The following is a 144,179-nucleotide window of genomic DNA, read 5'->3' as shown; positions in this document are numbered from 1 at the left end:
CTTGCTGTAGTCTTACAATAGAATTGGAAGGGACCACCAGGGTAATCTAGTCCAACCCCCTGCACAATGCAGGGAATTCACAACTACCTCCCCCGCACACACCCAGTGATCCCTACTCCATGCCCAGATGGCCAAGGTGCCTTCCCTCTCACCATCTGCCTAAGCTCATAGAATCAGCATTGCTGACAGATGGCCATCTGGCCTCTGCTTAAAAACCTCCAGGGAAGGAGAGCTTACCACCTCCCGAGGAAGCCTGTTCCACTGAGGAACCGCTGTGTTAGAAAATTCTTCCTAATGTCTAGATGGAAACTCTTCTGATTTTATTTTAATCTGTTGGTTCTGGTCCGACCTTCTGGGGTAACAGAAAACAACTCGGCACCCTCCTCTATGTGACAGCCCTTCAAGTACTTGAAGATGGTTACCGTATCACCTCAGTCTTCTCCTCTGCAGGCTAAATATACCCATGTCTTGTGCTGGGCTGGGCTCCCAGCCACGGACCCCCCCCCCCCAATGATGCATCATCCAGACTCTGGGACAGGTTGTGCCACTAAAAGCATCATCCCTGGAGATTAAGGCAACTGAAATGCACCCAGAACCTGCCATCCCTTCTTAGACTCGTTCTCTGCACCTGAAAGTTTCCCATATTGGCTCAAGGACAGATGAATCAATGGGTGGCTGAAACAATGACTGGGGCACATTCAAATCACTGATGTGTTGTCACTCCTCTGTAACCCAACATGCCTGCAGTAGAAGCAAACCATTTAGCTTGCTGTGGTTTCACTTGTTGCTGGATCACAGCCCCAGGCACCTTCCTCTTGGTGACACCCAAAGGTGGAGAGGATCGGAGTCAGAATAAGCTGCTGTGGAAACCAGAGTGTGTGTGTGTGTGGGGGGGGGAGAATGCAGCAACTCCTCTGCCAAGTCAGTTTCCTCACCCCTCCAAGGCAGAGCTTGAGCAAGAACAGGGCGCTCACAATCGAAGGCACTTCTCAACTTGCAGGCCTTGGGAAGCGCCAATGGCTCCTGACCAGCTCAAAGGGCTTTCCGTGAGCATGAGGCAGCTCAAGGGAAAGTCTCCACCCCTTCCTGGCATCTCCAGCTACACTTACCTGTTGCAGAGAAAGCTGCCAGCAAGATAAACCACATGAGGTGTTTGAAATTTAAAAGGGCTTGTTCACACACGTGTTCATAATCACTGGAGCATTTGACAGCACCTGTATGTATGAAAGGGTAAGATCAAAAAGGGCACTCATATATTACCGTACAACCAGTGATTCTTGTTTCATGCATCTGGCTGCCTGGCGGTCGTATTCAAGTAGCCACACATGCAAAACACCTTCAGCTTCTCCTGTGAAACAGGCCAACCACAATTCCTTCTTCTGCACAACTTGCTATTACCAGAGATCTTATTTTCCCAATTATACTGGGTGGCTATATTCTTTCATCCGCAAGGACTGCCTCTAAATGGGGAAGGCAGTAATTAGAATGTCTTAAGACAGACTCGAGCATGTAACCTTTAAACACTGAAATTTGAACTACAGGAGAGAAATACTGATGTCTATAGACGCACACACATCCCTTCTACATCTTGAATAGGAGCGGCAAGAGTAATAGCATCAACATATGCTAGTTCCAAGTTGTCATCATTCTTCAATCCAAATGAACTGGGGTGGGGGGAGCAAAACACGTGAATAGCTTTACAGTGTATTTTCCCCAGCTCTCACTACTAGGGTTACAATGTTTTGTACTGACTCGCAAAAGGTTTGCGCTTCCAAAGATGTCCTTGCAGTCTGGAAATCTGGGGAGTCAAATGGGTTGGCAGAACTCCACTGTAAGCCTATTCAGTTGCTTTTAACTGTAGTTAAGGTACAAGCCTTCCCACTTGGGGGAAAACCACCTTGGGTGGAAAAGGTATAACACTAAATAAATTACACTTTTGAAGATAGCAAGACAAAATGTATTTCAGCTCTTATGAGGCTTTTCAGAGCTAGTTATCAGAAAATGCCGGTTTATTTCTCATTTGGATGTATTGCGGGACATGCTAGCGTAACAGAAAATGGACATACTTCAAGTCCATCAGTCATAGAATTAAAAAGTTGGAAAGGGCCTAAAGACCACTCAGTCCAACCTTCTGCACCATGAACGATGATCTAAAAGATCCCTGACTTATAATTGTCCAATCTCTGCTTTGGAGTTTAACTTGGAGGAAGAAAAAATTTCTTCTATGGGAGGGGGATTCTTTCTGTCTTTTTCAAGTAGCCAGATTTTGTTCCGTGGCAATTAAGATCCGTTTAGAAAAAATTAATAATGTTAATAACAATATTGTCAAAGGCTTTCACAGTCAGAGTTCATTGGTTCTTGTAGGTTATCCGGGCTGTGTAACCACGGTTACACAGCCCGGATAACCTACAAGAACCAGTTAACAACAATATTGGTTAATTTTAACTGGTAAATATTGAATTTAATTTTTTTTCATCTTTTGATACTTCCTTTTACAAAGAGATTTTAATTACTTACATGTTTGTAACTTAGTTGATGTGTTCTGGCTAATGCCATAAAAATAAATTCGTTCATTCATTCTCTGCTTAAGCACCCCCAAAAAAAGAGAACCCACAACATCCCTGGGAGACCGATTCCACCACTGAACTGCCCTTATTGTCAAAGTTTTCCTAATATCCTGATATCTCCCCACCCATAATTTAAACCCATTATTACGAGTCCTGCCCTCCACTACCAACTGAAATAGTGCCCTACCCTCCTCTAACAGCACAATCCTATGTAGTTACTCCAGTCTAAACCCACTGAAATTAATCACTTAGATTGGAGTAACTCCCTTTAGGATTCCACTGTAAATGACAGCCCTTCAAATACTTAAGTAATCATATTCTCCTGCAACCAACTTCCTCTTCTCCAAGCAGAACATTTTCCACTTGCTGCAGCCCTTCTTCATAGGACTTAGTCTCCAAATCCCTAAAAATCCTCATTTGCAACATATATGTAACTCCACAGGCACAGAATCTCATGTGGAATGTAGGGTCTGGCACAAGGTTCAGCTTTCCATAGCTTTCATGTGGCTACAAAATTCAAATTTCTAGTCTTTATGGTTTCAAAAGTATGAAATTTTGGGAAATAACTACATGGCTGAATAAGGTTTCCAGGAGTATCCATACATTACAGAGATGTTTGCCATCCCTAAAACTAGCAGGTCAGAATTATGCAATTTGGCAAGTTCCCCTGGAGAATTAAGGATTTTTTTTGCCCCCACGTATGTCTATACATATGTGGAGGCAAAAAAATCCTTGATTCTCCAAGAGAGCTTGGGAAGGTGACATTGTATAGCCGTCTCATCAGATCTCAGAAGCGAAGCAGCAGTGGTACTTGGATGGGAGACATGGCACATTTTTACTTCAGTAATAATTGAACAATGTAGACTCTGCCTAACATAAGCAAACCAAATTTTCAATTTATTAAACCTTACACCACCAATCTTTTTTTGGCTAATATTTTATTTTCAAAGTTAAAGACTTCATCAATACAACATACACAGCTGTAAGAAACAGACAATAAAAACCAATAGGACACAATTTGGGGACATCACATCTTTAATGCCGTGTCCCTAGTAACGGAAGTGTTATGAACAGCACCTTTTGGTAGCTAATCACTTAATAACCCATCTATCACACTACAAGTTGTACTCTCAGTTAAAATTCGTTTCAGGGTGCCTAAATATCGGGAGATGCAAAGAAAATAGGAGGCACTTGTGGGATTTCTATCATTTTTTTAAAAAAAGAAACGCAGTATTTCAGTGCATTGACAAGCATCAGCTCAGCTAGACAAAGCACAAGATGTACTTTAAAAAGAAAAAAGGTAATAACAGACTACAGAATTAAAACGACTTAAGCGCAAAGAAAATGCACTTCTCAGGACTGGTGCACACAAAGAATCATAAGCTGCATGGAAACCTCTTTGCTCCCTACGGTATGATTTTGGTATCACAAGTCATGCAAGTTATTATTCTAAACACCAATTCAAAATTCTCAGAAGTGTCCAAAATGGCTGGTGACTGAAGCAGCTTTGGTTGTGTCCCAGCGCTCACGCGCCATTACTTAAAAACAGTCATTTGATGAATACAGTGCAAAATCCCTGAGGTTTATTAGGCTGGTGCTGATCTGCCGCCTAGGCTTTACATTGCACCTTGTTGGACGGCAGTAGTTTTCAGCCACATTTCCCCTTCTGGACAGCATGGAGACCATGTGGTTAAGCTTGGACCGGATGACGGAGTAGTGGAATTCCCTCTCCTTGTTTAGCTTGCGGAAATAATCTGCGCGTTGGCTGCAAGGGTAGTCCAAAGACCTGAGGGAGGTTAGCGAGCCGACAGAACTTGCTCGTGAACACTGGGAGGACAAGGAAGAAAGAGACCGTGCACTAGAAGAAGTGGAGGTGGACCTCCTATAAACAGGAGATGCTTCTTTAGAAGAAGTGGACTTCCTGTAAACAGGAGATACTTCTTTCAGTGGCATCCTCTGAACATGTACTTTCGGATCGGGTACCCCCTGAACGTGTACTTTCGGATCGGGTACCCTCTGAACGTGTACTTTCAGATCAGGTACCCTCTGAACGTGTACTTTCAGATCAGGTACCCTCTGATCCAGGGCCACTTCTGCGGCTTCACTGTTGCCAGTCTGTGTTGTGACTGACTTGAACATGACTACTGTTTGAGTACCCACCATTCTAGATCGAGAAGTGGTTTGGGTGCCTGCTGTTGCCACTGATACACTGGTTTGTGTGGCAGAGTTCAACAAAGTCACTGTGGACTTCTCAAAGGGTTCAGTCTGTGTCGATTGACTGTTTCTCTCTTTAGGCGTTTCTAGACTCTCGGCGCCATTCAGAAGGCACTCTTCTTCTCCAGCAGAAGACCCGCTAAGATGTGGCCGTTTCGCACTCACCCTACTTCCTTTAGCAACTTCTTTTTCAAGCCTTTTGGGAGAGCTTGAGAGCCGAGCAAACTCTGCTCTCAGAAGGTTGCCCACAGTGAAGTCTCTACACGGTGTGGTCCTGTTGGTCAAGTGATCGAGCGTGCCATTTTCCTTACAGCTCGATGACAGCTTTGGATTAATAGGTTTCGACTGTGCATAAAGGATTCGGAACTCCAGGTCAAAATGTTCGGCCACTTGGCCCGAGAGCACCAACAGGTTACTGCTGTTCAGCTTCCCGTCACTCCATGTGAAGCTACAAAAGGAAAGAAAATAAGAAGAATTAATATTATGCTATGATAAACCAGAGCATTAGTCACTACTATTAATTCTTCAAAGGTAACAGATGATCAAAGCCAACCTCCTCCGTGCTGACTTTTAGAAGAAGCTGCAAGACATCTTGTGGTTTTGAAACTTGTTTTGAATGTATTTGTGCATGTTTTGTAAACCCTGTTCTCAAGGAGGAAAAGGCACAGTATTTTAACCAATAACCAGAAATAAAATGGGGTTCTGTGATACCTTGGTAAGTTATCCTGCAAGGCAGAACAGCCACCATTCCCATTTCTCAGGCAATGAGGCTGAGAGACTATGACTCAACTGGGAACATTTAATAAGTCTGTGGTTTGAACTCCAAATCTACACCCACCCTATTTACCAGCATGTGTAGAACAACTGACTCCAGGGATGGAGAAACAGTTGCGACTGCTGCAAGGGTTTATCAAGTTTTCTTTTAATACACCCATCTTACAGAGCTTCCCAGATAATTCCTTGGCATCAGCCCATTTAAGGGCACAGCCACCCAATATATTTTTTTAATCCAATGATTAACGAACGTTAGCCTGCGTGGAAAACTCCAAAATTCAAAAGACTTTCCATATCACTAAACCCATGCAATATTTCAGTGCATCCCTGAGCTTTCGGTGTACGGGGACAGTGGGGAAGAGGTGCCGCTGCAGCACCTCCTAACCCATTTCCCCGGCCCCGAAAACTCAAAAAAGCCTTTTAAAGTCTTTTTTAAATGAGGCTTTTTGCCCCTAAAGAACAGCGAGATTGCGCCTGCTAGCACTGCTGTTCTTGCCACCAGCGTAATGGGGCGAAAGGGGACAGGAGGCTGCCTACTGGCAGCCCCACCCACCGGAACATCCCGAGAACGCCTCCTGGAATGCCTGCATGGGACTTTACGCCAGCGGACAGCCCCATAGGCGTCCCGAGATGGCGCTGCGGCATCCGGGCCTCCACACCGGTGCTGGGGCCACTAAAGCCGGGGTAAGTAGCCCAGATGCCGGCATGGAGGGCCCCAACACCGGCGCAGCACCTTCCTGGCCTCCTAAGGGCTTTCACCCTTAAAGGTCAGGAATGCTCTGTTTTAGGTATATGTTAGAACATGTATGTTCCTTAGTTCTGTCTCAAGTGAACCCGGGAATACTGCCTACTCAGACTAGCAGCAGCGTGTCAAAGGCAGAGGTCTTTTGCATCATCTAATACCTGATGCCAGGGACTGAACATGGGACCTTCTGCATGCTAGATGGCTCTACCACTGAGCTAGTTGAATTACCTAACCTTATAGTGCCACATATCATGGTCCAAGTAAAAAATGGCGGAGGGGGACAAACAGAGATGGCGTGACTAGGATAATACAGCTAGCGTGATGCAGTGATTACAGGGCCTCTCAGATCATAGTCAAATACTGACCTTAAGCCAGTCCCATATAGTCAGCCTAAACTACCTTACAGGGTTGTTGTGAGAAAAAAATGGTGAAGGGGAGAATGTTGTAAGCCATTTTGATCCCCATTGGGGAGAATGGTGGGTTATAAATGAAGTAAACAAACAAACGTCTGGAATGCAAATCACCTCCGGGCAATTCTCTATGGGTACAAAGAACATTGTTCTATACCAGCTTCTTTAAGGTGAAAGCCTTACAAGCCTTGCATTGGTGCCTAGATTGGCAATCAGTTCCATTTACTGTTGGAAGTGCAATCAGAGAATTTTAATGGGACTGAACCCCATTGTGGTAGAAGGCAGTTTTAAGAATCCGTTCCACCAAAATGCAAGATCGCTTCTACTTTTCCAACCATAATTTCTCCCTTGAGGGTCTATAGCATTTAACAGCTGGCTGAATTTCAGTATTGCACAACACACACAGCTTCCTTACTGCATTGCTATGCAGGGAAATGCATCTACTGCCTTTAGGCCATCAAGTACATCACCATTTTTGAACACATGAACACACATGAAGCTGCCTTAATCAGATCCTCGGTCCATCAAAGTCAGTATTGTCTACCCAGACCAGTAGCGGCTCTCCAGGGTCTCAGGCAGAGGTCTTTCACATCACCTACCTGCCTTACTGAAGATACCAGGGATTGAACCTGGGACCTTCTGCATGCCAAGCAGATGCTCTAACACTGAGCCACAGCCCTCCCTATCAGAGAAATGGGCGAAAAAGGGCCAAGCTATATGGTCAGTTTCCAGATTGAGCTGATGAGGCCACGGGTGACTTCAGGCATCCAGTAGTGCCATCCTAAACACTTATACCCTTCTAACCCTTTGAGGTCAGTGGCTTAGAATGGTGTAACTCTGTTAAGTATAGCGCTTACTAGACTAGCTCTTACGCATTTAACACAGAATTGTATGGCGGAAGTACATAAGGCATCATGTTACTTACCTGTAGGAGCCTGTAGTTACTTTGATGCCATCAATTAGCATGAACTTCTCATGAACACTCCCAATTATTTTGGCTCCTGATCTTGCATAATAAGTGTTCCCAGCAATAGTTCGGACTCTCATTAGCTGTTTGCAGAATGGGAGACATTTTAGACAAATTAACACAAATACTATGAACCAGATGGTTGGCCAGTACAAGCCTATTTTCATTTGGGACCTTCACAGTCCTTCCTTCTTTCAGTGTATTGGCTTCAGTGTCAGAATTCAGGTGTTGTTTCCCAATGGTTACAGGCCTAATATCGTCAGTAGTCAAACTGCATACTGCATGTTTGAACAGCAGTCTGTATAACCTATGCCATCATAGGATAAGCCCCTTGGTTTGGACTAAGAAAACCAATGTTGCTTCCACTCCTGCTGATATGGGGATATACACAGGGATATACTGGACACTAATGAATATTATGTAGGATGCAGATCTTTCAGTACAATTAAGTCTCTTCCTGGAACATATGAAGCAAAATGTCAGTCCCGGTATACACCACATTGGTCAGTCCGCACCTGGAGTACTGTGGGCAGCTCGGGGGGGGGGGGGGGCTCACTTAAAAAAGGATGCGGACAGAATGGAGGGGGCATAGAGGAGAGCGATGAGGATGATCAGGGGCCTGGAGACCAAGCCCTACAAGGAAAGGCTGAGGGACTTGGGAATGTTCAGTCTGGAAAAGAGGAGATTAAGGAGGGATATGATTGTTCTCTTTAAATATTTGAAAGGCTGTCCCTCAGAGGAGGGTAGGGACCTTTTCCTGTTGGCAGCAGAGGACAGGATTCACAATAATGGGTTTAAAGTACAGGTGGAAAGGTACCGGCTGGATATTATACTGTAAATTTTTTACAGTAAAAGTTGTTCAGCAGTGGAATTGACTGCATAGGGAGGTGATGAGCTTCCCCTCACTGGCAGTCTTCAAGCAGCAGTTGGGCAAACACTTGTCAGGGATGCTTTAGGCTGATCCTGCATTGAACAGGGAGTTGTATTAGATGCCCTGTATGGCCCTTTCCAACTCTATGATTCTAAACCACATTATTCAAAGTTAGACCATGGGTCAACCAAGATCAGCATAATCTGGTAGCAGGTCTCCAGGGTTTCAGGCGGAAGTCTTTCATATTGCCTACCTGGAGTCCAAGAAAAACAGATGAATGCTTCAGCTCGAAGATGACCTTCTCTACAATGTCAAAAACAAAACTGAGTGGGTGAGGGACTTGGAATCAAAAATGCTAGCCAAAGGTATGGCAAAGAGTACCTCACACTAAGCTCTAGAAGTTTTTATTAGGTGTGTGCAGATTACAAATGCATAGGCCACAAAGGAGAATGCTTGCAAGCCTTGTAACCTGTAATCAGGTAACCTATGGTAAACCCATTTTCCCTCTAATCAAACAGAGGCATTCTTCAACTTACATATTCCTGTTCAGGAGAGAATTCCAGATTTTTGCACATTTCCAAGAAGTGACAGAGAAAGGCCTGATCCAAAAGGATGTAAACAGGAACCAGCCTCTTTCTACAGGCATCATGGAGGTCGTGGAAGATGTCCATATCCGTGAAGGAATCCATAACGATAGCAATGACCTGGGAGATAAAATAGAATATATTGAAGTTTATTTTACAATAAGTTTTAGGTTTTTGTACCACCAAACCAAAACAATTTCCCCCGAGTTGTAACGGCAGGTAGTTACTTCCTAAGATCCATAAGACCTTATGCAACCCCCCTGGTCGTCCCATCATTTCAGCAATTGGGAGCCTTTTGGAGCCTATTTCTCGTTACATTGATTCTTTTTTACAACCGTTCAGTAAGTGCACTCCTTCTTATGTTAAAGACTCTTGTGAATTTATTAACAAGGTTGAAAATCTTCCTTTACCTAGACAGGCAGTATTTGCCACGTTTGACGTATCATCTTTATATACTAACATCCCACTTGATGAGACTAGAAACATTATTGAAAGGAATTTGGATACTAGGGAAGACTGTTCTGTTCCCACACATTTCTTATTAAGTTTGCTTGATATTCTTTTCGAAAATAATTTCTTCCATTACAAGGACCAATTTTATATACAGATTAAGGGAGTCGCCATGGGCGCTGCCTGCGCCCCTTCAGTGGCCAATACTTATATGATATGGTTTGAAAACGAATTGCTCTACAATAATTCTTTTTTTCAGGATCACGTTTTATTTTATGTTAGGTACATTGATGACCTTTTTTGCATTTTGGACTCTGAAAAGATTTATCAAGAATTCCTACAGTGGATTGATACTTTGAATACCCACCTACATTTCACAGGCTCTATGAATTCTTCAGCTATTTCCTTCCTAGATCTTATGGTCTTTAGGACCATAGAGGACAAGGTAGCCGTCAAACCTTACAGCAAACCCACGGACGTGGGGGCGGGGTTACACTTTGCCTCTCACCACCCCTTACACTTGCGGCGCAATTTACCGTTCAGTCAATTTTTGAGGTTGAGGCGTAACTCTACTTTTGAATCTGATTTTCTTACTGCAGCTTCAGCCCTAGAAGGTAGATTATTGCACAGAGGCTTTGAACCTGAAGTTTCACAATCTGCTTTAAACAGGGTTAGGAGCCGAGACAGGATGACTCTGTTGGGACCTTCCAATCAGAGCAAACCTGGTAAATCTAGAATCTTTGCATCTCTGGAATACAATCACTTAACGTATGAGATTCAAAAAATTGTACGAAGACACTGGCACGTCTTGTATAATGTTCCGGGTTGCCATGAATATCCCGTTTGGACTAAGAAAGACTAAATCTGTTCGCAATGTTCTAGTAAAAACTGACCTACAAGGCAGATCGGATACCAAGCCGCACGGCCACTTTAAATGTGGCGCATGCGCGATGTGCACATTCTCTCTTCCGATCAAGGAAGTTGGTTCCACAAACTCCAATTTTAAATTCAGATTGAAACAGTTTACCAATTGCTCCTCTTCAAACGTGGTGTACGCAATTTTATGTCCGTGTTTTTTAATGTACATCGGTTCAACATTGAGACCCCTTAAAGTCCGTATTGGGGAACACAGAACAAGGATCCTCACTAGGACCCTGGAGGCACCACTCACGGGACACTATCTTGAGAAGGCTCACTCTGACAGGGACCTTCTCTTCTTTGCGCTTTGGCAGTACAAACTGCGACCCCATGTCCTCGAGGACGTTGCAAAAATTATGCATAGGAATGAAATGAAGTTCATCCATCTCTTTAAAACTATGACCCCATTGGGTCTCAATAACGAATTTGACCTTTCCTGTTTTCTTTAAGAAAATTCTTGTTGGTCTTGACTTAATAAGGTAACGCAGCTGTTACCATTTTGTGGAATAAAATGTTGGTCAGGGTTAGCATTCCTTACCAGTTTTGGCAGAAGCCTCAGGAACCATGAGGGTCTACTGGTCACCATAGGTAACTTTTATTAATCTCTTGGCTATTTGATTGACATGTTAAAAAGGTTAAAACGGTATATAATTAAAAATTTAATAATGTTAAGAAATGTTAAAAAGTGTTTAAATACTTCTGCTTAACATGTTCAATGGTGTATATGTGATCTTGGTTTATTTATTACAGAGGTCGTTGTACCCGCTTACAAGTTTGATAACCCCACCGGGGTGAGGATATCTGGACATTTACAACTGATGAAGCAATCATAATTGCGAAACGCCTACTTATCTGGAAGTGACGTTTTGTATTTCTTAGTTGTGATTTTTTGGACTTTGCACCTGGAATCTGCACATCTGTTGACTTATTGGACGCTGTCGAATCACCGTTTTTCTTTTGTATTATATTCTGACCAAGAATTTGTCAGGGGTGAAGCAACCGTGCATTTTGTTATACTTTTGTGGTTTTGACATAATTTCAATAATATCATTTAATGATGTACAATTATTTATGGCATTTCATGGTTATTGTCAATTAATAGAGCTGGTGCTGTGGTTTCATTAACTGAGTTTCAGTCAGCATACGTATTTTTGGATTAACCTCCAGATTCTAGCTGAAGATCTCCTGCTATTACAACTGATCTCCAGCCGACAGAGATCAGTTCCCCTGGAGAAAATGGCCACTTTGGCAATTGGACTCTATGGTATTGAAGTCCCTCCCCTCCCCAAACCCCACCCTCCTCAGGCTCCCCCCCAAAAAAAACTCCCCACCGGTGGCAAGAGGGACCTGGCAACCCTATTCATGCAGCCTTCCCCTTGCCTCTGAACTCTTCCAATGAGCACTGCTTTACTGCGTGAGGGAGGAGTGGGCAGAATGCAAGACAATCACTGGCCATGTGCACGCACGCATACATGGCTCCTTCGACTGCGGACAGTCATTACTGAATCACGTCTGTGGAGTCCGCTTAGCAGCCACTGTGTTCAGGTCTGAAGCAGGACAAGAGTTGCTCAGATCAATTCTGGTTGTTGTTTTTTTTTGGGGGGGGGAACGAAGTAAAATTCTGATAGACATCTGTTCCCATAACCAAGAGGGTATGTTATGAACTTACGCAGACTCCTCATCCTATTACCGTAGAGGCCTTCATGCATTCCTGCAGTTTCCCTTGCTTCAAGGCCTTTCACAATTAATCTCGTTTCAGTTCCACAACAGGTCTGCAAGGCACAATCAATCAGCAGTCTTTCCAAGATCTCGCCACTCCCTTCCTCCCAAGGTAGAGTTTCTGGATGCGCACCTGTTTGCTACAGGCTTCACTTGGAAGGCCAATTCTGCCACAACAAGATTTAAAGTGCCAGTCCTATGCACTGTTGGTCTAGTCCAAGCCTACTGAAATCAATGGGAGTAACTGCACAGTTAGCCCAATTCTGATACAGACATAAAACTTAACGCTTCCACTGGTACCAGTGCTGATGGTGTAGTAACAAAATTTAACCAGCGCTTAGATATGGTGTCTCATCTAGAAACTGATACAATGCAAGGACGACATTTGGCTCAGGTATAGGCAGGTATGATACATATGAATCCTACGACTCAAGGTCTTCACTGAACGACTGTGATCTGTATAGATCTGGCTACAATTACAGTGAGGCTGAACATGAAACCAGCAATGCCTATGAAAGCCACTATGACAACTACAGTTATGCAAACAGACAACACAGTGACCAAGATTTTTCTACTCCTGCCCGGGGGGGGGGGGGGGGTTAAAAAAAGCTCGTCCTTGTGGTATCCCACCTATAAATCCAAGAACTCCCAGTAGCTGGCCCTGACCGGCAGTCTAGCTGCAGCACTCTGCACTAGCTGCAGCCTCCTACTCTTCAAGAGTCGAGCGCATTGCAATAGTCGTCTAGATGTTACTGAGACTGCATCTGACTGACCAAGGAATAGGTGCAGCTGGCCTATCAGAGGTCCAGCAAGGTTCTTTTAAGCCTCTCCTCCTCAGGATCTGCTAACAACTTAGAATGGTGCTAGATGTACTTAACGATTTCAGCGGGCACCTAATTTTTCCAGTGAGACAGCAGATGAAGTCATCTGCTACAGCACATAAGGCCTTAGTGTGTCAGTGTCACAGGCTTTGACATATCAGCACATGAACTATGATTGTGTTGTACATATGCAGCAATTATTCATTGTAAAACCTAAACTACACATACAAACTACACAAACTGAACTGCAAACAGAATACAGCAGAGGTTTCTAAGACAGAAAGGCCTGGATATTCATTGTTAGAGATTTGTGCTTTTACAATTGCAATGTCAGCACAGATGTAACTTTTTCCTTCTCACTCTATGACTCATTGCCAGCTGGGGAAAGGAAAATAATTCTCAAGGTAAGTTTAAATCTTATGACATTTTAATTCTCAAGGCTAGTTCTCATGGTTGAATATTTTCATACAACAACAAGCAGCTATCCAGATGGTATGATAGGCTGACTGAGATGTAATAATGCAATGAAAGCAATAATTGTATTTTATGACTTAAATATGTATACAAGATGCTATTGATTCATGAATGGGTTTAATCAAAGCGTATTTTGCTAGAGATGAGAATGATGTTAAAATTGAATATAAAGAGTGATCATAAAGCTCAAAACTGATTGTTTATAGTTAGGCAGAATAGCCTGATAGACAGGATGCCCATATTTGGTAATGGGAAGGAGGCATGGGCAGTAAGGAAGGAAATTTTTATCCTTTCAAGTTCAGCATCATTAAATGTGCCTGGAACGGTATAAATACAGGCACAGAAAGGCTAGATCTTCAGACCTCTCTCAGAGGGTCTTAAGAAGAAGGCTATTGGTATGTATGGTTTAAAAAATATATTATTCTAGATATTGTGAATTAGATACTTTGAACTAAAAACAGACTTATTTGATTTATAATTTGAAGTTGGATTTTAAAACTAAATAGCATGCAGAACTTACTTGCTTTACTGCATACATTGTAAAATACATTGTCACTGCATACATTGTCTATGAATGTGAAGACTTTGCAACTTGCATATACACACATATATATACATTTTAACTGTAAGTACATCAATAAAGACTTGCTTTTTAAAAGTAGGTAAAGTCGTTGAGTCCTGCTTAGTGGGTGACTGGCTGAATAAGATAACATATCACTTCTCAGGAAGTGGTCCTTTCTAACAGCCTGTCACTTCAACAGCATGACCCACTTCAGATGAAGTCATCTGCTACAGCACAGAAGGCCTTAGTGTGTCAGCTATAAGTCAAAATTCTTCTATAGGAATGGTTATACAGGTATTACAGGTACATTGGTGTGATATATTTCAGGCTTACGAACACACACACTCTATACCACACACCCCAAAGTGTGTGAGGCATCTATGCTAATGTTCAGCTTGACGCACTGCCAATTCTCATAAGAACTGGCTGATCTAGGTTCTCGCTGCTACACTCCTAACTTCAGGGTACAACTGTATACCCAAGATTTGCCTTGTAAAATAAAGGTATTGTAGTTGCTTACCCCACACCCCAATATAATGTATTATCAGAAAAAGTGTTTAAAGTGAATGAAGCTGGTGCCTACTTTGCAAGGTGGCAGATATCCCTTTCCTTCCAAAGCTGCCCTGCAGTAACCCAAAAAGGATTTATACTTGTAAGGGCAGGAACAGTTTTACTTTATTACACATGCACACACCTCTGTATGTTTAGGTAACACTTTAAGTGCAAGTCATCTTGTTTGGTAGAGGATTTTTCCCATGTACCAATCAAGAAGTGAAGTAGTCCAAGGCCACCCAATATGAAAGATTAGAAGCATGAATTTGGAATTCAAATTCCTTTAAAACAAAAAACAAAAACGATCTGCTTATCTATACCAGCTACCTTTGCCAAAACTCAGGTAAGGTGTTTCTGCATGTATTCACATATCAATAGGATTGCCAGAAAGAAATGAGCCTCTTTGCTACAGCAATAAGTAGCAGTTAGAAGTCACTGGAAGCCAACTGTAGGCATCAAATACTTATAGTCCAGGCTAGCCTGATCTCATCAGATATCAGAAGCAGGGTCGACCCTGGCAAGTATTTGGATGGGAGGCCTCCTAGAAAACAGGGTCGTGACATGGAAGCAGGCAATGGCAAACCACCTCTTAACCTCTCTTTGCCTTGAAAACCCCACCAGGGGTCACCATAAGTTAGATGTGACTTGACCACAAAAAAAGAAAAAAAAAATACCTCAGAGCCCTTAAATTCCATCCTCTTTCTTTACAGTCTCCAGAAGTAGGTTTTGTTTGGTTTTTTAAGTTGACAATTATTTCTTCCTACCTTACTGGCAGACACTGAAGAACTCTCTACCAAAAGCAGCAGAAAATATGAAGTTGCTACTGAATTGTAGAAGTTCTGCCATTTGTTAAGGGCAGCACCCTATGGCACTTCCCCCAGATAATCAGAGAGCGCATTTGTAATAATGTGGCAGGTGCTTAGTTCAGAGTTCAGTTTCCTCATTTAAATATACACACAGTGCGATCCTAAACATGTTTACTCAGAAGTAAGCTCGGTTTAAACTTACTGGACTTGCTGCCAAGTAAGCATGTTTAGAAGGGGAGCCTAAGAGATTTACCATGGCCACCAAACTTCTGTGTTAGAGTTTCCCTATTGTTGGGTCATTCGAAGTCAAAACAGCACCAAGACTGTGAGGTTCAGGGGATCAGAGATAAATCACGACCCTTACTGGCTGTCATGTTTGCCCTGAACCTCTTAAAAATGGTGTATAAGGATTTATTGAAAATACGTAACTATATTTGAAGCAGTTTATGATCAAACTAAACAAGTTTGACACCGGATTCACGGGACCATCCTAAGCAGTTACACCCTTCTAAGTCCATGAAGTCAATGGGCTTAGAGGAGTGTAACTGATAAAGACATGTCACTGTCAACCAGTTAAATAAGACTAGCAGTCATCATATTTTATTGCTTATCCTTAGGTCACATGGTCTCAGGTGTTCTGCAATGCAACAACTCCTCTCTACCCAAACGTCAACTCCCAAATGTTCCTTCCTCCTCCTATTCCAAGAGAATCCATACATTTTTTCTTTCACTGGTAGAGATACATAGCTTTTTCAAGAGTTTACAATGCAGTGTGAAGAGACTGTGTTCTAGCAGAGCATGAGTCTAGCTGCAAAGTACTTTGGATTAAGGTCTACAGATTCCCATTTTCCAAACAAAGGGTACAGGTTTAAGACTGACTTGTTCACCTACTGATTTCAACCAAGTTAGCAGAGAGCTTCAGGTAAAGTAATTCCTGAAGTATTTTCAGCATTATTACCTTTGAAATTGTACTTTGTAATTCTATGCTGCAGTGGTTAAGAGCGGTGGACTCCACTCTGGAGAATGGGGTTCAGTTCCCTATTCTTCCACATAAAGCCTGCTGGGTGACTTTGGCCCAGTCACAATTCTCTCAGAACTTTCTCAGCCCATGCAGAAGCAGGCAATAGCAAACCACCTCTGAATGTCTCTTGCCTTGAAAACCCTATGGCAGGGGTGTCAAACTCAATTGTTACAAGGGCCGGATATAACATAAATGTCACTTGGCCGGGCCATGCCTCCCGAGCCCAAATTGAGGGGGTGGGTGGCTGCTGTGTCCTCTCTTGCAATTGGTCATGTTAGTCAGAGACCTACATTTACCTTTGCCTCACGTGGCACAACACAAGAAGCAACAGGTTCTTCAAAGCTTCGTGGCAGGCAAGCCCATTGTCAAGCTCAAAAATTTGTGGCTTTGGGGTGTTTCTGCCAGCACAGTCACTGAACAGGAGTCCCAGGGCTAAATTAAAAGCTCAAATATTGACTCAGCTGTCACAGAACAGAAATAAGCCGTTACTATTTGATTAGTCTCATGTCACTCATTCTTTAATTATGCCTTGTTTGATAGCTTGCGCACCCTTCCCTCTGGTTGGACTGAGAATGACTTCTGGCTGAATGGCTATCAATGCACAGTGCCCTGGCCCATCATTCTACACCTCACACATCTCACTGAAGTTGTCGATCAGAGGCTTACGTGGTACAGCCCCATCAGGAGGATCTTGTGCACTGACCCATAAGCAGCTGTCTAAAAGTAGACCTTACACGAGTCATCGAAACCATGCAGTTTCATCCACCCCATCGAGGCTTCTTGGCTTTTCATTTCCCCAGAAAGCATATTTCAAGAGCTACGGAGGGAAAGCAGGAACAAAACAGTTTGAGGCGTGGAAATCTAGGGCTGGATTCAGTGCAAGGATCGTGCATCTTCTCTGCTTTCCCTTCCCCCACCCAGCAGCCATTTCTAACCCAGGGAAAGCTGATCCACAGGTTCCACATGGAATAATAGCACATGGGTCAGGAGAGGAAAGCGGGCAAGATTGTCTCCTTCCTCCATCAGCAGGAAAACTGATGCCTGCCAGTGCCTCTGCTGATTAATTGCAACCCACAGGATCTAACCCCACTACAATTGATGGGGGGAATCATTTTTATTAAAGATTTTGAAGGGAACAAAAATTGTATATCCACCCTTAAATATTAAAAAAAAAAAACTTTGGTAACAGGAATAAATTATCAACATTCACAGATGCTAACATGCCCAAAGCCTATCAATTTTATCTGACTCTCCACCCTAAAAGCTGAGGTTCAGAGTATAATGGTTTACCCTTCCCTTACTTTACTCACTGTAGTTTTACAGGATAAAGTAAGCTGAGAAAGCACCCAACTCAAGGTCACCCAGAACGTTTCAGTGAGGATCATAACTCAGGTCTCCTCAGCCCAGGCCTCAATCACCCCACCACTCTGGTGACAAAGTTAGACCAAGCCATATGTGTGTTAAGTGCTGTCACGTTGCTTCTGACTCATGGCGACCCTATGAATCAATGTCCTTCGAAATGTCCTATCTTTGACAGCCTTGCTCAGATCTTGCAAATGGCTTCCTTTATTGAGTCAATCCATCTCTTGTTGGGTCTTCCTCTTTTCCAGCTGCCCTCAACTTTTCCTAGCATAACTTTGGTTTCCAGTGTCTCTTGTCTTCTCATAATGTGACCCAAATATGATAGCCTCAGTTTAGTCATTTTAGCTTCTAGGGTCATTTCAGGCTTGATTTGATCTACCGGTATAACCCACTGATTTGTTTTTTTGGCAGTCCATGGTATCTGTAATACTCTCCTCCAACAAAGCCATATACCAGAGAGGAAAATTATGGCAGGGGTCCAGAACACATCTTTCCATTTATGCCCCCCATGAGATCATGAAAAGCCATGTTTTGTTGTAATCTCACTATGTAAGGTTAGAAATGTGGGGAAAGTGAGCAGAATTTCCTCAACTGTGGTACCTTATGGGAACCTGCCAGGTCAGCTTGCTTGTGACTTTTCCAAGGTGTGTGGAGTTAGACCTATGCAACGTAGGTGGGTTTTATCCTGTATTGACCTTAGAATCAGAGTTGGAAGAGACCACCAGGGTCATCTAGTCCAACCCCCTGTACAATGCAGGAAATTCACAACTACCTCCACCCCCAGTGACCCCCACTACATGCCCAGATGACGACCAAGATGTGTTCCCTCTCATCATCTGCTTAAGGTTATAGAATCAGCATTGCTGACAGATGGCCATCTAACCTCTTCTTAAAAACCTCCAGGGATGGAAAGCTTACCACCTCCCGAGGAAGCCTGTTCTACTGAGGAACCACTGTTAGAAAATTCTTCCTAATGTCTAGACAGAAACTCTTTTGATTTAATTTCAACCAGTTGGTTCTAGTCCGACCTTCTGGGGCAACAGAAAATAACTCGGCACCCGCCTCTATGTGACAGCCCTTGATGGTTATCATTTCCAGGTCACTTCTTTGAAAGCCCAATGTTATTGTAAGAAAAGACAAGCTATATAAACAGGGGTGAGGGGTCATGACCAACTGTAGTTATCTGATTGCATGCAGAAGGTCCATGGATTCAGTCCTCAGATCTCCTGTTAAAAGGACCAGGTATATGGTGCGAAAGATCTCTTCTTGACACCCTGCCAGACGAAGTACACAGTATTGACCTTGCTAGACCAAAGTCTTATTATGAGGGAATTTGTATTATTTTAAGTAAGCGATGGCACAGAATTTGTCTACAAGAGTCACAATCATAAGTATTTTAGGCCCCCCCCCCAAAAAAAGCGTTCGGTCAACTGTCCTCATTACACTGCATCCAGCCAAATTAAAAGGCTTCCTCACCACATGCAGAAGCAAATAAAGTACCAACAGTTTCTGCAGGCAAGAAAAATATTCTGCTTTTGAATCTTTACAGAAAATATATCCATATACCTAATTCTCAGTGTGGCCTAAGCTGTGGAGACTTAAATCTAAAGACTGGAGCCATCAATACAGATCTTTCTCCAAAGCTGAAAAAGCCCAGGTTTGCAGAAAAATCTGCAAAAAGTGCATTGTAAGGTTCAAACCCTTCCAAATAATAGAAGCAGCAGCTGTAGCTATGCAACCATAACAGTACCGCCAGCCTTCAAGCCTTGATTTCTGTCAGTAAAAGACAGGGGGAGGCATCAAGGCCCTTTCCAGGCCTGTTTTGGCCTTCAGGGAGGACTCGCTGGGGCCAGGTCTGGCAGCAACCACTGGGTGACCTTGGGCCAGTTACACATTCTCGGGCTAACTAACCTCACAGAATTGTTGTGAGGTTAAAATGCAGAAGCAGCGAATGATGTAAGCTGCTTTGGGTCCCCATCGTAGAGAAGGGTGAGGTATAAATTACATAAATAATATAGATGAAGTTAGGCGACAGATAAAAAGTGGGTTGGTAGATAGAAAGCAGAGAAGGAACCAGGGAAAAGTGAGGATATGGGTCTTGCGAGGAGGGTTAACAACAGGTATACAGGGGAAAGTGCCAAGTTGTGGGTCCCGCACTGTGCAACTGGGCCCAGACTGGCACCCAGCACCATATAACTCAGCCATAGATTTTCTAGTTAAAGGCTTCATGAGGAAGGAAAGCTGAAGATGAGGTGGGGGAGAGTAGATAAAGGTAGGTTGGGTGGTGGAGGGAGGAGAAAAAAGCAGGAAAAAGGGAAATGCTATGGGCTTGCTGGGAAGGGGAAAAGGAAACATTTGAGGGGGGAAATGAGATTCCCCCCACAAGTCCTTGTGGGTCATGCACTTGTTTTATTGCATGCTTGTGACCAAATTTTGTATATTCAAAATTGTTTTGTTTTATAACATTATTAATGAATGGCTATTCCACCAGCCAAACTGAGTTGTTTCAAAGTTGTAATCAACTTCTTCCTGGTCACTAAAAGCCACACATATGACAAATTATAGAGGCAGTGTTGTATAATGGTTGACTAAGATCTGTGGGAGACTTGGCTTCAAATTCCTTCTGTCAGGTAAAAATCAATGAATGGGGAAGAAAGAATCATTTATTACCTCCTGAACTCTTTGGAGGACAGGTGGAATAGAAATAGCTATTAAGTGCAATTCAATGATTTTTTTTCTTAATAAAAATTTATTTATACCCCACTTTTTCCTCCAATGGGGCCCAAAGTGGCCTATAGTGTTTTCTCCATTTTATCCTCACCACAACCCTGTGAAGTAGGTTAGGCTGAGTGTGTATGACTGATCCAAGGGTCATCCTGCAAGCTTCCCTGTGTGTGTGTGTGAAGTGCTGTCAAGTCGCAGCCGACTTATGGCGATCCCTTTTGGGGGTTTTCATGGCAAGAGACTAACAGAGGTGGTTTGCCAGTGCCTTCCTCTGCACAGCAACCCTAGTGTTCCTTGGTGGTCTCCCATCCAAATACTAATCAGGGCTGACCGCAAGCTTCCCTAGAAGGTTGGCAATTACAAATCTGGGTCTCCCAGTGCTTAATTTGACACTAACCACTGCACTATGTCCTTGAGATACATATGCTGCATGTAAAATTAGCATAGTAAAAACAGCTTAAAGACAATATATGAAGTAAAATTCAAACCCAATCTATTTATGACATCATAAAATTGTCTGGAGAATCCCTATCACAGTTTTGTTTTTGTTTTCCCCCTGGGTTGGGCCCCACTGGTTTGATGTTGTATCACAGAAAAGCAACCTACCGTAAAGATCATTTTAGTCTACCCCTTCCCCAACATTGAATTGTTTAAGCCCAGTCTTGAGTAGCTTAAACAATCAAGTATGTAGACACCATCTGTTTCAATCTCTAATAGAGACAGTGAAATCTCAGTTGAACTTCCTGGTTCGAAGCAATTTGCCAGTTTCTTCAAGATCTAGGGTACACATATGCTACACAACTCAAATGACTTTGCTGCCACAACTGCCCCCCCCAAATCCCCATAATCCTAGCAACTGTGGTTGTTTGCAGCTGTCACACACAGAAAGAACAGTGTACAAAGCAATATTCAACATACCTACATGTTCATTAGCATATAAGAAATTATTATCAAGTATTCCTAGCAAAGGTTGAGAGCAGCAGGAAAAGAGGGAGACCCAACAAGAGATGGATTGACTCAATAAAGGAAGCCACAACTCTCAATTTGCAAGATCTGAGCAAAGCTGTCAAAGATAGGACATTTTGGAGGACATTGATTCATAGGGTTGCCATGAGGCGGAAGCAACTTGATGGCACCTAACATACACACATTCCTAGCAAGCCTATAGAGAGCCATATTAGAGAATTCTCTGCCTGGCCTTTTGGGGGCGGGGGTGAGGGGAAGAAGTACAAACTGAGTACCAATAATAGTAAGGGGGAAAACCCCGTTCTCATACGAGTCAATGGACTGGTTGAATATTGTTAACTAAATGTCTGTTTAATGTGGTCAAATATTCCGTAAATTTCTGTTAAGTGACAGCCAAAGAACAGTTCCCTGAATGGTTCATGTTTATTACAACGTTGTCCAACACTGTTAGATACCATAACAATTCATTACAATATTTTTAAAGTAGATTTCATCGTTTCACACCATCAGTTAACCACTTTGGTTTTGAAATCAGCTTAACAATGCAACTGACTGATGATTAAAGGACCTTTGCAGATGTTCTAATAAAATGAGTCGTTTATAACCACTTGATCAATACCTGACCGAATTTGATAACATATGAAGTAATCATTGTGGATGCCAGGTCACCGGGTTTAAGGCTCTGCTGTCTTACAGAGTGCAACAGCTGGGAAACCAAGGGTACAAACGAATTGTCACTTTAGCCTCCTTTATTCCCTGTTTCAGCCAGGATTCAGCCAGGATCGAACGCATGCGTTTCGCCAAACGTGCATTCGATCCTGGCTGAAACAGGGAATAAAGGAGGCTAAAGTGACCATGTGTTTTCAAAAAGCAGAATCAAGGGCTTTAAACCAGTTTACCCATTTTCAAGTGTAGTACCTTAAGGACAAAGAGCACCAGAATCTCTAGATCAATATTTGCTGTTATTCTTGCTGCAAATACAAAGGTGGTCTCAACCAAAATAGCTTGCCTCATCTCACATGCTTGTCAAAGAGTTTCAGAGGATAGCTGTGTCAGTCTGCAGCAGAACAGTTAGATCTGAGTCCAGCAGCACCTTAAGAGTCCAATGAGATTTTCACAGTATAAACTATGGAGAGCCAAAGCTTTGACTCTCCAAAGCTTGCTCCCTGAAAATCTTGATGGTCTCTAAGGTTCCACTGGACTCAAATGTAACTTGCCAAGGAGTGTTTATAGCAAGCTGTGTGACTCAGTTGCAAACATGTTTACCTTGTTTTAACACTAGTTAATCCCGACGGAAGTTGGTTTCAGGTAGCTGGCTCAAAAATTGACTCAGCCTTCCATCCTTCTGAGGTCAGTAAAATGAGTACCCAGCTTGCTGGGGGTAAAGTGTAGACAATTGGGGAAGGCACTGGCAAACCACCCTGTAGACATAGTCTGCCTAGTAAACATTGTGACATGACATCACCCCATGGGTCAGTAGTGACCCAGTGCTTGCACAGAGGACTAACTTTACCTTTTAAACACCTTGTTTTTATACCAGTCTTTCCTTGCCACCACATATTACCATTTAATCCAACCCATATAGTTGTCAATAGTGTGCCAATTACATCAGGTTACAGGAACTAGCCAAGTGCTGGTACCTTAAGGGCCAAGAGCACCAGAAACGTAATTACTCAGCAAGTTACCTTTGCGTGTGGGGCAGGGGATGGGAAACAGTCTATGTGCTAAAGCAGAGGTCAGAGAATCCTGGGACTACTCCAGACCAGCCCTGACAGAACTGTGCTATACACAAGGCAACTTTCTTGCCTCTGTCTTCCCATTGCAATCCTGTGACCCCAATTGTGCCCAGTGGTTCAGTAGACCCTCCAGGAACATCATGGGGGGAGTTGGCCATACTTAACCTCTTTTACAATGAGTAGAAGGATAAGATCCAAACTTATATTTTTACACCCCCAGTATAAGGGGTGATCTAGGAGCCCTGTGGCGCAGTGTTAAGCTGCAGTACTGCAGTCCAAAGCTTTGCTCACGACCTGAGAGTTCGATCCTGACGAAAGTCGGGTTCAGGTATGGGGAAGGGTTAGTCATAAAACTTAGGGGGAGGGATTAGGCTACTATTAGGAGGGAAATAGATTGATTGTACAGGGAGATAAGGCCATTAGCCACCTTAAAAAGAAATAGACAGAGCTGAGACTCAAGGAGGAATGTGTGCTACAAAGTGGGCTGATGAGCCTGGAAGCTTAATAGTAACAGATTAGATATGAGCCATAAATGCTCAGGAACCAGATGGGGCCATGGCGCAAGAGTATCTAAGACCCAGATTACACAGGAGGGATGTGTCTACTGCAAGAGGCGGAGACATAAACGAAGTACCAGGAAAGCCTGCTTCAGATAGCAGGACAGCCTTAGGCAAGTCACTTTTACTCAGCCTGTACCCTATTATTCCATCTACAATATGGAATAATAGTCACATCCAGGAAGTCTGAACCACAGCCCAACTGGACCTTGAGGCCCTGCTTTGTCAGCGCTTGAGGTTGGTGGACAGCAACACAATGCCAGGTTTTCTTCGACGGTGGTACTCTTGAATCCATCCCCCCATGAGTCTTTGCTCCTTTTGACCTTCCGGAGGATGTTTCTTTTCCATCAAGCTCCTGGGATAGCAGACTGATGTTTGGTCGCTGGTTATTGTGAATTTTATTCCACAGATTCTCTAACAGATTTTTAATTATATGTTGTATATGAGTTTTTACAGCACTAGAAGGCATTTTGAGGGTACTCAAAAGGTAGATGCCCTAAAACAGAACATTAACTCCAAGACCACGGTTACACAGCCCGGATAACCTACAAGAACCAAAGAACACTAACTCTTTATTTAAAATATCTGTGCTTGAAATGTGCTTCCAATACAGGGTAAGAGTACTAAGCATTGTAACAAAGGGTGAATAATACATAACCAGCACCTAAGTGTCTGGCTTGAAAACGTATACATTTATAATCCAGGGTTCATGTTGGATGACCGCAGTTCATCCATTACCAAATGCCACCTTTAATCACATACCATAAGACTTCACAAACTGCAGGCTGTTTTGGGCAAAGCAGATGATGAGTTGTTGGAGATGAAGGAGTTGCAAAGGCCTCTTATGCTGAAGTACATAAATTCTGGTCATAGAACTTGAGATCAATGCCCACCAGACATAACCAGACCCCTAAATGAATCTCTTTTAGTGATCGCAACAAGGTGGAAGAAAATGATTGTGTGTTAAGTATTGTCCACATTTATTTATTTAACTAATTAATTAATTTGTACTTCGCCTTTTTCCCCAATGAAGACCCGAAGCAGCTTACGTTGTTCTTCACTCCTCCGTTTTCCCTTCACAATAACCCTGTGAGGTAGGTTACGCTGAGTGAGTGGGACTGGCCCAAAGTCACCCAGCAAACTTCCATGGCCCAAGTGAGGACTTGAGCCCAGGTCTGCCAGATACTTGTCCAGAACTCTTCACCACACTGGGTCTCAGATAGAGAATAAACGGGTTTTGGTTTGCATAGGTAGCTCATTAGAGCTTCAAGACTTCTCACAAAAACTTCTTTTACTAACCATGGTTGTAATACTGGATGCAAACCACAGCATTGGGGATTTGGGGTGAAAGTGTTCTGATCACCTGACCTTCCCATTTCATACCTGGCAACAGAGCAAGGGTAGTAGAAAGCAGCAGCCAAAGCAGTTCTATTTCCACCTAAGTGACTGTTTCGCACCTTTCTGCAGAGTAGGACATCCGCGGATACAGACTTTCCTGAACATTCTGTCCCACTCTGTACCCAGCGTGTAGTGGTTAAGAGCAGTGGTTCGGAGCGGTGGACTCTGATCTGGAGAACTGGGTTTGACTCCCCACTCCTCTACATGAGCGGCGGAGGCTAATCTGGTGAACCGTGTTGGTTTCCCCACTCCTACACATGAAGCCAGCTGGGTGACCTTGGCTTAGTCCCAGCTCTCTTAGAGCTCTCTCAGCCCCACCCATCTCAAAGGGTGTCTGTTGTGGGGAGGGGAAGGTGATTGTAAGCTGGTTTGAGTCTCCTTTAAGTAGTAGAGAAAGTCAGGATATAAAAACCAATTCTTCTTTGTCTCTTAAGGAAAGTTAGAGCTTTCAAGAACTCGGGCAGCGCACTAGTAGTATGCAGACTTATTGCAGCCTAAATAAATGGCTTTCAACGGGAGTAATTTTGCGTAGGATTGCTCTGAGACTCAACGTCACCAGATTCTTATCACGGAATACAAGGACGCAATCTTCTCTTTACAAGCAGAAATCACTCGTTTACAGCACAACAGGTTTACTCAGAAGAAAGTCACACAGAGTTAAGCGAGAAAGTGCGCACAAATTTGCAGTCTGACTCAGGCCATTTATGCACGGGAGGTTTTGCCACTCTCTAGATGCACATTTTCCCCATCCAAACTCTCAGAACTCAACAATAAGCCCCCATGCAGAGTTTTGAGAATTTGGATGGGGAAAATGTGCATCTAGAGCAGTGGTTCCCAAAGTGGGCAGTACCACCCCCCGGGGGGGGGAGGTGAGGGTGGCATTACCTAGGGGTGCACTAATCGGCAAGGGGGCAGCAGGGGGGCGCTAGAAGTGGACCCTTTCAACCGTGTTGTTCACTAATTTACAATAGTGATAATCTGAAGAAGTGAGCTGTGGCTCACGAAAGCTCATACCCTGTTAGAAAATATTTTTGTTAGTCTTTAAGGTGCTACTGGACTCTTGCTCTTTTCTACTATTGCAGACAGACTAACACGGCTACCCACTGTGAATTAATTTACAATAGATCAAGCTATGGCACCATGCTGGCAAATTTGGTGGAAACGATCAGAATTTTTTTCCAGACTTTGAAGAGCTGGTACCACTGGATCCAAGTTCATCAGTTTTGTTGAGTAAATTTCAACTAAAAAGTTTTAATTTGATTTCGAAGAGATGTGCAATTGATTGTTACTGTCTTGAAGTGTCACTGTTCTTATCTTCTTTAGTGCATCACGCAAACCCCGATTTTGAATGATGTTTTTTTTATGGGGGGGCGCGCTGGAGTTGAGTTTGTGGAACCAAGGGGGCAGCGGCCTGGAAAGCCTGGGAACCACGGATCTCCAGCAACTCGGAGGCAAAACCTCCCATGCACAAGTGGCCTGACTTCAATGCAAGCCACGAAACTGCCATTTATTCATGGAAGGTTTTGCATTGGATTTGTCACTCTCTAGATGCACATTTTACCCATATGAATTCTCAAAACTCTGCATGGCGGCTTATTGAGTTTTGAGAATATGGATGGGGAAAAAGTGCATCAAAAGAGTGGCAAATCCAATGCAAAACCTCCCATGAATAAAAGAGGCCGTTTTTGCATTGGATTTGCCACTCTTTCGATGCACTTTCCCCCCATCCATATTCTCAAAACTCGGAGGCCATTTATTCATGGAAGGTTTTGCATTGGATTTGCCACTTTTTGGATGCACTTTCCCCCCATCAATATTCTCAAAACTCGGAGGCCATTTATTCATGGAAGGTTTTGCATTGGATTTGCCACTTTTTGGATGCACTTTCCCCTCCATCCATATTCTCAAAACTCAGACTAGCAGCCCCGCGCTGACTTTCCGAGCCCGGGAGCGCCCACCACTCACCTCCCGGGCCGAGCGGATCAGCTGGCGCACGGCCTCCTTGCAGGGGTAGATGACCTCGCCGAAGCTGGGCTGGAAATGCGCCTCCGCCCGCGTGAGCCCCCGGTAGGAGCCGCCGACGAAGGCCGGCCAGCCCAGCTCCAGCACGGGCGGCTCCACGTCGGACTGCAGGGGGAAGTAAGTGAGCGAGGAGCAGTCCAAGGAGCCGTTCAGCGGCTGCTCGCCGGCGCCTTCCTCGGCCCCGGGCGGCGGCACGACGGCCTGCAGGATGGCCTGGATCTCCGGCTCGGAGAGGAAGGCGCGCATCTGCTCGCGGCGCAGGAAAGCGCGGAAGGCCGGCAGGCCCGAGGCGACGAGGACCTCCAGCGCCAGGCGCTGCGCCTCGCTGTAGGCTTGGGCCGGGCCGGGCTCCCAGCCGCGGAAGCCCCGCAGAGGCGCATCGTCCAGGCACTGCGACAGGTTCGCCATGGGCCGGCCGCGACCCTCCCGGCCGCGCGGTCCCCGGGGAATAACGGCAAACGGCCGGGGACGCGCGCCTTTTATAGGGCGTTTAAACCCCAACGGGCGTCCGCGCCTCTTGCGATAGGCGGTCGAGGTTCTCGCCCCGCCCCTCGGGCTCGGCGGTTGGCTGCGCTGGGAGTTGTTGTTTTTCCAATCGAGCGTGGCGGGAAGGTGGGCGGGGCGAAGGATCCACAGCTCAGCGTGCCTCTGTGCTGCTCGCCCGGAGCCTGGGCGCGGTGCGAACTCGGCTGCTGCTGCTGCTTCTTTGGACAACCGCTCTTGCGATCGGGTAGGTAAGGAGGGCAGCTGCAGCGTCAGCTGGATCCAGCCGAAGATCAAGGACGGCAAAGGCAAGCTTCACAGAAGCGCTACCGCCTCCATTCTGCAAAGTGCACCATGAATTGTTGTTATTATTGTTGTTGCTATTGCTGTTATTATTATTGTTGTTGTTATTGCTGTTATTATTATTGCTATTATTATTATAACTTTTTTATTGTTGTTGTTGTTATTATTATAACTTTTTATTGTTTTAATAGTACAGCAGTTCCCATCATTCATTCATTATATAATATGAACAATATTTCACTGTTCTATATAACTAATTGGTTCATATATTTACGTCGACTTCCCCTCTCTCCTCCTCTATCTTGTCGATAACTTCATCGTCACCTTTGCATTTAATTTCTGATTCGGTACAATGCTCCATATATTAATCAAATTACACTTCCTAAAATCGAAATCTTTAATCTTAATAATATTTCCACCTTACTCATTTGAATTAGAGCAAAACATAACCTTCGATGCGTCCCAATTTAAGTTCATTTGGACAATGTATTGTCCATGCCTCCCATTCTCCCACAAATTCTGTATTCTCCTTTTGATTTACTAATGCCGTAAGTTTAGCCATTTCTGCTAGTTCCAACATTTTATTTATCCAGTCCATCTTATCCGGTATCTCTGAAAGTTTCCATTTTGCTGCATAAACCAATCTTGCAGCTGTAGTGCCTTATATCCAAAAAGATCTCTGAGTTCCTATTGTTTCCATTTTATTTTATTTTTTTGGTGGGGCTGTTTTGTTTTGGGAAGTTATTTTCCCCAGCCTTGGATCTCCTTTTGCTCTTTTCACATGTAGGGTTGCCACACACTTCTACTGGATCACATCCTTGGTCCATCAAAGTCAGCATTGTCTACTCAGGGTCTCAGGCAGAGGTCTTTCACATCACCTATTTGGCTAGTCCCTTGAACCTGGGACCTTCTGCATGCCAAGCAGATGCTCTACTACAGAGCCACAGCCCCTCCCCTATAGTTCTGGCCCCATTCCTGTTTTTGCTTAGGCTTGCCAACTTCCCGGTGGTGGCTGGAGATCTCCTGCTATTGCAACTGATCTCCAGCTGAAAGAGATCAGTTCACCTGGAGAAAAAGGCTGCTTTGGCAATTGGACTCTATGGTATTGAAGTCCCTCCCCAAACCCTGCCCTCCTCAGACTCCACCCCAAAACTCTCCAGGTATTTCCCAACCGGGAGCTGGCAACCCTATTTTTGCTACACATTTTGTTTCCATCAGGAAGAAGGGAACATCCACTGTTTTACACAAATGGACTTTTCAACTGGGCATCAGCTTGGAATAGCTTGTATTCTCTCAGCTGGCATGTGATTTGGGATCGTCCAAATTTTATGTTAGTGCATTTGCATCCCACCTTCCTCCTGGGAGCTCAGGGCAGGGAACTTGGTTCTTCCTCTCCTCCAACAACCCTGTGAGGAAGGTTAGATTAAGAGAGTGTGACTGACCCAAGGTCGCCCAGTAGGTTTTATGGCAAGAGGGGATTCAAACCTGGGTCACCCTGGCCTCAGTCCTATGCTATAGCACAGGGGTCCCCAACATTTTTGAGGCTACAGGCACCTATGGAATTTTAAGAAAGGGTGGCAAGCACCATCCCAAAATGGCTGCTCCAGGAGGCAGAGCGAAACCCAAAATAGCCGGCTCTGCAGGCAGATGGAATACCTCCCTCCTCAACCCTCCTGGGAAGAAGGAAATCCTGAAGGCAAGGCAAAGCTCTTAATCCCCCTCTCCCTCTGCTCTTTCCCTGACCTAAATAGATGTATCAGGTCAGAAGAATGGCACTATGGAAGGGAGAGAGGTTTAATCCCACGTTCCCTGCATAGACTGGCCCCCACATACCTGGGAAATATGGAACTCCTAGAATACGTCCGGTTGGAAGTTCTCTTGGCAGCCATGAGAACTTTATAACATAGGAACTGGCCCTTAGGGCGAGTTCACATATGCAGAAGAATGAGGTGGCAAAGAACTGAAGTGTGTGGTGTATTTATCATCAATTAATTACTTAATTTATACCCCATACCTTCTACCCATGCCCTGACCTGGATGGCCCAGGCTAGCCTGATCTCCTCAGATCACAGAAGCTAAGCAGGGTCAGCCCTGGTTAGTATTTGGATGGGAGACCACCAAGGAAGACCAGGGTTGCTGTGCAGAGGAAGGCACTGGCAAACCACCTCTGTTAGTCTCTTGCCATGAAAACCCCAAAAAGGGGTCGCCATAAGTCGGCTGCGACTTGAGGGCACTTTACACACACACACACACACACCCTCTCCCCACAGTAGACTCGGGGTGCCTTACAACATTTAAAAATACAATAAATATGAATTAATGCAATAAATAGAAAAATGAAACCAATTAAAACATTGGCTTAGCAGCAAATTACTCAGAGAATTAAAACTTCCCAGTTTGTAATGCTAACCCAAGGCAGCCTTACATGCCCTACAGAATGCTGGAAGACCCTTTGGGGTACAAACTTCCCCGGGGAGCTAATTCCAGAGAGAAGGGGCAACCACTGAAAATGCCCTTGCCCTGGTGGTTGACAAGTGGGTAATTTGCAGGCCAAGCACCTGTAGAAGGCCCTATGATGATCTAAGGAGGTGAGGGGGGTCATACCGGGAGAGGCAGTCCTGCAGGTAGGATGGTCCCAGACCATTAAGGGCTTTATAGGTCAAGACCAGCCCTTTGAATTTGTACCAGAAGCTGACTGGAAGCCAATGTTGGTGCAGACCAGAGGGACATCTGGACTGAACCTCAGTGTGATCACCAGAAGCTCAGACCACCGAACTCAGATCAAGCCCTGCACAAAAGATCAAATTCAGCATGTAGTAATTAGAGAGTTGGGCTAGGGTGTGGGATGCCTGTGTTCAATTCCCCACTCATCTCCCTTAGGCCAGTGGCTGTTGCTCAGTTTAACCTACCTTGCAGGGCTGTGGTGAGGACAGAGTGGGGCAGGAGATCTATGCACACGACCCTGAGCTTGGAGGAAGAAGAGGATAAAAATGGATAGATTGAGGTGACAGAAGGGAAGAGTTGGTTTTTATATGCTGACTTTCTCTACCACTTAAGGAAGAATCAAACCTGCTTACAATCACCTTCCCTTCCCCTCCCCACAACAGACACCCTGTGAGGTGGGTGGGGCTGAGAGAGAGCTGTGACTAGCCCAAAGTCACTCAGCTGGCTTCATGTGGAGGAGTGGAGAAACAAATCCAGTTCACCAGATTAGCATCCGTTGCTCATGTGGAGGAGTGGGGTATCAAACTTGGTTCTCCATGTCAGAGTCCACTGCTCCAAACCACTGCTCTTAACCACTACACCACGCTGGTTCAGGCCGCAGGTGGTGGATTCCAGCCTTGAATGTTCTTTCCTGCAGAAGGAATTTTTGTGTAGATGGATGACTGGCGCAGCAGAGCTCGCTGTGCTGATTTTTGTACTTGTAGGGAGTTTTTGACATTGGGGGACATATCCCCACAACATGTGGCCCTCTCCCCCTGCAGTTTGAGGTGGTGCTGTCTATTCTGCCCCCTCAGATCTCTGCTACGTCAGTGCTGTCTCCTGCATGTGTGAACCAGGCCTTCATTCCAGGCCGCTTGGGTCCCCCACTTAATGGTGAAGGCTGGTGTGCGAGCATACATGGGGCTGGAGTGCAAACGCTAGCAAACCCACATGGTTTCTTGCCTCCCCCACGGCTGGCTCGCTGCTGTTCTCTGCACTCCCTGTTCTGTGGGCATCTCCGACATGGTGCAACTTGTTTGCTTCGGTTCCCGGCTTGTGGATTACCGATTAACATGCATAATGACTTCTTACCAAGGCTCGTGGGGGAAGGAGAGCGCACAATGGTGTATAACATCATTTCCTAGGTTAGCGGTGGTCTCAGCGCGTGGGTGGCCATTCCTCAAGTAGGTTGTGTAGTGGGAATTGGTGGTGTGCTCGGATAGGAATTGGTTTGGCCTGAACTTTCTCCTCTTCCCTCAGGCAGCAGGGTAAAGAGAAAACCAGATGAAGGCTTCACTGAAGGAGAGGCTGCTCATCCTCATGTTTTGAACTTTATTTGTGCAACACCATTTAAGGGGGGCGGGTTGCTGTCCTCAACACGTGTGTCAGGCACATCTGTCCCTGCTGTATCATACCGTGACAATCAGCAGCTTCTGTTTCTGCTACCTTTCAGTCAAGTGGGTTTGATAGCCTGCCTCATACAACTGTTATTTTTGTTTTTATTTCCTTCCCCGCTGCCTTGTTTCAAGCCTGATTTCCATAACCTGGTATTTTCTGTCCATTGTTTATTAAATGCTATCGTATCTTTAAACCAATAAGCTCAGGGCTGCACACAGGGTTCCTTCCTCTTCCATCTTATCCTCTTAACAACCCTAAGACTGCATTTTAGGTTGAGAGGCAGAGTACAGGTAAAGGTAGTTTCCCTGTGCAAGCACCAGATCATTACTGATCCATGGGGTGACGTCACATCACAGTGTTGACTGGGCAGAACTTGTTTACGGAGTGGTTTGCCATTGCCTTCCCCAGTCCTCTACACTTTACCCCCAGCAAGTCATTTTAACAACCTCGGAAGGATGGAAGAGTGAGTCAACCTTGAGCTGGCTATCTGAAACTGACTTCCGTCGGGATTGAACTCAGGTCGTGAGCAGAGCTTTGACTGCAGTAGAAGAAGAGTTGGTTTTTATAGGACGACTTTCTCTACCACTTAAGAAAGAATCAAACCGGTTTACAATCACCTTCTCTTCCCCTCTCCACAACAGACACCTTGTGAGGCAGGTGGGGCTGAGAGAGCTCTAAGAGAACTGTGAGTAGCCCAAGGTCACCCAGATGGCTTCAAGGGGAGGAGTGGGGAAACCAACCTGGTTCAACAGATCAGAATCCGTGGCTCATATGGAGGAGTGGATAATCAAACCCGGTTCTCCAGATTAGAGTCCACCGCTCTTAAAAAACATAAGAACATAAGAAAGGCCTTGCTGGATCAGACCAATGTCCATCAAGTCCAGCAGTCTGTTCCCACAGTGGCCAACCAGGTGCCTCTAGGAAGCCCCCAAACCAGACAACCGCAGCAGCAGCATCCAGCTCTTAACCATTACCGTATGCTGGATTTCAGTACTGCAGCTTACCTCTCTGTGCCACGGGGCTCTTCGAGAGACACAGTAACTGGCATGAAATTGTGGAATTCACTGTCAGTGGAAGTATTGATGGCCACAGGCATAGATGGCTTTAAAAGGCGACAAGACGCAGATTCAGGGACGAGAGGTAAACCTCTGAACTCCCGCTCCAGGAGGCTGCGTTGGGGGTAGACTTACAGGGCATTCCTAAGGAGAGTTACTCCAGTCTAAGCTCATTGAAATGAATGAGCCTAGTCTGGAGTAACTCTCTTTAGGAATGCACCGTTAATCTCTGTGCTCTCCAGGTTGGCTACTCTGTGCGACAGGATGTGCAACAAGATGAACCGGTGGTCTGATCAAGCGGGGTACCTCCTAGGGCCAAACTTGAAAATAGCGTGAGGGGAGGGAAACAGGAGCCCCTCATCCTCCTGCACACAGTCCCCAGCAGGTTGGGCCCACAGCGTTTTGAAAAGTTAAAAAACAAGCTCTACAATGGTGCTGCATCTCTGGGACACAATCCTGCCTAGTTTGGCCCTTAGGTTCTAACTGGCCCAAATCACCTAATGAACCTCAAGGCTAAATGTGGATTTGGACCCCAGTCTCCCCAATCCTGCTTTAATCATCACACCATACTGGATGTCAGAAATTAAATCATGCAGGGCAATACAGGAGCACTTCCCACCCCCCTCCTCAGGTCAGCAGTATTAATACACCGTTGGATAACCATTGGGGCATTCTAGATTTTATCAAATTTTCAGCTGTGGCTTAAGGTAGCCAACCCCCTATGCGCGCAGCTTTGTGGAAACTGTGAACCTTCTCCCCTTCTCAGAGTTGGGAACGTGATCTGGATAAGTAATGTAAATGCTTTGCCACCTAGTTGTGAAAGCGCGCTCGCTGAGTAATAAACACGTTACTTTGCAGCTTAAGTATTTCCACCCTTCTTTCACAGGGTGTGTCATGTGGGCCCCTGGAACTAACTCACGCCTTGGCTTTCTCACAGCTCTTAACAAGCAGCCTTGCGAATAATAATGCACAAGAAGTTATCCGGATTTCTTCCCATCCTCCCCTCCACCCCACCCCAGCCTCTGGTCCTCAACGTTACGGCAGTTGCCAATGACTCATTACTGCTCTGCTATCCCGGGAACTGGTCCTCTGTTCAGAGTCAGGATGGGTAACATGAATCGCATCCCTCCACCCCAAGGCACAGTTTTGAATAGTGTTTGTTAGCCACAGCTCTCCTGTCTTCCTTTTGCCTTAAAAGGCTAACAGTACTTCAGGGCAAAGAGAATGAGGCGTGCGCGCACCACATTCCTTGGCAATGCACAAAGATTTGAAACTGCACTCCCATGTTATATTGGCAGGTATAAACACAGTGCTGCGATTTGATTGCTTGGGCTACTTCCAATATTAGTCACGAGTTGCTAGCAACGATCGGAAGCGTCTTTTCTGGCTCCTCTGCAAATTGAAGTAGTTGTTCTTTCATCTGTGGCAAACTACAGAGTCCTTGGGGGTGGGGAGAGATTTTGCAAAGTGGAGGGAATGCGCACAAAAAGCAGTTGTGGTCGGCATATGTGGAACCCAGTGGAATTGAGGACTTTTCCATATTCCTCAAATTGGACAGAGGGCCTAAATTCTAGGGGGGGAAGCAGACCCCACTGAACATGAAGACTTGCTTCTAAATTAACGTAAGAGCAGCCCTGCTAGATCATAGCAGCAGTCCAGGTAGCGCAACATCCTGTTTCTCATAGGTGCTCTGACAGGGTTGCAAACCACAGAGCCCAAACCCTCCCTCTGCTGTTGCCTCTGAAGAACTGGTATTCAGAGGTATACCACCTCCAAACATGGAGGTACCTTAGCCATTTTGGGTAATAGTTGCTGATTTTGTCTAAACCCCTTTTCAAAACTCTCTAAGCTAGCAGTCATCGTCGTTTCATGTGTGAGTTTCCCAAGTTTCACTGTGTGAATAATCTACTTGCGTTTGCTGTCCTGATGAGCTGCATCAGGCACATTTGAGTTCTAGTATTTTGAGGGAGAAGAAAGTGGTATTCACTTTCCCTAGGCATAGTTTAATAAACCTGTATTGAGTCCCTTCTATAATTGTCTTTTTTTCAAAACTGGAAAGTTGCAAACTCATTAGCTTTTCTTCATAGGGAAGAAAGGCTATTTTGATTGGAAAAGACCTGTATTTATACACATGCAACAATTGGGCCAACAATTTTGTCTCTCTCTCTCCCCCTCCCCCTCCCCCAAACTACCGATCCCTGAGTTGGGTTAACAGGCTGCTGTTCAAGATTTTCAAAGCTTCTGGAACTGCTCGTGAGGCAGAATGCGTTCCAGTTCAAAGGGATCGTTTCTGACACATGCACCGCACACAGAATTCCCCATGTGGCTTGCTGAATCCATGAACACATGAAACTGCCTTATACCGAATCACGCCAATCAGTAGCAAAGACCATGTTGTCTACTCAGACAGGCAGCAGCTCTCCAGGACTTCAGGTCCTTCACATTACCTACCACTTGACCCTTTTGGTTGGAGATGCCAGGGATTGAACCTGGGACCTTCTGCATGCCAAGCAGATGCCCTACCGCTGAGCCACAGCCCCTCCACACCTTGATCTTTATATCAGAAGGCATTGGGTGCTAAAAGGAAGGTGACTGTACACAATGCAAGGAGTCTATCCTATCTGCAAATGTGCAGATCCTTACATTCTTTTTAACCATGAAGACTAAGCATCCAAGTACCACCTTGTTAATAAAAGAAATTTAATAGTTTAAATTAAAAATTGTTACACTGAAGCCAGAAACTAATACTGTCACACACATACTCTTTTGGCATCAGACCCTCAGACAGTTTAATATATTGTTTCTTTCTCATACATATATTATAGCAATATGAAGTCAATTCCATAAAATATCAAATAATCCTTCTTTCAAAAGTTTAATATATTAGATTCTGTGTGCCAAAAATGACATTTTTATACACAGCGCTGCTAATGTAATATACAGGTATGTAGTTGTTTTTTTGTAAAATACATAATTTTTAATATATATGTATCATCTCTAGAGATCCATGGAGTCAAGTTATTGCAAAGGGCTGACCAGATTATCTGCCTATGCAGTAGGTTAACTGTACATTTTATAGATCTTGTTGTGGTCAGTACATTTCCTCTTTTCAAGGCAAGGCAAAGGCGAGGGGGAGTAAAATGCTGTGATATTGCCTTCATTCAAAGGCCATATCTACATTACTGTCTTGAAGAGTTGCAATCATTCAATGGAGACATTTTGTGTATTGCCTTTGAGTACAAGTGAAGGCCTGTTACATCCCCAGTGCCAAAAAGAACGGGCAGAGTTGCAGTCCTATTTATACCAGAACAGTTGCATTCAAATTAATTGGATTGCTCTTGTGAAAAGAATGTCATGGTTGTGACTTACTATGGAAATAAAGCAGGGGGAATTAAAAGACATATTGTTGCTACAACGAGATCAATCTAAAGTTGTTTTTAGGCAAACCTTTTTCAGGAAAGCCATCCTGAAAAATCCAGGAGGCATCTATATAACATATTGGGCCACGCTGTGTGATCCTTCAGCCAAAACCAATTGTCCTTCATAGTAATTTTTGTGGGTTTTTCCCCCTCCTGCTCCAGATTTATGGAAGAGTTGATTTATGGAATTGTTGCATGCCAAGCTTAAAAGACCTTGAAGAAGACAATAGTATTGCTTGCAGCACTACAAGAATAACAAATTGGGATTTAATTTTTTGTCTTTTCAAGAGCTGAAAATAACAAAAATAATTGGGAGGTTTAGGACCCAGGTGGAATTTTTACAAACACTAAATACAAGCCTGAAGTTACCTGGGAGGACTGAAATGCTACCATCTACCAAAACCCTTTTTAAAAATATCAGACACACCACAATGGAACAAGAGATATCCTTGCGCAACCTGAGAGGGATGCATTATGGTGAGTCCAACTGAAATGACTGAATTATTCCTTTGATATGGATCCATATCTAAAGCTTTGTGAAACTAGAGCTGCACCACAATCATAAAATTCCCTTTGCCTTGAAGAATACTTTATACCATTTGCTGCTTCTCAAGTAATAGCTTACACATTATACTTTCTATGATGTGGGCCATGAACTCAGCAGTATAGATGAATTTAGGTTCTAGTATCCCAAGAAATTCATGTGCAAAATTAAAAGCTGGTGCCTGGAAATATAATCAGCTCTTAAGCCTTGTAGCCCAGGGTCTTGTGAGAAATGTTTGCAAGCAAGCCAGTGTAGCATAGTGGTTCAAGTGTTTGACCAGAACCTGGGAGACCCAGTTCAAATCCCCACTCACCATGAAATTCACTGGGTGGCTTTGGGTCAGTGACACTCTGCCAGCCTAGTATACCTCACAGGGTGGTCGTGAGGGTAAAACTGAGGGAGAACCATGTATACCCAGACCTTGGAGGAAAGACAGGGTAAAAGCATACTACTGGTTATAAATAAATAAAATAAATGTTGTGAAAATTGGCCTTCACAGCCACTTGCATACACCAGCAGATGAAGCATCCTCCAGGACTGTATCAATCACCCACTTCTCATGTGCGAGTGGGATGGCAAAGCTCACACCTGAGTTTCGGCCTGTGGCAAATGTCATGTGTCCTTTTATAGATTTATGCCAATGGGATGGTCACCAGATTACACTTTACATAAATGTAGGCAAAAGCAGGATGTGAAATTCTAATCTTTAAGGACTAGTTGAGGTTTGGATGTGTTCCTATGTTGTTCAAAGTGTGGTGTTGGAGGTTCTTTTGAGTGACAGCACTGGGTCATGTGACCAGAAGCTGTTCCATGTACCTGCAATGAAATGAACCGCCTGCGCTGACCTTCAGACCTCATTTTGCTACATGGAGGTTACCTCTGCGTAGGAATTTCTTGAAGTCAGTCTCTCCCCATAACATGCAAGGAAAAAAAGTATTATAGAAAATGCACAGAGAACAAGTAGGACATTAGCAGCCTCACTGAAAATGGGAGGTCCATGCAGACTCAAATACACAACACATATATATGAATATTGGTAAAAATGGGAAAGAGGGACCATGTAGCCTGAGCTCCTTAGCAAAAGGACAGAATAAACATTACAGGAACAGGTTTGTTTCTTTCTGCATCTTTCAGGGATGCCGAGGCATTCAGTTGACCTGTGCTTAGATGGCCAAGAGTCACACACAGGTTGCAAGGACTATTCCACACCTGAGCTAGTTCAGTCGCCAGGACCCAACCTGAAGCAAAACTCTGATCATTTTGGGAAACTGGGAAACTGCAGCAGAAGATGTGATACGTTCAGAATATACAGGGGAGAATATTCAAGCGCTGAGTCAAATTCCAAGAAGTTAGTAAAGCAACATCATATAACCCTTTACAAACTCCTTGGGTGCCCAAATGTTTATCCCCAATCTATTTTTTTCTTACCATCTGATGAACAAGACACAATACCTTATTTCACTGATACAAAAAATGTAGCAAACCTGGAGGGATTTAATCAGTACAGAAATGAACACATGAAGCTGATTTCTCAGTACTATCTACACTGACTAGCAGCAACTCTTCAGAGTCTCAGGTGGAGGGTTTTTACCTCGCCTATTACCTGATCATTTTTACTGGAAATGCCAGGTATTGAACCTGGAACCTTCTGCATGCAAAGCAGATGCTCCTCTGAGTTACAACCTCTCCCCAAACGGCAAGCAGCACACCCCGTTACTAAAACTCTTGGGAAAACTGCAATTTCCCAGCATTCTTTGCAAAAACAGATTGTTTGCAGAAACCAAATTTAAAAGTGACTTGGATACGTTATGTAGCTATGCGCTCCTCCTTTATCCCAGAATGCTCTGATAAAACCAAACTTAGCTTTTCAAGGAAAGGTAAATAGTTCTTGTAACTTGGAAGTAGAAAAAAACAACCCATTTGTGTGAAGACAATCCTACAGTAAAGCTGTAATCCACCTGTCCCCTGCAACAACTATTTCCTTTGAAAGCTTACCTTTCAGTTCAAGGGGAAGTGTGGATGCGTAAAGCTAACTAAAGCATTGGCAAGGGCTAGTAATTAAGGACCTTGCAGTTCAATCTCATGTGTATTTACTCTGGATTAAGTCCTGCTCAGTTCAGTAGGACTGACTCCCAAGTAACAGCGCCATCCTTAGCAGAATTATACCCTTCTAAGGCCATTGAAGTCGGTGGGCTTAGAACCGTGTAACTGCTTAGAATGGCAGCATAAGTGGGCATAGGACTGCAACTGTATCATGTACCACTAAGAGGCAATTCACACTGCATGCAGCAATAATTTTCAGCATATCCAATATGAAGTTTGCTATATGAAGTGTGGACAGCCACTAACTTTCTGTCATTTGATACTCATAATTGTGTGTGTGTGTGGGGGGGGGGGGAATAGTAGCAAGCATTCCTCATTTCAATAACTATTTTACATGAAACATGCTCAGAAATAAGTAACATCCAACGTGAGCTTCCCTTAGGGCTGTCTGCACATTCACTTGGATGCATGGAAAGAATCTGGCTCACATCTATTCTATGCACACAGGCCTCTCTTTAGATGAACACATGCAAGTTTGGGAGCAGTGCCAACAGACACGATTCCCATTTCCATGCTTCCACTGAACACACAAAAAGGGCTCTTAGCTGTCATGTGATTATGTGTCGTCTAGGTCATGGGAAGATAAGGATTGCACAGGAAACCAGAAAGAGTGGGGTGATACTTTATACGTTTTACATCTGTATGAAAATGGGAATTTAATCGAGCCATGTGTCTAAATAGTCAAATCTCTAGACCTGTCAGTCAAAGAAATCCCATGTCAGAGCAGTTCAGTCCAAAGAGAACAATTCTGTTGGAAGACAAGCCTGCCTTATCGTCTCTGCATTTTTTGTGCTATCTTAAAAAAAAACCAAAAAACAACAACTGGAGGCATTTCTTATATTGCTGGAATGAGTCAAGAATTGTGGGACCATTGTGCACACAGAAATGAATTTATCAGTGCAGAACAAACTGAATATTGCATTGTACCCTAGTCTCAGCTCCTAAATCCATGTCTCTGGAACAACGAGAGCTTATGCTCTGATTCAGAGGCACTTTCACCACATATCACCTAAATGAGAAAAGAGATGCTCACTGCCGAGGCAGCCATGCTAACCATACACCCCTTTGCTAAGTCATTCAGTTGCAACAGGTGCATAGACTTGTGGCATATACCTGATAATATTGTAATGCATGTGGCTACACATTTTGTTTCCTAGTGTGTCCAGTGCACATGTGTCTTTTAAGCCCTGCTTTGAATATTAGTGTTAGCAGACACATGCCAAGTGGTGGCGGTCAGTAGGATATATCTGCTAAAAAAGTAACATGGGAAAGGCTCCCTTGTACAGCTTCTCTGAGATGTCATGGTTTTCTTCCAGCCCTTGGAAATTGTGTAATTGGTGTATTCTAAAACTTACTTGCTGGGTGATGTTTTTTGCTCCATGTGAAGAGCTCTCTGCTTGTGCTGAGGTGGATACTACAGAAGACATGAGGCTGCTCTTTATCAGATTCTCCTCTGTAAAGCATAGCTGCACAATGTTGTGACATTGTGACTGGGTCCCTCCTCTTCCCCCCCCCCCCCGTCTGTGATAATTGCTGATTTCAGTGAGAGGCACAAGCCATGATATCACAACACAGGGACTTGACAGAGATGCTGTTTTGAGTGGCAGCCCTGCGTTGTTCATAACGCACCGTTCTGCCTTTTTGAGGTTAAAAATGTTTAGCCTTTCCCAACCTAACGATCAGGCCAACAGATTGCCATTAGTGGCTGACCAAAATAAAAATAAAAATGGCTAAGTAGAAATTGGAAAGCATCAGAAACTGATAACGAAGATCACAGCAGAATAAGGGGTTGTTTAGCCAACCAAGCTAGTCACTGACTTTAATGTTCAAGAGCCATCTCAAATAGACATAATATCATAGGCCAACCCAAATGTTGTTACAAGAGTCAATGTGGTAAGAAATACTGTATAGATGAATGGAAGTACATCTTCTCTTTCTCTCATAACCCTTCCCCTGTAGCAATTTGTCAAAATGTGACAAATTTAAACTGGAATTCACCAGCCCACCATATGCAATGGACATGAACCACGGCCTTTTTTATTTTCAGTTGTATTCTAAAGAGCTCACAATATCCCACCCACCTATGAAATTTGCAGATGACCCTAGCAGCTCTCTCTATTTTTCTATCAAGAGTGCATCAGGCAGTAATGGCTCATAAACTTGGCAGTGAGATGAATGATGTCCCAAATGTGTTCTCACCTAAAAAGTGAAATGTTCAGGCTGGTCATTATTAAAGTGCATATGTCTCGTGTGTGCAAAAGCTTCACCTCTGGGCAAACAAACTGGATCAACTAAGCAGTCAACTAAGTTTTCTTGTAAAAAAAAAAGTGCTGGGTTTGGATGATGCGCCCTGGATAATGGCACACTAAGGATGAGTTGACTCGGGAGGGTTTGTCCCCAAAGGGTTAGTTTTCGGGAGCACCATGGCCCTAGGAGGTTAGAAAGCAGGGACGGGCTTGAAATGAAATGTGCTTAGAGCGCTTTTACTCTGGTAGCCTCGCATGCGCAATAAGGACTTGTCTCCTCTCCTGGACTTCGCTTTGCTGCCTATAGCTGCTTGATTTTTTTTTTAATGGAACTGCAAAAGCAACGTAAGGTACTAAAGATGACTAAAACCTGGCTGAGCTTCAGATGACTCATCCAGATTCTCCCATTTAGCAGTGGTCAACAGCCCAGACTCAGTGATGGATAAAACATGCCCCGCCCAACCTGGTACGTCTCCTCTAGTTAGGAATGAACTTAGATCATGATATCCGGCAGCACCCATGCACCTTCTCCTCCATTTCTTCCATGGGAGCTTTAAATTTTAAGAGAGGCGGGTCGCCGCTCGACACTGTGTAATAAACTGAGGTCCCATTGGCTGTGTACGAAGGAGTCCTGGAATTGATCAAGTGCTCTTTAGCTTCTCCTCCGTTTTCCGTCGCGCCGCCCATGTTGCTGCCAAAGTGCGTACTGATGAAAGGGTGGTTGAGGAGCTTGGCTGCGGCCCTCTGCCGTTTCAGCTCAGAGAGGGTTTGGTGGCTCCTCTCTTTGTAGCCCCCCCAGATCTGATGAACATCTGGGACCCCCAGGGTATCATAGGGCAGTGCTTGGCTAGTATCGCTGTCTAGGGCAGAATGCATTTTCCAAACGTCTCCGTTGGGGATAGAATATTGGTAAGTAGCCGAGGATAAGCTCAGCCCGTTCTGGAGCAGAGTTTCTGAATCACATTGCGTGCTTTTGCTGGCCAACTCAGGAAGGAGGGTGGGTGAATCTAGAGAAGAGTTCTGAAATGGCAAAGGGATATAGGACGTTCAGCAATGGCTACCCATCTATTATCTGACTGACATTTTGTGTCCATGTTTACTGATTTTCATGCACCACAGTATCAGTTTCACATGCTGCTTTCCCCCCCACTATGATAACTTTACTGAGGCCTTTGTATTATTGTAAATAGCCAATGGCTTGCACAGAAGAGCCTTATCTACTGTATTTACCTGAAATGAAGAAAACCCTGAATAAAATATGACCCCCAAATGTTATACACAATTTAAAAAAATATTACTATACTTACTTGTAACTTGTATGCAAAAGTAAGACAATTCCCTCTTTTCTTGACAACATAGCTAGAAAAAAACGTGGTCTTCCTTTTGAGTAAATATGGTACTTTTTCATTTTAACAAAATGTATCCAAATTGCCTGGGAGGGGGACAGTTACATTATTAGACTGATCAAACAAAAGGCTGATGTTAGGCTACATCAGAAAGGGATATGCATTCAGATATTTCTTGTCCGAAAATATATCCAAAAAATACTTTATAGGTATTTTTTTAAAATTAATTTGGGTCTCCCAAATATATCTGGGATTTTTGGAATACCAAAAAATAGATCCCCCTAAAATTCAGAAATATTCAGGATTAACCAGGAATATTGGGAGCTGACATTTCCAGGCTCCCATGACTCTTTTTTTCCTCCCCCCCCTTCTCTTCCTCCCCCCGTCTGCCCATGATTCTCTGTCTCCCAGGGCTTGGTATCAGTTTGTCAGGCTGATTTAGGTAGGATTCTGTCAGTTTCAAGTGTTTTGTTGTCTTTAAGTTTGTTCTTTGCTCGAGCTGGCTTGTGTTGAGTTCATGGGGCTTCTTTTGGGTGGATTCTCATGTTTTACATTGAGATTCTTGTGTTTCACATAGGTTGAGATTCTTGTGTTTTCAATAGGTGCAGATTCTCAGATTTTACATTGGTTGGGCTTGGCAATACCTTGCACCATTCCTATGGGGGAACATTATCAGGTTTTACCTTTTCCACTCCCCCCCCCTCCATATGAAATAATGGAGATGGCTGGGGGCACCTTGTTCAGGGACCCATAGAGTCGGACCCCTTGGTCCAACTGACTTGAAATTGGGGGGTTATTTAAAGGATAGGCACCAGTAGCTCCCCTGCATTTTTGGTGCCAGTATCTTTAAAAACACCCCCTCAGTTCCCCAGAAAGATTCCTCATAGGAAATAATGGAGCTGAAAAATATTGGAATCCAGGAAAAAAAAACAGATCCTGATACCACACCCGTATTTGGAACTCAGGAAAACCAATATTTTTTGGCTGCAATATATCCAGATACAAAACAAATATGATTTATTTATTTATTTGCTGTAGACCCCTAATAATTGATCACATGTTAGAATTTGAGATAGTGGGCTTTCTGCTGTAGTTTGGAGTGTACAATACAAACAGCCTTTGTAGAGATTCCTGAATGGAAATTGCTTAATTATGATGGATGGAGAGATCTTGATAACTTTGTCTCTTACCGGATCTGTGTTCTCCTGATTGGAACAAACTTCCCTGATGTCACCATCGTACACAGAAGTTCTTTGCTCTTCGGAAGATTCTATTTGCTGCCAAACAATGGCCTCCTTCTCGTATTCCTTTCTGTAAAGGTTTGTTCGGTCAGAAAGGCTTGCCCTCCGAACCACTTTCCTGAAAAACAGATGTTCAAAACAGAAGATAGAAACACTTTTATTGAAATGGGACAGCCATTCTTCTTGTACAGTTCCTCCAGGGTGGACTGGATTTAAATCAAATTGATTTCGATCACGATTTAAATCACTTGTCAGTAAGACTAGATTTAAATTATGGTTTTCTACATAAAGACTTGTGGAGTATTCTGCTCAAAAGGTTTCACTTTCATTTGTACTGCTTGTCCCTCCCTCCTCACACTTAGCTCCTTGTTCAGATCTATCTCACTCCAAACACTATCTGCCCAGGACTTGGCTTATCTGCTATTCTTGTTAGAATCATTCGTTTATTTAAAATTATATGTTTCCAGATATCAAGATGAAAGCTTAATGGCAGACAACCTGAAACATTCAAAACCAAAAAGCAACCCAATGTCCAAATGTATTATGGTCTCAATGTACAGTATGAGGGAACACAAAGTTTTGGAAAGTAAATCCAACACCAAAAGAGTGGGGTGAAGGGGTTCTACTGTGCTCTCTTTTTCCTTGTCTTAAGTTTTGAGTGCAGTCCTAAGCAGGTCTACTTAACTCTACTCAGAAGTAAATCTGGGGCTTACTTCTAGGAAAGTGCCCTTAGGATTTCCCTTTCCCCTGGTGGCACGATTTTCTAGTTGTTGAAATATACCTGTTGATAATGCCAACTATACACCATACATAGGAGAGTTAAATGGAAAAAAATCTTAAATGTGTACAATTAAGTAGAAAAAGTTGTAGACAGGTAACTAAAATTGAACTTCTGATGGATGGAATCTGTTCCATAGGAAGCACAAAAACCCAGAGAATGTGACAATAAGCCCGCCTTCCTCTTTAAATCAGTTTGAAATGAATTTATTTATTTGTTCAATTCATTTATACCCCACCTTTTCCCCCCATGGAGACCCAAAGCAGCTTATATAATTCTCCTCTCCTCCATTTTATTCTTGCAACAACCCTGTGAGGTAAGTTAGGCTGAGAGAGTGCGACTGGCCCAAGATCTTCCAGTGAGCTTCCACGGCATGAGTGAGGATTTGAACCTGGATCTCCCAGATATTAGTCTGACACTCTTAAACACTACACCACACTGGTTTCTGCATATACAATATGCATGTAAAATATGCATATAAACTTCAGTTCTCTTTCCCGAAATGTATGCCAGCAGTGGGGGAGAGGCTCAGCAGCACTTTAAATGGCATGGACAAAACTGGTGCTTGTGGTTTATGTTCTCATAAAATGTTTCCTGATACTTGATTATCACACACAATATATGTGCACATTCATACAAATACATGCACAACGTATTATGAGTAGGCAAACATGCAAAAGGGCGGTGACATTTGTAGAGATGATACATTTCCTACTTGTGTCTGATGAAAGGAGCTTTGACTGTCGAAAGCTTATACCCTGAAAATCTCGTTGGCCTCTAAGGTAGGGGTGTCAAACATACGGCCCATGGGCTGGCTGCGGCTCCTTGAGACCTCTTATCCGGCCCGCGAGCCAGCTGAGACAAACCCTACCCCGCCCCCAGTCCTGGGTGTGAATGATCAAAGACTGTTAAATTTTAAAAAATACTGTAAGAGTGGTATTGTTTTAAGCATGTTCATATTTTATGTAAAAAAATATTCACAAATTGGCTTTGCTTGTGTCTTCTATAAAGTTTGTATCTCCGGTACCTGAAATTAAATTTTATGGTACACATGGCCCAGCTCGACCAAGTGACATTTAGGTCATATCCAGCCCTTGTAACAAATGAGTTCGACACCCCTGCTCTGAGGTGCCTACTGGATTCAAATCTAACTGTTCTACATTTCTAAAATAACTCTGCCCTATGATTTATACAAAAGCATCGATTCCAATGACCACATGTGACCACTAGATGGCTCTCATTCAATTCCGGTAAACAAGTGCTGCTTTGAACAGCCTGTAAAATTGAGAATAAGTTGAGATGTTAGCTCTTTAATCCTCACCCGCCCCCCAATACAAAGCCTGAATATAACACACTTTTCTCAGCTCAGCTACTACTGCTCCCTTCTCCAGAAGGGGATCCACAATGGCAGTGCAACAATGCACAGTCACATATTTGTGATCCAATTTAGAACTCTTCATAAACACAATATTTTTTAAAAACAAAAACTTCACAAATGGCTCTCATAATTAATGGCCCAGCTAGATATGAGTGGATGGGAGTTTACAAGGAATGACTTATATTCATCCCTTGTTACCCTTCTCTCATCTCCCTTTTGTCACTAATCTCTTTCAACCACACACTGCTTAAATTTACATTGGAAGTGACATGTACCATTAAGGGTGCTGCATTATTATAAAAGAGCATTTTAGCCCCACAAATTTTTAAGCAAACTGCAGGAGGTGTTGCCCTGCAGAATCTCCAATAACAGATCATCTTTCTCACAATCCCAGACTCACGTAGCTTTTCACATCAGCTTGTTTTTTAGTGAATAACCCACAGAGCTTGGAATTACAGACCAAGACCTCAGACCAGATGCCCTGATGTCAATGGAGGAGGGAACAAAAACTTTCCTTAGGTATAATTTTAATTTACAGATGAGTATATTTGCCCACTACACCTGCTTTTATTAACCTGGTAGGCTTGTTTTTAAGGGTCTAACTACGTCTTACCTTGCCCTCTACAGGGACTTTTAGTTAGATGTCAGCTGAAAGTAACCCTCTGGGAACTCAGTTCTCAAACATGTTGGGCCCTGATTTGGATTGGGACCATGGTGTGTGGTGAGAAGGATGCTATTTGTTAGGAGGGGGGTGGGTTCGATGTATACTGATAGGCAGAATGTGGAGACACCAAGGGGACAGCTGGGTACCCAAGGTTAGGTGGGATAAATAAAATAAATTGATAGTGAAAATATAATTTATTTAAAGCACTATGTCAAGATAAAACATATTTTAAAAAAGAGTTAAAACAGCACAATGACATTTCCTAAGGTTGATATACTGTAACCACATGCCAGACCTGTTTTGGCCTATTTGGCCTTCCTCAGTGGTCAATCGAAACCCATGTAAAACATACATACATATTTACAGATATATAAACATATTCAGACGATTATATATCAGGCGTGTATATAGTATATTTCCAATTATACAAACATCTGGTTAGATTGTCTACAAGTTGTTACACTGGGCTGTATATGCCTCCCATATAAAATGTGTATGCAATTATCAACCTGGTAAAACAGTGTCAAGGTGACAAACAATGCTTCCTTGGCTCATTTTGGTTCAGGAAAATGGTGTTGGGAGGAAGGCAGAAGCCCATGTATCTCTGCAAGCCACAATTCAAATGAGAATTGAGTTCTCACCGGGGGAACTCACAGCTGATGTCTGATGGGGAACTCATGTCTGACTAAGAGTCCCTGTGGAGAACAAGTGTGAAATGTAATCTGCAGCTAGGCCCTTACATAGGGCTTACGCCTAAGCAGTGGTAATGCCGAGAAAATTCTCTGCCTTCATACCAAGTGAAATGCAGCCGGTTAGGAAACTCACTAAAACTCAGGCTGCAAAGCTTGGCCTTGGCAGACAAATGAACATCCCACAGATATGTTTTTGCTACTCACCCTCTGCTCCCAGTGCTGGATGACCTCCTGCTCAAAGAGGATTTGTGTCTCATCTGGGATTTCATGATGACATCATGCTTATGCTTCAGTTCTAAGAGCAGGACTTTAAACTCCTCTTCTTCACAGAGGTCTAAAACAATTAAAAAACAACAACAACCAAATGGGAGATGTACCCAAACATTAAGTGAACAGTTTTCCTGGGAAGTGTCTTTGCATCATTCGCTCCTTTCCCCAACACTCCATTTTGAATCACATGGATTAATCTGACCACTACTGGGGGACCAGCAATGCAAAAGGCCTGTGAAATAACTAAAGCTCAGCTTGACACTCAACTTCGGCTGTCCTGAAGACGCCAGGACAAGAGAAACGAAGGGTCAACCTACATGTAATGCTGGAAATCGTTGGTCAATTTAATTTAATCTCTAAAAAACAGCATTGGAGAGGGGTGAAGTGCCTTCCCCCCTGGAAAGGTTTAAAACAGCCTGTTTCCTACTTCAGATTGGGGACAGGCTATAAGGGCAATAACTTAACCTGCCCACCCTTCTCCATTTACATCAGGGAATCTGGTCTGAGGACTTGGTCTGTAATGCCAAACTCTGTAGGTTACTGACTAAAGAACAAGCTGATGTGAAAAGCTACGTGAGTCTGGGATCGTGACAAAGATGATCTGTTATTGGAGATTCTGCAGGGCGACATCTCCTGCAGTTTGCTTAAAAATTTGTGGGGCCAAAATGCTCTTTAATAATAACACGGCACCCTTAACGGTACATGCCACTTGCAGAGTCGCGTAGTTTAACAGATCAGGGCCTGCTCCAAGAAGCTTTAATGTAAATTTAAGCAGTGTATGGTTGAAAGAGAATAGAGACAGAAAAGGGAGGGGTGAGAAGGGTAAAAAGGGATGAATGTAAGTCATCCCTTGCAAACTCTCACCCTTACTTAGAACTGCAACTCCAAACCATATCAGCCCCCCTCCATCTCTGTAGTTGCTTTTTAAAGGTAAATTACATGGGTGGGGATCAGATCACAGGTTCCCCTAACATCAGCTGCAATTTATCGACTTGGATATTTATACTCCATTTGTCTGTCTCTCTTCAATGGGGATCCAAAGCAGCATACACCATCAATCTCCCTGCAAGAACAATAACTCTTATCCATATCCTCACAACAACAACCCAGTGAACTAGTTTAGGCTGAGTGTTGTGAAGGGGAGGGGCCGTGGCTCAGTGGTAGAGCATCTGCTTGGCATGCAGAAGGTCCCAGGTTCAATCCTCGGCATCTCCAGTTAAAGGGGCTAGGTAAGTAGGTGATGTGAAAGACCCCTGCCTGAGACCCTGGAGAGCCTCTGCCAGTCTGAGTAGATAATACTGACTTTGATGGGCCAAGGGTCTGATTCAGTATAAGGCAGCTTCAGGCGTTCATGCATTTAATGGACCAAGGTTACCCAGTGAACTTCCACAACAGAGCTGAGATTTGAACCTGGGTCTTCCAGATCCTAGTCTGGCACTCTTAACCACTACTTCACACCCAAGAGAAGGAGGAGGAGAAAGAGAAGAAGAAGAGTTGGTTTTTATATGTGAGCTATCTGTACCACTTAAGGAAGAATCAAACTGGCTTGCAATCACCTTCCCTTCCCCTCCTCACAACAGACACCCTGTGAGGCAGGTGGGACTGAGAGAGTGTGACTAGCCCAAGGTCACCCAGCTGGCTTCCTATGTAGGAGGAGTGGGGAAACCAATCCAGTTCACCAGATTAGCCTCCACAGCTCATGTGGAGGAGTGGGGAATCAATCCCAGTTCTCCAGATCAGAGTCCATTGCTCTAAACCACCGCCCTTAACCACTATAGAAACGGGATACAGGGAAACAAGATATATAGAACTCTATATGTGCTGTCTAAGAGAGCCTCATTGATTTGTCCAAGTTTAGAAATGAGAGAAGGGGACAGCTCACCTATTGGCATCTCATCCATAGCTGTCCGGGCATTCAAACTTGCACCGTGGGACACCAACAACTCAGCCATCTGCATCTAGAATGAAGGAAGTTACCCAACATGCTCAGCTGATTCCACAAACCAGGGGGAAGGAGTTATGCAAACAGCTCTAAAAAAAAAACACATACATGTCCCCAGAAGGCGGCAGCATGGAGGGGTTCCCAGCCATCCCAGTCCTGGAGGTCCAGCCTTGCTCCATGGTCTAGAAGAATCTCAGCTGCATGAAGGTAGCCGTTGGCTGCAGCTATATGTAACTATGACAAGACAGAAAATATAGTGGTGTTTAAACGCTCTCTCATGTCATGCTGAATGCTTGGTGATGACCAAATAATGAGGGGGAGTGGACATGTTTGTGGAGGAGAGGGCTATTCATGGCTACTAGTCAACATGGATACTAGTCAAGATGCATTTCTATTCTCTCCAGGATCAGAGAAGCATGTCTATTATCTTAGGTACTGTGGAACACAGGCAGGACAATGCTGCTGCAGTCGTCTTGTTTGTGGGCTTCCTAGGGCAGGGGTCGGCAAACTCATTAGTCACAAGAGCCAAATATCAACAGTACAGCGATTGAGATTTCTTTTGAGAGCCAAATTTCTTAAACTTAAACTATATAGGTAGGTACACTGTTTATTAACTTAATAAACTTTAATTACAGTTTTAAGTCTTAATTAAACTATAGGTACACTGAATAAAACTTGATATCATACTTAATAGTGATCTTATTTATTGATAAAAATTTAATTGTAAGTCCCTGCCATTTCCCCCTCCCCGTCTGGAGTCCTTGTCTGGAGGCCTGGTCTACCGCCATAAAAGCCTATTGGTAGACCTGGCCTCCGGCCAGGTCTACCCACTGGCTTTCTTGGCAGTAGACCTGACCTCCGGAGGCCCTTAGAAGCCAATTGGTAGACCTGGCCTCTGAAGGGGGACTTTTTCCCCTCCTCGGAGTCCAGGTCTACCTCCAAGAAAGCCAGTGGGTAGACATGGCCTCCCAATGGGACTCAGCCGGAGGCCAGGTCTACCAAAGGAAGCCCGCCTTGCCCAACAGCTGATAGGCGGGGGGGCAGGAACCGCTGAGCTGCCCGCCCAGCAATCACGCAGCTAGAGGGGAGGGGAGGGGAGGTTTTAGCCTCCCAACCATTGAGGGCAAGGGAAAGGGGGATCCGGCCATTCTCCACGGCGGGGGGGGGGGAGAGACAGCGCGCCCGCTCGCCCGCTCTCTCTCTCTCAGGCACGCCGGCTCTGCAGTCCAGCTGCCGGAGCGAGCGGGCGCAAGAGTAGGGGCTCCGAATCAAGTTCGGAGAGCCGCACTCAACGGGCCAAAGAGCCGCATGCGGCTCTGGAACCGCAGTTTTGAGACCCCTGTCCTAGGGGCACCTGGTTGGCCACTGTGTGAACAGACTGCTGGACTCGATGGGCCTTGGTCAGATCCAGCAGGGCCTTTCTTATGTACTTAATGATTTGGACCTTGTCATGGATTTGAGGTGGTCAGAACCTTTCTTCTTAGAAACGACTGACATTTGTGGAGATGGACTGGTGTTTGTAGCAAGATTGGGCTGGGAAAAAACTCATTTCTCCCAGATCCATATGTTTTCATAACCTGTGGGGAAGATAAGAAATCCTTCTGATGTGCAACTACCTGCCTATTGGCTGCTAAATTCTGGTGAGCTGCTGCAGTCAGAATTCAGAACCAGATTGACCAGGACCTTTCTATACATGTAGGGAGTTAGGAGTGAAAAGGAACTGTTCTTGGTTTGTCTGTAGATAAGAGCAAGAGTCCAGTAGGACCTTAAAGACTAACAAAATTTCTGGCAGGGTATGAGCTTTCTGTGTTTGTCTGTGTACATCTGTGGGGGGAGCACATCTATGTGAGTGACAGCCAGAGAGCATCCTCTTTACATATACACTCATTTGCATCTTCCAACTCAGAAGGAAGAGCAGATGCCAGGTAGTGTAGTTTCCAAGATAGGTTAGACATCTTTCCCTGGTTTCATTTTTCTTCATCACTATCTGCACCATAATTTCTGTAGCCCATGTTATACATCAGGGAGTGGGACTGCTTGTATCTTAAACAAGACTAATACCATCACTAAAAAGTTTGAAAGCCATTGGTAAAATGCAGTAAGCAATTTAAGAAGTAGCCAACAGTCTGTTGAATAAAAAAATGGCAGCCTCAAATTAAGCCTGACATTTGGTTTTAACCTTGCCTGGAAAACAACCTTGCTCTCTCCAACTTGAAATCTGAATATGATCTATCTTTAATTCTGCCTCCTCAATGTGACTTCCTTTTGTGGTGGTGGAAAGTACCATCAGCTCACAGCTGACTCATGGTGACCCACAGGGTTTTCAAGGCAAGAGATGTTCAGAGGTGGTTGCCTGCCTCTGCATAGCAACCCTGGACTTCCTTGGTGGTCTCCCATCCAAGTACTAAACAAGGCCAACCCTGCTTAGCTTCCAAGATCTGATGAGACTGAGCTAGCCTGGGCCATCCAGGTCAGGGCAGAATAGTTCCAACTTCAACATGTGTACGTGCTTATTCTAGCTTCCTAGAACTGATCCTCGTAACAAATGAGTTCGATACCCCTGCTCTATGGCTTCCTACCTATATAATACTAATGACCTTTTTCATTCCAGCTACATCCCACTATTGAGTGGCTCCTGGATAGATTTCATGGTAGAAATAATTCCATAATGAAGCCAATAGGGGGCTCCATATGATTAAGAAATGGCTACACAACAGTCTTGTCAGGTCTGAAAGCCTGTTCTCCAGATTAGAAGTTTGCCATCCATACCTCTCCAAACCACTGGTTTTATACAATGGAATTTCATCACAGCAAAAGACACCATGACTTGGGGAAACTGAACACCACCTTGGCATTTTCTCTCTAATGAAGTGCAGCATAGGTTGGAGCCAGTCAGCTTTTACTCAACCCCCCTGAATTCCTCTCCTTACTATAGTCCCTACCCCACATAGCTTTTATCTGTGCAGGTCTCATGATCCCAATGTAAACTTTCTGGTGGTCAAGGGAGCCCCCTTGCCCTCTTTTCCCCCAGCAGAAAACCCTGTTGGTTCCAGCCCTATGTGCATTCAATTAGAACCATCAATTACACTTAGGAAACATAATTTGACACATGTTGGCAGTCACAGTAGCAAGCAAAATTGATATTAAAAATTGTTGTATTTATTCCTGATTAAAAATGAATATATCCCATGTCCAGTTCTATTCTCCTAAGCATTACCTCATATCAGGCTCACAACTTCCTAGAGCCTGAGCATGTGATGAAACAAATGCAGAGGAAATTCACCTTGAACATTCTTTAGCAACCTCCTTCCATTATTTATTTAGAAAAGTTTTCTCCCATTTCTCCATTAAAAGTTGTGAATTAAAACCCAGAATTACAAACCCAGCCAGAGATAAAATCATAACTCACTGTGCAGCTTACAACGAATTTAATAGTTTTCAAGCTAACAGCACTCTATAAATATCGTGTTAAATGACCAGCCTGGGTAACCAGAAATGTTTTGGCGTGGTACCTAAAAGAGAGTAGGATTGGCCAGGGATTGAAGATGGGATAAAAATCTAAATAAATAGCGTAGGTCCTAGAGAAGCCTCAAAGGTAAGGGCTTTCCATAGGTGAGGTGCCAATACTGAAAAAGCCCTGTCTCTGGCTGCTACCTACTTCAACTCTGAAGGTGGGAGAATGGAGAGCAGGGCTTGTGGTGCAGGTTTTAACTGGTGGGCTGGACAATATGGGAGGGTCCTTCACATACCCTAACCCCAAGTGCTATAGTGCCTTAAAGGTCAGAACCAGCACTTTAAATTGCACCTGGAAACAAATGGGCAGCCAGTGCAGATCATTCAGTACAGGAGTGATATCTCTGCACCCAACTCCTGACAGTAGACTGGCCATTGAATTTTGGACCAATTGATGTTTCCAGGCCATTTCCAAAGGCAGCCCAAAGTACAGCAAATTAGTGATCTAACTTGGATTCATCAGAGCTTGACTCACCATGGCCAGATGATGCTTTTCAAGCAAGAACTGTAGACAGTGAATCATTCAAAGCTGATTAAAGGTACTACATCTTACAGAGGAAACCTGAGCCTCTAACTGTAGGCCAGAATCGTTCAGCACCCACCAAGCTACAAATCTGCTCTTTCAGGGGGAATACAATCCCCTCCAGGACAGGCTAACTTCTCAATCCTCAATCAGCGTTATCACTGACCAGCAGCACCTCAGTCTTGTCTGGATTGAGCTTCAGTTTATTTTCCCAAAGACAAACTGAAGACATCAAAGAAGTTATATATTTTCAGCTATAAAATGGACCCTGGAGTGTTTGCTATGGGTGAATGTACACTATGCTTTTTAATTTTATTTTTAAAATTTATTTAGAAAAATGTATATGCCACCTCTCCAAAGAACTGCTTGAGGAGGCTCATGAAGTACAAACAACACAAAAAAATCATATTTGCAGCAATGTAAGAGTTATCAATAAAAAGGAGTCATTAAAAAATAAAAAGGAGACTGAGAGGGGATATGATAACCATGTTCAAGTACTTGAAGGGCTGTCATATAGAGGAGGGTGCCGAGTTGTTTTCTGTTGCTCAAGAAGGTCGGACCAGAACCAACGGGTTGAAATTAAATCAAAAGAGTTTCCATCTAGACATTAGGAAGAATTTTCTTAGAGCGGTTCCTCAGTGGAACAGGCTTCCTCGGGAGGTGGTAAGCTCTCCTTCCCTGGAGGTTTTTAAGAAGAGGTTAGATGGCCATCTGTCAGCAATGCTGATTCTGTGACCTTAGGCAGATGATGAGAGGGAGGGCATCTTGGCCATCTTCTGGTCACTAGGCGTGTGGAGTGGGGAGGTAGTTGTGAATTTCCTGCATTGTGCAGGGGGTTGGACTTGATGGCCCTGGTGGTCCCTTCCAACTCTATGATTCTATGATTCTATGAAAATCTACCAAGGACATTAAAACAGCATAAAACCACAAACAGGAGCCTAAAAAATAATAAAACAGTCTCCAGGCTAGAAGCAAACAATAAAAACAGCTTTAAAACATGGAACCTCTCAATTAAAAATCTAGGTTCAAATAAACTTTTTGGCATGGTGCCTAAAGGATAGTAAGGTAGGCATCAGGCAAGCCTCAAGGGGGAAGGCATTGCAAAGGGGAGATGCCATGCCACTACTGAAGAAGTCCTGTCTCTGGTTGCTACACATCTCCCCTCTGCAGGTGGAAGCATAGAACATGGTTTGGAAAAGGACCTTAAGTGGTCCTTTTCCCTTTACCATCCAAATAAACCTATGAAAGCCAAAATTACCCCTGGAAGCGAACCTGTACTTGTAGAGGAAAGGATGGGAACCAATCAAAATAATAAGGAGTAACCAGCAGAGCAGGAACATTGATATCTAAACTTGTGGGGCAGGAGTACGGTTCCACCATCCAGGCACAGACTGGGGCCCACAGCCTGATCGTAAAAGTTGCTGTGCTTATGCAACTGTTCATCTGATCGCATTTTTAATCATTTCAGCCAACACTTTGTTCTGCGAGAGGGTTATCCCGTACAACGGAATAGCCTGATGAAAACATAATGACCCACCTGTCATGTTTACACTCCAGGCTGCTCTAGCCAGAAAACTAAACCGATGGATCCTCACACATCCAGGACAAACATTAACCAGCTGAGCCAGAAGAGGCAAACAGCTGCACAAAGCTATTGCCCACAGAAAAGCCACGTGCCCAAAATGTAAGAAGAAGAAGAGTTGGTTTTTATACGCCGACTTTCTCTACCACTTAAGGAAGAATCAAACCGGCTTACAATCACTTTCCCTTCCCCACGACACCCTGTGAGGTAGGGGGGGCTGAGAGTGTGTGACTAGCCCAAGGTCACCCAGCTGGCTTCGTATGTAGGAGAGGGGAAACAAATCCAGTTCACCAGATTAGCCTCTGCTGCTCATGTGGAGGAGTGGGGAATCAAACCCGGTTCTCCAGATCAGAGTCCACCCCTCCAAACCACCGCTCTTAACCACCACACCCCACTGGCTCTCAAAAGCTACTTATCAAAACTCCAATAACACTAGAACTCAGGGGCATCCAATGGAACTGATGAGCAACAGGTACAGGACAGATAAAAGGGAATACTTCTTTAATCAAAGAGTAATTAAACTGTGGAATTCACTCCCATGGGAGGTTGTGATGGCCACGAGCGCAGAGAACTTTAAAAGGGGGTTGGACAGATTTCATGGAGGAGAGGTCCATCAATGGCTGCTAGCCACAGTGACTTTACAGAGGCAGCAAACCTCTGAATCCCAGTGCTTGGGAGGCAGCAGCAGGGGAGGGCCTTCGCCTCTATACCCTGTTCGTTTGGCCCTTCGGCGCAACTTGTTGGCCACACTGTGAAACAATATTGCTGGCCTAGATGGGCCACTGGGTTGATCCAGCAGGGCTCTTCTTATGTTCTTAATAAATATGCTGTGAACTTCAACACAAACATAACTGCAAGGTGAACTTCCTTTGCTCAACTCCCATGATCTGTGAGGCAAGCTGCAGACATGATAGTCTCAGTGGTGATAGCTGAAGTTCGTGTCAAGCAGATTTGAGCCTCTCCAGTAGTTGCTTATTCTACAGGGCCAGGTTGTTACACTTTCAGTTATTGCAGTTCCACTTGTTTATACTAGTTGTACAATTAGGCAATATTTCTGGCATCACGGTTTAATCACTAATTGGCTCAAACTGGGAAAAATATGGAAATATACTTCTGCTGACATCAGTAAACAAAGGGGGAAGCAGATAAGAAGTAGACTCTGAAGGCACAGAGAGACACCTAAATAGTAAGTCTCAATTAAAATGAACAAGTATATTGTCATTATTTCTTTTCTTTTTTTACGTTTAGGAGGAGGAGTGCTATTTAGCCATGGCAGCAAGCATATTATTTAATGGTGGAAATAGTGCAATAATATAAATAATATAATTTTTTAAAAAAGTTATTGTGGCAAGCAGTTCAGATGGAAATTAACAACTGGCACTATGTTTTCCAACATGGTGAGAAAACAGTGTGATCACATGAAACACACATCAGAATTTGTTCAGATAAATCTGATTGGCTCACCAAATGATCAGTTCTCTGCTTGCCACTGGTGATCAAGATGTGAACCGCATCCAGTGGGTGCTCAAGTGTCTTTGCTTATTGATACCCGATAGAGGCTGCTGGGTCCTGGGTATATTTATACAATTATTTCATGACCGTTTCCCAATACCATACTCTAGCAGGAGACACATGACTCCCCCCACTCCCCCAAGAGAGTTGGAGGTCTGAAATAAAGATATTACCAAATTTCAAAGCCTTCCCATTCACAACATTTTATTTTCTTGGGGTAATTTCTCTGAGGCTCTGATAAACTGAGGTTATCGTATTTTGGTCACGTCATGAGACGACAAGAGCCACTGGGAAAGACAGTCATGCTAGGAAAAGTTGAGGGCAGCAGGAAAAGAGGAAGGCCCAACAAGAGATGGATTGACTCAATAAAGGAAGCCACAGCCTTCAGTTTGCAGGATCTGAGCAAGGCTGTCAAAGACAGGACATTTTGGAGGACTTTCATTCATAGGGTCGCCATGAGTCGGAAGCGACTTGACGGCACTTAACACACACACAATTTCTCTAGTTAAATTTATGCATTTTAATATTCTGGTGCATAGAGAGTATAGAAACCACACACAAGAAAAGGACAAAGCAGGAACCCTGCCAGTAAAATGGATAGTATGAAAAGGCTCACAATGGCAGCATATGAAAAAGAAGAAAAAGTTTCTGGCTTCAGTGTACTGGAGTGTTCCTGCGGACAGGAGGGCTTTCTTTGACGAAGCCTGAGTTTCTGGCCTCCCTGCTCTCTCTGCAGCCAAATATGCTACTCCTTGGGGGTACCCTGTCACCAGAAGGAGCATTTTGTGCTGCAGCCAGAGAAGGGAGGCTAGAAATTTGCACTCTGCCAACAGAAATGCTTACATCTGAAAAAACGCTCTGGTAGATCTGAGCCTATATTCATACATCCCTGCTTTGGAAGAAAAGAGTACTGCTCGTGGGGTGTACATTCACCTACTTTTAACTTCTGGGAATTACATTTGGCAGTTTTTTGTGCTGTTTCAAGAACAATGCCAAAGTGTGCGGTGAGGGAAAAAAGAAATGCGAGTGCACCTGGGAAACATTCCACCGTCTTAAAAAGCTGTTGCCTATTTCATATCAAAGGAGGGGGGGAATCATAAAGATATGGGGCTCAAATTGCATTCCAATGACGTGAGCTGTAGAAATGCCGTGGGAATCTTCCTCACCAGTGTAGCACCTTGTTCATCAGTTATGTTCAGATCCTGCCCTGTTGCTATCAGCTCTGTGATATCGCTGATCATTGCCTGCTCTGGAGCGGCCCGCATCTCGTTGATTTTCTCCTGGGTGATTCCTGTGGGGAAGAAGAGCAAATAGCAAGATGGCTGAGAAGAAAACAAGACAATAATGTTCTGAGGGCAAAGGTGTAAGAGAGCATTCGGTGTTGTCTTTTTCTTAAGAAAATACGCCCTGGAGGGAAAACTACCTGAGGAGCAATATGGAGCACACACACACACAAACAGGCAGAAAAAGAGTTAAACATCCTCTCCCCTGCTGTGTCTCTGCTTCAAATGTGTCCTCCACTAAATACCTTTTATTTAAAAACAAACAAACAACTGGGTGGAAATGGAAGCGGTTGGGTATCAATGTCTCTGCTAGACTGCAGTTGTTAAACCTGGAATCAGGAACTCCAGTCTACATGGAAGATTAGAGGGGCACGGATAGCTCTGCAATAAGCAGTTTTTCCCCATTCGCTTGCAATGCGGAAGAATGTGCAGAGCCCGCCCTAATATTAAAGAAAGTGGGACAGACCTTATTTGCACAGAGCCCTGCAGAGCTTTGGACAAAGGCCACTGGGTTTAAAACTGTGCTTTCATAAGACAATTTTTGGAGCTTTAGGATCTGTATATATTATAGGTTTTCAGAGACTTGGGTTTAATATCATACAGCAATAACTGCTCATGGGTGCGTTCTTTTTTACCCCCTGTCATGCCATAGCCTCTGGCCTTGTAGACTTCTGTAGTTTTTCACACAACTCCTGGGAAAAGCCAAAAATGACCTTCCACCAGAACAACGAGCTCTGTTGCAATAAAGGCAAGAGAACATAGCTCAACTGTAAAAAAACAGGCTTGGCATACAGAATCAGGGTCAGTTCCCAGCATCTCCAGTTAAAAGGCTCTCAGCATAACTGGGAAGATCTCCATCACAGACCTTGGAGAGTGTCTACCGGTTAATGAAGAAAACACTTGGATTGATGGATCAAAAATCTGATTCAGCGAAAGCCAGTTTCATATGAGAAAATATTTGGTACAACTTGTGGATAGTACACTCCAGGGGCTCAACTACATGATACTTTTTAACCAGTCAGGTCCAGGTTCTCTCGACCCTACTTGCTTTCCCTGCAGCCAGACAGCAACTGTGGGAATTAATTTTTAATGTGCTGCAGGGGCCTGCTTCAGATCAGGAATGTGGCGGGGAGGTGGAAGGGGTTTCAGCCCACTGCATGTCATTTTCCTTACCCAAAACAGCCAGGGGAGGCACTATTTGCCCCCTTTTGAAGCTGCATAGGAGTTGGGAGCAAGTCAAGTCAAGGGAACCCAGACATGACTCATTAAAAATGTATATGAAATCTAGTCTCGTTCTAAGGGAAGTGATTGCAATTAGGGTATAAATTCACCGGCTGCCCTCCAGCCAACAAAACTCCCCTGCTTTTCTCCCCCCCCCCCAATTATGTTTGGCACAGTCCTCAAGCTACCAATGGTGGGTCAGGGTTAACACATTGTCACTTTCAGGGCAAAGTCATTTCGGCTGCTCTTTATAAATTATTTCCTGTGATCACCCACTGTCCTTGCACAGACTATTCTAATGCAAACGTCTGTTTCTTTTGATAATTGATGTGCTCCACTCTCGGATATGAGAAAACTGCCACTCCAAGTGATGTATTAAATTTTATGCCTGTGACCAAAATAAAAGTTTCATTCCTGCATTACATATTCTCCTTCACTCAGCAACGGTGGTGAAAACCTTTTATCTCAAGGGTAAAAGTATTTTCGAATTAAACACATGGTGTCGCATCTAAAAGCCAGTTCCTTCTGTTTCATGGTCATGTTGGAGGGTTACCTCTGCCTGAGACCCTGGAGAGCAGCTGCCAATCTGAGCAGACAATATTTGGGGGGAGGGGCTGTGGCTCAGAGGTAGAGCAGCTGCGTGGCATGCAAAAGTCCCAGATACAATCCCCAGCATCTTCAGTTAAAAAAGTGAGGTAATAGGTGATGTGAAAGACCTCTGCCTGAGACCCTGGAGAGCCGCTGCCAGTCTGAGTAGACAATACTGACCTTGATGGACCAAAGGTCTGATTCTGTATAAGGCAGCTTCATGTGTGTTTGTGTGTTACCAGGTGATGGAGAAGGTAAAATTCATCAGCTCTTCCTCTCCTGCTTTGGGGTCCTTTACAGTTGAAGTAAGAATGGAGGAAAGAATACAGCTGCTAAGGGGAATCCCTTTTGGTTTAGGCCAAGCACTCCAGGTCCAGCTCTGCTTTTCTCTTGCTCGGGGAGGGTAGTCATCTACATGAGGGGGGAGGTGAGAGGAACCCTCCCCCCAAGTTCTGCAGCATGCAGCATTTCCCTGCCACAGCAGACAAAGGGGAAGGGGCCTAACAACAGTAGTTTAAATAACTATCTACCTCTACTGCATTTTTATCCCACTCTCTAGGGTTGCCAGGTCCCTCTTGGCTACCAGTGAGAGATTTTTGGGGCGCACCCTGAAGAGGGCGGGTTTTGGGGAGGGAAGGGACTTCAATGCCATAGAGTCCAATTGCCAAAGCAGCCATTTTATCCAGCTGAACTGATCTCTATCAGCTGGAGATCAGTTGTAATAGCAGGAGATTTCCAGCTAGTACCTGGAGTTTGGCAACCATACCACTCTCCCTCCAGGAGTTCAGAAGTCAGCTGACCCCAGGAGTTCAGGTCAGCAGTTCAGGTTCTCCCCTCCTCCAAGAAAGAATGTGCAGTACAAAAAAGGCCTTGCTACCTCCCTGCTCTACAGCTGTCATTTTTCTAGTAAATTAATGATAATGATCGTGATAACATCAATAGTAAACTTCTGAAGTCTTTGCAACACCAAAACTCATAAAAGGAATGGTCTTAGCTGACAGTTGCACATGACAGGTTGTTACACCTGAACTCGACTGCAATTTGGAAAACGTGGATTTTTCATGGGTCATCAATGATCGCCTTGTTCGGTTTCAAAAATAGGATGCAAAAAAAGGTGGTATGCAATGATGAAATTTAGGAACAGATTTCATTTCTAAAATCCCAAGCAGGGACTACTGTGCCAATGGATTAAAGCAGATAACTCATTTGCTCAGATCAAGTAGGATTGTAGCTTTAGGAAGGCAGCCATGCTTTTGCTGCTCTGTAAAATGTATGGAATGGAGTTGTTCAGGAGGGCATTTTTATAAAGGGAACAGGGTGGTAGTAACAAGGGAACTGTTCAAGCAGAATTGTTCAAGAGAGCTCTTTTTGATAAAAGGAATAGGATTGTAGTTATAGTGTCTGAAATTTTTAAGACAGTTTTCCCCTTCTTTTTATTAGATTCACCATGTTTATTTCATTGGTTTCTAGTTTTGTAATCCAGTTTTATTGCACTGTTTGTCACATTAACTGTGCTCATTTTTATTGCATTGCTTTCTAATTCTGTAATCCACCTTGAGTCTCAGTGAGAAAGGTGGACTGTAAATGAAGTAAATAAACAGATACAAATAAAGTTGTGCCATAGGGAGAAAAATGCAAGAGAAGACATGGACCCACAGCTGAAGTAGTATGTTTTCATACCAAGCCTTACCCTGGTATGCCATGCAGGTCTCAATGACATCTAAGGTTGGCTCATCTTCACAGAGGTCATATGGCATGTTTCCATCAGCATTCACAGCCAGTAGGTCTGCCCCACTGCAAGGAGAAAGCCAGGCATGAGAGCTATATGAACATTCCAGGCCCATTGGAGGGGGTGCATGATGACCCAAACATCGCTTCAACATTGCCTTATTGGAAACATGTTTGACTCGGTCTTTAAGATGCCAAATGAATGAAGCAAAGCAGCTTAAAACAATCTACGTTCACTAGTTTTGAGTGATGGGGAGGTTCATGTCTCAGTGGTAGGCCCCAGGTTCAACTGCCAGCATCTTCAGATGAAAGGACCAGGTAGCAGGTGACATGAAAGACCTCTGTCTGAGACCCTGGAGAGCTACAGACAGTCTGAATATACAATACTGACTGTGATGGACCAATTATTTGTTTTACTATAAGGCATCTTCATGTGTTTACTTGTGCCCCAGAGATCCACGTCTCCATGGGGAGCATTCTATCTCCTGGTATACTCAAAAGCAGATGTAGTGGTGTGGTTAACAGAATGATCTGTGATCTCAGTTCTCCCACCAATTCTGCAGGTGGCCTTATGCAAGACACATTTTACCAGCCTCAACTCCCCGTCTGTACTAAAGAAACAATCATGAGGACCAACCTTCTGGAGCAGATGTAAGGACAACAACAAAATAATAGCTTGGCCCTGCTGGCGTGTTTCTGTGGATGGGAAGGTTTCCGCCTGTGGAACAAGACTTTCTCACCTCTGTCCTCCCACTACAGCCCAAAATGCCCCCTAAAATGCTGTTTCTGAGGGACACGGGACTCCTCGGAACAACACAGGGAAGGGGATCTGGGGCTGCAGCAGGAGGCAAGAAGGTTACCCTCTGCAGAGGGAAATCCTTCCCAGCCAATGAGTGCAGGCACTTGAACCACTGAAAGTATTAGATAAATGCTAAGTATTACTAGCATTAACTCACTGCATCAGTTGGAATCATCATGCACCTGTTATCTATGTCAGAATCTCCCTCTACCCCAGCCAGGGGAGATATGGAAAGACAACTGCTAAAAAGAACCTGACTCCTAATACAAATCCCTGGAAAAAATTCCATACTCTGTCCGTTACAAGGATGCCCCACACCCACTTCCACTTGTTCCCCCTTCACACAAATTCTTCTGTCATCTCCATCTATCCCAGTTACAATTTCTTCCAGGACTCCCAAGATTGACAGTCTCATTGTCCTGCTTCAACAAGGCAGTTCCTGTAATCAAAATCTAGGAATGTCCTAATGCATTTCGAACCACACACAGCCTCGGAGTGAAAATAATATTCTAATACAGATTAAGCTTGATGTGCCTTGGCATTTACAGCCTTTGAAGTGGAGACCAACCAGCCACCCACATTTATATTCATGATCATTTTCCCTCCCCGGGCGAACAGAGGAAATTACAATATAAAAAAAATGCAAGTTTTTTTTTTTTTAAAGGAGTCCATCTAAATCAGCAAACAAAGGACAGGATCAGACATCCTTTGTGTCGGCTGTTACTTCCACAGGTCTCTGTGGGCTCCATGTTCTGACACTGAAGCCTTTTGATTCTATATTCAAACAGGCTCTTTGATCTGAAAAGCTTCTTACAGAATACTACTTTGATACGAACAACAGCATGCTGTGTTGTATTCTGCTAAAAAAAAAAACCTCTACATTGCCCCTTCTGGTACAGAGAGACCACTGGGGAAGGGCGGTGACGTTCTTGTTATTATTGAGGCTCAGGCCAAACAGAAACTATCTGTCCATCACATTTGTATCCTTCCTTTCCTCCACGACAACATACATTTTTTCCCTTTAAAAATTAAACTTCCAGGATGGGTTGATGTCAGACTTGTGTGGTTTACTGTGTTTTAAAGTAGATTCCACCTAGTCCATCAATGTAGGCTAATCTTTAAAAGCAAAAGCGCATGTTCAGGATATCTCCACATAAATCATAATTCATCTGTATTACATAACCTTAAATATACTTTCTTAAGAACATTGGACAAGCCTTGTGAGGTCAAATTCTTTGAAACAATAAAGCAACCAACCAGCACTAGGTGGGTCACTACAAACTGACCACCCGTGGTTCACAATCTACCTTCTGCCTAACCATGAACACCAGCGTGGTGTAGTGGTTAAAAGCGGTGGACTCTAATCTGGAGAACAGGGTTTGATTACCCGCTGCTCCTCCACACGAATGGAGGACTTTAATCTGGTGAATCGGGTTGGTTTTCCCACTGCTACACATGAAGCCTGCTGAGTGACCTTGGGCTAGTCATAGTTCTTCAGAACTCTCTTAGCCCTACCTAAGACACCTACCTCTCAAGGTGTCTGTTGTGGGGAGGGAAAGAGAAGGCAATTGTAAGCCGGTTTGAAACTGCTTAAAAGGTGGAGAAAATCGGGGTATGAAAACCAACTCCTCTTCCTCTTCTTCTTCTTCTTTTCTTCTTCTTCTTTTAAATAGGAATAGTGAAGGCACATGACAGAAATCCAGATTTTGTCATCTGACAAGTCTATTCCAAACAAATCAGTTCTAGGTCAAAACACTAGGGCTGCTTGTCCAAGGGAACCCCAAGACAGTTGTTACGGAAACTAACTCAACAATGAGAGCTGTATAGCTGGATATCTCAAATATCCACCCTATCTTGCCTTGGCCCCACTGCTGCACTTTAGGTTCTGACTCACAGGGGCAGTGCAAGAATGTATACTGCAATTACCATAGACCATAACCAGAAAGGGGGGATTGGAAATGCAAAATAAAGCATGGGGACCCCAACTTGTATTCATGGTATCCACCACTCAAGGCTGGGCCGGCATAATACAACGTATCATGGGTCACCTACTGCTGAATCAGGATCTTCACCAAGTTGATGTGCCCACATGTTGCTGCTGCATGAATAGGAGTCCACAATTCGTTGTCCTTTGCATTGACGTTGGCTCCGTGGTTCAGGAGAAGCTTGACTATTTCTTCATAGTTGTCTATGCAGCACTATGAAGGAATCAAACCCAGAAGGTGTTAAGATTGCCTGTACATGTGTAAAACTATTTCTGTGTAAATCACATCCAGAGATACTTCTACATTATTGCTACTTGATACATAACTGGTAGTCTGAAGACTGTACAAACAGTGTGGAAAAGAGTTGAAAGACAGGAGCCTAGCAGTGTGTATATGCGGGAAAGAAACTTGCTTACTCCATTTTCCTAACTACCAATTGCAGCTGCTCCTTAATCCTATAGAATTCAAACGAGATGTGTAACTGAAGGTCAAACTAGCTATAGAAATGATCACAGATCTTCATTCTGAAAAAGCGGATTGCTCAGAGAGCTGCAATCACAGCCATATGGGGACAAGAGAATTTAACTCTTCAAGCCCCACTTTGTTCAAAACCAGGCTGTACGTGCTATTATTCACTTTTTAAAGGAAAGAACGTTTTTAAAGGACACATCTTTTTTTTCCCTTTAAAGAATGCTAAAGAGTGCTAAAATCGGGGTATAAAAACCACAAGACGGTCGGTTAACAAAACCAAGTGGGTCTTAGGTCCCTCGTCTCTTCCTGCATGGCTCCGATCCAAATCATAGCTGTTTGTGCACACACAATTTCCTTTTTATGGACTCGTATAAATCTTGACATCTCTTTTAACCCTGAACACACCAGATTGCAAGCATATTTTTGTTAATTTTACTCCTCAGGAAAAAAAAAATACCTCCCTACTATAAAAGGATGTGAATGCAACATAATGCCTCTCTCTTAAGATACTAAAAATGCAGTTTGAAAAGTGATCCAAACATCAGATGGGGAGTGTGCTAGCCTTCCTGGGAACTATCTAAGTAGACCCTTGTAATAGTACCACCCAAAAAATGCATGCCTATTGCAGCAGTGCTAGATCTGCTTTTTCCAGAGTGCAGACTTAAAGGTAACCAAAACCATAGGTGAAAAAGCAAGAGGAACAGAATTTCTGCTTAATACAATAAGATTTTTGTCTCAAATATATTGTTCCCTGGGGGTAGCTGATAATAGTACAAAACAAAGCAGAGATTATAGAAGTACCATCCCATTGTATTCTTTTTCCTTACATGTTTACAATTAGGCAATAATTTGCCCCTCTTCTGTCACTTCCTATTGTACGATGGTCAAACTAGCAGCATAAATCCAACACTGTATCATGGAGATGGTGGGGAGAAACCTCTTAATATTTTCTAGCTGTTTTTAGGGTATGCAGGAATGTACATTGATAGTACCATTGCACAACAGAGAAATTATTTGTAATGCAGCACTTCTTAGGGACTTCTAAAAAAAACCCCTATGTTGTCATTTTAAAAAACTTAACAAACTGCAAAGTAAAATACCATAAAGTAAACTGGGTCTGGCGTGGAGTTTTCAGAATCCAGGTAATTTTTTTCATCAAATCTGCACAGGCGATAATTCATTACAGCAATGTCTCACATCTAGATTATGCACTGAAACTTGCAATTATCACAAGAACACTGTAAACTCATCCTTGTATGCCCTTGTTTCTACTCGTGGGGTGTGTATCAATGCAGAACAGTTAGTGCTCGAAAGAACTGTAAATATAATAAACTGTATTCTGGGTGAAGAACAATGCTTTATGGCACAGTAAACAAATGATTTTGCACCTCACCCATGTTACAGGTGGTTCTAGTTTTTGCAGGGTATCTCCAAAGAGAATTATTCATTTGCAGAAGACTAAGGAAAGAGCATTGTCATACAATCAAAGTATAAAAACAATGTAAAATCTGGAGAAAGTGGACAGAGGGAGGAAAACTTTTCTGGCCCTCCCATAATGCCAGAACTTGGGATCCCGCAAAGCTAAAATACACGTCACTTTTTTGACAAGCTGGTCTGAGTGCAGCTCCAAAAATGGGCAAATTCAATCATTTTGGCTTGTGAAAATGGCATGTGGGGGGAAGCAGGAATTCCTCCTTCTCCCACACCATCACAGAGCCCAGTCAGGCTCCTGGGGACTTTAAAAATGCCTTTCCCCACAGCTGCTGTGTGTGCACCAACCCACAGCTGCCAACTCACCAAACAAACTTAACATTTGGCCCTCAATAAAGTTGATGGGCAGCCCATTAGGGACATATAAAAGGGCTGTCACTTAGAGGAGGGCAGAGAGCTGTTCCTACTGGCAGCAGAGGATAGGACTCGCAATAATGGGTTTAAATTGTGGACAGAAAGGATATTAGGGGAGAAAAATTACAGTAAGAGTTGTTTGACAGTGGAAAGCTACCTAGGGAGGTGGTGAGCTCCCCCTCACTGGCAGTCTTTAAGCAGAGGCTGGAGAAGCACTCAGGGATGCTCTAGGCTGATCGTGGACAAAGCAGGGGGTTGGACTAGATGGCCTGTATGGCCCCTTTCACCCAGGCTAGCCTGATCTCTTCAGATCTCAGAAGCTGAGCAGGGTCAGCCCTGGTTAGTATTTGGATGGGAGACCGCCAAGGAATACCAGGGTTGCTGTGCAGAGGAAGGCACTGGCAAACCACCTCTGTTAGTCTCTTGCCATGAAAACCCAAAAAAGGGGTTGCCATAAGTCGGCTGCGACTTGACGGCGCTTTACCCACACACACACATGGCCCCTTCCAACTCTATGATTCTGTTCTATTCTAGAATGTCCTTATTTATACAATGAACAATTAACTTACAGAATTCGCTGCTACGATGTTTGATGATAGCCATTAGCTTAGATGACTTCAAAAGAGGATTAGGCAGATTCACAGGCGATACATCTATCCATAGCTATGGGCCATGATATCTTGTATGTGTGTACCAAGGGTGAAGATCCATGTGTTGCCCCTTTCAGAAGCCATGGTAACTGCATGTATTGGGAGGATCATGCGTAGAATGTTTTTGTATGCGTGGTCACAGCTAAGGGATCATTTGTACACTGTACACAGGTTGTACGTGCGTTCACTGTAACATGTACAGGTGTAGTATGTCCACTATATACCATTTGTGGAGGAGGGTTGGTGATAACAGGAGAGGGCTACACCTCCAAGCATTAGGATGCAACTTTGGTCTGCTCCATAAGGACTTCGCTTTTGACCACTATGGCTTTTCCAACTGGGTCTGCAAAGATGATGCCGTTTTGCTGTCCTCAGTAAAGGAAATTGCTACCATCACAGACTGAAAATGTTTTCGTTTGTCACAAGGCAACAACCACCCTTTACAAAAAAAAAAGTGTTTCTTATTCTAGGAGCTAGTTTGCATCTTAAAATAAACATCTATCTGGAGCCAAAAGACAATGCTCATTTGCAGAAGGAATCTGGGCTTCAGCAGCGATCCATCAATAGTAGCATTTATAACACTGACTGGGAATGAATGAACTCTGGATGAGGTTACCCGCCTTCAGAATCAGCTTAACAGCCTTCCCTCTGTTTTGACTGCCCACCTCCTTAGTGGCTGAAAAGGAGGCTGCCCAATGGTGCCCCCTGCTCAGAAGCCTCAAAGCAGTCTGAGATCAATTTCTGGACTCTGAATTTGACTTTGGTAGCATGTGTACACGTTGCGTGTTTTCCCCCAGGTCAAGACTCGTTCAGAAACATATCAGTCTACAGGAACTGCCTTGAAATAATCTTGAATGGTTCCAATACCATCTGTCTATTATTTATCTGTGGTATCAGAAACAGTCATGAAGCACTTCCAGGGATCTTCATCGTATGCTGCCTAACACTCCTCCACAAAGTTGATTGGGACCGTTGGGGATATCTGACACTGTCACACCAACATTTCATTCATCTCAATACTGTACGCTCTGTTGGTGGCTCTATGAACCCTTGGGAAGAATTCTACTTGAGATCTTTTTAACTAGGACCTTCTACATGCAACATATATGCACTCTGCCCCTGAACTATGGTTCCTTCCCTTCACTGTGGGACCACCATAGTACTGTACAGATCATATGTGACTTTCAGTGCTGGGATGTCCTGGGAGCAAAAAACAACAACAGATGTTTTCAGTTGTGAGCTGCACTAATGAATAATGAATGCAGTTGCTTTGTAAAGATGCCCTTAGGGAAGAAACTAGTATCAGATCAAATGCAGACTCCCAGATCCAGTTCTATGGGTTAAGGGCAGCCAGCAAGGCAAGAGGGGAAATAGCCAGTTTCAAACTGAGGTGTACACTGTTATATTTTCTTTTCTTTCTTTCTTTTTTGTCACTGTTATATTTTCAACCCACCCTTCATCCAAGGAGTGAAGGGCAGCATCCATGCTTCCATTTTATCTTCTCAACAACCCCTTAGTCTGAGTGTGTAACTGGCCCAAGGTCACCCAATGAACTTCATATTAGTGTGGGGACTTCCTGGTCCTAGTCCAACCCTCTAGCCACCACACTACACTAAGACTGGACACAGAGAACAGTTTCTTCAGAGAGCTGGAGGGGTATAATGGAGGCCTCGTTGCCTGTGCACTGTTGCCTCACTTCTTAGTGCTATGTGCATCAGCCTTGAGGCATGAATCCTTCCCCTCCACTCCTGGTTCTTTCCCAAAAGATTCTTACCAAGGGGAATCAGACCAGGCCAAGGATGTGGGGAGGGAACCTGTTACCCCAACTACTATTGCAGCCAGGAATTGGCCAAATGGCATCGCCAGAGGGCGTGGAGGAGTGATGGATGGTGGAGGCATGCCCACACAACTGCAGTTAAAGGGTGGCAAAGGCAGCCAAGATGCCAGAAGATGACAGGGCAATCAAAGCAGATGGAGGAGATGGCAGGTAAAAGGAAATGAGGGGAACTGTAGAAGGGCACCAAGAGAGGATGTTTGGTGATGGCAGTGACATAGAGGAGGGAAACAGACACAGAAGAAAGAGGAAGAGCAGACAGTGAGTAAAGACAAGGTAAGGGAAAAAGCAATAGAGGCTGACAGATTGGAAGGAATGGAAGCCAGGAAAGGAATGGTGGGCAAGAAGGCACAGGGTCCTTGGGGATCCAACATGCTTCAAGTAGGAGAGGTTCCATTGCTTGAAAAGGACCCAGGTGATGAGTGAGCGAGCAGAACTGCACCTATTAAGATGTTTATAGTATGTACAGCTGAGGAAATCAACAAAGAGCTTTCTTCAGGTGACATTTGAGGCATTTTTGGACTCATGCTTACCAGTTATGATGTCTTCCTGCCCCATCAGGCCTTGATATAGCATTACAAAGTTTGCAAAACCTTTGAGTCTAACTACATGTTAAATGTCCTGAAGAGGCTCATAGGTTGGGTTGACATATATGGTCTTACAGCTCTGAGCTTCACAGGCATTCAGAGACTCAATTTTGATCAGGACCCCAGTGTGGGGAGGATGGGAGACTTAGTCCTTTTCCTCCATGCTCATTTCCCAACCTAAAATTCTCCTTAATCTGACCCCTAGTTTTTACGGTCCCCCCTTTCTAAACACTTACCTGATGCAGTGCAGTTAATCCATCTTCATTGCACAGGTCAGGACTGAAGTTATTGTTCAATAAATAACAAACTGCAAGAGACAACAAAAGAGCAGTTATTCTCAGCAAGCGATCATTGCTAATTTCATCCTTGGGAGGAACAAACGACTGACCACAAAGTGAAAAAGAGAATGGATCTCTGTGGCTAAATGTGTTTCACTTTAAATCGAATCATTCTGTTGACTTCAGTAGAACGAGAACCATCTTCAAGAACTCCCAGTTAGCGTACCTCCATACCTTGGTTCATGTGTTAGAACCCGAACTAGCTCAAGTGCTTTGCTGTGGTGAACAGCTGCTTTCTTATCTGATCCCCCAAAATGGAAGAGGTCCAGGAGGGCTGTTCCTTTATGATACTGGACTTATGTGGCCACCAAACCTTCCACACCACAATTCCTGCTTCCCGATTTACCTTGTGGTGCCACCATCTTCTTTACTTTTTCTCAAGCAGAGATTCTGGTGTTTATTGTATCACTCCACACACAGAGTTCTCCTGCGCTCTTCTCTGTTCCTACAACCCCTTCCAACCTACCAGAAAGATCATTCCTGAGGTCATGAGACCCATGCAGAGGAACAGCCAGACAGGATAGAGACTGCAGTGAGGAACGACAAGGAGTTGAAGTTGCTTCTCCTTCCCTAAGCACAGCCCTCTTGAGTTAATGAGTTTTTATCCCCTGGTCCTTCCTTACTCCTGCCCACAGACATTCAGGAAAGGGGAAGAAAGAGGGGAAAAACTCCACGTGCCTGCCATGCACAGATGGCTGGATACACGACATTGAAAATAGCTCTCAATGACTGTGTCTCTGAGTGTACAAAATGTTATGCATTGCATAGCTCATGCACCCCTACAAAGCACTGGCTTATATCCACTGGAGCTGATTCATGGGGTGTGGGGAGGAGATCCACTTGCATTGGATGACTTTCTCATCTCCCTTCTCCTGTTGAAGGCCCAAATCCCTCCCCTCCACCAAATGCTGCTGCTAAATTCCGCATTCCTTTGCAGAGTCAGAACCAGCAATTATGGACAGAATCTGATAGCATATGAGAAGACAGTAGGGATGAATAATGGACAGAATCTGATAGCATATGAGAAGACAGTAGGGATGAATAATGGTCAACCACTACATTAACCACTACACAGAGAGGTATGTAAGGCAGGGATTATTCTCCAGCACAGATACTGTAAGTAAAATAACGTTTTCCAGGAAAAAAAAGTTTGTCATTTTTCACACTCGATCATCTTTTCTCTGCCCTGAACTAGAAGATTGAAGCTGAGCTTTTCCAGCTTATAGAAGAGGAGCTACAGTCCAATGGACCCCTGATGGTAGACCATTCGTGAAAGCCCCCGTTTCCTGAAAGGAGTGTGGTCACCGAGTCAGGCTGCAGCACCACACGGTGCTATTTTCCTCCTCTTGGGAGATAATTGCCGTTCCAAATGCCGGCTTCTCTGCAACGGAATTTAAAGTTTGCCTACCTCCGCTTTGAAACGCACAGTTAAAACGAACACCCCTGTGAAACAAACAAAAGCGCAATCTCTAATTTAGTTCTGTTGAACTACACGAACAATTGTCAGTGGGTTCTTCGTTTCAAGACATCCCTGCTGGAGTGTATCCAGCTTTTTTTTGGCAACACGTCCATCCTGAAGGGGCTTCATTACCGGGGAATACTAGATTCCATCTTCTGAAAACAGAGCCCGCGAAGCATTTCAGATTGATGTTGCCATTCTACAGTGTTAAAAAAAAAAAATCTCCACCTGCTTAGAGGATCCTGAGTGCTTCAGTGTTATTTCATATATTTGAAATATACTGCAAGATTTATTTTAAAATTATGAGCCTTTCCCTGAAGTTTTATCTCATTTGGCACTCCCACGGGGTGCCCTAATCAGTTTTTAATAAGACTTTCCTTATTAAAAAAAACTGTTTGGAAGTAGAAAATCCTTCTTTTATGTGATGCCACTCACAACCTTGAGGCAGGCAAAGAAAAATCCTTTTAGAGCTATTCTATATCTATGCGTTACAGAGAATGATGTTCTGCAGTGAGGTGGTAACATTTGGGACTGGACTGCTTTGACCACGGGTGGATCATGGGTGGGATCCCACGGAGCATTTCTGCATCAGCCATCAGCCGTTGCACAAGTGAAAGGGTTGAAATTAAACTCCATAGGCTGTCTGCACTGTTAAAAACTATTATATCGAAACATTATTTTCCATATTTGCTAAGCCATATAGTGTAAGGTATTACTTGATTAGAAAGCCAACATGGTATAGTGGTTAAAGTGTCAGACTAGGACTGGGTTCAAATCTCTACTGGCCCCATGGAAGCTTGCTGGGTGACCTTGGGCCAGTCACACCCTCTGAGACTCAACCCTGGCTAGTATCTGGATGGGAGACAGCCAAGGAATTTCAGAGTTGCTATGCAGAGGAAGGCAATGGCAAACCACCTCTGAACGTCTCTTGCCTTGAAAAACCTACAGGGTTGCCATAAGTCAGCTGTGACTTGATGGCAAAAAATAATAATATTTGACTGGGGTAATACTGCAACATAGTGCCACAGGTTTCACAAGAACTTGCATTATTGCTTCTCCTAGTAGGACAACACTAAGTATGTCTTCCTTTCCACTCATGCTTCACTGGCTCCAACCCCATGCTTTTGAAAGCCCCCCTCTTTATAAAGCTCATTGCATGCCTGTAGAGAACTAGCACAAACAATACCAAACCTTTCGTCCTGATGAGCTTATTTAGTACAAATAAGGACTTTTTTAGGTGGGGAGCATTCAAAAATTTAAACACATGGTCACTTACAGTCTAGAATTCTATTACTTCTGGGTAGGGTTGCCAGGTCCCTCTTGGCAACCGGTGGGAGGTTTTAGGGGGCAGAGCCAGAGGAGGGCGGGGTTTGGGGAGGGGTGAGACTTCAATGCCATAGAGTCCAATTGCCAAAGCGGCCATTTTCTCCAGGTGAATTGATCTCTATTGGCTGGAGATCAGTTGGAATAGCAGGAGATCTCCAGCTAGTACCTGGAGGATGGCAACCCTACTTCTGGGTCAAATGAGACATTGTAAAGGGAGATACATTTCTAGAGCTCCAAAGAGGTTCTTCTTTTGTGTAAACAGTAGTCTCATGGGAACCTAGGGATGGATTCAACCAGATTTTCTTCTGGTCAGTCAGCCAGCTGGACAAAATGGGGGAGGGGAGTCAGACTATCCCAGAAGGCTATGCTGGGGAGCATGCAGCCTGCCTGGACAACTGCCATGTCAGAAGAAGACTGTAGTAAGGGAAAAAGAAACTTGCTGGATCCAAATCTTGATTTAGATATGGAATGATGCAGAAGGGTATTTAATCTTTCTTCTGTGCCATTTTCCTGACTTAACACAGCCCTGGACAGCTGATATATTTGCCTTCCTGGGGCAAGGGTTAGGATTAAAAGGTGGGGTATAAATTAAGTGAATTAATGAATGGTGGCAATTCAGTATCAGAATTCCTTCCCTGTAACTATTCATCAAATTTATTTCTTTATATCCCACTTCTCCCCCACCAATGGGGACCAAAAAAAGCTTACAACATTGTTTTCTCCTCCTCCATTTTATCTTCACAACCACCCCCCTGTGAGGTAAGTCATTTGTAGAGTTGTGAATTTACAGCAAATGGTTCTATCCGATGGGCCTGGCCTAAAACGACATACAAGGGAGAAGCCTGTGAGAAAAGGAATGCTAAAGTTGCTTAACAATTGTAGATGTCACCCCAGTTGGTCTTAAATGTTAGGAAATAGCTCTGTCCATGCGCCCTAGAGTCTAGAGGAAGGTGAACCCACCCCATCTCAGCTGAAAGAAGCTGGGGCATATGTATGTCTCTGTATGAAGAAACAGCAGTTTAGATTCTGGAAGAGGATAGAGGATACTGCTGTGGTTGAAGCACCTTGAGTTTCTGGATCTCTCTGTCTAGAATCTGATGGGGGTCTGTATGTTACCTGTCTTATTTCTGCTTAAGTATCTTTGCTGCTTGGATGTTATTATTGTGGCTTTATTGCTCTGATTTATTACAGCCTTACCACTCTGGTTTTATATGTCTAATAGTTTTACACAGTGGAGTTTAGTAGTTACCTTGAGGTTTTCCTGCTGTTTTCTTTAATCGTTCTATTGTTATCGGCTGTACCTTTTAGTTAACTGTGTGGAGCAAAAATATTTCAAATAACTAAATAAAAAGAGATTGGGTTGCCATGATTCGTTTTTGAGGTTTGCTTGAGGAGATCATTGCTTGTAGCTGTTCACTTTTCCCAGAATAATGCTACTGAGGTAATGAGACCGTCAGCCACGAGGTTCATCATTACCGCTTTCTCCCAAAGGCTCGGAGAGTCAGTGCAACTTAAGAGCCAGTATTATGCTGACCGAGGATATAAAAACTTTAGCGAGAATGAAGGCTACAAAATGAAGAGCATTAAAAGGGACTAAATGGGCGCTCATAAAAGCTTATGTTTTGGGGCAGCAGAGTTGTATAATATGAGCTGGTCCCAAGAAATTGCAGGAGAAAGTGTGACTGTTAAAAAGTTAATTCTCTGTCATCTTTTCTTTCAAGTTGCAGGCACCTAACGGATGGATCCAATGAAATCAAAGTCACAAGACTATATCCGTGATGCAGATCTAGAGGTGATTCGTGCCGACAACTGAATTGGAGATAGCAGTGACTGCATTCAGCCACCTGGAACAAACCATAGTTTGTTTTGTGATATAAATGAGCCCGGACTTTTCCCTTCTCTTTGTTCCCCACACTGAGGCCCATCTAACACGTGATACCAACAGGGACTGGCAGCGTATGCCGGCTGTGAGTGCTCCATGGGAACTCAATCCTAAAGCCCCACAAAAGACAGATTCGAATCAGAACAGTGACAGAGGGGGAAGAGGGGCTCCAGCCTTCTCCCTGCACTGTATTCCCAACCTGAAAATGACTCTGGGGCGATTATTTGCCCCATGGGGGTGCATGTGCAAGCATTCATTGCATGTGTAGCCCCCTGATGGAGCAAATGATGCCCCCTGGGGCTGTTGGGTCTGGAAAACAGTGTAGGGTAAGTCTACAGCCCCTTCTCCCTTCTCCCTCTGTGCCATAGTTCTGATCTGAATTGTGCCCCTGTGGCACCTTAGGTGCTATTTGGCTGCAGGTCCCCATGTCAAATGTAATATGTAGCAAGTGCGGGTTTTGTGAGAATATTATGTTAGAGAATTCTTTCAACGTCCAAATTGCTGTGGTTGCAACTAATGGGAAATGTCCGGGGGGAGGGCTGCAAAAATGGCTGCCAGTTGTACCATCCAGTACACACTAATATTGTTCTATGCATCTACATTTATATATCGATTGTAAATGTGTTTAAGCCTCCCTTGGTATGCCGACAAGGAACTAGAGAAAACAAGCAGGGCTTGCGAGCATAGCTTATTACTAAATAAGTTCTCATATGCTTGTTCAGCACCACCCGTAGTTTTCACATACTAACACAAAACCCACTCAACATTCACACTTCAGGGCCTTTTGAGGTAGGAGAGGGGGGAAAGAACTCTCAAGTAAGATACACAGTCTTCTATCACTAAGTCAGCTGTGTAGTTTGCCGCTTCCTTGGACTGAGTAGCAAGTGTCCCTGGATGAGAAACCTAAGTAACAATGGATACTGTCAGTACGGCATTGATTCAGTCTTTGTTCCCGGTGCAAATCCTATTCAGGTTTGCTCCACTGTAACCTTAAAGAGATTTTTAAATCTACAACAGGAAGAAACAGAGGCTCCATTGAAATATTATTTGTCCCATAGGAGGAATATACAAGTACCATGCATACATGGGGAGATCAAATCTCCCCCTTTCCCAATATCACATCCCTGTGGAAGCCTTCCCTAGTGTGCGTGTTTTAAAACCCAGACAGGAGATCTTATCATGAATCACCTTTCCTCTTGTCTAGTGTGGCTCTGAAAGATAAACCTCAAGGGGGTGAAGCCTGAGGCATGTGGGGTTTCGGGAGGGGAGGGACTTCAATGCCATAGAGTCCAATAGCCAAAGCAGCCATTTTCTCCAGGTGAACTGATCTCTATGGGCTGAAAATCAGTTGTGATAGCAGGAGATTTCCAACTAATACCTGGAGGCTGGCAACCCTACATGAGTCAGAGGTGACTTCACGGCAGTTAACACACACACATTTGGGATTCTCGGGAATACTGATGTCCGAGTCCTGTAAATTCTGGAAACATTCAGGAATATCTGACATTTTAAGGATCCCGGCCCTGTTTTCCCCCTCTTTAACAGGTTTCTTGGGCAACAGGAAGATGGCTTGCAGCCAGCAAGAATCTTGGACTGCCCAGGGAAAGGCAGTTCGCAGATGGCAAGTGTCTCGGCCAGCCCAGTAGAGCTGAGGGTCTGGCTGGCTCTCTTTCCTTCCCTCTTTTGTGTAGGCAGGGCCCTTTTCCTCCCAGTCCGCACCCCTGCAAGTAGGATGGTTGGGGGCACCTTGTTCAGGAGCCCATATAATTGGATCCCTTAGCCCAATCTGCTTGAAATTTGGGGGCAGGTCTTTAGTGGAAAGGCAGCACTAGCTCCTTGGCAGTTTATATGTCATTTGATTGAAAAACAGTCACTCTAGCTCCCCCTAAAAAGGTCCCCCATAGAGAATAATGGAACCCAAATAATTCCACAATCCTGACATGGTACTGGGCGACACGAATACCATAGAATACCAGTATTTATGTTCTTTCTGAAATCCAAATCTGAAAAATGCAATTGTTTTCAGGTGCATATCCCTAAGTAGGGAGGGGCTGTGGCTCAGTGGTAGAGCCTCTGCTTGGCATGCAGAAGGTCCCAGGTTCAATCTCCAGCATCTCCAGTTAAAGGGACTAGGCAAGTAGGTGATATGAAAGACCCCTGATTGAGACCCCGGAGAGCCTGTTGCCGGTCTGAGTAGACAATACTGACTTTGATGGACCAAGGGTCTGATTCAGTATAAGGCAGCTTCATGTGTTCACGTGTAGATATCCTTCTCTCTTACCTTTCCAACAGAACCAAAGATATCATCAGGAGGAAAGACCAGGACCTAGAGCAAATGCAGTCCAATTACCCCTTTGCAGTAGCTAGTAAAAGTGGCTTCTGAAAGCAAGCCTGCAAATTACATTTCATGTTTATGCTTCTGGTATTGTTGCTTCCTGCCCTCCTAATAGGAACTGACTGATAGATGTGTAGTGGTTTTTCTCTTATTGACTTTGGATGCGATTTCCATTAGGATGCGTAATTCAATCTGGCTCATTTAAAAGCCATTGTGTGCTAATGATGTGGGGTTTTATAATCAAGCTGGCCCTGTTTCCAATGATAGAGTCATGCAGCTGATTAGAGATTGATCTTGCCAGTTCTTTTTTTCCACTTTATATCATATATTTCAGAATAACATCATCTGCCCAATTCTCTTCCTGTTTATGCCTAGGAAAAGTAAAATATCTATATTCTATGGAAATATGGGCAGCCCTGCTGATCAGACTAAGGGCCCATTCCTGAAAAATGGGCCCAAATCCCTTAGGAGGTCGACTATGGCCTCCGCCAGCACAGGGGCCCACACCGCCGGCACCCAGAAGGTGCATTCCGGTGTTAGTGGCCCCAGCGCTGGCGTGCAGGGCCGGGCGCAGCTCCCCGACCACCGCCGCCAACTGCCGGCTTCCGGCACAGGCCACAACGGTGAGCCTCCCGAGCACTTTTGGCTCGGGAACGTCCCTTTTTGGTGCCAGGTAGTGCCGAACTACCCTTTTCGGCTGTGCCGAAACCTCTTCAGGAGGCAACGCTGCCAGTTTGCCTCCTAAGCCCGGCGCGTGCATCCCTTTCAGAAATGCGCTGAAAGGGTATCTAGTTTAGCATACTATGGCCAGCCAGTTCTACCAGGAAGCTTACAAGCAGAATATAAGGGCAATAGCTTTCCCCTATTATGTGCCTCCAGCATCTGGTCATCAGTAGGGTTGCCAACTGCCTGGAGAAAAAAAAGGACCTGTACCTTTAATAGAGGTTTAATAACTTCCCAGTTATTTATCAGGTGATGTTGTATATGCCAATGAAAAGCTTCGGCTGCCCATTTCCAAAATTTAGCTTCTATTAATGAGACAGGTTGTTTTTTTCTCCAGGCCTGTTGGCAACCCTAATAATTAGAAAAATAGAGAAAGTTTCATTCAGCTGTCATGGCTGCTGTTGCTAATTCTGGCTACATCCACATGGCAATTCTCTGTTTTGCATTCACTACTGCTGTAAATGCAGACGTATTTCCAGTGGAAATGGAGCCTCCACATGTGAGTTTTCTGCACACTTACTATGTGCAATCTGCCTTGAGTCCCTGTGAGAAAGGCAGACTATATACAATGTAATTAAATTAAATAACATAATAAATTTCTTCCATCGGCAGCCATTTTTCCGTGCACTTTCCCCCATGACATCATCAGATTTTACAAAAAATCAGTAATCGCTGTAGCACTATTATACCACTATAGCCCTCTAATGGTGTGGTAGGAAAAATGGCACTGATGTGGGCAGGACCTTTGAAAATGTGCTCTTTCCCATCTAGATGGCGTGATAACACACTTGGATGGTGTTCTTTTGGAAAAGCCCACAGTAAAGCAGGTTTGAGAAAGAAAGTAACGAGGCAGGGAAAACCTGGAAAGTGGGTGGTTAGAGGATGATGTTCCATAGATGCTCCAAAAAACAGCACTCCAGTTTGTGGTGAAGGTGGAGAAAATTGTCCATGAGGAAACAGCCTCTGTCTAAGCTAGCTGCCGTCATGATATCTTGTGGCATTGTGTTGTGTTAAGAGATGCCCCATTTTGTCTGCCAATCAATTACATTAGGTTACTCTGAGGACCTAACTACACATTACACTGCTTTCAGGTCATCACCAGTACCTACTTATTTATTTATTCCCCACTCTTCTCCCCAATGATGACCCAAAGCAGCTTACAACATCATTCTCCTCTGTACTATTTTTCCTTACAACAAACAACCCTGTGAGTAGGGTTGCCAGGTCCCTCTTCGCAACCAGTGGGAGGTTTTTGGGATGGAGCCTGAGGAGAGCAGGGTTTGGGGATGGGAGGGACTTCAATGCCATAGAGTCCAATTGCCAAAGCGGCCATTTTCTCCAGGTGAACTGATCTCTATCAGCTGGAGATCAGTTATAATAGCAGGACGTCTCCAGCTAGTTCCTGGAGGCTGGCAACCCTACCTGTGAGGTAGATTAGGATGAGAGAGAGAGAGTGACTGGCCAAGGTCACCCAGAGGGCAACATTCTAACCACTACATCACACTAGGACTTCCACAATGAAAGTGGATATAGCCTTAGAAACAGGCACATATGCCCATATGCCCCTTAAAAATGCTTTAAATGTTTTGGAAAACACAGGTTGTTAATGGTTTAGAAGCTCTGACTCTGGAGTAATCCATCTGGTATTTTATTGCAATGCACAACATTAACTCACAATTACAACACCAGCAGCACTCAAGAGGCCATGTAAATTTCAGAGCTGATTCAAGCTCAAGTAAATGGCCAATTTCCAGATAACGGAAAAGATACTATGAATGGGACAAGCGTAGGTGAAATAATGATCCTGTTGCTGCCTTGGCAATGGTAGTGTTTTGGTTCCCTGCTGGCCCTCCAGCAAAATCGGCCAAGATTCTGCAACAATGCTCTGGCAAGATTACAGCTAGAAGACTTCGAATGTGCTACAAAAGTAGCACCTTAGTTTACTAAGTAAACTAAGTAAACTAAGTAAACTTACTAAGTAAACTAAGTAGCACCAACCTTAGTTTAACACACATTCCTGATCCTCGGGAATCCGTGGGGACCACAGCACTGGGTTCTCTCAGCTTTATGTCTAAAAGCAAAAGGGCTGGACACCATGGCAATCATGAAAACAAAAACCCACAGCTTAAAAAATGACTTTATATATTAAATAAAGGGCCTGATGAAGACTGGCCTATTGAGGACTGCATATTTTCTAGTTTGGAGACACAAAATGTTGATAGCTGCTGGGAATTACCTTGCTCAAGCCTCTGGAAACATGCAAAATCCTAAAATCGGGGGGGGGGGTCCCTTTCAAATTGTTTCTCCCTCTTGCAATTCTTTCTGAGCCCCTGCTTGTCTAATATCTAATAATAAAGTTGATGATGCAAGCCAGTCATGAAAGGGAAAAAAACCCAGGCTTCCCACTGACAAGGTAGAGGTCTCTGCATGCTTGGTGGACTTCTAGGAAAATATTACTTTAGAAAAACAACAAATGAAAAATACTACCAATTAAAAAACACCTGATGAAGACTTTCCATGGTCTAGGAGTCATGTAGGGTTGCCAGCTCTGGGTTGAGAAATACCTGGAGGTTTTGTGGGTAGAGTCTGAGGAGGGGCGGTTTGGAGGGGGGAGGGACTTCAATGCCAGAGTCCAGTTGCCAAAGTGGCCATTTTCTCCAGAGGAACTGATTTCTATCACCTGGAGATCAGTTGTAATAGTGGGAAATTTCAAGCCACCACCTGGAGGTTGGCAACCCTAGAGTAATGGAATGTTGAGAGCCAGCTGAAAGGGGGAAAATAATAGGGAAGTGGTGAAATCGGCATGCTCTAGAAGACCCTGAGATCTTATAGGGTAAGATTCAGGGAAGTGGAATTTCCATATCACTTCTCACCTAATGTCTAGAAATTAGGAAGAATTGTCTAACAGATAAAGGGGTTCCTCAGTGGAACAGGCTTCCTCAGGAGGTGGTAAGCTCTCCTTCCCTGGAGGTTTTTAAGAAGAGGCTAGATGGCCATCTGTCAGCAATGCTGATTCTATGACTTTAGGCAGATCATGAGAGGGAGGGCACCTTGGCCATCTTCTGGGCACAGAGTAGGGCTCACTGGGGGTATGGGGGGAGGTGGTTGTGAATTTCCTGCATTGTGCAGAAGGTTGGACTAGATGACCCTGGTGGTCCCTTCCAACTCTATAATTCTATTCTATGATTCTTCACTGGCCTTCTAGCCCATCTTGTAGATTTCTAACAGAGAATTTCAAGTTCTACAATTTTCAGGATTCTTTACAGGAAACCATGACAGTTAAATTAATACAAGTTTATAACACAGATAAGACCAAAGGTTTTAACTACACTAGAATTCCCTCCCACTCAAACTCTGTCTGCCTGGTCTTCTAAGTGAAATAGAGACCACATAAATGATTCAGCTATGCGCCACTAGATAATTAGGTCATATTGTTTGGTCTGATATATATGGACATCCACAATTAAAAAAAATACTTTGAGCTCCAATACATTTATAAAGTTTGGAATCTGCAGTATACCTAATGAGAACAGTACAACAGACACTGTTGTGCTTAACTATTAAATATTGAGTAAGCAAGGAATGCTATACTAGATTCTGGCTAAACCTGGAACATGTAAGAAAACACAAAACTTTCAGTATGTCCACTTTGGTGTGGGTAGGGTTGCCAGATATTAGAAAAAAATACAGGACACACCGAAGTGCTCCCTCCTAGCGTTAAATCATGCTGTCTGAACTGTGGGGAGCATCCAGCCCAAGCGTAGAGCAGCAGCGACCGCTGCCAACTTCACACTTGGCGCCACCTCCTCCAAGCTCAAACAGTGCGCTTTGCGCTATTAGGGATTGGTGTGCTTGCCAGTTGACCTGGACAGTCCAGTGCTTTCACTGGGGGGGGGGGGGACAAAAAAAATGGCAGACATCTGAATGACAGTGCAGGTCAATACCAGACACCTGGCAACCTTAGCTGTGGGAACTCAAAGTGAAAGCAATCTGCCTCTGCAGATTCAGTGCTGTAAACTTCTGCAAAGCTGCCATAAAGCAATAGCTGAAAAGTATTAAAACCCAGACAGAACCTCAGAAACCAAAAGGAGAAAAATGGATATTCCCAGATGATGGGGGGCACCCTATACTTCCAGTGTTGTGCCTCTTCTGGGGGAGGGGCTATGGCTCAGTGGTGAAAGACCTCAGCTTAAGACCCTGGGGTAGGGTTGTTAGGTCCCTCTTCGCCACTGGTGTGAGATTTTTGGGGTGGAGTCTGAGGAGGGCGGGGTTTGGGGAGAGGAGGGACTTCAATGCCATAGAGTCCAATTGCCAAAGTGGCCATTTTCTCCAGGTGAACTGATCTCTATTGACTGGAGATCAGTTGTAATTGCAGGAGATAGCCAGCTAGTACCTGGAGGTTGGCAACCCTACCCTGGGGAGTCACTGCCAGAAGGCTTCCCAGGCTTCCCACTATAGTTGGAAGCCTCCCACTGGTAAGTTCTGTTGCTTGCTGCTGCTCCAAGAGGCTGCAAGATGGGGAAATAATAGTGACATTGCTGACGTAGCTCTAGCAATCACTGAATAATCTATGATAAAACCCTTACTCACTTCTGAGTTGTACCTGGAAGTGACAAAGCGATGTCACCAATGTTGCACCCACCTTCTGTGCCCCCATTTTCAGCCCTCCCACTGGCTGTCAGGCAACCCTAGGGGCCAGCCTGAGTACACAATCCTGACCTTGATGAACCAATGGTCTGATTCAGTATAAGGCAGCTTCATGTGTTCTTTGCTTTCTCCCATTACTCTCCCCAACACCCTTATTTTAATGCAACAAAATGCTGAAGTCATCTATGACCTTTTCGTGCTAAAAAAGAACACACACTTCTAATTGAACTGAAGACTATCAGTCCCAGGAAACTGATAGCAGAATTATGCACTATGTACACATGGGTATACTTTGCAAAATTTTGTGGTGTAGTTGCTGCAGAACCCTGTCTGCTTGTCCCAGGGACAAAACTTGTGTTAGTGATTTATAACTAAATTTGCCTGCTTATTTTTGCACGTATAACTGCTTAGAGGGTACAGCTGCAGTTAGTTCTAGTACATCTGGATAGTCTCTCTGAAAGCATCTGATCACTCTTGAGGGGCTGGCAATTCCCAAATAACAGTCTCTAAACATACTTTGTTTATCTGAGACTCCATGATATATTAGCAGTTTTACCTGCTGAGGCACTGGAATCCAGACACCGCACCAAGAGATTCCTCAATTCCTAAAGTTCAAAGCCTACAGAGACTACCTCATGCCTATAACTCACGGCGTCTCTCTCCAACGTTGCCTACCACGCAATACGGCACAGCTGGGCAAAGCTCTGAGCCGCCAAGGCACCATCTGTTTCATGCTGAGGCCATGTGGAAGAGGACGTTTCACACTGCTAAGATAAAACTGCTAGGCTGTTGCCTTCATTCCTGAAAATCTCTTTCTGACTTTCATTTCCCTGCACATCACTTGACAGAGCCTCTTTGCTTTCAGATTACTGCATCGCCCGCCTGGAGGAGTGAGCTCTTACTCAGTCCTGACCTTGGCATTTTTATTACAGCCCTTCATATGTGTGTGTAAGCTTTAACTCTGCCAGTGGGTCAGAATTCTCAATGTCTGGCAAAGGTTGGCATTCAGAATAGACAGCCAATTATACCCACGCATGGAAGGCAACTGAATCATGCCTTCCCCCACTGCTGCTGATTCCGAAGGGGCTGCTTGAGCATGTTAATGGTACCTTTAACAAGTGAAACTTACAAAAAGAGGAGGAGGAGGAGGAGGACTGTGCAACTTTTTTCAGTATTTTTCGGGGTTCAGGTTTAATAAACTCTGAAATATTCAAAAAATCCGAAAAGTCAAATATAATGGTTTCGGCTTTTTGAAAAATGTGAAAATTTTCGCATTTAATAAACCTGCATTTAAAAAATACGTGGCTCAGAGCTGAGCACTGGCCTCCATGGAGCCCAGCATTCAGTTCTGTGTCACTGGGGGTTCAGATCAGCACTGCTTGAGGAGGCGGAAGCTGGCAGGCAGCACAAATCTAGTCCCCCCCAAGTTAAAGGGGCACTTCCCCAGCCAAAGACTGCCTAACATATGACTGATGGTGAAAAGTGACATCAAGTCACAGCTGATTTATGGCGACCCTGTAGAGTTTTCAAGGCAAGAGAGGTTCGGAAATGGTTTGCCATTACCTGCCTCTGCAGTGCAGCCTTGGACTTCCTTGGTGGCTCCTATCCAAATACTAACCAGGGCTGACTCTGCTTAGCTTCTGAGATCTGACGAGATCAGGGACATCCAGGTCAGGGCAACGTATGATGAGGGCCTTATAAAACCATAGGGGAAAGACAGCGGTGAAAACTACTGACAGAGGAAAGAAGAGAAGAATTTTTGCCTTAAAGTAACTGACAGTGGGGTCTCCTTTTCCTCTCTTCATTTTGTGCCACTCCACCTTCTGTTAAGAGTAACATCTTTTAATTTCAGGTGGAGCTGCCAGATCTCCAATTGGGGCTTCAAAAAAAATTAACAGGGGGGTGGGGGAATCACTCAGCAATTTCCTCATAACCAAGAGAAATGTCTCAAATTCCCTTGCTAAGTTCGAAAGTCTATGTATATTTTAGTATTTATAAATTGTAAGAATCAGAAATGTGTTAGTTGAATAAAACTTGTTATTTTAAAGTTCTAATTCCTTTGGAATGTGTACATGTATGGGGCCAAATGAACCTTGAGAACATTCAGGGGCTCAGGGGTAACTACAGAAAAGGCCCTGCTATGCAGCCTGCTTGGCTTCCTAGTATATGGTACACAAAGCATGGCCTTTCCTGCCAACCTCAAATCATGATGTTTATTTGGGTTAAAAAGGCACACGCTGTTCTTTAGTTAACTTTCGAGCGTTTCTAAACTATTTCAGTGCCAACTTGCAATGGAAGGCCCACTTCTTTTTACCCTCTTTCTTACAGTATCAAACTACAAAGGAAGACAGCACCGGCAGAAATCTCCTGAAGAAGAGGGAGTTTAGGAAGGTTCAGCAGTTTTTGGTCCCCCACACAACAAGCTGAAGCTGCCAGAAAGCTCTCTTTTGCATAACCATTAAAGATGACGGAATTCGGCCCTCCGTTGTATCTGGTATTTTCATTTTCTTAAGAGACCATATCACATACACACACATGATGGTGGAGCCACTGGTACGATCCGCAGAGCTGGGTACAACTTTGTGTCACTATCCTCTAGTTGAAGACAAGCACACTAAGGCATCGGAGTTGCCCGATAATAACCTAATGTTTTGGGGCCAGCAACGAATCCGTCCTGCAATGAGCCATGACAACCCCTTTTCCCCTCCTTCACTCTCTAATTCTTCCGTCTCCTTTGAACGTTCTTTGTGTTCCTGTTGTGAAGACCGCCCACACGAGAAACCATTTTCTAGACCCTCCCCCCCGCCCGCCTAAAGTCAAGCTGCAATCGACTCCACTGTTATTAAGTCAAATACACGCCCACACCTCCCGCGTTAGGCTTTTATGTTTGCAGTTTTCTGTCTCTTAAAAGGCATTTTTTGTACCGGAAAAAAAAAATCATACCAATGACAGGAACTGACTCACTGGTTCAGAGCAGAAGGAACAAATTAGGCTGACTGCAGAATGAGAAATACCAAATCTACAAAAGAAAGAAGTGATGGGCTTCTTCACACCTTGTACTGCAGGGCTTCGTAGGCTATGGTGTCAATTAATGTGTGAATACAGTAAACCAAAAATTACTTAAAATTGCCACACATTCTACGGCTTGAAGGGTGGTTGGCGGGAAGGTTTATTTATTGATAAGCAGACAGTTTTGCATAGTGCCAGAGAGAAGCACTGCAAACCAGGAAACACTCCAGTGCAAGATTGACCTCTGTTATGAACTCAGTAGGGCTGAAGATGGACATAATTTTTAAGACAGTAGAAAGTGGTATGAGAAGAACAGTGCTACTCATGGGGTATGCTCATATTATTTTTGTCTCAATGTCACCTTTGGTCAAGTAGAGTTGGGTGTTTTTTTTTTAGAAATAAAACCTATAAAACCTGTTTACCAGAGGTTAAAAAGATGACTGTACAAGATAGGGCCAGATCAGCAGACCTTCCTTTAAATGATCTTCTGGGGGGAGGGTCATCTCTCTCCACTTTGCTGGCCTTAGGTGAGTCACTGTCTCACCATTTCAAGGCGAAGATCATCTCGGTCTCAACAGAATAGAAAGATGGCACAGGATGTAGTGATAGCCACTATCATCGATGGCTTTACAGGGGGGAGGGGGCTACACAAATTAAACGACACTATACAAATTAATCAATGGCTATTAGCCCAGGCAGCTCAATGAACCTCCATATTCTGAGGCAATGTACCTCTGAATACCAGTTGCTGGGGGTGGGACACTACAAGAAGCCCCCAAACTTTGTCCTCCATGCTGTGCTTGTGGGCCTTTTAGGACATCTGTTGGCCACTGAGGGAAACAGGATGCCGGTCTAGATGGACCATTAGCCTTCTTCATCAGGGCTCTTCTTATCTTCTTAAATGCTTACATCATTAGGCTGATCAGAGTCGTCTACCTTTTCCTTCCTCTCCCCTTGCGTGTGTGGTTATTTTTCGTTTTTAAGCCTAAGTGCAGGGGCGTTTGTTTTGACTGATGTGAGCTGCTTAGAGAAGCAATTGTTGTCTGAACAGAGGGATATAAATATAAGAAAATCCGATATATGGCAAGACAGGGTGTAATGTCTGAGTCAGCCAAATTTTCCATCCCACTAGTCAAGATGGCATCTTTAGTACTGTCTTAATAGGTTTAAAGAAGATAATTATTTTAAATGGATCACCTCCAGAGATAATAATGTTAACACCATTTCCATTCAAATGGGCCTTTTTTCATATACATTTAGTTTTATATAAGCTTCATTTTAATCTTTGCTCTGGCACCAAAATTTTATCTCTGCCGGAGGGCACGTTTCTCTTTGAAACTATAATAAATTATATATTTTTGCAATTGCAAAGCATAGATAATTATTTTCCAAGACTATCCCCAGCAAGTGCTTTAGTCAAGAGACTGCGTTGTGAAAAAATATATTCTGATGAGCCCAAAAAGCTCTTTATCTAGGCAGTACAGTCAAGCCCCTTTAAACAAACGCTTCTTCAAACAGCGCCCGTGCATTGGACCAAAAACCTATTTAGGAAGAGAATGTAAACATTTAAATTAACTCCAGGCTACATAAGCCCTGTGAACAAATCTCAAGGATCTGAAAGGCAAATACACTAAGACCCCAACTTCCCCAAAATGAAAGACTGCATGGAATATTTTTAAGCACTGTTATGTTCATACTCGATATTTAGAGATCATTTGTGAATTGTCTGAGGATATCACGAAGGGAAGCTATATGAAACTTTTAATTTTATATTTCTTAACTTGACATTTGCTGGCTTCATAAGTTGTGGTGATGGGCCGTGGCTGGTCACACAGTATGTTAGTCAAATGCAAACTGAACACCCAACTTAACTAGAATCAAGCTTCTAACGTGCGCCCAAAACCTACCCATATGGCCCAGTAATCTTACCAATGATGTTGCTATCTTGTTGTGACAGCTACCCCACGGGCATAATGTCATGGTTTGCAACACTGTGAGTTGCTAAGTACAGCCCATTAAGGGCATTTACTCTTTGGCACAAGAAGTTTCAGATGAACACGGTTCAGATGCTCTTATGAAGCAAATTAACACGTCACACAAACTTGGCTTTCCGCCAAAGGGAGAGTGCTTTGGAATAATTTCCATGGAGGAATACACCTGGGAAACATTACATCCCAAACAAATATCAACATGTATTCCGCCAGAAAAGATGAGTGAGATGTCAGCATTCCTGGAAACCTCACCTAGATTTTCCATTCCAGTGTAATGTGATAAGCATGGCAGTACTGGAAAAAGATGATATCGGGCATGGGTGAAAGGGCACATTTGTTTCTGGGGAAGCCATTATCATCCATCCATTTGGGGGGGGGGGCTGTCTGTAATATAAAGAAGAGTTATAATGGGCAGGTAGCCAATTTTTTGGAGAAACTTCAGTGACTGAGGTCTCCAGTTTAAATAAAAAATAAAAAAGGCAACAGCAACTAGATTTTTTTTAAAATCAGTACATTGTCTTGCAGAAATAGAACAAACAGTGGTGTTATTTTGTTTGTATTCCCATTCTGGAAACGACTAAGATTTACAGCGCATTCCTGACTGGATTGCCTGCATCGGGCTTAGGAGGCAACACAGCGGGCAAAACCTCCGCCCGGCGCCAAAAATCTATGCAACCCTCATAAGGTTGCACAGGAGATACACCACCTCGGCCCAAAAAAAGGAGGCGTTCCCGAGCAGTAATGGCTCAGGAGGCCACCTAATGGTGCCGTAATGCCCCAGGAATGCCTCCCAGGATGTCGCTGTGGCGATGCTGCGCCAGCGGCCGGAGACCGGCGTCCAGCCCCGCACACCGCACACCGGTGCTGGGGCCACAAATGCCAGCGTGCACCACCCGGATGCCGGAACTGTGGGCCCTTGCGCCGGCGTAGGCCGTTGCTGGCCTCCAAAGGCCTTTGGGCACGGCTGCCGGCGCACTTCAGGAATGTGTTGTTGGTGACCTAAGGCATTCCTTTGTCTAAATATCATATTGCTGGGTTCTCTACTTTCACAAGTAATGAGAACTCTGGAGCCATGGAGCAGTCTTCTGTAATCACCAAGTGACCTCTCCTTGCCTGGTGGGACGAGTCTCATGATTGGAATGTATTAATTGAAGGGTATAACCTATTTCGGAGAAATAGACCAAATTGGAAGGGGGGAGGAGTAGCATTATACGTTAGGGATGATTACACCTACAAGGAGATCCAGGTCTTAGACACTGGAACCCAGCTTGAAACTATCTGGGTAAAAATTTAGGGGGAGAAATAGTGATGTCATTGTGGGGGTATATTATAGGCCCCCAAGCCAGACTGAGGAGTTAGATGATGCTTTCCTGGAACAGATGTCGAAACATTCAAAAAAGAGAGATGTAGTAGTAATGGGAGATTTCAATTATCCTGACATCTATCGGAAGGCTATCTCTGCCAAAACGACTAGGTCCGACAAATTCCTCACTTCCCTCGCAGACAACTTCATAGTCCAAAAAGTGGAAGAAGCGACAAGGCGAACAGCCATTTTGGATCTGATCTTAACCAATAATGATGACTTGGTTTATGGGGTAGAAGGAGTGGGATCTTTAGGTGGGAGTGACCATGTTTTCCTGGAGTTTGTTATACAGCAGAAAGGAGAAGCAAGAAATAGTCAAACATGTATTCTAGATTGGTTCTTGTAGGTTATCCGGGCTGTGTAACCGTGGTCCTGGAATTTTCTTTCCTGACGTTTCGCCAGCAACTGTGGCAGGCGAAACGTCAGGAAAGAAAATTCCAAGACCACGGTTACACAGCCCGGATAACCTACAAGAACCAATGAACTCTGACCGTGAAAGCCTTCGACAATGTATTCTAGACTTTAGGAAAGCTGATTTCAATAAATTTAGGGAACTACTGGGTGTGATCCCGTAGGTGAGAATACTGAATGAGAAGGGAGTACATGAAGGATGGGAAATTTTTACAAGGGACATATTGAAGGCGCAATTGAAATCAATTCCCATGAGAAGAAAAAAAGGTAGAGGTTTGAAGAAACCAGGGTGGATGTCTAAAGAACTTTTGGTTGAGATAGGGTTTAAGAAGGGCATGTACGGTAATACCTGGCTACTCTTGATGGATTCAAGTCTCCGGGGCCGGACGAACTGCATCCAAAGGTGTTAAAAGAACTGGCTGAAGTGATTTCAGAACCACTGGCAATAATCTTTGAGAATTCATGGAGAACAGGAGAGGTTCCAGCAGACTGGAGGAGGGCTAATGTGGTCCCCATCTTTAAAAAGGGGAGGAAAGAAATCCCAAACAATTATTGCCCAGTCAGCCTGACATCAATACCAGGTAAAATACTAGAGCAGATAATTAAACAGTCTGTAAGCACTTAGAAAGAAATGTCGTGATCACTGACAGTCAACATGGGTTTCTCAAAAACAGGTCATGCCAAACTAATCTCATATCTTTTTTTTGATAGGGTGACAAGTATGGTAGATGAAGGGAATGCTGTAGATGTAGCGTACCTTGATTTCAGAAAAGCCTTTAAGTCCTCCATGATCTTCTTGAAACAAAGCTAGTAAAATGTGGGCTGGACACTGCTACTGTTAGGTGGATTGGTAATTGGTTGACCAACCGAACCCAAAGGGTGCTCATTAATGGCACAACTTCATCCTGGAGAGGAGTGACTAGTGGGGTACCACAGGGGTCTGTCCTGGGACCGGTACTATTTAAGATTTTTATAAATGACTTGGATGATGGAATAGAGAGCATGCTAATCAAATTTGCAGATGACACCAAGTTAGGAGGGGTAGTTAATACTCCGGAGGTTAGGGTCAGAGTTCAGAATGACCTTGATAGACTGGAGAGCTGGGCCATAAGTAATAAAATGGATTTCAGTAGGGAGAAGTGTAAGGTACTTCACCTAGGCAGAAACAACATAAGGCACAGGTACAGGATGAGAAATAGTTGGCTTGACAACACTACATGTGAAAGAGATCTGGGAGTCTTAGTGGACCACAAACTGAACATGAGTCAACAGTGTGATATGGCGGCTAAGAAGGCCAAAGCAATTCTGGGCTGCATCGATAGGAGTATTGTGTCTAGATCAAGGGAAGTAATACTACCACTGTATTCTGCATTGGTCAGACCTCACTTCGAATACTGTATCCAGTTTTGGGCTCCACAATTTAAGAAGGATGTTGACAAGTTGGAGCGTGTCCAGAGGAGGGCGACCAGAATGGTCAGAGGTCTGGAATCCATGCCCTATGAGGAGAGACTTAGGGAGTTGGGTTTGTTTAGTTTGGAGAAGAGAAGGTTGAGGGGAGACATGATAGCCATGTTTAAATATTTGAAGGGATGTCATGTTGATGAGGGAACTTTGTTCTCTGTTGCTTCAGAGACTAGGACACGGAGTAATGGATTTAAACTAATAGAAAAGTGATTCCACCTAAACATTAGGAAGAACTTTCTGATGGTGAGAGCTGTTCGATGGTGGAATGCACTGCCTCGGAGGGTGGTAGAGTCCCCGTCTTTGGAGGTCTTTAAGCAGAGGCTGGATGGCCATCTGTTGGGAGTGCTTTGATTGTGGGATCCTGCATTGCGGGGCGAGGGTTGGGGTCACTGGGGATGTGGGGGGGGAGGTAGTTGTTAATTTCCTGCATTGTGCAGGGGGTTAGACTAGATGGCCCTGGTGGTCCCTTCCAACTCTATGATTCTATGATTCTATACCATTCTCGTAGATGTGCATGAAAACAGAGGCGGGAGGCATTGCTTGCTCTCCAGGCACGAGTACTCACCACAGGCCCTTCCAACAGGCAGCAAAACAATTGGCAGTTCTATACTAGGGACTGGTAACTCAGCAGGTGGAGCTCCATGACCCATGATGGAGCTCCATGAAGAAGGAGAAGGAGTAGAAGAAGAGTTGGTTTTTATACCTGGATTTTATCTACATTTTAAGGACACTCAAACTGCTTACAATCTCCTTCCCTTCCTCTCCCCACAACAGACACCTTGTGAGGTAGGTGAGGCTGAGAGAGTTTGGAAAGAACTGTAACTAGCCCAAGGTCACCCAGCAGGCTGCAGATTAGAGTCCGCTGCTCCTAACCACTACACCACGCTGGCTCTCCACTGGTGTAGCAGCAAAAGTACAGGGTCTTGTTTCCTTTGGATGACAGAGAAAGAGATTTATAGTGTCTTCGTAACCTGTTTGTGTGTGTTAAGTGCTGTCAAATCGCTTCCGACTTACGGCGACCCTATAAGGATATATCTTTAGAGACCAACGCATGGTTTATCTAAATATAAGTGCACCACATCTGTTGGTTGGTAACGAAAGGGTAAAATGTAATGCTTCCAAAGCTCTTAAGCAGAAACTCAAATTTGCAATTATAAAACGTTTCAGAGTGTACAAAGGTGCATGTGTGTAGGCATTCGACACAACGCCAGTTAACATCAGCCCTGTACGTTGTTCGTGTACAGTTAAGCGCATGAATTAAAAGTTCAGTTTTCAAACCACAGAACCTAGTGATTCATTTAGACAAAACAAAACAAAAATGTGTATTGAAACAGGGCTTAGAGGAGAAAATTACCTGCTTGCCTGGCAACTTGGCATGAGCCAGTCAGATCAAGTCTTTGCTGGCAGTTACCTAAGCAGGCACAGTTACTTGGGGTTGACAGACAAAAGTAAAACGACAGCCTGTTCCTAACGCTAATCAATTCACTTGTAATTTCCTAAGCACCACTCACATTCCTCAGACTTGATTTGTAAAGGTCATTGACATTCTGGGTCAGGGACTCCTACTCAGAACTAGAAGAAAGGCGAAGGGAAGGGTATGCAGGACAGAATTCTGATGCATCACAAGTTTTTCTTTCACTAAGCAGATCTTCTTCAAAGATGCTGTGTGTGAGGTTTGACTAGACCAGCTCACAATATCCATTTCTAAATATCTGAGGAAGTAAATGTCTGAATATCTAAAGAAGCGACCTGTGACTCACAAAAGCTCATAACCTACCAGAAATTTTTGTTTAGTCTTTAAGGTGCTACTGGACTCTTGCTCTTTTCTGCTGCTACAGACTAACACAGCTACCCATCGTGATCAAAATATACAAGGCAGACTCCTGATTTAAACATAGTTCTATAGCAACACTTACAGTAGATTGCAGTCTCCTTTTTGACACAATAGTTTTCCATATGAAGTAGGGTGGCCAGGTCCCTCTTTGCCACCAGTGGGAGGTTTGGGGGCGGAGCTGAGGAGGGCGGGGTTTGGGGAGGGACTTCAATGCCATAGAGTCCAGTGGGATGTAGTGGTTAGAGTTTCAGATTAGGATATGAGAGAAACAGGTTTGAATCCCCATTCTGTTATGGAAGCTCACTGGGTGCCTTTGGGCCAGTCACGCAGTCTCAGCCTAAACTATCTTACAGGGTTGTTGTGCGGATAAAATGGAAGAGAGGAAAAAGATGCTTTGGTTCCCTATGGGGGAGAAAGAGGTAGTTTGCCGTTGCCTTCCTTTGCAGTCTTCCTCGGAGGTCTCCCTTCTAAGTACTGACCCTGCTTAGCTTCCGAAATCTGACAAGATCAGGCTACACCATGCGGTCTTCCCTCCCACATATGAAATAAATAAATATAGCTGAAGATGAGGGCCAGATAAAAGGTAGATTGGTTGGTGGAGAAGGAATCAAGGAAAGCTGAGGATATGGGGACTGCCAGGAGAACAAAAAGAAGAAATCATAAGGGGAAGGGGGATACATGGGTAAATGAGACATCTTTGCAAGTCCTTGCATGCTGCCCTTTACACAGTTGGGCCTGGCCTGCTGGCTGGCACCACACAACCCCACCAGAGATTTCCAGGGGAGAGGGAAGGAGGGGAAATTGAAAGGGAGGGCAGATAAAGGTAGGGTGTGTGGTGGGTAGGACACAGAGAAGGAAACAAGGGGAGAGGCTATGTTGGCTTTCAGGGAAGGGAAAGAGAAAATAGCAGGGAGGGGAAATGTGATGCCCCCCCCCACAAGTCATTGCAAGTCCTTCAGTTGTTTTAATCTAACAGCAAAGATCCCAGGTAAGATAAATAATGCAGTTGGGCTGGGATTGTAGAAGGGAGGGGAACAGAACACGTGTAAAACCACCTGTTAAGGCAGCAAAACAATTAGTGTAGGAAAGACTTTATCCCTAATAAAAGTAACCTCCTGAGAGGAGCCATTATGCCACAGTTTTGCAATAAGCAATACATATGCACAAGATCATCACTTTCCAGTCCTGAAGAAGCTTCCTTAGCTGCCAATGTATTTCCAAGAACAATTCCAAGTGCTAGCACTTACCTTAAGGACTCTGTCTCCTGTATCAGTCCTGACCTGGATGGCCCAGGCTAGCCTGATCTTGTCAGATCTCAGAAGCTAAGCAAGGTCAGCCCTGGCTGGTATTTGGATGGGAGCTCACCAAGGAAGTCAAGGTGGCTGGCCAGTAATGGTAAACTATCTCTGTATGTCTCTTGCCTTGAAAACCCTATGCAGTGGTCATGAGTTGGCTACGATTTGATGGCACTTTCCACCAACTTCTATATCAACCTACCCAAATCATAGCATTTGCACCCAAGGTCCTGTTGAACATGCCCTTCTTTACTGAATGTGAGGGGATGGTCACAAGAAGGAGGGGCCGTGGTTCAGTGGTAGAGCATCTGCTTGGCATGCAGAAGGTCCCAGGTTCAATCCCCAGCATCTCCAGTTAAAGGGACTAGGCAAGTAGGTGATGTGAAAGACCTATGCCTGAGACCCTGGAGAGCCACTGCCAGTCTACTGACTTCGATGGACCAAGGGTCTGATTCAGTAGAAGGCAGCTTCATGTGTTCAATAGGCCTTCTCTGTGGGGGCACCATGCTTGTGAAATTCCCTCCATGCCACTACACTCCTGGTGCCCTCTTTGTTAAGTTTCAGGTACCAGTTGAAAATGTTGTTATTCTCACGGTTTTTTCATGATTCATTTTTTAAAAATCTTTATATGGCTGCCATTGTTTCCTCCTTTAAATTGCCAGGGTTTTTTGTTGCAGCTACATTCATGACATGCTTATTTATATCTGGCTATTTTTATCTGCTGCTAAATGGAAATTGCTGTAGGTGATCAAGACTTGCAACTGGGTGAACCTTTCAGACTACTTTCTGTTGGTTTTTACATGAAAGCAGGGGGAACTTGAAGTGGACTCTTGTACTGAGGCATGGAAGGCATGAGATCTTGGAACTGGAAAGCAGGGATGCCAACTTCCTGGTGGGAGCTGGAGATCCCCTGGAATTACAGCTGATCTTCAGACTACAGAGATCAGTTCCCCTGGAGAAAATGGATGATTTGGAGGGTGGACTCCATGGCACTGTATCCCACTGAGGTCCCTATCTTCCCAAGGCTCCACTCCCATATATCCAGGAGTTTCCCAGTCTGGAGCTGGCAACCCTAATCCCCCATCGGTGGCCAGGAAAGACCTGGCATCCCTACTGGAGAGTGAAGCTTCAGGTTGCAGAAGCTCAAGCAAGGGATTCTGGGTGAATCCCTGTCAAAAGAAGATCCAAGCTTTCCTTCTTCAGAAGTTTCATCCTGAAATTCCCAGATCATTAATACTAGGAGGCCTTCTGGGGGATGAGCAGAAGATATAGAGCCTTTTAGGGGATGAGGTTCTCCCTTACCTTCTAAAGAGGATACTGGGAATCTCATCTCAGGCTGGCTTATTAGAGACAGACACCAGAATAGGACTGAGGTACAACAGAATATTATATCAAAGGCAAGGAAGTGGTTAGAGAGCAATACCAGGCCTGGAGAAACCCAGGTTCAAAACCCCATGTGTTACGAAACTCACTGGGTGACTGTACCCAATCACTCTTTTTCTCAGCCTAACTTTCTTCATAGGGCTGTAGCGAGGATACAATGGGAAATGAAGAACCCCGAGCTTCTTGAAAGAAGGGCAGGATAAAAGTGTACTAAATAAACAGAATAAAAATATACTGGTGAGGCATGTACAGATCTTAGGAGCAAGAATATGGGGCCATATTGGGGAGGAGAGAATTATGCATGTCTTTTAATTAACGAAGTGACTATGAACAGAGAATGAAATGCTTAACCCACAATGCAGGGGGGGGGACCCCTCCAGAACTGCCAGGAGTGGTGGAGGGGGTGATTATCTACTGCTTCATTCTGACACTTTTGTAATGGTAAAAACACACCTGGATCTGTTGGGGGGCAATTGTCAACCCTGCCTCTCTCCCCTCCAGAGAACTTTGTTACGTGCGTTTGCATTGATGTGCATTGGAGTATGTGGACTTTCCTACTCTCCCTCAGTGTCAAACAGCTCAGAAACAGTTTCGTAAATGGATTTCAGGTGTCTTCCACCGGCAACGCCAAAAGGCTCCATTATGAAAAGAAAAATAAATTGTCCGAGGTTTCAAGAACCTTTATTTAAAAAAAAAAAAAAATCCAGATACTGATGGAACTAATGCCACAGTATACCTGTTTCCCCCTTAAGAAACCCATATAAAATATACATTCATAGACCACCATGAACGAATGCTTCTTCCAGGACTGAAATTCAAGAGGGGAAAAACCCCACACTGATCACAAATAGCCAGCGACCACAGAATTCCCAGTCTCACTGTCTGCAACATGATCTCCATGCAGCCCGGCACTCTATTAACCATCTGAGCAAGCTTACAGCAGCTGTTCTGAAGCTCCACGAGAGCAAAAAACAAGAACTTTCCAAAAGCAACAGTGAAGAGACAAGCCACCAATCGGAACATTTTTGTTCATGAGGTCAAAAATCAGGTTGGGATTTAATTCTCGTTTTAAATTACACCGATACAAAATGTATAGTTAAAAAATGTTCCCTTTCATTCCCACACCAATCGAATACATTTTTATTCCTCCCTTCCTCCTAGGAGCTCAGAATGGCATGATTTCCTCATCCACCATTTTATCCTCACAACAATCCTGTGAGGTGAGCTAGGCCCAGAGTAAGGTTGCCAGGTCCCTCTTCACCACCGACGGGAGGATTTGGGGGTGGAGCCTGAGGAGGGTGGGGCTTGGGGAGGGGAGGGACTTCAATGCCACAGAGTCCAATTACCAAAGCAGCTATTTTCTCCAGGTGAACTGATCTCTATCAGCTGGAGATCAGTTGTAACAGCAGGAGATCTCCAGCTAGTACCTGGAGGTTGGCAACCCTAGGCCAGAGTGAGACTGGTCCAGTGAGCTTCATGACTGAGTAGGCATTTGAACCTAGGTCTTCCCAGCCTTAGGGACAAACTAGGCATAACAGCATGCACCGGTGTGACCCGTGAACAGCACTGCCATTTTAAAACCATTTTAAATGATTGGGAGGGCAATATGAGAGCAGAACGAGTCAGGACCACTGACAGCGATCACCTAAGCTTGTTTACTCAGAAGTAAGCCCTACATACTTAGGATATACTTAGGATTGCAACCTGACTACGCTTCTGTTATTCAATCCATTCACTTTGCCAGGATGCCCAGTTATTAGAAAGCATGGGACCAATTGCATTCGATTTAGCAACTGTGCTATATTCATTAACCTCTTATTAGGCTGTCAAGATTAATAACACATGGAAGATTTAATCCCATGCATTTTGTTGTTGTTCAGAAGTCAACTCTGTGACAGAAGAGAACAAGCCGCCATCTCAAAAGTTGCCGCAAAAAGGAGAGAGAGAAATGGTGCGACACTCAAAAGCTGCCTATTAGGATCTTACTTAATACTGTGGCGCAGTGTTTTGTCTTCAAAATTTATAGCAGAAACCAAGCTGCTTTAGCAGCTAAAGTTGATCTCAGTAAGTTCATTAAAGTTAATTAATGCTTCAGTGGTTGCTTATACTGCTCTGTAGAAGAGAACGATAATTACATGCTACGGACGTAGATCACACTAACGTTCCAGGGGAGCCATGAGTCACTTCTAATTAGGAGGCAAGGGCTCCAATTTATGCTGCAAAATTGTGAGGTTCTTTTTTTTTTCTTTTGGTTTAAATTAAATACTAAATGATTGTGATTAAGAGAGATAGCCAACACCACCAGCGTGGTTTAGTGGTTAAGAGCAGTGGTTTGGAGCAGTGGACTTTAATCTGGAGAACAGGGTTTGATTCCCCACTCCTCCACATGAGCGACAGAGGCTAATCTGGTGAACTGGATTTGTTTCCCCACTCCTCCACATGAAGCCAGCTGGGTGACCTTAGGCTAGTCACAGCTTTTAGAGCTCTCTCAGCCCCACCTACCTCACAGGGTGTCTGCTGTTGGGAGGGGAAGAGAAGGTGATTGTAAGCCAGTTTGATTCTCCCTTAAGTGGCAGAGAAAGTCAGTGTATAAAAACCAACTACCCGGTACTCCTCCTCCTCCTCCTTCTTCTAGAAGCTGCATTCTCAGCTTTGTAGCCAAAATGAGAATGAGTACAGTGTGGACCTGTCTTTAGGATCTGGTTGAACTGAGTGGAGAATGTATTCTGTGTATATTAACTGGGGTAGGAAAAACCATGTGGGTTGCCCTGAGCTCTTTGGAGGAAGAGCAGGAGGGAAATGGGGGGACTTTATTTTTAATATTGGGGAGAGAAGACAGCATGTCACAGCCCAATCTCCTCAGATCTCGGAAGCTAAGCAGGGTCGGTACTTGGAAGGGCCCTTTGCTGAGATCGCCATAAGTCGGCTGTGTCTTGACGGCACTTTACACACACTCATTTTTAACACTGACAAAGAGGATACAAATGGGCTGCTTGACCCCATTGCATTCATGTTAACATCAAGTGGCTGTCAGGAGGAAGAGGTCTTAATAAGGGAAAATGGACAACCTATTAGCCCTACACTATAACAACCCAAACCAGCGATTTCCATGCATATCTTTGATTTGAGAATTTTGGAATGCACACCACTAATGTCACATAGAATAGTTATTCAAAACGAAGGAGGAGGAGGAGGAGGTTCACCAGATTAGCCTCCACAGCTCATGTGGAGGAGTGGGGAATCATACCCGGTTCTCCAGATTAGAGTCCACTGCTCCAAACCACAGCTCTTAACCACTAGACCATGCTGGCTCTTAGTATACATCACATGGTATCTGTGTGTACTATATAGTCACAATGATGTGGCTTTGAAGAGATAGGCTATTTCTAGATTTAAAAATAACTTGAAAATTAACTATGTGCTTAATGTATAATGTAGTTTAGTTATCACAAACAAGCATGCATAGGCATCTTAGATTAAGAAGCCAGATATCTGCACACTATCAAGTATACAGGGAAATGGCTTATGATTGTCCTATGAGTCATTTGTTTTAATTGGTGTACCTACATTCTGCTCTCAAGAGATGGTGCAGACCGTGTTGTGGGGTAGGATTCAAAACAGTGTTGGGAAATCTGTGGGTGGGGGAGCTACCAATTAATCAATGTCTTCATTATTAAAATGGAAGATTTCTAAATTACGCCTGCCTGCAAATCAGTTCCTCCAACATAGAAGTTATCCCCTAAAACCAGGTAGATAGATGGGTCTGGTTACTGTGTCATGAGGGAAAAGCACTCTATACATGTGCAGATAGTTGCTGTCTCACCATTCAGATAATTGATTATCCTTGGCACAGATTTATTTAGATCCTCCGAAATATCTTATTTCTCCTGTAGTGAGAGGGGATGGAGCTTAAGCCTGGATAGTGTGTCTCCCCATCAACTCTTTGGCCTTCTGTAGTAAAGTCATTTTTCTGTTGTTCAAGTTTCTGCAATTTAAACCGGTATGAGAATTGTGCATTAAATCCTTCAGTCCTTTAGCCCTAATCCCAGATTTTTTTTGTGGGGAGGGGAGGACAAGGAGTTTGGCAATGGTTATTTATTGATGAGTGAAAGGCACTCTGCATATGGTTGAAGGCATGCATTCCTTTACACAGGCGACATATAGCAAGGAGGTTGGCAATCAGTGATTAAAACCAGATACCAGGCTGACTTAAATGGACCATTCGTTTTTCTTCTCCTGCTCCCCACCCCATCACTCCACTGAGCCTTAAGCAATTTACCACTGCAAATAGGGGAAGCAAACCAAAAATGGTATGAATATCATTCCAGTTTTCTGGCCATATATCACTATGGGCACTGAAAAGAGCAGAAAGAAAGAAACAAGGGACCCAGGAAAAAAAGGTGATGGGACACAGCATTTGAGAATTAATTTTGTCGGGAAGGGCAACAATACCTCTGGCATTCCTTCTCAGCAACTTGGACAAAAACTACTTGTTAATTTCCCCATATATCTCCACAATGAAAAGGGATAGTAACTCCGTGAACGCTCGTAATTCAGAGGCATTGCATGATATATTTCAGGGAAGCATTGCTCCCAAGTACAAACCCATAAGCTGTTTCCCGTCACAGGCAGACCTCTGTTTTTATAATGTCTAGGGCTTAAAGCAGTTACATATGCAAGCCCCAGGTATAGCAACACATACACACACACAAAACACAATGAGCTTTCACAGAATCATACATGCTGTTGACACATGAATGTGACTCATCATGATCTTATCACATGAAACTATCCACGTCCACAAGGAAGATAACAACAACAACAACTTTAGGAGTGCCAGCTTCTAGCCTTTTTTAACCTAAGCCACTGCAAACATGCTCTCTGTATAGATGCATTTGAGATACACAGAACATATACCCTAACAGCCGTTTTACACATAGCTCTTGCAATGGTAGTTAGCACCACCTCTGTGGTTGCTCTCACACTTGTGCAGCAGAGTATTCTCGGCCACTGTGGTTACCATACTACACAAATATGCGCCTCTCGCAGGTCTGAATGTTGCTTGCATCATATGGTAAGCATGGTGATAAAGAAATCTCGTAGGCAGACATCAACACATAGCCAACCCGCGTAGGTGCAATGGCAGAAGAGGTGTCGATCACATTAGCGGAGGTATGTGTAAGAGCAGTCCAACATCTTAAATAGTCAACATATGAGTAACTACTTGTAATGCACAACTAGAAAGGAAAAGAGGATGAGGTGGGGCCAAGGGTGCGTCTTCGTGGGATTCCTTTTGGAAATATGACACAGGAGCTTCCCACACTATCAGGGTGGAACATGCAATGCAAAACTGAAAATGCAAGAAGCTCTGCTGAAAAGGGATTGTCACCTGTTCAGCAGAGGTATGCACATCTACACATGTCTCCTCACTGATGATGGATCTCAATTGTTAAGCTAAATTATAAACTTTTTAAAAAATCTACAAGGTTCAGGCAAAAAACAGTATTTTTTTTAAAAAGCATCACTTTTCTATGCACAACCTGATTTGAGGCACAGCCCATTCTTGAGTTTCTTCAGATCACTGCACCAAATTGGCGGAAACAGAGAGCAGACAGTCTCTACCAATGGAGCTTTGCAACTGCTTGCACGGCCCGCAGAAGCCAGCAGCTGCAATTTCTGCAACAGAACTTACAATTTTGAGGTTCTTCTGCAAGAATAAGCAGAATAACATTCAGATGCTATGTGGCTTGGCAGTTTTAAATGCACTGATTCGTTTCTGGTGTGTGTGTGTGCGGGGGGGGGGGGGGCTCATGAAGAAATGCTTTCAACAGCATATAGGATTGCCTGCTGTGGGTTGGGAAATACCTGGAGATTTTGGGAGTGGAGCCTGAGGAGGGCGGGGTTTGGGGAGGGGAGGGACTTCAATGCCATACAGTCCTCCTTCCAAAGCGGCCATTTTTGCCAGGTGAACTGATCTCTGTCACCTGGAGATCAGTAGTAATAGTGGGAGATCTTCAGCTACCATCTGGAGGATGGCAACCCTAACAACATATCTAGGGTTGCCAACTGCCAGGTACTAGCTGGAGATCTCCAGCCGATAGAGATCAGTTCACCTGGAGAAAACAGCCGCTTCGGCAATTGGACTCTATGGCACTGAAGTCCCTCCCCAAACCCTAACCTCCTCAGGCTCCACCCCAAAAATCTCCCACCAGTGGCGAAGAGGGACCTGGCAACCCTAAGCGTATCACACTGCTCAAAATTTGATATTAAAAAAAGCACAAGTAACATCAGAAAGATCTCAGAATTTGGTGGTGCTTGCAATTTGCTGTAAACCTGCTGTGATGAAGAGGTTAAAGAAAAGTACCTAAAACTCCCTAGGTTTGCCAGTAAAATACACACACAAACACAGATGCACACACTGGCCAAGATGGAATGGAAATAAATATAACAGAATGCCAAGGTAATTTTCATTGAGCTCCAGTATCACTCCAGGACTAGAGCACTAAGTTACAGAAGTTGTTATTGTCATGTCATTAATTGGAAACTAAGGGCAAATTAAACATTGGCATTCTAAGGGCAAAATCCGCATCCCTTTCAACTACGGGGCAGCTCTCCTATTAATATGGATGCAAAGAGGTTTAACATCTAAAGGTAAAGGTCCCCTGTGCAAGCACCATCCCGACATTTCCTAGGCAGACTTTGTTTGCGGGGTGGTTTGCCAGTGCCTTCCCCAGTCATCTTCCCTTTACCTCCAGCAAGCTCGGAAGGATGGAAGGCTGAGTCAACCTTGAGCCGGCTACCTGAGACCAACTTCCGTCGGGATCGAACTCAGGACACGAGCAGAGCTTGGACTGCAGTACTGCAGTTTACCACTCTGCGCCATGGGGCTCCTGTTTAACATCTACACCACAATAAAACCAAACTCCTCTACTTGGCATTAGGGTCCAGGACCCATAAACTTGCAAAAATGACCCCTCAATTCACCTATGCCTCCCATGCATACTTCAAACAGAAGCACCGGGCCATGGCTCAGTGGTAGAGCACCTACTTAGCCTGCAGAAGGTCCCAGGTTCAATCCCTGGCATCTCCAGTTAAAAGGACTAGGCAAGTAGGTGATGTGAAATACCCCTGCCTGAGACCCTGGAGAGCCACTGCCAGTCTGAGTAGACAATACTGACTTCGATGAACCAAGGGCCTGGTTCAGTATAAGGCAGCTTCATGTGTTCACAGTGAAGGCTGAAGAGAGAGACAGCAACCTCTGGAAAGGTCAAAATCTCTCAACTCATTCCACGGGAGACATTTCACATAAGACAAAATCAAATGCATAGCATGCAGGTGACCCCATGACATGCAAGTGCTCTGAGAGCCAGATCAACAAGGGGTGCCAACAGAGACCTACCCCCCCACCCCACCCTCCTTGCCACATCCCTCCTCTATCTCTTAACATCCCTGGCCCCTGTGCAGGAGTTACAGCAACTAATCCTCCTTCCCTCTTTGTTCCCCAAGTGCCTCGGAAGTCAACGTGGGACTGCTTGTCCAGAGGGACTTCCCAAACTCTCGTGGTTTTGGAGAGGACACTGAGGCAGCAGCAGAAGCTGCCATCCCCCCCTCAAAGTCCGCTGCCCGAGGCCGTGCCTCATCTTGCCTTATTATAGGTTCAGCCACAGTATATACACGGCAGTCCTGTCACATCCGTATATAACCCCCCCCCCCCAAAAAAGACAAAAAGGCATACAGGCGTACCTCATGTTATTGTGCTTTGTTTTTATTGCACTTCGCAAGTATTGCATTTTCGAGCGAGTCTATTGGTGCCATTTTTCCAACAGCATGAGGTCACTTTGCATGTCTGTTTCACATTTTGGTAAGTTTTGCAATATTTCAACCCTTTTCATCATTTTTTAAAGAAAGAATGCTACTGCACACTTATTAGTCTACAGTATAGTATAAACGTAACTTTTATATGCACTGGGAAACCAAAAAATCTGTGTGACTCACTTTATTGTGATATTCGCTTTACCGTGGAGGTCTGGAACCGAACCCCCGATCTCTCTGAGGTGTGCTTGTATATCATTCTCACACTATAAAGTACACTACAGGTATAAACAGCATATGTTTATTTTGTAACATGTGAAACTGAATTAAGTCCTCTGCACACATTATGGTGACGTTCCATTCAGGTGCTGCAGGTATCAGGAGAATGAGGGCTTCTGCAATGCACCTGATAGGTGCAATCCTGTAACGTGTGAATTGGGCAATGCATGGATTTTTCATGTGGGCGTAGAAACTAATCCATGCTTGGTATTCCTCACACCATCAATCCAAACCTTGAAAAAAAAGTTGACACAATGACAAGTAAATTACGCAAGAGACACCTGCAAAAATTTAGTTAATTTATAAACAGCCTTTGAAGTACAAGCCCCTATGGTGGTTTGTAACACAATGAAATACAATAAAAAGTCAGTTATGGTAAAGAAAAAAATAAATAGAGATCAATACAATATTGTAACATCAATCAAATGCAGCGAATAGTATGCATGAGATACCTTACTGTTAATAGACAGGATTCCTTTATTTATATCCCGTTTTTCTCTCTGCTTGGGAGAGGGGCAGCCCATTCCTGAAAGGGGGGTAGATCTGCAGCTGCCAGGGGCAGAGCTGCCACATCTTCTGAGGCTTCCCGGCCGCCATGGAGGCTAAAAATAGGGGGAAATGCCCCACAGCGAGCAGCGAGGCTGCACCACCGAAAAAGGTGGCGCAGTCCCACTGCCACTCATGGGGGTGATCCCAGGGCAAAAGGGCTGTGGAAGCTGCCTAAAGGCAGCTCTGCCCCTGCGAATGACACCCCACGCCGGCGGTGCTGCACTGGCGGCGGGGCTGGTGGTGCCCGGACGCCAGCGTGTTTGGCCTTGCACCGGCGCCACCTTATTCCATAATAAGGTGGCATCTATGCCGGCGTGGGGTCACGCCAGCTCCTAAGGAGCTTGGCCCCCCTGCCTTCTCAAGTCACTGCCGGAAATGACAACCTCAGAATTTTGAGGGAGCTTTAAATCAGCAGAGGAGCATTTAAGTCCAACTTCTTGTACAAACCATTTCTCAGGGCATCTTTTATTCTAAAAAGAAGGGCTCCCGGGGCATTTCGGCTTGGATCCTTTTGCAGTGTATCACCTGCTACATTCAAGATAGTGCAGCCACCTGTGAGAACATTCCTCAGGTTTTGCAGAGAGAGCTAATAAGCCAGGCTGACATGGACCTGCCATGTTAAATGAGATCAGTACTAAATTGATTTTAACTTCTTGTGCAGAATCATCTACCCTAGCTCTCAGACGACATTTTACTTTTGAAAGAAAAATAGGATCCGATGCAAACTTGCTGACCTAGGTTTTTGCTTTCATCGCCGGCTGAAAGAGAAAAATGAAAGCAATTTGGAACCAAGCAGGGACTATTGCTCACCTCTCTTTCCACGAGGGCTTTCTGGTTTTGCTCACACTTTCTTGCCTGCACTGTTGTATTGAAAAAGCAATGCCAAGACTCAATTCAGATATAATAGAAAGTCCTGGTTTAAATTTAACTGTGGTTTCTTTGGGAAAGCAGGATTTGGCTTGTAGGCAATCAGTCAGACCCCCAATTTGCATTGAGAAATGATGGTTTAATTGCATTTGCTCCTCTATAGCCAACTTTCTTTTGTGATTAAAAAATAGATCAGCCAGATGTGAGGAACAATATATTTGCATGTGCTTGATTCTGTCTCCTATATCCGTTTTTCCACTCAAAAATCACATCCTCGGTTGTTTTATCTCCCCTCTCAGGAAAAAAGAAGTGAGCCTACTATAGATATCAGACAGGAAGCCAGATCTTGGTACTCTTCAGAGATTTATGGGAAACGCAGCAAAACAATCCAAGCTTTGAGGCAGGAAAATGATTTCATTATTTAAAACAAAAGCTAAAAGAAGTGGCTTCCAGGCAGGGGCAATTCAAATGGAAGTTATACAATGGTACATGGTGCTGATACCAATATATATGGCTTCCAGTTTACTGGCATTTGAAAAGGAAAGAGATAATGGGCTGGAACCAACCTGCTTTTCCACTGTAAGAAAAGGAGGAGACAGCCCCTTTGACCACCTTAAAAGGCTATGCTGGGAATAATGGGACCTGCATGAACAAAAGACACAGGGGGTAAAAATTGCTGTAAAGAGGAGAATTGGGTGAGATTTGAGCAATCCAATCCAATAAAGCTGGATCCAATCCAATAAACTGATCTGATGTTACTGCCCTATAGAAACTCCCAGTTTTTGTTCTGTTTTTGTTGTTGTTTTTTACTTTTTTGTTTTTAAAGCCCACAAAACCTTCTGTAGTGGCATGGTAGGAAAATGATGTCGATGAAGGAAGGACCTTTTCAGGGCAGGAAAATGCTACCATTCCTTCCAAATGGCTCCATCGCATGTTTCGATAGCACTCTTTCCAAAAGATGAGAGCAAAACAGGGTTTGGGGATCACCATACTGAGGACAGGCACAGCCTGGAAAGAGGTCCTTTACTGTACAATGCTGCATGGAAGCTCCAAAGGAAAACAGTGCTGCAATTTGGAAACTCAGACGGAGGAAAACGGCTGTGTGGAAGCAGACCAAGGTTTTCTGGTCAGCTAGCCACACTTTATATCACTAAACGCAGGCATTTATGAAGACAGTTGTGCGAAACCTGGTCTATCAATCACTTCCAGACCCCAGTGCAGATCTACAGTTTGTGTGTATTTCATGAAAAGGCAGACTGGAGAATTTGTGGGGTAAAAGTAAAATGGTAGGTATTTTAGTGTTGTCATTTCATACATGCATGTATGTGTGTTGGTCACACTACACAATTCTCTGGGACACTGTTGGGATAGAGGCAAAAATCTTTTCCTTGCACCATATGTACACAGGTGGGCGGGCAGGATGATATTACCTGCACTCTAATTCTTCCTCTCACAGAGCAGCTGTTTAGTTTTCTGATTCAAGTGTATAAAAGCCATTCACTTTTATGAGAGAAAATCAAATAGCAGGATTCCTCCACGGGGACACCACTGTCATGGTGACAGAACCACACCACAGCATCCCCTAGATTAGCAGTTCTGGCAGTAGGTAGTCCCACCCGTTTTGACAGGAAACCTGTGTGGGCCAGTACACAGAGATGAGGAAAGGTAAAAGGTAAAGAAACTTTCCCTGCGTCATTTGCCTTCTTCACATAACTCCATTACAAGGGGAAGGTTCACCACAAAGGTAAAGTGTGCCGTCAAATCACAACCGACTCAGGGCAACTCCATGAAGTTCCACCTCATGGGGTTTTTCAAGGCATACAATTCCAAAAAGGTGGTGGCAGAAAGGAACCAACCTGCAACAAAATCTTTTGGCCTTCTGCTAACACGCTCATAACACACACACACTTTTTTTTGGCAAACCTGTTAATTTTGGTACCTCAGCTCCTTGCTTTGCTACCATTTGTTTGCATGTTGGCTTATATGCCCAAGCAGAAAAACTCTTGCAGAGAACCCTTGTGGCTTTCCACATGAGGAGAAATGAGAATTGAAAACATTTTCTCAGCGTTTCACTTTTTTGGGGAGAAAGTGGCTGAGGCATAAAAAGTTTATGAGTTCTTTGAGAGAGGGTGGCCATGTGGCCAGGAATCTTTTTGGGGCTGGACCCTGCCTCTCTCTTGCTAAGAGTTACTAAGTCAATACATATGTAAGACACCTTGAGGGATGTAGAATGGCACAGTGTCGCCCAGTCTCATCAGATCTCGGAAGCTAAGCAGGGTCGGTACTTGGATGGGAGATCACCAAGAAAGATTCTGCCGAGGAAGGCAACGGGCGGGGTTGTGGCTCAGTTGGTAGAGCATCTGCTTGATATGCAGACGGTCCTTTGTTCAATCCCCAGCATCTCCAGTTCAAGGAACCAGGCAAGTAGGTTATGAAAGACCTCTACCTGAGACTTTGGAGATTCGCTACCGGTCTGAGTAGACAATACTGACTTTGATGGACCAAGGGTCTAACACAGTGTAAGGCAGCTTCATGTGTTCATGTGTTCACCTCTGCTTCTCACTTGCCTTGAAAACCCTATAGGGTCGCCATTAGTCAGCTGCAACTTGACGGCACTTTACACACGCACAAAAGATTCTGAACATCACCGAGAGGTTCTAAAATGCTAAGCATTACGAAAGGAGACAATGCCTTGCCTTTAGAGATGCACAACTAAGTTATGTGGGTGGGAGAAACTGGGGGGGGGGAGTGGGCAATCTCATTGACATCATCACTTGTAATGCAGAACCAGATATGATACCATTGTGTCAGGCTCTAGGATTCTGAACCTAGAGTTTCTGGTTTGAGAAAACTGGTTTATGGACTGTATGTTGTGCATCTATGCTGTAGAGACAGGGTCATATATAGATGCCCTTTTGTCATGCTATCTTAACACCCTGCTTGTTTATTTACTTCATTTATACTCCGTTTTCCTTTCCAGTGGGGACCCAAAAGTGGCTTATAACATTTTCCCCTTCTCCATTTTATTCTAGCAACTACCCTGTAGAGGCAGGTTAGGCTGAGAGTATGTGACTGGCCCAAGGCCACCCAGCAAACCTCCATGGCAGAGTGGGGACTCGAACCGGGATCTCCCAGATCCTAGTCCAACCACCGACTGAAAGGCTCTAAAGAGATCAGCGGTTCTCTCAGTGCACATAAGCAGAAAGAGGAAAAAAGAAGTAGGTCAAGGGCCAGCAACTAGATTGTCTAATAAAGCCTCTCCAAGCAAGATTCACCAACAAGTCTTAAACGTTAGACCCAAATGAGACATGGCACACATTTGCCGGCGTCCTTCTCCCAACTTTGGCAAACCAACACAAAACAAACAAAATGAACACAGACAAATTCACAGGACAGTGTGTGCCGCATGTCGCTTGGTCCCAGATTAAACCCGGCAATGTTTTAAATCTTTTTCTCCTTCAGTCAATCTTTAACTACACCGTTAAAACTCTTCCGCTGCCTCCATCACAGCTATAAAGATTAACAAGATGGGTACCGCGGGCAGTAACAGAAGAGGCAGGAAGGAAGTATTTCAGGGCGAAAAGGTCAAGCAGCTCTTGTTCCTTTCAGAGGTTCTGGCATGCCGGGGCTTTGACAACACTGGTTAATAATTTACTCCAAAAATGTCTGAGGAATAGTCTCCTTCTTCTACGCTGGAGAGGGGAAATAATGACCGCAGAACGGGGTCATTAGCGAGTGACTCCCTTCCCACCCACCCCACCATACACTTGCTCACGCTTCCGCCACTTTTACAGGAGTCGAGCAAAGTAGAATTTTTAGAGACATCTTATTATATTCCAACTAGAAGGCAAGGACGAACTGGCAAAAGGATACTGCATGTCTCTTAGCATTTCTTGAACACCTGCCCAATTCTTTTTCTTTCTTTCTTTTTTAGTTTTATTTTGGATATTTTGTTCTTCCTGATTTAATTTAGACTGCGGACCTATTTGGCAGGGCCTAGCATTTTATTTCTGTTACTGTTATCTGGAAGGCTTAAAAACACAAAAGGAGAAATCTAGCAAATTGGCCCTGTTTGAAAAACAAGTAAACCTTTCTGATTTTGCAAAGCCGTTGTTTCAAATATTGTTTTATCAACAGTTCCTTTCGACATTATTATAATTAATGATTTTATCATTAAGCTGGTGTCGTTGCTCTAATTATATTGGCATGAGCTCCCCAGCGTGGTGGGCTCTAATCTGGAGAACTGGGTTCAATTCCCCACTCCTCAGCATGAAGCCTGCTGGGTGACCCTTGGCTAGTCACAGTTCTCTCAGAACTGTCTCAGCTGGGGTTGCCATCCTCCAGGTACTAGCTGGAGATCTCCTGCTATTGCAACTGTTCTCCAGCTGATATAGATCAGTTTACCTGGAGAACGTGGCCGCTTTGGCAATTGGACTCTATGGCATTGAAGTCCCTCCCCGCCTTAAACCCCGCCCTCCTCAGGCTCCGCCCCAAAAACCTTCCGCCGGTGGCAAAGAGGGACCTGGCAACCCTACTAACGCACCACCTTCCAGCATTCACCAATATTCACCATGCACTCCTGAAAAAAGATCACCAAGCACTGGAACATAGCAGCAATACGTCTTTCAGTCAGGTGGGGTTGCTCTTCTCCTGAGCTGACAAATGGGTAGGCAGTGGGGAGTCCACTGGGCTGATCTGTTTGGAAGAGCCAGCCCCACAAAGTAAAAGGGCTGGTGCTGTACATGATGAGGTCAATAGTGGGTGTGGCAAGGCATCAAGGGACCTCTTCTTGTCCCTCCCGGATCTCATGTCCCCCTAGATAACCTAACTCTGAGGTATACCACCTCCGAACATGGAGGTTCCAATTGGCTATCCGGGCTAACAGGACTACGCCTTTTGTATGTTTTAAATTGTTCGCTGCTGGGTTGTCAGGTCCCTCTTCACCACCGGCAGGAGATTTTGGGGTGGAGCCTGAGGAGGGCGGGGTTTGGTGGAGGGACTTCAATGCCATAGAGTCCAATTGCCAAAGCGGCCATTTTCTCCAGGTGAACTGATCTCTATTGGCTGGAGATCAGCTGTAATAGCAGGAGATCTCCAGCTAGTACCTGGAGGTTGGCAACCCTATTAGCTGCCTTGGTGGCCCTTGTAAGGGAAGAAAGGTGGCATACAGATTTTATAAACAGAATAAACAAATAAATATGCTCCTTTAATAGTTCCAATCAAATTCTACATTGTGTGAAGCAGTACTTTCTTTTCTCTGTCCTAAACCTACAGCTAAGCATTTTCATAAGGTGACCCTGACTTCTAGGACTATGAGAGATGGCAGTGGTATTCTATTATCTTTCCACACCATTAATAACTTTATTAACCTTTATCTTGTGTCCCCCTTAGCCATCTCCCCTCACTCAAATAAAAGCCCCAGATCCTGAGGCTCCCAAGGACAGAGGACCTGATTACCCACTTGCCTTTATTAAGAGAATAATATGATCCCATGACTAATCTCCAACTTTGCGGCAAGAATAGAGTTCATTTCTAGCCATGCATTAACTAAAAATGGATTCTAGTATCTGCACTGAGGCTGCAAAACACAGGCTTAACTGGGAGTCAGTCACACTGACCTCTGCGAGACTTGTTTCCAAGTAAACATTCACAGGATTGTGCTGGACATCAGTGAATTAGATTACTTGAAACATAGTTCGCATTTTTACTTCATTCTCTGCCTGAATTTATGTTCGGGTTTTCCTGAAGAGATTTTTGCTCCAAGAAGATAGGTATCAAAAGTCACCCACAAAGCAGTTCTAAAAATGCCCGCCAGGATGAAACACCCAGAGCCCATTGTGCATGCAACATGCTCCTACACACCTGCAGGCACACCCTTTGTGTGGGATGTGCACACAGTGCATTGTACCTCATGCACAGCATTGGGAGCTTCCCTTTGTAGCCTCCAAATGTATGTGGTGGAAAATGACATCAAGACGCAGCTGACTTATGGCGACCCCATAGGGTTTTCAAGGCAGGAGACAAACAGAGACAGTGGCAACCCTGGACTTTTTCGGTAGTCCCCCATCCAAGTATTAATCATGCTTTTCACACTAGACAGGGTGCATGGATTCCCGCACCTGCGTAGACCGGCATAGAGAAAGCCATCACAAGCAAAACTGCCTTCAGGTTTTCCACATTTTATTTTCCTTAAATAAAGCAAGAATCTCATTATCAGTTAAGATTCCAAGGTAGGCCTTGCACAACAACAATTCCGCTTCTGTTAACTAACATTAAGATCATACAGAATAGTGCTAGAATAAAACAATCATGTGATGTCATAGACAGAGAAAGACAGCTGGAACAGAACAGGCATGCAGGTATGTGAGGAAGAGGAAGAGAAGGCATGCATTAGTATAGGGTTTTGGGGTTTTTTTTTCCTTCCAAACCCTAAGTTGTGCTTTTTTACGCTTAAAATTCACAGCCTCACAGAAAATTCACACAATATCAAGTCCTTGTGTCTCCTGTGCAGCTGACTGACAGACATGATCTGGGAACTGTAAGCTTGGAACTCAGGTTCCACGCATGTGGGATTGAGAACATATTTCTCAACATGAAATACATAGAACTTACAGCGCATGCCTGAGCAAATGTTCTCGAGGCGACCACATGGGGTACACAAGGACTTTGTAATGTGTGAATCAGCTCATAGAGACTATAAGGTAGCCTTCATATTCATCTAAAAATGAAAATATCTGTTGTAAAACCAGCTTCATTTTAAAGGATGTTAATTTCTTAGAATCGGCCACTTTGAACATTTCCAAGACCTACAAATATGACTAATGTGGAGCTGGGGGAAGGAGTTAGATGAAGAAGCCCACACACTGTTTTCGCCTTCTTGCAAATGTCACAGGTTTCCACCACTCAAGCTCAGTGAAAAGGCAATTTATCTTGTCACGCTAGAAATTCACTTTCGTTCCCAGTCTCTCTTTTAGTCCAAGGAAGCAACGCGCTTGTCTTCATTCTAAATTTGCACAACCGTCATAAGGCAATAACTGTTCACTGTTAGCCTTCCTGTGACATAACACTCATTTTCAGCTTCCAGAACAAGAGTTCTACTTTATGTGCTTTAACTTGATAGCGCAATAAAAGGTTATGGTGTTTAAGAAAATTCTGGCTTTGCACCTTAAGGCATTTTCTCCTTTCTCTACAGCTTCAGAGAAGGACGAATCTAAAACACAAATACCAAGTGATGTGGTATTTGAGACAATTTTCGCTTCAAGAGAGTTTGTGTGACGGGCTGCTGTGTCGGGTCAAGGAGGTGTGGAGCAGACAGAGTGGACACACGCAGCAGGCTGGGCTTTGGGGCAGGATTCCATTGAGCTGAAAGACATGACTCTTCCAGTTGTTGTCCAACTTTATTGGTGTGTCCAGTTATACAGCACTGGTTCACCTCACCCTCCCTGCTTCCCGACAAGCCCCAGGGAGTTCACCTCACTCCCGGGATGCCTCCTAGCTCCTTTCCACTATGAGCTTATGCGCTTGCCTCAATAATTGGCCACGCCCCCTTCTCCAGGTACAATTGCACCTGTTCTCCATTGCTCATGGGCTCTCAATCCCAACGGCACTCTTTCTCTGAGCACTGGCATGTATCAGTCAGCCTCCAACACTTCTGGGATTTTGAAAAAGGGCAGAAGGCCCTGCCACAATATGGCTTTCGTGGGAGGTGAAGCCAGTCACAACATGGTTGCCACGGGGTACATCAATCACAAAATGGAAGTCATGGATTAGGAAGAGGGAAGGTTTGTTGCCTAGCAAATCAACAGGAAGAAGATGCTGAGCCTAAAAATACAAGACACTCTGTGTCTATGGCCAACCAAAGGCACATGGCTGTGATATATCTACCCAGGATGAGTTCAGTGCCAATCAATCAGCTAGCAGGGAGCCACCCAAAATGCCCTGTTTTCCCCGCCCCATTCAAAACGCTTTGGATTTATTCCCAAGAAGAAAGTGGGCACCAGGAAACACATCAGTGGGCAACACGTTGGGGATAACTGGCCTAAATCATATGGATATTTCTCAGGCTAGCTTCAGTGGCATTCACAACAGGGGATACTGCCAAGAGAAGTAGCTTTGTCATTGAAGTGTGGCAATCAAATATAGTCTGGATTATTTTAGAGAGTTCTGAGAAAAGCAGAAATCCTGGCCTGTCTTGGTTAGTATCAGAGTGCCTAGGGGCGAAAACGCATGGTCGCTTTATCCTCCTTTAATCCCTGTTTCACCCAGGATTCAGCCTGGATCGAATGCATGCATTTCGCCTAATGTGCATTCGATCCTGGCTAAAACAGGGATTAAAGGAGGATAAAGCGACCATGCGTTTTCGCCCCTGGTGAGAGGCAGAGGGAGAGAGCATCAACCACTAACGCTGTGAGTTTTGCTGGAAACTTCCCCCTGACTCTTCCTGTGCCATGCCTAGAAAGCAGAGTCACTTCCTCTGTAACAGGAGGGGAAAGGGTGGACCTAGAAATCACATTCCTAAACTGGGTGACTATAGCCAAGTATTCACACCCAGATGGTGGAGTATTGCCAAAGGTAGGTTATTTTGTTGCTACAGACTTTAAAAAAAATCCTGCCAATTCCCCAATAGTTTTAACGTTACTTTAGTCATAATAGTCACATAAAACTGAATCAGACAATTGGTCCATCAAAGTCAGTATTGTCTACTCACTCAGACCGTCAGCGGCTCTCCAGGGACTCAGGCAGAGGTCTTTCACATCACCGACTTGCCTAGTCCCTTTAACTGGAGATGCCAGGGATTGAACCTGGGACCTTCTGCATGCCAAGCAGAGGCTTTACCACTGAGCCACGGCCCCTCCCCTCCCTCGTGGTATAGTTGTTAAGAGCAGTGGACTCTAATCTGGAGAACCAGGTTTGATTCCCCATTCCTCCACAAGAGCCGCAGACTCTAATCTGGTGAACTGGGTTGGTTTCCCCACTCCTACACATGAAGCCAGCTAGATGACCTTCAGCTAGTCACGGTTCTCTTTGAACCCTCTCAGCCCCACCTACCTCACAAGGTATCTGTTGTGAGCAGGGGAAGGAAAAATGATTGTAACCTGTTTGAGACTCCTTAAAGGCAGAAAAAGTCAGCATATAAAAACTTCTTCCTCTTCCTCCTCTTACAAGAGCTCAGAGTTCAACAGAGATGTTGGAAAGACACCAACAGAATGGCCAGCAGACCATAAGCCTGGTTCAGACAAAAATTAGTCTATTGTTAATGCAGCAGGGTGCAAGATGATACCCATGACAACCTCCACATATCACTTGGGTCTCCTGAACAGTATGCACAGAAAACCTTAAGAGAGGGGTGGAGTTGAGGGGGGGGCAGTGGTTGAGGGGACAATCCTCTTTCCTCTTTCATGTGGTGATTGTATACTGAATTGTAGCATGAACAGAGCTAAAATGTTTTGGTTTTTTTGGCTAAGAGAAGTAAGTTTTAATGTATTATTTCCAAAGTTTCCCATGGTTTATTCTGCTTTTGCTGATCCTTGGGAAGAGCCAGGATACTGAAGCTCCATCCCTTGGAATTTCGTTCAAAACCACCAATTCCATCTTCACACACTTTTTAAAATGGAAGTCAGGATTCTGAATCCTGCTGAATCCTGTAGCAAAGTGTAGTTGTGGAATCACAAAAAGAGTTGGTGACATTATGATTCTGAGGCTCTCCGGAATGTAAGGGTATTTTGCTAAGACAGCAGCTGCCTGTCACACTGACATGGAAGTCATTCTGTATTCATTCTTTCTACAGCTCAGGGCCAGCTCCAAGATTTTTGAGGAACCCCTAAGCAAAGAACACTCTGGGTTCCCTTAATCTGGAAGATGTGGGATATGCAAACTGAGGATTCTTTCAGGCTGCCTCTTCATCAGGTGCTTCATGCAAAGTGGGCCCGGAAGTCATGTTGTGTTGACTGACCCCATGTTAGTCTCGCTGGCCTGAAAAATGCCCCATCATGCCACCCTCTGGAGACTGCCCTATTGCCAATAGGCAGCAGTTGTTTTTGCCATTTTGTTCAATGTTTAGCAACTTCAATAACGACCTAATTAAAGGCATTTTATAATTTGAATACACCAGAAGGAAGCGTGCATCAATCCCGGCTTACGGAAAAGTCAGGGTTTACAAGGCATCATAGACAATGGCTGGTTTAGGCTCTAGCTCTAAATGAGAAGGGATCAGAGTCTGCAAACCCACTGGGATGATACACTCAAAAATTATTCTTAGCAAAGAGTTATTTCAGGCAGCCTTGCCAGAGGGAATTAAAGCACAGTCCCATTTAACTGTCAAAAGAAGTATGACATAACATACTAATTAGGGAGAAGATTAAGAAAATGTGAGTCAGGTCAAGAAAGTTCTATAAATGATGGAAGGGCCCAGGTTCCTAAACAGGTTAAACAAGTGTATAAGCTACATAGTGCTATTTTTTTTTAAAAAAAATCCTTTCTTAAACCAATAATATAGGAGGCCAGTGGCACCTTAGGGCCTGTTTCCTCAAGACCTTCATCCTAACCCCCCCTGTCCTTTTAGTCTGAACTGAAATCATTTGGGGAAGGAACTATTTGGCCGAGTGGCACTACCTGGTCTTCTGCAACAGGCCAACTAGCTCTGTCCTGGAACGTTTCTGTTCAGGGTAACAGTGTATGTGGGGGCAGGAGGGTGGCAGCTTCTATACACCATGCTCCATCACATGCATCTCGGAGCTTAGAAACTACCAAAATTTATTCCAGCATAAAATATAAGGTTTTTGAGTCTGAGCTTCATCAGACACACGAAGAGCACATCCATTAGGATGATGCATTTATACTAGTAACAGAAAGGCAGGCTCTGGCTAATCCTCACTAGGTAAAGAAACAGAAGATGGATGACAGGGAAGATGAGGTCCTGGCACTACCCCTGAGGGAAGCATCTGAGAAATCTCCAGGAGCCTCCTCTGATGTCCAGGGAGAGAGTTCCAAGAGACTACCTCAGCTCTCTTGCCTGGGATACAGCCCTGCCTTCTTCCTCAAATTTAGATTCTGAACCTTCCACCTCAGAACTGACTGTAGCCCCTGAGGTAGGGTTGCCATCGCCACCAGCGGGAGATTATTGGGGTTGGAGCCTGAGAAGGGCGAGGGGAGGGACTTCAATGCCATAGAGTCCAATGGCCAAAGCGGCCATTTTCTCCAGCTGAACTGATCTCTATCGGCTGGAGATCAGTTGTAATAGCAGATCTCCAGCCACCACCTGGAGGTTGGCAACCCTACCCTGAGGTCTCTCTCCAACCCCAAGCCCCACAATGCCGAGAAACATCCCAAACCCATCAGAGCACTCCCCACCGTAAGTGGACATGGTGCCTTTAAAAGCTGGTGACCTGCTCCTAGAAAGGAGGAGCTTGTATTTCCACCTCCCTGAAGGAGTACTTAAGACCACCTCAGTCTACCTTCAGCTAGCGCCCTTTCTACACTGTTGGAACAAGCCCCTTGAGAAATTCCTGAAAATTTGGGGGCAGTGCCTGTGGAGGGTGGAGCTTACTGAGGGATGTGATGTCACACTCTCCTGGAAAAATTAGGAATGTGCATGACCCAGGAGCCTACTTCCTTCTGCAAGATGTGGTGTTGCAGTTGTTCCAATTAGGGAAATGTATAACTTTATATGATGCATGTAGACTTGAAATTCACAGAGAGTTCAGTGGAATTTATTTATATCAAAATAAATGTACATAGGAGTGCAACCTCACCATGCAATCCTAAGGAGAGTTAAACCTTCTATTTCCACAGTCTTAGAAGAGTGTAATTCTACTGAGGATTGGGCTGTTGCACAGTGAGATTTCTATCATTTTTGCCCTTATAAACCACTCATGGATTTCAAATGCTGAGAAATAATCCCAAACAAAAATTTCAACTTCTTATCAACAGTGAATATGACCAGGAGGGCAGGCTTTTACCAGGCATCTTAATATATCTCTGGATCTTCAAGATGAAATGGCAATCCAATTGAAGGAAAACATTGTCTTAGGTTTTAATTTCCTTAAGCAATTCAGTTGGTGGTACCGAAAGAATATAGTTTTCCTTAACAGGCTCACTACAGATCAGAACACAAAATCAATTTTTAAACAGATCCCCCCTACTAAGTTTAGTTACAGCATCTAAAAATTGATAAATTAATAACATGATGAGATCCGTTCAAAATATTGTCGAAGGCTTTCACGGTCAGAGTTCATTGGTTCTTGTAGGTTATCCGGGCTGTGTAACCGTGGTCTTGGAATTTTCTTTCCTGACGTTTCGCCAGCAACTGTGGCAGGCATCTTCAGAGTAGTAACACTGAAGGACAGTGTCTCTCCTTCAGTGTTACTACTGAGAGACACTGTCCTTCAGTGTTACTACTCTGAAGATGCCTGCCACAGTTGCTGGCGAAACGTCAGGAAAGAAAATTCCAAGACCACGGTTACACAGCCCGGATAACCTACAAGAACCAATGATGAGATCCCTTTGGGAGACAAAAGTCCCGTAGACTCAAACAGCCAGATACCTAACATTCTACTTATTTTAAGGGAAATACAAGTGGAATATCAGAGGTTGAGTTAGAATTCAAATGTTTTTGTTATTGCTATTTATAAAAAAGATAAACAATTCAGAATAGAGATAAATAATGAAACCAATGCAACATTTGTACAGGCCGGCGGCTGTAAGCACCACATGATACAAACACAGCCCGTGCTTATCTTCGTCCTCCAGCTCATCAGAAACAACAGGATCTCTTCCTGCGTAACTGTGGGAGTTTAACTATGGGGGACATTCACAGGCATGGAGATATTTGAGCAGTACCATTAATGGATGGTTGTGTTCATTATCCCCACCCTATGACAGAAGCAGATCAGAAGCTCAAAGCTATGCACAGAATCAAAGTTTAGCTACTCTTTAACGCTACACATCAGATAGTGCCAGGAGTCTACTGCAGCTAGGGTTGCCAACCTCCAGGTACTAGCTGGAGATCTCCCGCTATTACAACTGATCTCCAGCCGATGGGGATCAGATAACCTGGCGAAAATGGCCGCTTTGGCAATTGGACTCTATGGCGTTGAAGTCCCTCCCCAAACCCTGCCCTCCTTCGGCTCCGCCCCAAAAACCTCCCGCCGGTGGTGAAGAAGGACCTGGCAACCCTAGCTGCAGCACTTGCTTCCAAGTGCAGAGCTTGCTTCAAAATTGTAGACTAAACCTCCGTGTAACTGTTCATCCCATTTAGAAATGAAATACACCGAAGGGTAAGAAGGCGGGCCTGGCGTTCCCTTCTAAAGACCTTCGAAGTGTGTAGTGGCAACTTCAATGAGCGCTAACTAGTGCAAGAATATTTAGGATTGAGGAGGACATGCAGATTAATCAAGGCGTATTATGAAAGACAGGCGGGGAGGAGAAATCACACATACAGTACATCCCTCAACTCTATCATGCTTTTAAAAAATGTTAAATAAGAAGTGTTCAGGGAAACCAATGTGGGTCAAGCACTCTATATTGTAATGTACCAAGAGATTTGGTGGCACTGATAAAGCCTCTGGAAAGAATTGGCTGAAGAGATATTATGTCACAGAAGGGCGATGCATGCACAAGAACCTCTGGCTATCATAAACTGAGCTGCTTAGTTGCTCAGGGACAAGAGAGGCAGAGGCTTAGGGGGGGAAGTAATAGTAGGGCTTCCAGCTCCAGGTTTGTAAATTCCTGGAGATTTGGGGAGGGTGGAGCATCAGGAGGGGGTGGGACCTCAGCAGCATATAATGCCAGAGTCCACCCTCCAAAGCAGCCATTTCTCAAGGGGAGCTGATCTCTGCCATCCAGAGATCAGTTGTAAATCTAGATTTCCAGGCCAGAGACCCCAAAAACACAACAGGCTAAAGAAAAGGCCGGTGCCTAAAAAAAAGGAGTTTGGAAAAATATATATGCAGGAGTATCAAGGGAAGCCAAGATGAGTTCTCTGGCACAGGCTGGAGTGCCTCCCCCCGCCCCAGTGCCATGGTCCTGGCCCAAATAAAGCCCTGCAGTGTTTGGAGGAGGAGGAGGAGGAGAAGAAGTTGTTTTTTATATGGCAACTTTCTCTACCACTTAAGGAAGAATCAAACCGGCTTACAATCACCTTCCCTTCCCCTCCCCACAACAGACACCCTGTGAGGTAGGTGGGGCTGAGAGAGTTGTGACTAGCCCAAGGTCACCCAGCTGGCTTCATGTGTAGGAGTGGGGAAATGAATCCAGTTCACCAGATTAGTGTCCGCCGCTCATGTGGAGGAGTGGGAATCAACCCGGTTCTCCAGATAAGAGTCCACCACTCCAAACCACCGCTCTTAACCACTACACCATACTTACAATCTCCTTCCTTTCCTCTCCCCACAACAGACATCTTGTGAAGTAGGTCGGGCTGAGAGTTCGGAGAGAACTGTGACTAGCCCAAGGTCACCCAGCAGGCTTTATGTGTAGCAGTGGGAAAGCCAACCTGGTTCATCATATTAGTCTGAGGCTCATGTGGAGGAATGGGGAATCAAACCCAGTTCTCCAGATTAGAGTCCACCGCTCTTAACCACTACACCACGCTGGCTTTCCACAGCTGCCGTGTGGCTGTACGGTAAGCAAACTGGGTTAAGGAAACTCAGACCCAACTGGTGGCCAAATGTATTAGGTTGTGTGGCCCTACCATATTTAAAAGAATGCAGGTTGGATCCAGGGTCCCAACCCAGTATCCTGTGTAATACTGACATGAGTTACAGGTTTTCATCAGCGCTTCAGGGTACAATTCGGATCATGACTAGGGTTGCCAGGTCCCTCTTCGCCACCGGTGGGAGGTTTCTGGGGCGGAGCCTGAGGAGGGTGAGGTTTGGGGAAGGGAGGGACTCCAGTGCCATTGCCAAAGTGGCCATTTTATCCGGGGAACTGTTATCGGCTGGAGATCAGTTGTAATAGCAGGAGATCTCCAGCTATTACCTGGAGGTCAGCAACCCTAATCATGACATGCATGAAGAAGTTGCTTCAGCCTTCACTACCACACCACTTTCCTGACCTGAAACAGTCTGGAATGGGGAGGAGGGGATATCTGTTTGATATGCTGGGGAAACCCAGGAGTGTACATGTAGGTTTCCCTAACAGTCCAAATAGGCTATTCCCAGGACTGCTGCTGGTTGAGAAAATCCATGGGGGTGGGGGACCCTTAAGAGAATGGGCAGAGTGGGGGAATTCACATACCAGGAACAGCAGAAGTGAGGAATTGCTTATCAGTTTGAAACAGCAAGCCAGACCTTTGGCTGCAAGCCTCAATTCTTAACTTGAAAAAGTGTGAAGAGACTATTCCTACTATTACCAGCACAAAACATGTCAGGCAATCAGGATATGCTATTTGTTCCAGATGAATGTATGTATGGTTTCTTCCAAGTGTGATTGCATTTGTATGCCGGTTTATTCTTGCAAAGTTTATCTGGCAACTCAAAAAAGGAAGAGAGGCTTGCAGAAGGCCTAAGATGCAATCCTTCCTGAATGTGATTATCGGTGAGAGCATTCACCTGTAATTTGCAAGACATGATAATGCTTTCCAAACCTGTGTTACTTATTACAAATGGCAGGGGGCGAGACTTCAGGAAAGACTGCACCAGAATTTTAGTCTAGGTTATAAGGAGCTATCTTGACAACCACCTTAGCAACTGATGTTAAAAATGGATATTGAGAATTTAGCAATGAAAATAACTTCATAAGTTTTGGGTATGAAGTAAAATACAGAAGGGAGCCTTCCTATATAGAGGCAGAAAACCTCTGAAGACCAGTTCTGGGAGGCAACATCAGGAGAGGACCTCACTCTATGCCCCATCCTTCCTAGGGAGAACCAGAAGCAACCAGAATGTGGAAAACCTGGTTGCCCTTGTCCCTATATAGTCCCTTTCACTGGCACTGCACACTCTGCGTTTTTAGATGCATAAAACTGATATGAGGTTTTCACTATACCGATTTGAATCATTCTTGTACATTGCACACCAAAAGGACATAAAACCTCCCCCTTTTAACACAGTTTTTAACCTAGTCCTGAATCATTGCTTTGCCTCAAGACGCACAATTGGCTTAATGGTGCATCCAGTTGCCACGTTTCTTTTGTAGATTTGCCAAGAATATTCTTAAAACAGAGGGACTCTGAGACGGCAACAACAAACGTGCAGTTTTTGTGCCGTTAAGTGGGGAGTTATGGATGTTCTTCCCTGCAACTGTGTTTAAACAAAAAAGGATTTAAATGTGAAAGAGCTTTGCAAAGTGTTTCAGGCAAGGAGGACATTAAAGGAACTCTGTTGTGAAATATGGCCCTTGATATTCAGAGGAGTTTGCAGACTGTACAGAGTAGCTGCAAGCTGCAACAGATAAGGTCCAACTGCAGCTTCTTTATAACCCTGTAGCACCAGCCGCAACTGCACAGATTCAAAGCGGCTCATCCTAGTGTTTGAAGTGAACATCAAACAACAACACACTGAAGAGCTCAGGAGAGGGGACTCCATTTGTGTGCTAATGAGGAGGTCAGTCAAAGTCAGTTCAGTTAGAAATCATGTTCCTGTTGAAGTCCGATGGATCTGGGCTAAACACCCATTCCACCCTTTATAGTTATCTGGACAAACTTGTCCTAGTGTCCCCTTCCCCATTCTGTCTATTACTCTCTGGAACTTACACAAAGCCCTGCTTTGAAAATGGATAACAGACGTGGCACCTATTCACCAGGTCCCCGGTCTACTCAATCCCAGCTAATTCACACCTTGATATGACATAAACAAGATGGTACCATCTAGCCTAGCACAGTATATGCTAATAGGTATCACCTTTCCAAGGTCAAAAGTCCCTCAAGTATCTTCCAGACATGCTGCCCAAGATCCATTACTAGAAATGCCAGAGATCAAACCAGGAATCTCATGCATGCCAGGCCCTCTACCACTGAGCTACGGCCCTGGCCCTGGATAAATACTGTGAAGTACCGTTGCAATGCCTTGACCTGGATGGCCCAGGCTAGCCTGATCTTGACAGATCTTGGAAGCTAAGCAGGGTCGGCCCTGGTTAGTCCACCAACAAAGTCCAGGGTCGTTACACCAAGATGGGCAACGACAAACCACCCCTGAATGTCTCTTGCCTTGAAATCATTATAGGATCACCCTGAGTTGGCTATGACTTGACAGCACTTTCGATGCCCACAGTTGTAATTACAAATACAAAACAAAAACCTATGCTGAATACAATGAAGTATACAAAAAATAACAGCATGTGTAGCTAAACAGACACAATTAAAGAGTATACATATATATTTTACATAAATGCCTAACAAATGTATATTGTAAGTACTAGCATACACAATACTATCCAACTGTATGTCAATACATCAATCGTCAAAAGTCCATATCAATATCAGCAATATCTGAGAACCCAATAAATCAAGGTATTCAATCAGTCCAATATCGTTTGAGATGAGTGCTCGTAGTGCAACAGTCACATAGAACTGAGGTAATCTGCATGAATTAAACGGCTGAATATCAATCCGGATATCCCGTCTCCTGCTTATAATTTCCCGTTTATGAATGGTTCTCATCTTAAACAATATTGGACTCTGATTGAATACCTTGATTTATTGGATTCTCAGATGTTGCTGATATGCATATGGACTTTTGATGATTGATGTGTTGACATACAATTGGATAGTACTGTGTATGCTAGTACTTGCAATATGTTTGGTAGGCGTTTATGTAAAAAAATACTCTTTAATTGGCTTTAATTGGAAGGCTTTAAGAGGGGAGTGGACATGTTCATGGAGGAGAGGGGTATTCATGGCTACTAGTTAAAATGGATACTAGTCATGATGCATACCTATTCTCTCCAGGATCAGAGGAGCATGCCGAATATATTAGGTGCTGTGGAACACAGTGTTGCCATATGAGCTGCCTGACCTCCTGCCCTGGTCATGGCAACCACACCAGAGACTCGCTGAACTGTTTAAAGAACCAACAGCCCACCGCTCTGGGCTAGCGCTCTGCTGCATTGCCAGGCTGTCCAGGACAAGAGACCGGGTCGCACCTGCAGAACCAGCAAAAGGGAAGCCAGGATCCTGACTGTCTCCTGATCCAAAGGGAAGCCATAACGCCTAAGCGAGAACGTCACATCGCTCTCTCTCTTGCATCCCCCCCCTCCAGTATCCTGTGGGAAAAACATCCGCCGCTATCTACGTTAAAGACTGCTTTGCTGCATCCCTGGAGTGTAAAGATTTACACTTTCCTGACATGAGAAGACCGGGTCGAGCCATCCCGGAGATGTGCAAATCATTGGTGCCAACTTAGTTTACAAATTGTCACTTTGCCCGATCTATGGATCCAAAGTCTTTGATCCCTATTGTTTTAGACAGGAGCCATCTGGGAAGTCTCAACCTTCTCCCCCAGAGAAGGGTATATTTTGCCCTCCCCGACAGAGCAGTAGAGCTTCTTGTCCTTCTTTGCTAAATCTTGTGCTGTGTGTGTTGAGTTTTGCGGAACTCCACCCCCCCTCCTTTACGGTGACTTGGCTGGCTCAAGGCTCCGATACATCCCTCGCCTATCCCCTGCTATATTTCATTTTTGCATCTTTATGCCACGGATTTTGGACATCTTCACTCTTAGATCAGTAACGTATCACCTAATCAACAACCTCCTCAAATGTCTCTAGCCTTACCTCCTTTTATTCTTAGTTCCTTGTATGTATGTATTTGCAACACTGAATGAATGAATATACATAAATACTTTTAATCTGGAAATCCTTGGTCTGTCGTTATTCTGAGAAAACAACCCTGGTATACACTGGGTGATTCCGCTATATAAATAAATTAGTGCCACTGCTCATGCTAATTTCCCCAATCAAAGAGCAGTTTTGGTAACAACAGGCAGGATGGTGCTGCTGCAGTTGTCTTGTTTGGGGGCTTCCTAGAGGCACTTGGTTGGCCACTAGGTGAACAGACTGCCGGACTTGATAGGCCTTAGTCTGATCCAGCATGGCATTTCTTATGTTATGTTCTTTAATTATGTGTGTTCAGCTACACGTGCTGTTATTTTTGTATACACAGTTGTAATTACAGCAGATGGGAAAGGGTGGCATTTCTCATGGCTGAATTGTGGATGCAAGTGTTCTGGCCCAAGCTCTTCATCATGCACTAATCTATAGGACTGTGAGCATCAATCCATTGATAAAGGAACTAATCTTTTAATCCCAAAGGAAAAACTCAGCTTACCGTATATACTCGCGTATAAGCCGAGTTTTTCAGCCCCAAAAAAGGGCTGAAAAAGCCGAACTCGGCTTATACGCGGGTCAATACGGTAGGGGAGGGGAGGGGGGAGGAGGGAGGAGGGAACTTACTGCAGCCGCCGCCGGGCCCACGCCGCTTCCTGCTGCCAAGAGCGGCCTGGGGCGGCCTCCTGCAGCTGCAGGGAGGCTGCCCTGGCCCTCGCCCGGCCGCGCCGCTGCTCCTCGCGGCCGAGAGCGGCCTGGGGCGGCCTGGGGCGGTTGCCCCGGCCCTCGCCCGGCTGCCCAGGCCCTCGCCCAGCCGCGCCGCCGCTCCTCGCGGCCGAGAGCGGCCTGGGGCGGCCTGGGGCGACTGCCCCGTCCCTCGCCCGGCCGCACCGCCGCTCCTTGCGGCCGAGAGCGGCCTGGGGCAGCTGCCCCGGCCCTCGCCCGGTCGCGCCCCCGCTCCTCGTGGCCGAGAGCAGCCTGGGGCAGCCTGGGGCAGCTGCCCCGGCCCTCGCCCGGCCGCGCCGAGGGCGGCCTGGGGCGGCCTTCTGCAGCTGCAGGGAGGCTGCCCCGGCCCTCGCCCGGTTGTGATGCCGCCGCCAGGCCCGCGCCGCTTGCTCCCGGGAGCCCAAGTAAGCCTGTGGGGGGGGAGGGGTTATAAGCCGACCCTCGGCTTATACGCGGGTGCCTAATTTTCCCCCATTTTTGGGGAGAAATTAGGCACCTCGGCTTATACGCGGGTCGGCTTATACACGGGTATATACGGTAATTGGTGAAATGAGCCTGAAAGGTACACCGATCTGGAGGCTGTAAACATGGGAGGATTCCTTTCTTCTACTACTAAATTCTGAGAGCACAAAATAAAAAATGGATTTTCTTCCCTCTGTACAGCCCAAACGAGCAAATATGCTACATTTCTGGTTGCCAATCATTAACAAAAACTGGCAATGGACGGCACTCAGCTGAAATCAGCTTCAATGCACTTCTTTGACCTGGATCCAATACTTATTGGCTTAAAACCTGATCACTTCTTTGGGTTTAGGTTCTATGCTGTTTGGGTTCTACTATGATAACCAGGACCAGCATCAGAACACTCCAAGTTGGGACAGCTGCCAGGGACTGTGATTTCTGGCAGGGAGCACTGCTACCACGCCACTCCCTTCTCTCAACACCCAGTCAGCCACCTGAGTCCCTGACTGCACATTCTGCCCAATACCACTAGGGAGGGATATGCAGGCGGTGCCGACAGCTGTGAGCATGGCAGTGAGAGGACGCGTGAGCAGGCAAGGAGAAGAACAAGCAAGCAGATGGCTGGCCCGAGCATCAGTGTTAGGTGGGAAGGGGGCCCAATGGAGGCCTGAGGAGGAAGGGCCCCCCTAGGCATTCTCTGCATTGGGGCCAAAACCTGGAACCAATCCTGATGATAACATAATAAACCATATTCTACATTCCAATTTCCAGATAATATTAAAAACACTCTTTTGGAACGAGCAGCGTTTTTTGTTAAGAAATCATGCCGCTTTCTCAGTTGAAGAAAGACTTTATATTGAACTCGAAATATACAAGCACAGATTAATGAAATTAAGTAAACGTTGGAAAGTGAATGAACTAAACATTCTTTAATTGGTTGACAGCCCGGGCAGTCTGCATTCAGCAGCCAAAATCAATGCCAACCACAACTAAGGGAGATGGCCCGGCCTCAGGTCTCCCTGTTGTTATTTGGCAACACAGAGATGGCAAAGCAGATGGTCCCCTTAAATGCCCTGCCTGCTTATACGTCAAACGGAAAGACCAAGGAGAGAAATTCTGCTGAACGCTAGTGCCTTACCAGGAGAGGGGGAAATCAGCAACAGTAAGTTTGTTGCAAAAAAATCACAACACTATATAAAGGCCCCTTCTCCATGGCAAGGATTCTCCATTCTGCATTCATTGCTGCTGCAAATGCAAAGGCGTTTGCACTGGCAATGGAGCATCCACACAAGAGCACAGTGGCATACTGGGTCTAAAAATATTGGTTGCCAGGAGACAAAGGGGGCCCCACCCACAACTATAAGGTAATCATTTAATTTTTTATAAGAAATAAATAAAATTTTCAAAAATACATAAGTAGAAAAAGGGTACAATTAAAATTTTAGTTTCATACAGTAATAGTATTGGAACTTCTATTATATTTTCAAGCTACTAAAAGGTCATTAAAATTTTTAGCATATTGTCTAATGTTTAAGGGGGCCCAATGCATCAGGGGCCCACAGGGCCCACTTGACATAGGGCAAGCTGACACCCTGGCCAGTCCGCCACTGCAAGAGCAGTGTATCAGAGGAGCATGCCTATTATTTTGGGTGCTGTGAAACACAGGCAGGATGGTGCTGCTGCACTCGTCTTGTTAGTGGCTTCCTAGAGGCACCTGGTTGGCCGCTGTTTGAACAGACTGCTGGACTTGATGGGCCTTGGTCTGATCCAGCAGGGCCTTTCTTATGTTCTTATGAGCATTCTGTGTGATTTCCTCCATCAGCCACAATCCTCCCTGCATTTCTTCCCTGCCATGCCACAAAAGGACTTTTGATGGCTTTTTTTTTAAAGCTGTAACTGCTATAGTGCTATAGCAATTACTGATTTCCCCCCTCTAAAACCCTCAAAAAGCCCACTAGTGGCATGGCAGGGGAAATGACAAATCTGAGGAGGGGCTGATGGAAGGAAATGGTTCTAATGTGGGCAGGATCTTGAAAAATAGACACCTTCTCATCCAGACCGTGTGCTGTCACACCCAGACTGTGTTCTTTCATACAAGATCACAGTAAACCAGGTGTGAAAAAGAGCAGGAGAAGGGAAGGAAGGTGGCATGGTAAAGCCTGATCTCGTTAGAAGCTAAGCAGGGTAGATAGTCGGATGGGAAGTCCAAAGACGACTGTGCAGAGGAAGGCAATGGCAATGCCCCTCTGCTTCTTCTCACTTGCCTTAGAAGCCCCTTGCTGGGGTAGCCATAAGTTGGTTGCGACTTAATGGCACTTACGTACATAAGGACAGGGGAAACCTAGAAAGGGGATGATTAAAGGGCGACATTGTGTGGATAGTCTCAAACACAATGCTATAGTTTGGAAGCCAAGATGCAGAAAAAACATCCTTCGGGAAGCAACTGAAGTGACATGACAGCTAGTGTGGTATAATGGTTAGAATGTTAGACAAAGATCACAGAGACCCAGGTTCAAACTCCCACTTTGCCATGGAAGCCTGCTGGGTGACCTTGAACCAAGTACAGCCTAACCTACCTCAGAGAGCTCTTGTAAGGATAAAGTGGAGGAGAGAAGAACAATGCTCTGGGTCCCCAAAGGAGAGGAAAGTGGGGTATAAATAAACACCTCTCTTTAAACCACCAGCAGTGGTCTGGGAGAACTCAATTCTTGCAAAGGCTGGCATCGCCATCATGACTTCTTCTAGTCACAGTAACAGCACCCAACTGTCAGCAGAACATGTGCCTAATATGCTAGTGGGACTGTGGAAAGGGAGTCCAGAAAGGGTATAAATTTGTTTAATCCATACATTTTGAGTGCTTTTTTTAAGCATTTAAAAACTCATTTGCTAGAGACAATGTACTGAATGAAGCCCTGGTGAACAGAACTGGAGCGATATGGAAGTTTTTCTCAGCTAGACAGAAACTGCAGTTGTAAGAAATGCCACCTTCGGGTTTGAATCAACATAGACATATCAGTTTCAGAAGGGTCCTACTAAATTGTGTGGAAAATTTAAGGCACCTTATTAAACTCTGAACAACAAGGGAATCAGTGGCATTAAAAAAAAAGAGTTAGGTTAGAGAAAGCAATTTATAGAAGCTAATTAATGGCTCTTTTTCAAAGTGTTCTTCTAACTGAGAAAGTTTATTTTATACTGAAAGTGGTGCAAAAGATCCATGAGCAGTTACTGGAGGATGACTACGTCACCTGTTGGAATCCACTGTGCTCATTATCATTACAATTCTTTGATGGTGTCATTAAAGAGTCATCATAAAAAGGGTAATGGGAAATGCCAATGGAGCCAAGATTCGCCACAAATGAATACTGAACAGATCATGTTCTGCTATCCAACCAATTTAAACTAACTCCAGTTGGGTAGCCATGTCAGCCTGTAGCAGAAAAATTAAATAGAAGTCCAGTGATTTCCACAAGACAGTGCTCAAGAGGATGGGAACATGGACCCAGCCTATGAACACTCACAAAGTCATACATGACTTCCCTACATACATACATGACTTCCCTCGTGTGTACTGTCCCTGCTCTGGCTTGAAAGGGTGGCAGCACAAGAAAGAGCTTTAGTCTTCCCTTTGCGTTGTTATCCAGAACCAAATTGGATTGAAACCTGAAGGTGGCCAACTGTGGAAAACTATATCTTCTCTCATATCCTTCTGTGAGTTACAGCTGGCTTCAGCAGATGCATTGGAGTGTATATCCATTCGGTCAACACAACAGAAAGACGGGAAGGGGTGAGATGTTACAAAGAGTTTTTTTTTTTTTAAGAACAACAATATTTCTGTCAGATTGAGAGAGGGGCACCCCCAACAGTTGTCAGATCAGCAAAAAGGATTAACATAAAATCCAGTGCAAGGTAGAAGATACAACAAAAAATTATAGAAAGATATGCAAGATAGTAGCATACCTTGGTGCTAATATCTTGTATGCTCTTCTGTCACTTCCTGTTGTATTTGTTTATCTCGCACTAGATCTTATGCTAATCCTACTTTGGCAAAAAATTTGGCAAAAATCCTCCCTTGAGCACACATATTTTCCTTGATGTATATACCAACTTGGAAGATGATTGCTGGAAAAACAAGATATAAATAAAATAATAATATAATAAATACAAATAATAATAAATATAAATAATAATATTTCCTCCAGGCCAGATTGGTCAGGGATCCTGGAGGGTTATTTCCCCATCTTCTGGACATGGGGTAGGAGTCACTGGGGATGTGGGGGGAGGTAGTTATAAATTTCCTGCATTATACAGGGGGTTGGACTAGATGACCCTGGTGGTCCCTTCCAACTCTATGATTCTAAGCACAACTCACCAAATGGGAGAAAAATTGAGATCCAACCCATAATGTTTGTGCAAGTCTCTTCTTGGATTTATTTGTGCCTTTCTCCCTCCACAAAGATTACACAGTTGGTACGGTGTTTAACTGGATAATCTCAATCCCATCTCTGTTTCTTTCATTTTGCTGCCTTCTTATTGCCCACCTATCAATCTTCACTTTAGATGAACAGATTTATAAGTAGGGATTATTTTTTTGTTTTGCTTCTCTGCAGAACTGAGCACAATAAAACCTAAGCTTGTGGCTGATACAAGGCAAATAAACAATAGCATTTGAAATAGGGTATCTTAAAGCTCCAACAGATTTTTCTTTTTTGGAGCCTTTCCCTGACAAATGCATATCACATCTAAGTGGCATCATAAATACCAAGCAGCATAAATATTTGTCTTCTTTTCGTGGGGCGGGGGGGGATGACCCAAAATCTTTCATGAAGCACTTCAAAGTAGTGGATGTTTTGATACATTCTCATGTTTGAAATCCCAATTTTTCCTGGTTCTTTGATTTTTAACAAGGTGCCCTAATGAAAATACATCTTCATCAAAGAACCCATAGTAAGGATCGCTTAGGGGGAAGAAGGAGGAGGAGGAGAATTGGAACCCTGTACAATTTAACAACTTACAAGAAACATAAAGGAGATTCCTACCTTTTCCCCCTCTAAAGCAGCATTTCCCAGCCTGTGGGTCACAAAGCCTGTTAAAGTGCTTATGGCAGATGTTCACTTCCCCTCCCAGCTGAGCTCACGCTAAATCCCTGAGGTGGAGGTTGTTTTTTTGTTTTTACAGGGGCATCTTGCCATGCTGCGCTGCATTTCTTTTTCTTTTCTTTAGCCACCCCTTCCCTGTTTTCTTTGATGTTAATACCACCTAGCTGTTTCCCAGCGGTCAGTCACTGAGATGCATTTTAGTAAAAGAAATTTATTTCATTTCAATAAAAATAGAAACAGAAAACAGAAAAATACAGAAAAGTAGAAAACAATCCAATACTATACAAAAGAAGTTCTGGGTGGATGTACAAAAATGTGATAAGATTATCACATACATACAATTATTTTTCTATCCTACTTGAAAACGGTATTATGCCAAGTTTCTACCCTCTTAATATATGGTCCTCTTAGGGGTTTTTTTACTTGCCAGCTCTCTCTATGTTGCTAATCTTTTTAACAATAACACTAACTTATTTTTTAATTAACATCTAGTGCTGAGGTACATTTTAAAAGCCATTTGTTGAATTGCCCACTTCTTGTGGCCATTGCAAAAAATGGCCAAAGGAATGACCAGGAAAGTATCAGATGTGCTGCTCCTCCCTGGTTCAGATGTGCTGTTTCTTCACCGGTGTGGAGGAATAGAATGAGCTTCTTATACCTTCCTGTCATATAAGTCTATACTACTTTTCAGTTCAAGAAGGATCTCTTGGATGTGTTCCTCAAAACTGTATCTCACAAGCTTAAAATGCCAGCTTCATATCCTCCCTCACACCAGCCACTGGCAGAGACAGAATGTGGGGACTCTGGATAGAATGTACTGGTCTGAACCGATTATCAGAAGTAAACAGAAGGTGCTTAATGTTTAGGAACATACATGTTTTCCAAATAGAGAAATGTTCCACTGAAGTAAAATGGAATATTGAGGGGAGGACCTTCCAATTCTGAAACAGATTGTAAGAGAGGGGAGCCTCAGGTTTGAAATCTGAAGTCTTGGTGGGAAATAGATTGGGTAGCCTTCCAGGTTCAACAAAATCCATTTGCTGTGTCTATATTTTTTTAAAAAAATTATAGCTCCTGAAGCTACAACGTGCAATTAGATAGGTGTGTTCTTACACTGGCATGAAAAAACCTGTGAATACCTTATATAAGTGCAATAAATATTTCAACCAAGTTCAACATTAATAGGTATGTTCCGTATAACTTGGATAACTTAAATTTAACTGTTATAAAATAGGAAAACTTGCAGTTAAATACCTGAAAACAATGGCTATCAAAAATCTATGGTCCGAAATTCCCATGACAATAGATCAACGGGTTGCCATACCAAGTAAAATTGAACATGTGGGTCGCCATACCAATAAGGTTAGAAACCAATGCTCTAAAAGGACTGATAACAGTTGTGAAGGGATGGTTCATAAACTCAATCCAAACCCAGACTGTGTGTGTCTGTAACTTTCCTTTAAAAGATCAGTGCTTTCCTTCACATCCTGCTTGACCCTCAAACTAATTCTCAAATGCATGCACACCACTTTCTCTCTCTTCGGCCAACAACTCATTGAACAGTGACTTCAGGTCGGCTAAAAACATTGCACTTGAAGGGATGCCCGGTGTCATATGGCAAAGAAATTAATGCAGCATCCAGTGCAACCCTACTTCCTAATCTCCCCTAAAGTTCTTAATGGGTGATGCGCATGGCATGGCATTGCCCTTTACCCAGCATGCATACACACTAGGGTTGCCAGGTCCCTCTTCGCCACCATTGGGAGATTTTTAAGGCAGAGCCTGAAGAGGGCAGGGCTTGGGGAGGGGAGGGACTTCAATGCCATAGAGTTCAATGGCCAAAGCGGCCATTTTTCTCCTGGTGATCTGATCTCTATTGGCTAGAGATCAGTTGAATTAGCAGGAGATCTCCTGCTACTACCTGGCAGTTGGCAACTCTAATACACACACAGGTGTAAAACTGAACCCTACTACAACAGCAGCAAGCAGTATGGGTACAGATGGGAATGGCCTAGAGTTGTCAGCTCTGGGTTGGGAAATTCATGGAGATTTGGGAGTTAAGCCTTGGGAGGGAAAGGACCTCAGCAGAATGTAATGCCATAGAGTCCACCCTCCAAATTAGTAATTTTCTCCAGGGGAACTGATCTCTGTAGACTGGAGATCAGCTGTAATTCCTGGAGATCTCCAGGCTGACCCTGGAGGTTGATAACCCAAAAATATTCTATATACCCATACACACCAATTCCATGCACCACCACTCCTCCCCCTTTCCCCTGTCATGCCTGCACAATAGTGCAAAAGCAATGACACTAGAACCCCTACCCCATGGACTGGACCCTCCTTTCCTCCCACTTTCTTCCACCATACTGAGCTGTGCACACAGCCATGAAGTACAGCTGGGGGGAAGGGGGAGAGAGGGAGCCCAACGGGCTAAGAGGAAGGGGCAAATGGTGCACTGCAGCAAGCTGCCCCACATAGGGTTGCCAACCTCCAGGTACTAGCAGGAGATCTCCTGCTATCACAACTGATCTCCAGCCAATAGAGATCAGTTCACCTGGAGAAAATGGCCGCTTTGCCAATTGGACTCTATGGCATTGAAGTCCCTCCCCAAGCCCCGCCCTCCTCAGGTTCTGCCCCAAAAACCTCCCGCCAGTGGCAAAGAGGGACCTGGCAACCCTAGCCTCACACCATTTCGACAGTGAATCTTAGCCCTACCACCTTTCCCCATAGTGGCATTCCCTGCAGCCACAGCTAAGATTCCCTTTCAATGCAGGGATGTGGAAAGGTTTATTTTCCCCCTCCGGATTAAAGTGGAAAGCTCTAAAGAGCCCCAAAACTATGCTCAGAATGAAAATGGTGTCATCTATGTGTGTGGGGGGGAGGCTTCCTGCTTTCCATGGGGTGGATTTTTTGTGTGGAAGCAGTCCTAGCCAGACTTCCTTGTTGATGAAGCCACCATATTTCCAGGAGGAGCTTGAAATAAATTAAAGGGGAGGAATCATGATTTTCTCATAACCATGCACCAGAAACATGTATAACCTTGGCACCAAGTTTAAGAGTCCATTTGTATTTCAATAGTTTAGGAATTGTTAACATCAGAAATGTAGCAGCTGAACAAGGACATTTGTATTTTTTAGAAATTTTTGCCTCATTGTAGTGAAACCCTTCCTTAAATTATTTTTTACTCTTTTAATCACCTTGCTATGCTCAATCATACTATCTAAAGAAGGATTTTTATCAAGATCATTTGCAGCTTGATATAGGAGATGCTCAGCCGGGCACGAGTCAGGTAGGTGGAATCTGGAGCACTTTTTGGATTTAGCACACACACCCAAGGGATTTTCCTGTGCTGAAAATGAGATCTCCAAATAGAAGTGGTCCCTTCATAAGTTATAAAGCCTATTTCAAAAAGATTCTTAAATTGGCTTAACTGCAAGTCAGTGCAGACATAGGCGCTCACCTTGACTGAGCGGAAAGGAGACCTTTTGATGGGGGGTGGGGGGTGGAAATCAAGACAGAGACTGACAGGTGATAATATCCACAAGGAGTAGCCTGTTGAGTGCCTGGAATAGTAGAAGAGGTGTGTGATATGGTAGATCTATCAGTTAAGTCTCAGCAACAGTTCGAGGTGGGGACAGGATAACTTTCCCCTGCATGTGGTAAATTGGTCGTGATAAGGATCCCCATGTCCCCATAAAAAGACATAACAGTCCAACAGACCTTCTCATTTATCCTCTGTTTTCCTTTTTACTCAATATTTAAAACCTTATAGATTTTAGAAGGTCTTTAAATGTAACACCCCTGATTCAGTTTCAGAGGGTAACTGGGTTAGTCTGCAGAAGAGCTAGATTCAAGTCCAGTAGCCCTGTAGAGACCAACACGAGCCAGGGTTGCCAAGTTTCCCCGGCTACTGGCAGGGGAGGGGTGGGGAGGTCTTCCCAGCTGCAAATTGAGACCTAGGCCAGGAGGGCATTGGCGCATTGACGTCACCTCCAGAAGCGACGTCACCACGTCACCCACGACATGGGAGACGCTCTGGTATTTGGGCAAAAACTCTATAGTAGAAGCTGTTTTTACTATGGAGTTTTGCCCAAATACCAGAGCACCTCCTGTGGCACTGGCGATGTGATGATATCACTTCTAGAAGTGATGTCAGCACGCCAACAGCATCGAGGCTGAGGCCTCAATTTGTGCCTGGTAAGACCCCCACCAGCTGGCTAAATGGCGCTGGTGGGGGGGAGCCCAAAGCGGTGGATCCCCCATCCCCAGCGGGGCCTGGCAACCCTAACAAGAGCTTCGGAGGTTCAAATCTCCCTTCGACAGCAACTACCTGCTCATATTTCGTTCCTTCAAAACTTCTTCCTAACAGTCCTTACAGAAGAAACAAAAGTGAACTATCTGTAAACACTGGGAGGAAAAATGCCCTTTTCCCTTCCTTGTTTTATTTACCACATCACTTAGATGATATCATCTTCCATCCAACAAGCCAATCCGTAAATCTTAAAATCTGATTACCCCGAAGCGTTCTATTGTTTTGTCCCAGTTGAACAACATGCCTAACAACTGAGGCCTATGGGGAAATATCTGGGCCAATCCTACTTTCATCTCTCAGGTTCCAAAGAAGCTTGTTGTATAATATTTCTTTGTTCAGACGGTATTTCCTTTCAAACCATCCTAATGCTTCTGATGGACCTAATAGTAATTTCTATCCTAGTCTAAACTATATCCAAATCCCATTTTGACAAAAGCAAAACAGATTTGCCGATTGAACAGCACAGCAACAAAAAGGCAGCATTTATTACAAATGACCTCCCATTTGCTAAGTCCACAGAACATTCATATTTACTTCGCTGAAATCACCACCACAAAGGAACTTTGTTATTAACCTTCATCAAATCTTGAACATATCCCCCCTCAAACTCTCAGGAAATCTTAGCGCCTGAACTTTAACTACTCATGCTTTGTTCTGTATGCCCGCTGTGAAGGAGGACAGATTCACATGTAAGAGAGTCCTCACTATGCTTAACTGATAAACATGAGAGTACAAATGAGAACCCGAAAAGACTTGAGGGAAACATCTAATTTCTCCCTTCCCGACTATCTCCTGTTTTTCTCCCTCTCCCATAATACTAGAACACGGGGTCATCTGCTGAAGCTGGAGGGTGAGAGATCCAAAAGAGATAAAAGGAAGTATTTTTTCACACAACGCATAGGATGTGGTGATGGCTGCCAGGTTGGAGGGCTTTAAGAGGGGAGTGGACATATTCATGGAGGAAAGGGGTATCCATGGCTATTAGTTAGAATAGATACCAGTCATGCTGCATACCTATTCTCTCTAGTATCAGAGAAGCATGCCTATTATATTGGGTGTGGTAGAACACAGGCAGGATGGTGCTGCTGCAGTCATCTTGTTAGTGGCTTCCTAGAGGCACCTGGTTGGCCACTGTGTGAACAGACTGCTGGACTTGACGGGCCTTGGTCTGATCCAGCAGGGCCTTTCTTATGTTTTTATGTTCTTATGTTTTTGTCCCTGAAAGCCCTCATAGCCCTTCTCTTACTTCTCCTGCTTCCTTCTCTGCTTCCTACCCAACAGTCAACCTACATTTATCTGCCCCTTCCTCTTGAGCTTTCCCTCTCCCCACTTCCAAAGCTTCTACCTAGGAAAACTATGGCCCAGTAGTATGGTGCTGGCCACTGGGCCAGGCCTACTTCCATGATAGGGAACCATCAAGTACTTGTGTTGGGGCACCTCCCTTTCTCTTATATCCCTTCCCCACACTATTTCCTCTTTCCCTCCCTCTGGCAACCCCCATATCCTCTCCCCTTTCCCTGCCTCATTCTCAATTTCTCAGCCATTCAACAACCTACCTTTTATTGCCTCCCATCTTCAACTACATTTATTATTTATTTATTTCATTTATATCCCATCTTTCTCCACGGTGGGGACCAAAGCAGCTTACATTAGTCTCCTCTCCTCCTTCTTATCCACACAAAACCCGTGAGGTAGGTTAGGCTGAAAGTAGGTGACTGGTCCAAAATCACCCAGAGAGCTTCTACAGCAATATGGAGATTCGAACCTGGGTCTCCAAGACCCTACTCTGAACCTCTAACTGCGACACCATGCCGGCTTTCATAGAGTAGCTGCTGTTGAACAGTAGCAAACAGCCAGGCGTAGTTGGAGTCATGCAGGTTGGGTGGTATCAAGTCATCCAGAGGCTTCTTCCAGGCCTACGGTTGCCAACCTCCAGGTGAGAAGAAAACAACATAACTTATTTAACAACTTGTCTATATTTGCCACTATGCATTCTCACATAAGCACCACATAAGCAACTCAATAAGCAACAGTGGAGTACATACAACTTGTTAAAGCTATATGCTCTCAAGAGAAGCTGCACTTCAGTTACAGAAAAAGGATTGTAAAACAGGCTGTAGTCTGTAGCAGTCTGTTGTTTGACGTGTGGAAGTTTCTGTTCTTGGGCTGACTTGAGGAATCAGCGTTGAGAGATAGCAGACAGCCTGGAGAACCCAAACAGCACAGCTAGCTTAGTGCATCTGTTTCGCACACCCACATGGGGTTAACGTTTTATCAGCTCGTCTCCAACCGTGAACTGAACAATATAATTAAACAGGGGCGCTTCTAGCATGCCCTCAGAGAAGTGTGTAATGACGCCAATTGGCTGCGCTGCTTGGGTTCTCCAAGCTGTCTGCCACCGCACGCTAATCTCTCCCTTTCAGCCCCGCACAGAAGAAGTTCCCACCAGTGGTCAAGTAGGACCAGGCAACCCTAGTTATGCCTGCCATTGCTTCCTGGTCCCATGGAACTGTCAACCCAACGTAAGGTGAGCCTCTGAGGCACTGGCGGAAGTGCTGAGGCTCAGCTTGCTCCCAGGGATCTAGCAAAGTACAACCATGCCTCCCCCCCCCACATACACACTTTTATTTGCTGGCACATCACCATCTTCACAGCTAGAAGTGCTTTGGCATGCCAACCAAAAAGGTCGCTTAAGCCTGCTTTAGATTTTTTAACTATTATACTTTGTAAGCCACCATGAGTGTTATCTTCACAACAGAAAAGCAAGAGATGCAGATCCTAAGTCAACACGTTTCCATCCTTATAGCTAACTTTCTTTCAAACCAAGGTAACTTTACCCTGTCTTTCCAAACCGGACTTAATTTTGTTATCGGGGGTGGGGGGGCACAGACTAGGAATTTGTGAAAGCCCTCCTGAGAAATGACATTCGTCTTTCAGAAACTGATTTGACTTCCCTCAAAAATCACTCAAATATTTCATCTTCTAAAGTCACTTTGAGTTTTTTCTTTAGGCAAAATGCAGCAACAACCCCTGGATGTCCTGAATCCTCCTGAGAAATTCAGACAATCTCAGAGAAATTCTGTAGGCCTCATCTAAATTCCTTTGATCACCTTCAAAATTCTTCAGACACTGTGCCTGAGTGAAAGTCCTTGAGTTCACTTCAAACTTTCTTTTAATGAAACTTTGGTCTCAGTTCTAAACATGTAATTATTGTTAAATTGTGTGTGTTGTTCTGTTTTTTCAGATTGCCTGCTACTATTTTCAGCATTTATTTTCTAGCAGACATTCCAGTCCTTTTTTGCAGGGGGGGAGGGCAGGCAGTAGAGTTGCCAACTTCCAGGTACTAGCTGGAGATCTCCTGGTATTACAACTGATCTCCAGCTGATAGAGATCAGTTCACCTGGAGAAAATGGCCGCTTTGGCAATTGGACTCGATGGCATTGAAGCCCCTCCCCAAACTCCACCTTCCTCAGGGTCCACCCCAAAAACCTCCAGGTATTTCCCAGCCTGGAGCTGGCAACCCTAGCAGACAGTGTCACTTTGTGGTGACTTTTCCACCAAAAAATATGATACAAGTCAACCTTACAAAGTTCATGCATTGAGAATATGGAGGGAAGGGATTTAGACCACAGTCCGAGGTAAGAAGAAATTGCAGGTAGTAAAGACACAACTGGAATGAGGGCCAGCAAAACACCAAACTAAGCATGGAGGAACCAACACCACCTTGGAAACTTCAACCACCCTTGTAACTTCTCATCAGATTGTTCACACACATCCGACCCTGGTGCTTCACATCCTCAGGGCCAAAGGTTTCTGCTAACACCATAACCAGTAATGATCCTGTGCAGAGCTTGGTGCTTATACAACACTTGTCAGATCCAAGGGGAGGAGCATATGAGATTCCAGAGCTCTTACCTTCCTCAACATCATTCCTTAATGAAGCCTCCAACAGTGCAACGCTGGCCTCAAAAGAAACCTTCTTGCGGCTGATCACGTTCCTCCTCTTCTCGTGTTTCCTCTTCTTGTGCTGCATCTCCTTCTCGTACTGCGCCCACTTCTTCAGCTGTTGAGCCCTGCGCTTCTGGGCTGCCCGGAGCCGCTCTAGCGTCGGTACCTTATCTAGCAGCTGGAGCTCCGTCAGCAGGTCCATGTGGGAGTCCATTGCCTGGGCAGATTTCAGCGGCAAAACGGGTCAGCCTCTCTTCTGGCTGGACTAGCAGCCCAATCTGGGCACCCAGAGTCAGCTGCCCAGGACTAAGAGAACATACTGTGGCTGATCCACGGAGAGCACTTCCTAGTAGAGTCTGAAGAACACATGGTGGGATTCTAGAGAGAAGGTCAGAAAACAACAAAGTAAGGTCTATTGCCAGATCAAACCCAAGCCAAGTTTACTTATTTACTTCCTTCATTTATAGCCTGGCCTTTCTCCCTGATGGGGACCCAAAGTAGCTTACATTATTCTCCTCTCTGCCCTTTTATTCTCAAAATAATCCAGTGAGTGTGATTGGCCCAGGGTCATTCAGCAAACTCCCATGGCAGACTGGGGATTTAAACTTGTATCTCCCAGATCCTAGTCCGATTCTCTAATTACGACACCAAGTTGGATATACATGTACTAGAGAGCAGGTTTTCTGCAACCATTCATGCGACTCTCTCTTACGACCTGTGCATCATATCTGATTACATCAACAGAGGCATAACATCCAAACCACAAGATGTCATAGTTTCACTGCACACAGCATTGGTCAGGCTGCACCTGGAGTATTGTGTGCAGTTCTGGAGGCTCCATTTCAGAAAGGATGTGGACAGAATGGAGCGGGTGCAGAGAGCGACGAGGATGATCAGGGGCCTGGAGACCAAGCCCTAGGAGGAAAGGCTGAGGGAGTTGGAAATGTTTAGTCTGGAGAAGAGGAGGTTGAGGGGGGACATGATTGCTCTCTTTAAGTATGTGAAGGGCTGTCACTTAGAGGAGGGCAGGGAGCTGTTCCTGTTGGCAGCAGAGGATAGGACATGCAATAATGGGTTTAAATCGCAGGCGGAGAGGTACCGGCTGGATATTAGGAAAAACCTTTTTACCGTAAGAGTTGTTTGACAGGTGGTGAGCTAGGGAGGTGGTGAGCTCCTCCTCACTGACAGTCTTTAAGCAGAGGCTGGACAAGCACTTAACAGGGATTCTCTAGGTTGATCCTACATTGAGCTGGGGGTTGGACTAGATGGTCTGTATGGACCCTTCCAACTCTATGATTCTATAAAATTATATGCTTAATAAAGAGCTCTGAAGTGAATGCTTTCTCAGTCATGGCACCAAAACTTCCTCCCCAGGGAGATTGATGTCTTTCATCAACGGGTGAAGGCTTTTTTTTGTTTGTTTCATTTGGCATACCTTCAATAATGAAGAAGAAGAGTTGGTTTTTATACCCTGGTTTTCTCTACTTTTAAGGAGTCTCAAAGCGGCTTACAATTGCCTTCCCTTCCTCTCCCCACAACAGACATCTTGTCAGGTAGGTGGGACTGAGAGGGTTCAGAGAGAACTGTCACTAGCCCACGGTCACTCAGCAGGCTTCATGTGGAGGAGTGGGGAATCAAAACTGGTTCTCCAGATTAGAGTCCACCGCTCTTAAGCACTACACCACAGCAGTTATTGGCCCTCTTTCCTGGTTCTGGCATTGTTTGTTTGTGTTTTTATTGAATTATTTTATAATTTTAAATGTTGTTTTTAATTGTTCAGATGTTTTAATGTTTTTATGTGTGCCACCTTGGGGACCCTGATTGAGTGGAAAGGTGGCATAAAAATCTTTTAAATACAAAAATGAAATAAATTACTTTATAACAATCTAATCTCATGATCCACTTGTTCCTCCAAGTTCCCAGCTTTCCTTTGTTTTCAAAAAGGGGTAACAACTTTATTTTATCTCCACAACAAAAAGGGCTGGAAGATTACTTTTTAAAAAACATAAATGAAAGCTGGGAATTTAGAGGAAATTGATGATCATTACAATAATTAATGGTTTTTTAACAAGCCCTCTGCTGGCACAGGAGGGAAAATGGTTGCCACTGGAGGTTGACGGAAGGAAAATGGTGTCAGTGTGGGCGAGGCTTTAAAAAATAGACACTTTCACATCCAGATGGTTTGCTAATATGCTTGGACTGTATCCTTTTCAGAATGGCCATGCAACACCAGGTTCGAGAACAGGCTACCAATGAGGGGGAAAGCCTGGAAAGTTGACATCAGATAGATGCTCTCCCCCACACCTCATAAAATTTCTGCAGTTTTGAAGCCAAAGCAGAGAAAAACTTCTGTATGGATGCAGTCTATATCAATAAGTGCTAAAACGTGCACACTTCCCGCACCAGAAATAATTTAAAAACAAATACAATAAATAACAGATACAGTATATATTGTGGGTTCATAACACCTATTAAACATAATCCACACTCAACTAACACTTACATATATAAGCATATATATTAGACACACACACACACACACACATACATACACTGTTCTATTTTGGGAAAGTTGTAGTGGGAAGCCATTATCTTAACTGCTTCTATCATTTTAGCACAATTTGAGGCATTTGGCAAAGCAATAGTTCTTGAAAGAAAGAAGAGACAGCAACGATTGGAAAGAAACTAGAATCATGAAAAAAGATAGGAGCCTGCCCAAGACCTCTTCTGATCTGAGGTCTCTAGCAAACTTTAAAATTCAGATCTAGTTATCATTTAGGTGGTCAATTACATGGATCCTTGTCTACCTTCAGAAGTGGTACATCCTAAACATATTGAATACCCCAGCATACAAAACAAAACAACCCCCCAGGTTTGCAGATGACACCAAATTATTTAGGGTGGTTAAAACAAAATCGGACTGTGAAGAGCTCCAGAAGGATCTCTGCATATTAAAATGGGAAATGAGATTCAGTGTGAGTAAGTGTAAAGTGATGCATATTGGGGCAAAAAATCCCAACTTCACATATACACTGATGGGATCTGTGCTGGCAGCGACAGACCAAGAAAGGGATCTTGGGGTGGTAGAGGATCGCTCAATGAAGATGTCAACCCAGTGTGCGGCTGCTGTAAAAAAGGCAAATTCTATGCTGGCCATAATTAGACGAGGAATAGAAAATAAAACTGCTGATATCATACTGCCCTTGTGCAAATCTATGGTGAAACCACACTTGGAATACTGTGTACAGTTCTGGTCACCACACCTAAAAAAGGATATTACAGCGCTTGAGAAGGTGCAGAAAAGAGCAACCAAAATGATTAGGGGACTGGGGCAACTGTCCTATGGGGAGCGGTTAGGACGCTTACGGCTGTTTAGCTTGGAAAGAAGGCAGCTAAGGGGAGACATGATAGAGGTCTATAAAATTATGCATGGTTTGGAGAGAGTGGACAGGGAGAAGTTTTTCTCCCTCTCCCATAATACTAGAACACGGGGTCATCTGCTAAAGCTGGAGGGCGAGAGATTCAAAACAGATAAAAGGAAGTATTTTTTCACACAACGCATAGTTAAATTGTGGAACTCCCTGCCCCAGGATGAGGTGATGGCTGCCAGCTTGGAGGGCTTTAAGAGGGTGAGTGGACATATTCATGGAGAAGAGGGGTATTCATGGCTGTTAGTTAGAATGGATACTAGTCATGCTGCATACCTATTCTCTCTAGTATCAGAGGAGCATGCCTATTATTTTGGGTGCGGTGGAACACAGGCAGGATGGTGCTTCTGCACTCGTCTTGTTTGTGGCTTCCTAGCGGCACCTGGTTGTCCACTGTGTGAACAGACTTCTGGACTTGATGGGCCTTGGTCTGATCCAGCAGGGCCTTTCTTATGTTCTTATGTAACCCCTTGCTCAATCTGTTGCTGTGCTAGCAGTATCCTTGGAAATGTTTTACTTTTAATAAATACTTTTAAACTTTGAATGCTGACCATAGTTCTCTGTACCACATAGTCCTCCACCAGCTTGGAACACACTGTTGGAAAACAGGGGGGCCCCAGGAGGGAGGAAGGCTGGCAGTTGGCAAGCAGCTATTTCTCCAGTGGCAACCCCAGGCAGTATCTTGTCTCCGTGGTGCCCAGAAGTGGGGCAAGCGGGAGACACCGAGGTAAGGCCTCAGGGTTTGAGAGAGACGCTGGGGGGGGGGGGAATCCTGACCCCCAGCCCAGTGTGCAAGTCCTACAATGGTCAGCTGGTGGCAGCGGTTACTGGAAAGGAGAAAAAGGCAACCCTTCCAGGAGAGGTTGAGAATCCCTGGGAGAGGGCAGGAGTGGAATAGGGCCTGAGAATCTGAGCAGGCCCGTTCCACCACATAAGGCCACACTTCTTACACGGCTATTGTGCCATGATGATGCATCTGCCTTAGAATTTGCCATTAATTAAGTTGTCACCCTTGTTGCACAAGTGGGAGAGATAAAAAAAAAAGAGTTCCCATTTCACACAAGCAATTGTAGCTTTAGAATGACCTAGTTGTGTGCAACAATTCTGGACCATCTTGCAAACGACAGCTGTCTCTGTCATAACTGCTGTTGGTTGCATAACAGCAACATGTTTTAAAAAAAATTCATACCACCCTCTCAGGTTGAAATAACTCATGAGGCAGTTTATAACAATAAAATCCTACTAGTAACAATCTAACACGAAGCCCCGCGGCGCAGAGTGGTAAGCTGCAGTACTGCAGTCCAAGCTTTGCTCACGACCTGAGTACAATCCCGACGGAAGTTGGTTTCAGGTAACCGGCTCACGGTTGACTCATCCTTCCATCCTTCCGAGGTTGGTAAAATGAGTAACCAGCTTGCTGCTGGGGGTAAAGGGAAAATGACTGGGGAAGGCACTGGCAAACCACCCCGTAAACAAAGTCTGCCTAGGAAACGTTGGGATGTGACATCACTCCATAGGTCAGGAATGACCTGGTGCTTGCACAGGGGACCTTTACCTTTTTAACAATCTAACAGGACAGAGGGGGTTACCGCACTTGTATTCCCAGCAATGTATTAAGAGTTTGAAAATGTTATAAAAAATACTGTTCGCACTTTCTGTGTATCCCCACCGGTGTATTAAGAGTTTGAAAACGTTATAAAAAATACTGTTTGCACTTTGTTTGGCCCCTTTAGCTGTGAAGACGTCTTCCAACCATTTATAAGCCATGGTATCCAAAAACCCTTTTAAAGCGATGTTTTTCATAACATTTTCAAACTCTTAATACATCGCTGGGAATACAAAGTGCGGTAACCCCCAAAGACAGCAGCCAGAATACGCAGTAATGACTAAGTTGACAAACCAAATAAACAAAAAACCCAGCGAAGAGTTTCAAGAAAACTAGAAATTACATTACTCATGTGTTCTGTGAAGTTAGTGTAAACAGAAATGGATGTGCACAGGTATATTTAAGCATAAGGTTTTATTGGAAATGTGATTGTTTATTTACAGCCCTTAGCCAGATAAAACCAGAAACATGGACTATTGGAAATGTATATTAGGAAATACAGTTACCTTACGCGAGTCAATACATAACTATTGAGACGGTATTCAATCTTGATTAGAATTATTTGTAAACGTAAAGTGCCTTATATCTACTTTCCCCCCATTTCTATAAGATAAATGATCTTGTAGAAGCCTTCGACAATATTTTGTAGAAGGTAGTTTGTATAATATTTTAAAATTAGAACAGTATACTTTAAGGGGAAAGATAGTATGAAAACAAAATGTTATGTTGTCACTCTTTCTATGCATGTATTGGTATATTGCTTGATGTTCATACTGTGTTGTGTTTTTGTTCTGTTATGATGTATTGCATGTCTGCCTCTATTTTAATGGTTAGGCGGGGGCAAATCCTCAGTAAAGACAAAGGCAGCAGCAGAAACCTAACAATAAAAGGAATGCTGTAAAACTGGTAAAAAAAATCTGTTATTAAAACTAACATTTCCAGCCCACTGTGCAGGGGTCCAAGTGTTAACAG

At 44.3% G+C, this 144,179-nt stretch overlaps 2 protein-coding genes across 2 annotated transcripts; both read right to left on the bottom strand.

The window, feature by feature from the left end:
• Positions 1 to 4,037: 4,037 nt before the first annotated feature.
• Positions 4,038 to 27,642, bottom strand: FAM83D (family with sequence similarity 83 member D). Its single transcript, XM_056844842.1, has 4 exons — positions 27,164 to 27,642; positions 9,085 to 9,252; positions 7,636 to 7,760; positions 4,038 to 5,229 (listed from the first exon to the last, which is right to left on the bottom strand). Exons 1-4 carry the CDS (start codon positions 27,626 to 27,628, stop codon positions 4,107 to 4,109), a joined length of 1,881 nt encoding a protein of 626 aa, XP_056700820.1. The 5' UTR covers positions 27,629 to 27,642; the 3' UTR covers positions 4,038 to 4,106.
• A 14,112-nt stretch (positions 27,643 to 41,754) lies between these two features.
• Positions 41,755 to 138,517, bottom strand: PPP1R16B (protein phosphatase 1 regulatory subunit 16B). The gene is made up of 10 exons (XM_056844649.1): positions 138,141 to 138,517; positions 70,143 to 70,213; positions 64,587 to 64,732; positions 61,698 to 61,801; positions 58,082 to 58,206; positions 49,894 to 50,019; positions 49,726 to 49,801; positions 47,778 to 47,907; positions 44,011 to 44,179; positions 41,755 to 42,494 (listed from the first exon to the last, which is right to left on the bottom strand). Exons 1-10 carry the CDS (start codon positions 138,385 to 138,387, stop codon positions 41,973 to 41,975), a joined length of 1,716 nt encoding a protein of 571 aa, XP_056700627.1. The 5' UTR covers positions 138,388 to 138,517; the 3' UTR covers positions 41,755 to 41,972.
• Positions 138,518 to 144,179: the final 5,662 nt, after the last annotated feature.

The sequence above is a fragment of the Euleptes europaea genome, chromosome 2 (genome assembly GCF_029931775.1).
Source record: "Euleptes europaea isolate rEulEur1 chromosome 2, rEulEur1.hap1, whole genome shotgun sequence".
In the NCBI taxonomy this organism is placed as follows: Eukaryota; Metazoa; Chordata; class Lepidosauria; order Squamata; family Sphaerodactylidae; genus Euleptes; species Euleptes europaea.
The sequence above is the reverse complement of the archived record's forward strand: the minus strand, read 5'-3'. Positions and strand labels throughout refer to the sequence as shown.

Coding starts and splice junctions, on each gene's coding strand:
- FAM83D (XM_056844842.1), bottom strand. CDS start 27,628: ATGGCGAACCTGTCGCAGTGCCTGGACGATGCGCCTCTGCGGGGCTTC. Junction 9,253..27,163: donor TGATCCGCTCGGCCCGGGAG/GTGAGTGGTGGG, acceptor TTTATCTCCCAG/GTCATTGCTATCGTTATGGA. Junction 7,761..9,084: donor TCTCTCCTGAACAGGAATAT/GTAAGTTGAAGA, acceptor TTCTGCAAACAG/CTAATGAGAGTCCGAACTAT.
- PPP1R16B (XM_056844649.1), bottom strand. CDS start 138,387: ATGGACTCCCACATGGACCTGCTGACGGAGCTCCAGCTGCTAGATAAG. Junction 61,802..64,586: donor GTGAAGATCCTGATTCAGCA/GTAGGTGACCCA, acceptor TTCTCCTTGCAG/TGGGGCAGACCTACTGGCTG. Junction 50,020..58,081: donor ATGAACAAGGTGCTACACTG/GTGAGGAAGATT, acceptor GTCTTGTCATAG/TTACATATAGCTGCAGCCAA.